A 144179-nucleotide genomic window follows, 5' to 3' on the forward strand; every position below is an offset into this window, starting at 1 on the left:
GAGTAGATGCATATTCCACACATGCATATGAATGCAAATGTTTTCATGCAAGCTAGATTTCACATATTTACTTTAGCAGACATTAGCACAAAGTTTTCAGTTCTCAGCTACAAAACTAGTTAAATGTTCGAAGTGTTCATCTTGCTAACTAAAAAGGTGTTTGCCTAAAATTCTGTGTGCAAAGTGGTGCAGCTGTGTAGTGACTTCAGTCCTTGATGCTCATGTTGACAGACAGTGACCAACAGTGTAAGTCATTCAGCAGATGTGTGTCCTTCACTGTGTGTTTGGATGAAATACATTGTGAAACACAGCTCTGAATTATCTTCTGCTGAAGAGAGAAACACTCAAGTCCTTCAGTATATTCACAGCTGAACATGGCGTGTTAAAAGAGCACAGCTCAGGATGTGAGAGGAACAAAACAAAATTCCACACATTTTTGAGACGGGGCATTTTTAATGAATTCTACAGAGTGGATCGAGTGGAAAAGAGTGAGGCCTTTTTCTGGACTGTCATGCAACTTTCCAATAACGAGTGAAACAGGCACGAACTCAGAGAGGCATCATGGGAGTGTGTAACATGCTGATGACCTTACAATGCATCAAACACACACACACACAGAGAGAGAGAGAGAGAAAGCGTTCAGTCCGGACTCACAGCAGGGGTCTGGGAGTGGAAATGCAATGAATATCTGTGTGAATCTCCTCAGAGCCACTGATAGACACGAGAACAATCACACAAACGTTCACTGGATTTGAAGGAATGAGAAAAGGGTTAAAGGTTTTAGGTTAAAGGACATGGTCATGGTCTTTCTGATGTTATTAAATCTATACTATAACATGCATGCTGTTACTTGCATCATTGAAACGAAATCATTGTGATTCTGTGATTTGTAATTCCTTCTTAGAAACAGGGTGATGTTCACCACAACTAAGCTCGACAATCAGTTACAGGAATGGGCTTAATGTGCCAGTAATTTCCCACCACACCAGCAGATGTCTCTGTCAGCACAGTTATGAGCCGAGGTCTGTCTTTCCTTCAAACTTTAACCTGTCAACTTGCAAGTTTTTTATAAACTATTTGAAAATCTGCAGAGGGTTTCACACATTCATACCTGTTGATTATCAGCTGTCAGTGTGTGATTATTCAGAGATCATCAGCCAACAGAAAGAGACATGAGCCGCGTCCCAAGAGACAGACCCCTCCTGAATCCTGAAATAACTGCTTCCAGCACCCTGCAGATCTCTGACTGAAACAGACTAAAGAGGAACAATCATGTGCTGTTTGTAAGCTTGCATGAAGAAACCTGAATAATGTGTGGCCAAACATACAAATAATACAATGTTCAAATTTGAAAATGTAAAGCTTGGTGAACTTCCATGCTAAAAAAGAAATATTTTCATGTGTTTAAATGCAGTTTTATTTCATTAAGTAATCAGCATCTCAAGGCTCTTAATGTAGCATGCTAACATGAATGTTCTCACAATGTTCACTAACGTTTAAATAAATTGTTTTTAATGTTATGACAAAACAGTCTTAAAGTAAGATGAATGTTCTTATAACTTTATTTGGGCTATTAGAACAACATTTTTGGAACCTCCTCACGATGTGGCTCGTTCTTGATGAACATTCTAAGAATTTTTTTTAATAATCTTTAAACATTCTAATCATGACAAGAAAAGTGAACATCTAAACGCTCTTCAAACATTGAAATAATGTTATATTTTGGGTAAAATTCAAGTCAATAGATTGTTTAAGAAACGTTTTAGTAATCTTTAAACAACATTCTAATCACAACAAGGAAACTGGACATTTCAGTGTTTTAGAAACATTTTATATTTACATTACATTTGCATTTAATCATTTAGCAGACGCTTTTATCCAAACCGACTTAGCCTACAAATAAGAAAAATAGAAGCAATCAAAACTAACAAAAGAGCAACAATATGTAAGTGCAAATTACAAGTCTCAACGCAGTACACTACACGTATTTGTATTGTTATACACACACACACACACACACACACAAAGCAAAGCAAAGCAAAACAAGTAGATAGAATAGAAAAAAATAGAAAGCTAGAGATAGTTTTTTTCATATAAAAAAGAAGATAAACAGATAAAGTAGAATTAAAAATGAATAGAGTGCTTGAGTTAGAGGGTCAAATAAAGATGGAAGAGATGTGTTATTAGCTGATTCTTGAAGATGGCTAAGGACTCAGCTGCTCGAATTGAGTTTGGGAGGTCATTCCACCAGGAGAAAACAGAAGTCTGTGAAAGTGATTTTGTGCTTCTTTGAGATAAACAATAAAGCAAGTTCACCTGCAGAACACAAGCTTCTGAAGTAATGAAATTAGGTAAAAGGGAGCAGAGCCAGTGCTGGTTGTTAATATTATGCGAGCAGTCAGTGCTTTAAGTGGGCAGGTATGCACAGGTAGGCTACTCAGTACCGCCACTTCCAAATATAGCTCTTGAGCATACCACATACCACCACGTGCTTTTAGTTTAGTATGTTCATTTGGATATCTGTTTTAATAGAGATTTGAATTCTTTGCCTTTACTGACGCTTTTCAGAGCCCCGGTCACAAATCACGCTTCCTAATTCTTCCTAGTTGGAAGTATGGAACGTGAATCATTTGAACCAGTTTGGGAGTTCGGAGCGGGTTCGCGAATCATTTGAGTCATTTTAGGCATCGCGAATCATTTGAATCAATTCGAGAGTTTGGAGCGGGTTCGCGAATCATTGAGTCAGTTTGGGGATCGCAAATCATTTGAATAAATTCGGGAGTTCGCAGCGGCTGCGCGGATAATTTGAATCAATTCGAGGGTTTGTATAGGGTTCGCGAATCATTTGAATCAGCTCGGGAGTTCGTAGCGGGTTTGCAAATCATTTGAGTCAGTTCGGGAGTTCAAAGCGGGTTCGAGAATCATTTGAGTCAGTTCGGAAGTTCAAAGCGGGTTCGCGAATCATTTGGGTCAGTTTGTGGATCGCGAATCATTTGAATCAGTTCGGGAGTTCGGAGTGGGATCGCGAATCATTTGAGTCAGTTCGGGAGTTCAAAGCGGATTAGCGAATCATTTGAGTCAGTTTGGGGAACGCGAATCATTTGAATCAGTTTGGGAGTTCGTAGCGGGTTCGCGAATCATTTGAGTCAACCTGATGGTGAAATTGTGATGAAACAATGGGTTTGCTGGAATCACAAGCAGTTCTGTCTTGGCAAGGTTGAGTTGAAGGTGATGGTCCATCATCCAGGAAGAAATGTCTGTTAGACAAGCTGAGATGCGAGTAGCTACAGTCGGATCATCAGGATGGAATGAGAGGTAGAGTTGAGTGTCATCAGCATAGCAGTGGTATGAAAAGCCATGTTTCTGAATGACAGAACCTAATGATGCCATGTAGACAGAGAAGAGAAGTGGTCCAAGAACTGAGCCCTGAGGCACCCCAGTAGTGAGATGTTGTGACTTGGAAACATCACCTCTCTAAAAGGATATTTCTCCAGTGAATGCAGTAAACAATGTTTTGTTCTTCGTTAATACTTCAGATTTCACCTTGACTTTGTTTTGTGCATTTTTGTGTACGCAATCGGAAATTCTGCATGCAAATATTCATCGATGTGCAGTGTTAAAAGCAGCTTGGTGTGTGCTGTGATTTCTGTGTGAGCTGTATTTTGATATAACTCTACATTATTGACAACAGCCAGACCTGTTTTCCTGTTTATTTGGCTAATATGACGGCAGCTTTAGTTTAAAGCATCAGAAGTTCAAGTCTCTCATGCTCTGTTCACCGTTCTGTAACCTCACGTCAAAACAAACTTCACTCAAGTCAAGCAGCGTTTATCTAGCAAGACTCACCTCTGCTTTCCTCTGAAACTCGACGTGACTTACCTCTGTGGTCTGGGTCTGAAATATTAATGCCTCGGAGGGAATCTGTTTAGAGCAGAGAAACACAGAGAGACAGACTCTCCATTAGTGAGTGAAGACCAACATCGCTGACATGCCTTTAATAGCCTAAATTACAGGATTCACATAAAACTCACTGACTATTAAGTCAAACATGTCAGATATGGTCTGTCAGATTTTAAAAAGCCATGTTGTGCATTTTCTTTCATGCAACTGTGAGGAAAAAGTCAGAATCAGGGATACTAAAGTAATAACTAAAACTAAAATCAAAAACACACACATTGTTTGTTACTTGGAATCATACGAACATTAACGAAAATAAAAATGTTGCTTTGGAAAACTACAGCTGAAAAAATAAATAAATAAAGTTATTTTAGTTATGTATTAACTAAAACTTTAATAAAAACTAATAGAAACAATATAGACATATTTAAAATCAAGAAAACATAATCAAATCTATAATAAAATCTACAAAAAACCCTAAAACTTTAACTTAAATTAAAACGAAAGCAGAAAATATACAAATGATATCCAATTCAAAATATTAACAAAATAGTACAGTCTCTCAATAATAACAAAATAAAACTGGTGCAAGCTTTGAAACAAAGAGCACCATTAATCTTTTTTAGTATTATTATTATCTTGGAAACAAGCTTTCATACTCTTCATCTGTGAATTGGCAGTTTTTCCTGCTGAACACAATGAGGTTTTGATCAGCTCATTGTAAAACTGCATCACAGATTCATAAAACAATCTGCACTGCAAACTGCGGCTCAAACTAAGATACGACTGAAATGATCAGGGATTTTGTCCAAATGAGGTCAGACCAGACTGTGTTCACACCAACTGCAAAGTTCTCCAGAACAAACAGACTGGGGTGTGAGAGCCTGAGCAATAAGACTGCAGGAGTTTAGTGGTGTGTTGAAGACACCAGCAGCTTTAAAGATCTATTTGTCATCAGGAGCGCTGTACAGCTCGCTTATCAGTGTGTGTCTCGGTGACGTTGCCATGGTAACACTGTTTACAGCCTGCTGGGGTTCTAAAAATGGCACGGCGATGATGGCAGAGACAGACCTATGTAGGGTAACATGAACGATAAAATGTCACATCCTCCTCATAATCAACACTTTCCTCCGATTACATCGGAATCAGGTTAACAACACAAATACTCAGCAATACTGTCTTATCACTAACAATGTTTTAAAGGTTATGCAAACGTTAGGACAAAACATTCTTTAAAAAACATTCTTTATAAATGCATGTTTTAAATGTTGAGAGGTTGTTCTAATGTAACGCTCTCATAATGGTAAAACAAAAAATTATATAATGGAAAGTTCCACTAATGTTCACATAACTAAGATGAAGCGTTTAAGAAACACTGAAAAAATGACGTTTCATAACAGCTGCACAATAAAAATAACACATTTTATAAATAAATGTGTTTCAAATGTTAAGAGAACATTCTAAAATTATTTTAACATTTTCCCAATTATAAAATGGAATATTCCTCTAACATTCACAAACAGTAAAAAAGAAAAGTTTTTTTTTTTTTTTTATGGATGTTTTGAACATTTAAGAAACATTTAGAAAAAACATTTTCATAATGAACAAATTGAACCACAAAAAAAAGAAAATAAAAAAAATATATATGTATGTATACTTGAATATATAAACATATAGAGAGGCATTCTAATGCAACATTTTCAAAATGTTTTTTTTATGATAAAATGTTATATTTTGGAACATTTGGAACAATGGAACATTTGCAAAACCAAGACAAATGTAAAAAAATAACACAGTGTTCTTAATGCTGAGAGAATATTCCAATATAACTTTATCAGAATACTTTCAAAAAGGTAAAGCAGAATTTTCCTCTAATGGTCCATTCTTTAAATATGATTGTTTTAAATGCTGAGAACATTCAAATGTAACATGTACATAATGTTCTTAAAGTGATCAAATGGAATGTTCCACTAATGTTTGCATTCTAAATATATAAAAAAAGGGTTTTTGTTGAATGTTTAAGAAACATTCAGAAACATGTTCATATTGGTTTCATAATGTCAGATAGAATGTTTGCATATAAAAAAACAACAACCCTTCTTTAAAAAAAAATAGGTTGTTTTAAATGTTGATAGAACACTCTAATGTAACGTTCTCAAAATTATAAATTGGAATGTTCCAAAGAAGGGCAAAGAAGAAATGCTCTTAATGCTTCATAACCTTTTGAATATTTAGAATGCATTCAGAAATAATGTTTTTAGAACTTGAGTTAGCAAAACCTTCTGAAAGCCGGGTTAAATCATTGTGTTCGTGCAACTGTAGTAAAGACAAGAGCTTCAAACGGCCTTGTTTTCTCCTGTTTGTGCTCCACTGAAAGCGCCAGGGCTCAGCTCTCGAACCCGAGTCTTTGTTATTGTAATTGCTGAAGAATTCACCTCAGTGAATATTCAGCTCCCATCTAATGGCTGCTCTCAGAAACAGATGACAGAACGAGGCTGATGCAGGAACAGATACGGCGGGATGTGTGTGCTTCTGCTGCGATGGGAGCCAGCGTATGAGAGATGCACACAGAGCCGCTTGTCTCATGCCATCTCCAATACTTCAAGCTTTCACAAGCTCGCTATGTTGCCAAGGCAACCAGCGGGAGAGGAAATTAAACAAGAACCCGGGATTATGAGGAGCGTCCCACCAGGGGAATACACACATATATATGCACAAGATATAGGACGAGTATAAATCAGGATATTAGACTGATTTCTGAAGATCATGTGACCCTGAAGACTGGAGGAATGATGCAAAAAAATACAGCTGTGCATCACAGAAATACATAAAATATATAGCAATACAGAACAGTTCTTTGAAATTGAAATAATATTTCACAGTATTACTTCTTTACTGTATTTTTTTTTATCAAAGAAATGCAGCTTTGGTGAGCGGAAAACACTCAAAAACATGCACAAATATAAATTATTCCAAACTTTTGACCATTCATATATAGTGCATGAAATGCACTGTAAAATTAAATTCAGTGAATTATTTAACTATAGAGCATGGGTTCACATGCTTTTTGGCAACAAAACCCATAAATTAAAACAGACCTAAATTATTTAATTGAAGGACCTCATATTTTAAGGCAAGGCAAGTTTATTTATATAGCACATTTCATACACAATGGTAATTCAAAGTGCTTTACATAAAATAAAGTAAAATAATCATGAAGAAAAATAATTACAAAAATAAAACAAGCAATTTTAAAAACTCTTAAAATGATTAAAACATTTACTTAATTAAAGTGAATTTTAAAAACAGTTAGAAAATGATTTTACATAAAAAAGGAAACTTGTCTTTCTTTATTCTTTGTTTCGTTCTTTAATAAAGGTCCATTTGGTCAATTTTCTCACATAATTTTGACCTTTTCTTTTTCAAATGGACTACTTCCTGCCCCCAAAAAAGTGTTTAAAAACATAATTGCAAGATATAAACTTCTTAATAATCAATAACCATAGAATTCTAACATTTTAAAGACCATTTGAAGGCACTCATGATGAAAAAAATGCTTTAGTTTTAAAGGGACAGTTCAGCAAAATGTGATGTTTTGTCATTATTTATTCTCTTGTGTCACTCAAAACTTGTGGAAGACAAAAGAGAGTTTGAAAATCTTATTTTTTCCATCAAGAGTTAGCAATTTTTCTAAATGACTTTTATTGTGTTCCACAGAAATGATACAAGTGTCCAAATGATGCCATTTGTGTGGTACAGTGGTAGAGCATTGCATTAGCAGCACAGAAGGTTGTTGGTTCGATTCCCAGGGAACACATGTCAGGTAAAAAATGTTAGACTGAATGCACTGTAAGTAGCTTTGGATAAAAGCGTCTGCTAAATGCAAACATTAACCATCAATGAATATCATGAGAGTATATTTTTAAGTTATGTAGTTCAGCATTTGCTCATTAAATTCTAAAATAAAAGATCAAATAATCAAATGAGTTCAATCACATTTTAAAGTGAAATATTTGATTCAACGGATGTCTAAAGAAACATGTATTACCATACCGTTGTGATGTAAGCTGGAACAGCTTCATGATATAATACTGTAACTACTAGCCGTTATTAGATAAACACACCTGATAAAGTGTCCAATAAATGTGATTTCAGCTCTCAGTGGCTCTGGTGTTCTCCACGAGGACGTCTCACTTACATTTGGGCTTTTTCTGTGTCATTTTTCTCATTACTCTCACTGCAGGGAGTCTTCCAGTCATTACCAACATCTCACTCTCAGCAACGAAGATAATAGATCATTTATCCAGAGCGAAAAATACAACACAGCATGCCCAGATATTACTTTATCATGCTTATAATTACAGGCTTCAATCACCTAATTGCGATATTAATATCATTCTGTATTATTATGACTCGTCACTGCTGTATAAGCAGAAAACTAATTGTTCTTGGTGACAGTAAAAGAACGTGTTTGAGAAGCATTGGATTTGTGACAAAAACTACAAATGCAAATGAACATCATATCATCAATCAATTCATTAAAGCTCGTAAAATCCAGTTCAGCTCTAAAAATTAATTACTAAACCTGCTGTTTATTGTTATTCTGTGCAACACGAGTGCATTCATCAGATTTGGAGTTGTTGCATTGCATCAGTGTCTTATCAATGGATGCACTGCAGTGAATGGGTGCCATCAGAATGAGACTCATATTTAAGTTAAAAATATGCTTAATGCTGGATTTGTTTCATCTTTTGTCTTCTCCAGATGTTCACTGATGGACTGGAGTGCTGTGGATTATTGTGATGTTTTTATCAGACTCTCATTCTGACGGCACCCATTCACTGCAGAGCATCCATTGGTGAGACACTGATGCAATGCTACATTTCTCCAAATCTGATGAAGAAACAAACTCATCCTAATCTTGGATGGACCTAAGAGTTTCACATTTTCAGCGAATATAATTGTTGGGTGAAGCGTTGCTTTAACTCACCGAGCATCAGTGTTTGAGCAGATGAACTCTCTTTGTCGGCTCTGTATTGATCAGAAACGCGTCTGAGCACACGAGGTGATCGTGAGGTCTGTGATCTCACCTGGAAATGGTGTGATTCCCCGAGGGCCGCTGAAGCGTGGCGTGTATCCGTGTCATCGATCTGCCCTCGTAATGACTCTCTGTGAAGCAGACACACAGTCCAGCGCCTGTCCGGCTTCATTACTGCTGCTGGTTAAAGAAAACCGCAGGTGCTTTGAGGATTTCAGGCTCTGAGATGATGCTTTGGAACAACAGCTTTGTCCCCGTTTGAGAAAAACAGAACCTGTTGTTTCATAACTGCACGTAGTTTGATATTAGTTTGATTTGGCTGAAACATTTGAAGGGACTGAAATAGAACAGTGTTTTGTTGTTGTGGAGAAATATGAATGAGATGAGCTCGGCTGCCGAGTTTCTTTGTTCAGTTAATACCATTACAAACTCATGAAATGTATTAAAAACACATTATATTGAATGCATGAAGCCTAAGTGTTAAAGTTTAATATTTTGTAATTAATTTAATCTTTTAACAGCTTTAATTTAATTTAATTTAATTTAATTTAATTTAATTTAATTTAATTTAATTTAATTTAATTTAATTTAATTTATGGGACTAAGCCACAACCCAACAGACTGCACCTAATAGAAAAATATATATTTATTATATTTCTTTACTTATCATACTGTTCTAAACTTACTAAAAAGACACTTAATTTATTAAGCTTTAATTTTTTTTTTATTTAATCTTTTGATAGCCTTAATTATTTTTGTTTTAAAGTTAATTTAATTTAATTTAATTTAATTTTATATGGGTTTGCACCACAACACAACAGCTAATATGCACCTAATAGTGGAAGATTTTATCTTAATTACCCTTTTGTAATGTATAAGTAAAACTAAAATTAATAAAATTATATTTTTAATCTATATTAATTTTATATTTAGTATAAAATTTATGTATAATCAAAAACATATTTTTATAGTATTTGTTTATGGTTCATTCTGTTGTGTTCATAACACAACTTAAAAACTTCCTAAAAAGGCACTGAATTTATTAAGCCTTACATTTTTTTAAATAATTTAAGTTTTTGATAGCCATAATAATTTTATTTTATTTTATTTTAGTTTAGTTTAGTTTACACCACAACACACCAGCTATTTGCACCGAATGGTTCAAGATTTCGTTTGGTTCTACGATCTGATAATTTAGCTGTGATGTGTATTTGAATCAGTGTATAAATCACACAGAAACAGTGTAAATAAAGCGTGCAGAAGTGCGTCTCTAACCCCGAGTGACATGCCGAAGACGTGTGGTGCGCAGCTGCAGTTTCTGTGCTGGTACTTTGTCTGCATGGATTACCTTCACTGATGCTTTATTAAATGTTTTTGTGAGATATTTTGCAGTGGGTTAGTCTTTGGCCAATGGCTGTCTTCCCTGAGCTGTCAGTGGCGTCTCCATCAGTTCGGTTACAGGAGTCGAGTCGCTGTCAGACTGAGAACAGCAGCGTCTTCAGATCGGCCATCAGTCTAATAGCTGCACCGTTTCTATTGCCATGACCCAGTCGAGATGAAGATGTGTCCCCTGAAATAAGAAAACCTGCCACACGCATGACAGTGATTGTTTGGAGTGGGAGGTGAACACACACACCTTCACCAGCACAACAACAGAGCTGCTTCTCGTTCCTGTGACGGATTGAACACAGCTATCTGTCAGATAAACGGAGAAATACTTCACTGTTACAGCACATTTATCTCATCCACTGTCCTGATTCATTCTGACACACACTCCTTCAAATAAGAGCTTTCACAGCCATGCCGTCCAAAGAACTGTTCCAAGAGAAGAACACTTTTCAGAGATAAAGATCTGTTTGAGGAATGGAAAGGTTCTTCATGGAGCCATCAGTGCTCATAAAGAACAGAGATAGTGTGGACTACATCAGTGTTAGCTCAGTCAAATACAGAAGTGTTGTTTCATGTTGACTTTAACTGAACTCGAGCTTTCTAATTCATCAGATTCAGCCTTCAAAAATTAATAAAAAGCTTCACATGAATGTTTTTTTAGCAGATACTTCCATAACCAGAATATTTGTTTTAGCTATATATATATAGAGAGAGAGAGAGAGAAAGAGAGAGAGAGAGAGAGAATTAGTCTAATACTTTAAAATAAACCTAAACATAACATAAAAAAATGCATCTTTGGCAACTAGCTGATAAATTATTATTATAGATTTTAGTCGATTTTTATTTCATGCATTAATCACACACACACACACACGCACACACACACACATGTCTGGTCAGCTATCCTTGTGGGGACTCTCCATAGGTGTAATGGTTTTTATACTGTACAGACCGTATTTTCTATCGCCCTACACCAACCCTACACCTAAACCTAACCCTCACAGGAAACTTTCTGCATTTTTAGATTTTCAAGAAACTTCATTCTGTGTAATTTATTAGCTTGTTTACCCGTGGGGACCTCAATTTAGGTCCCCACCGTGACACGGGTCCCCATGAGTCTGTGTGTATTCAGGTTTAAGTCCCCACCAGAATAGAAAAACAAGTACACAAATACACACACAAACACACACACACACACACACACTCACAAACACACACACACACTCATTATTACTCATGCATTTACTCGGAAATGTCTTGAAAGGGTGATTTAGTTTTGAATCAGAAGAAGCATCATTTCAATCACCGGTCATTATAATCGAGCAGATTCAATGTGTTTAATGTAAGAAGCAAAATATGGTTAAAGTCTAGGTCAAATAATCAAGCTTGCCAAACTGTTTTAGACCAAATGAACACAAAGAATCATATTTAATCATTTTCTTCAGCATATGCACCAGTTGAAAACCTTCCAATGCTCTGAATGAACTGCTGAATCAGACTTTTAAAGGATTTGCAGGAATTAATCAAATGGATCAACTTTATCAAATTTCCCAAAGAGTAACTCCTTTCCCGTTAACTCTGAAGCGAGTGAAACCAGTGACTCTTCAGGAAACTTTAAGGCCAGATATGTGAGTCTGAGCTGAAGGCCGATCTTGAGCCAGTGAAGTCAGTGAAGGGACGGCTGTAAGAGCCCAAACACTGTCATCATGGACACTGGAGTTTAGATGGCACAGAGTGCTGTTTTATCCCTCTATTAATAAAGGATGAGACTTCACTTATAGTGCTTCCTGTAGCAGATGAAGCTTGAAGAAGCATATATTTTTGAACGTGCATCCGCTCGGACTGAAACCGTGCCTTCAATTATTGAGCAAAACACATCACTGCATTACTAAACATTCAATAACACGAACCCTGCACTGAAGCTCTGAGATGATGCTTCACCTTCTGATGTGAGCTGTGAAGATCTGGAGAAACGCAGCACTGCATCAGTGTCTCATCAATGGATGCTCTGCAGTGAATGGGTGCCGTCAGAATGAGAGTCTGATAAAAACATCACAATAATCCACAGCACTCCAGTTCATCAGTGAACATCTGGAGAAGACAAAAGATTAAACAAATCCAGCATTGAGACGATTTTATCAGCTGTTTGGACTCTCATTCTGACGGCACCCATTCACTTCGATGCATCTATTGATGAGACACTGATGCAATGCTACATTTCTACAAACCTAATGAAGAAACACACTCATCCTAATCTCGGATGATCTGAGAGTGAGTTTTTTTCAGTCTTGGGTGAACTGATCCCTTAAGGTCTGATCACACCAGCGACAATAAAGTTAAAAAAAAGTGCTAATTGTAACGATAACAACACAGAGGAACATTTTCTTTCCTGATGAAAAATAACTGGTAAATCTACAAGTGTCAGCTCTGTATATTTACCATGTTTAACATTTTCCACGTGCATCTAGGCGTCTGTCATCTGTGCAGATGCTAAGAGCTTTTCTCTGACACCTATACTGTAAAATAACCGTGCTGTAGCTTCAGGCATGTTTCACACCTTCACGTGTCGAGCTTTCACACGACGCCGGCTCTGCTTGAAGCTCCTGAAAAATCATTTAAAAGGGGAACACCACATTTACAGTTCATCCTAACAGTAAACCATTTACTAAAGACACTGAAGCACAACATTCAGTCAGATTTACTGAACAGAAGAGCCAGTGTTTTCTGAGAAACATTGATGCTTTTCTCTAACGGATAAAAGACTGGTCTGGAGCTTTATTTAAAGCAGGAACGGTTCCTTTCTCTCCGCAGCCGTCTGATTGAAGGATAATGTGTCACATAAGAAGCACGAAGCTGACATATACAGAGACCTTCGTTGATTTTTCATTCATTACAGCTTTAAACTATGATATTATGACAGCATCCAGTTCAGATTTAATGACCGTATTATATAAGAATATATAAAAAGGCCACTCTCTGACCACAGCTTTATTAAACCAGGCGTCTCTTATATAATTAGCCTTCCAACCAGACCAAAGGTCATCGCTCGCAGGATTTAATGACCAGTCTGATGATCGCACCTTTGGCCGGCTCAATCGCACTCGTCTCATAAAGAGAGACCTCGCTTGCATTAGTTTTATATTTCATAAGCTTTTGAGTTTCAGTCAACCACAATGATGTCTAAAAGCACTATAGTTCACCAACAAATGGACCGCTGCCTTGGAGAAAAGACAGCAAATTTTCATTTTTGCATGAATGGATGCTTTGGAACAGAGATCTGCTCGCTGCTTTGACTCTGACAGACACAAATTACGAGGTACGAGATCACAGAAGTAATTCAGTGGGATTTCTTGTCGCTCATTGTCAGTCTGTTTTGTAGGTCAGGCCGTGTTTGATTTGAAGGTGTTGAAGGAAATGAGTTTCGACAGCGTCAGTGACAGTGACCTGTCATATTGTGGATCAAACTGATATTATTCATTGCCTGAAGAGCCACAGAAATCACACAGAACAGGAGGCTATATATACTAAATAAATCTTCAGCCTCTTTATCTTTAGCATTGTGTCATGTTAATGGCTAAAAACGAACCACTAAGAAATCTAGTGTCAGTTTGAGACAGTGTGTGTGTGTGTGTGTGGGTTTGATTACTAGTGTATATATATAGAAATGGAATAAAATGTCATAAATAGCAGTGGTTTAATAATAAATCAGTGTTTGTGCTTCTTCTGTCTGTCATTGCCTTTGCATCTGGCTTTAATCTCCAAAATGGTTTGTGCAACAGTTGCTGTTAATTTTTCATACGCTCAGAGGCAAAATAATTCATATCTAATGTAATTTAATGAAGCAAAAAGCCAATAAGACAGTGCTTTATGGGATTTTAGCATTGGTGAGGGCTGTTGTTCTGCACAACACAAGTAAACAGCCTTGAGTGGCTTATTGCTTTTATAAAACTGTGAAATGATGAAGGATGAGACATAATGAGTTAATCAATTATTTCACCAAGGAATGTAGTTCCTTTTAACAGTAAGACAAGGCAACACAGCTCATCCAGTCACAATTCATTGTCAGAAAAAATAATAATAATGAATTATAAAAGTATAAATAAATAGCAATCTTGTGGCCAATCACACCAGATTGGCAGACTCCGCTTTTTATGCTTTTTTATATTCATATATATTTACTGTATGTTTAATGTAAGAGCAGCAGGGCATTTAAATAATCCAAATATTGGATTTCACCTTAAATTAAGAAATTGTTTTATGATGGTAATAATATGGTTTATTATAAATTTACTCATATGGAAAATTCTTTATACACAACAACTAGAAATGGGCAATGAAAAAAAACTGTAAATTACTGTAAAGCCTACTATCCTTTTAATTATTCATCTACACAGTATGCATCTTAATTGGTTATAGAAATGTGAAAAATATATAAATATTTTTTTCTGTTGAATTATTATTGTAGGCCTATTTGTTTCCTATTTGAATTTATTTTGATACAATTGCTTTTTTAAATGAATTGTTCACTGCTAAATAAATAAAGCATCATGAAAAAAAAAATGCTAATTTAAATAACATTCAAAATAGTCAAAGTTGGATAAGCACATGAAGGCAGAAAACACAATTGCTGGTGCGTGTTGCTAGAAGCTTGAAATCAGCAAGAGTATAAATTGAAATGGTCTTAGTATTAAGCCAGATTTCATATTTTCCCTCATAAACTATCATGGCAGAATCATAGAGAACCAGCAGATGGAATGAATGTCTACACACCTTTGGTCTCAGCTTCTAGAAAAGCATTGAGACAAAACACAAGAAAAGCCTTTGCTAGCGCTGTCTGGGGCTCTAGATAATGTGATTGATGCTGTCAGTCACACAGACACGACCTGTCTGTCACTCTCCTCCTGCACTAAAGCAACAAGCTCAACCTTTTAGCATTTGCAATCATGTGCTAAGTGAATCTGTTTCCAAGGCAACCTGGGTTCCTGATAAATTCCCCAGAGGTGTGAGCTGGTGAGCCTATTGTTTATTTCATTTTCAATTTGATAGATATTTTAGGAAATATAAAACAATTAACAACAGAGGTTGTAGACATATATATATATATATATATATATATATATATATATACATATATATATATATATATATATATATATATATATATAAACAATGGCTAATGACTTAACCTGAAAATGGTTAACCATCAGAAAATCTAAAATTTGTCCAAGCATTCCATTCCAACAGCTTATCCTCTGCATAGGGTGGCAGGAGAATATAGTCAGGGTTATTAACTAAAAATAATATAATTTATGTGTATATATATATATATATATATATATATATATATATATATATATATATATATATATATATATAGTACTATGAATCTACAATTTTCATAGTCATGAAAATAAAGAAAATGACTATTTTGTCGCCTATTTGTAAGTTTGGGGATCGCGAATCATTTGAATCAGTTCGTGAGTTCGGAGTGGATTCGCGAATCATCTGAGTCAGTTCGGGAGTTCGGAGCGGGATGGCGAATCATTTGGACCAGCGGGTTCGCGAATCATTTGAGTCAGTGTGGGGATCGCGAATTGTTTGAATCATTTCGGGAGTTCGTAGCGGGATCGCGAATCATTTGAGTCAGTTTGGGGATCGCAAATGATTTGAATCAGTTCGTGAGTTCGGAGCAGATTCGTGAATCATCTGAGTCAGTTCGGGAGTTCGGAGCGGGATCGCGAATCATTTGAATCAATTCGTGAGTTCGGAGAGGATTCGCTGTATATAGAATATAGAAACTCTGATAAGTATAAAAAAACAATAAAAACATGGAAATGACAAAAACACAACACAATTACTCAAACTTTAACTTGTTTAAAATGCAAAAACTAATTAAAAATACATTAGTATCTCTATACCTAATAACCCTTGAGTATATCATATTTTCTGTTAATTTCATGTGTAGAAGCTTGAGGATGTTTTTGTGGTTCCAATTTTTGTGCAAATGATTCAATAATTTTAAAAGGCATAAACGATTTAAAGAAACTTCATTTTTCATCTGGGCATAATCAGCTGAGATAATCCGAAATTCTCGTATTGCGGGCCGAAAGTCAACCAAGACTTTTACACAAAACAATATGTATATTATGATTTATTTGTGAAGTTTAAATAATATAAACAATTAAATAAAAGATGCGTATGATAATAGAAAAAAATTACAGTACTTTGATTTTACATCAGATCCAAAAAAGAAATCGCTCAGTTGCTATGGATAACCTTTTTGGCAAACCTGAAATATTTTTCGCGAGCGTCTGTTTTGCGCACATTTTGATGTAACATTTTTGGTTGTCAAAATGTTATTGTGATCTATTTGCGATGTTTAAATAATATAAAAACTTAAAGAACATATATGTAAAATAATCAACAAAAATACAATAATGCAATGCTACCTCCGATCCAAAACAGAAATCGCTCGGTTGCTATGGTTACTGCATCTGTTTTGCGCACATTTTGATGTAATGTAACATTTTTGCTTTTGTCGAAACTGTTATTGTGATCTATGTGTGACGTTTAAATAATATAAACAATGAAATAAAATGTGTATGAGAATAAAAAAATTACAGTACTTCGAATTTACTTCGAAAACAGAAATTGTTCGGTTACTATGGTTACCGCATCAGCAAACGTGTAATATTTTTGGATCGTCTGTTTTGCGCACATTTTGATGTAATGTAACATTTTCGGTTATGTCGATTTTTTTTTTTTAAGAATACGTCATTTTCTACAATAATACATGAGAGAATATGAGTAAACTTTTAAAACAAACATATTGTTTTGAGTTAATTTGGGGGCGGAGAGTACAAGCCTTAACTGAACCGAGACTTAAATTCGGTGGTTACTTCTTAAAAAAACTCCCCAATCATCGTTTTAGGTAAGTAAATGTTAGGTTAAGAATCCGTTCTCGATCCGTCGCTTCCGAAGTGTTGCGCATGCGCACAGAGAGGCTTGGAGCTGTCCAAGTGCTGAACCCGGCGCTCCATCAGCGTCAGTCATCAGAAGAGCTTCTCCAGCGCTGAAGAAACATCATTCAGCGGCAGACAGCACTGCATCCCTCATCTCTGATCGCTCGTTCCGTTCCCGCTGCGTCTGGTTCGAGCGCACAATGGTTTTGGACGCTTTGGGGACGCGCACTAGCGGATCCGCGGCGTGTCGGTGTCGTTTCCTTCACACAGATGAACCATGAGATTGTGGGCTGAAGGGACTTCACCTGCGGAATCCTCCGGCTGTGTTTTAGCTCGGAAGAAAACGCGACTGGCGTTCGTTCTGAGCCCATGAGGGAGCGCGAGCGAAGCCAGAGGAATGACTCGCCCTTCTGTAAAACTCCTCACAACTTTACTCGCGTGCTTGATAGAAATGCACAACTTCAGGTACGTGCTTCACTTCTTCAGCTGTTAAGCATCAACTGTTTAGGGCTTCTAAACAGCCCGACATTAGTAACACAAGGACGTTTATAAAGCGCAGAAGCGCGAAGAGCGATCCTAGCGCGCGTTGCCATGACAATAAAAGAATGCTCGGATTAAAAACAGAACGTCAATTCAAATTCGAATTCGTGCGGAACAATGAAGATTCCATTCGATTTGTGTGATTATATGAGTAGAGGAAGCTCAATGTCTCAGTCACTGAGGTTTTTAGTACACAAATAGCATTGCTCTTTTGATTTCAAATATCTACTTCAAAACACATTTTAATTAGAATATTTGTGTGAATTCTGTATCATCTAGAGTCATATTTGCGTAACAGATGAAACCACACTGACTTACATGAAGACAAAAACCACTACAAAGATGGGTGATCGTAAACGTAATGAACTGAAACTGTCACATATTAGATTGATTATGATATGACATTTTTGCTGTTTATTTTATTTGTGTCAATAGTGTGACAACATGCCCCGCTATGAGGGTCAAATAATGTTAAACGATCCGTATCTCATTTTCTGAACAAAGGTAGCGTGTTAAATAACTTGATTGTAGTTTATATTGTGTCTATATATATGTGTGTCTATATTGAAATTGACATTCAAAAATAAAAAAACAAGCTGCACTGTACTGCAGTGGAGTAAAAGTGTGACAACTAGACCCGCTCTATTACCTCAATTCATTCTCTAGGACAAAGAGCCTCAAGTGCATTGATATAAAATAAATAAATTTTATTCTACTTAATTCTATTGATGATGTTAATTTGCTAAGTGGTTTTCTTATATTATAACATTGCCAAAAACAGTTGTGTTAACATTAACATTAACATATAAAAATTATAACCATAAAGAACGTTAATAGTAAGTTTCCAGAATAAGAGAATGGTTTGTGATGTTTCTTTGTGTCTCAGGATAACGGCAGGAAAAGAGTACGAGAGATTAACGGGACGTGAATCTTCATCTGCAATGTCTCCCTCTGATTTCCTGGACAAACTGATGGGCAGAACGTCAGGTTACGACGCACGGATAAGACCCAACTTTAAAGGCATGACACCACTGAAAATAAACTTCACTTCACTGCTGTTCTCATGCATGTGATTACCAGCATTCAAACATTCTGATGCAGCTTTATCATACTGATTCAGATTCAGAGTTATTTTTACAAACAATGCTGCAAGTGTAATAACATATAATAATGATAATAATAACATGATGCACCGATTAATTCGTTGAATCAATTACAAATTAATCACACATCAATTTGTGTGATTACACATAAAACAGTGTATATTACAGTGTATATTTTATTACAGATAAACCAAGGTGGACATGTCTTTGTTTTCAGAAACTGCATCTGAAGTGGCATTTAGGTGCATTTACAGTGCAATTAGAATTGAATAAATAATGCTACGAGGTTAATGGGCTTCAAATGGACATTAATTGGTTAAAAAATGATTACTTAATTATGAAAATATGAAACGGACACTGAATCATTGTCTCACTTGATTCATTAAAACAGCTGATTCATTCAGAAATGAAGTGACTATCCTTATGAAGGAGTCACTGAATCATTGTCGCGCTTGAATCATTCAAACAGCTGATTCATTCAGAAACGACTCAAGCGACTGTCCTTATGAAGGAGACACTGAATCATTGTCGCGCTTGAATCATTCAAACAGCTGATTCATTCAGAAACGACTCAAGCGACTGTCCTTATGAAGGAGACACTGAATCATTGTCGTGCTTGAATCATTCAAACAGTTGATTCATTCAGAAATGAAGTGACTGTCCTTATGAATCAATCACTGAATCACTGACTAACTTGATTCATTAAAAAATGTGGATTCACACTCAACAGTTCTGCTGACAAAAACCCATATAGTGTGATTTTTTTGCACTCACATGTTGAATTTTAGGTTCATATAACTGCATTCTAATATCAGCTGCATCAATGTAGGATGACATAGAGGTCTGGGCTGCGTTTCACTAAAGCATCGGAAGCAGAAGTACATTGTAAACCCACTGAAACCAACTCAGGCTTATGATGCTTTTGGGAAACACAGTCCTGGGTGGTGCATTTAATGCATTTTAACACACAACAGCATGAATCAAAAGCATAATAAGTTAATAACATTAAGATGTTGCTTTCAGACCTGTTGTCCTGTAAGCGTTTGCCCTTGACCTGACTTTGTCTGTCCGGCGAGAGCTGGCCGTTCCTCTGGACGAGCGTCTGTTTAATGACCTGGAACACAAACATATTCAGTCAGTTATCTTCTGGTGCTCTGGGGAACACGGCTCAGTGAAACATGTTCAGCCAACCTTCAGCTTCACACTCACATATCTCACCCCAATATAACAAAACCCAATAGATTATTCATGCAGAAATGATCTAAACATATAAATCCTCTTAAAAAAATAATTCAGTAACTCGTTTGTTTAAATTAGTTAATGCATTAGTTATTATTAGTTAGTTATTAGCTATTATTAATCTTTTTAATAGTTGAATACTATTGTTCATTATTAGTGATATTTCACAGTGAGATAACTAAAGTTAGCTTAGATTAATAAAGGTTGTAGAAGTATTATTGTTCGTTCATGTTAATAATGTAATTTCTTGTCAATCTTTAATGAAACCATCAGAATCTTAATATATTCTACATTTTCTTTTTGCACAATATTGTTTCTCTGTTGTTGTTTTTTCTCAATTACAGCAGTAATAATTTAGAATGTAATGTGCATAATTGATTACATTAATTTTACAATGCGTAAAAAAAGTAAAATATAGTTAATTGTTAGTTTTTGTTTTAATTACAGCAGTAAGTTAATTTAGTAAGAGTAATTGTTGGATATGCATAATTGGTAAAATTAACTGAATAAAAAAAATCTTAACATAGACTTAATTTTCTTTATGCAGAATATTATTCATTACTTCTTTGTTGATTTTGAGGTGAAATATGCCTGAGACAATAATTGACAAAACACAATTTAATCAAAAAAAAAAAAAAAAAATACTCAATAATAACATTTTTTATTTCATTTTGAAGTGCAAGTAAAAAACTAAAAGTTGCATTATATATTACTTTTAAATATCTAAAAGAGTATCTTGATACTAAATAACACAGGTATACTATATACTCACTATATTAGTTCCTCGTGCAGTATTGAGGAGGTTTCTATAAGAGAACTGTAGTGTGTGTTGGAAGTGAAAGGCGGATGGAGTAATGAACAGCGTCCTCGTTCATCTGCTCTATTATTGAACAGTCTCGTTCTTGATTTGTTTCTGAAGGCCGCTCTTAAAGCTGAAAGCGTCTGTCTGTTTCTCCTCGGCTCAGCAGCAGACGAGCGCCAGCTTTGATTCAGCTCGGTTTGGCGTGGATGTGTGTTTGTGCCCAGGAGTGATTAAAACACAATCTTGTTAGAAAACATTCACGAGGTTCAGAATCCCTCCGAGGCGCATCTAATGGATTATTTTTAGAAATCTGCACCTAGAGAACCTTAATAAACTCCTTTCTTGATTCTTAACATGCATGACAGGCTACAATCTGCTCCAAAAACCACGCTGTGGGGCACAGATTCACAATACGTTACAATGCTTTACTTCTCGTGTTAAATGTTTTCAATCTGCATGAAGCATTTCAGAGCAAACACATACATGTTAAAATATTTACACTGATTCATTTAGCTGAAGTGAATTACTAATGAAGGATTAAACAGAAATCAAGAAACTGGAGTGTAGATTATAACTGTTAATATATGCAATCAAATATTGTTAAAAGACAATTAATATACATTGAGTTACAATACTGTATGAGGATGCATTCAATTGATCAAGTGTCAGTAAAGCAGTTTTTAATTGTTAACTAAAATTTTAACCTTTTTTTTTTGGTAATTGAAAAAAAGCTAAAATAAAATGTTAAGTTAAATAATATATAATTCATTCCTATTCATTAATATAAGAAATATAAGTTACTCAAAAGGCAGTTGATGTACATTATTTCAGTTACATGATTATGCAAGGATGCATTAAATTGATCAAAAGTGTCAGTAAAGCAGGGGTTACTATTTTTAAGTAAAAAAATAAATTATTAAAACATTTCTGCTAATTGAAATAATGTAGATAAAAAATATTAAATTAAATGTTACCTAGGCATTTAAATGAAATTAAGGCACTTAAAGGATAAACTGGAAATAAATGAAACTAGATCTAAAACTGAAATATATAAGAAAAAATTAAAAATAAATAAAATGACAAAAGAACATAAATCCTAAAAAGATAATAGCTTATATAAATAAAAACTAATTCAAAATATGATAAAAATATATATATATATATATATATATATATATATATATATATTTTAATCATATTTTGAAATAGTTTTTATTTATATAAGCTATTATCTTTTTGATAATATATATACATATATAGTATATATAAATAATTGTAAAATAGCACCGCAGTAAAGATATTTCTAATATTATAAAATATTTCTATTTTAAATAAATGCTGTTCTTTTAAATTTTCTGTTCATCTGTGAATCCTGAAAAATAAAATGTATCACAGTTTCTACAAAAATATTGTGCAGCATGACTGTGTTCAACATTGATAATAATCAGAAATACTCACTGAGCAGTAAATCATCATATTTTCATGATTTCTGAAGATCATGCGACACTGAAGACTGGAGGAATGATGCTGAAAATACAGTGGAGCATCACAGAAATAAATTACACTTTAACACGGATTCACACAGAAAACAGCTGATTTAGATTATAATAATATTTCAAAATTTTTTACTATATTTTTAAATCAAATGAATGCAGCTTTGCTGAGCAGAAGAGACTAAATCGGATACTGCATGTCATCTGACTCTGAAAGGTGATTTTAACATGATCATGTTGTTGTTGTTCTCTGTTGTCTGCAGGTCCTCCTGTGAACGTCACCTGCAATATCTTCATCAACAGCTTCGGCTCCGTGACAGAAACCACTATGGTCAGTGTTTGTCATCACCTCTTTACTTTACTAAAGGGACACATTGACAGGAATTATTATCCATTTACTATTCTTACTGTGTGTTGCTGTTGCACATAATCTCTAACTGCACATAATCACATAACAGCGCATTGATGTTGCACTGAAACATTCCCTCAGTGTTTCTCAAAGCGCTTCTGTTTTAATAATTCAGATGGAGAGTGTTTGATTGATTCGAGTCATGTTTGGAGATTTCCAGACGCTTCAGGCGTAAACAATTCCCAGATCTAGAGTCAGCTCTCATTCTTCTTTCCCAAGGAATATTCCTGAGATCCGAACTCATCTCCAGCGGATATTAAAGAGCAACACCAGAGCCGCTGCTTTGATCAAACGCTCATGTTGTTTACATGTTTCTGAGCAGCCAGTCACACAAGGACACTAATGAACCGTACAGAGAATACTGAATACGACAAGAGCTTTAATGATTCTGGACAAAATAGCATTAAAATGATGTGAAGGAAAAAAAACACTCATTTATGATTTTATATATTTTATTAGTTTTTAAAATAATGATTTCTAAAATACAAAAATAAATGTTATGCACCTTTAGATTATTTCCTTTTTTTGTGTGTAAACTATCCTAAAAACTAGAATATATTTAGATTTATATAAAGAAAGATGTACAAAATATTAAATAATATATAATATTTAATACTTAGTTTTTATTTTTATTGTATAAATTGCATTATATATATATATATATATATATAAAATATTATATATATATAAAATATTATATATATATATATATAAAATATTATATATATATATATATATATATATATATAAAATATTATATATATATATATATATATATATATATATATATATATATAAAGAGAACCTGCTTTGAACTCCCGAACTGACTCAAATGATTCGCGATCCCCAAATTGACTCAAATGATTCGCGATCCCGCTACGAACTCCTGAACTGATTCAAATGATTCGCGATCCCCAAATTGACTCAAATGATTCGCGATCCCGCTCCGAACTCCCGAACTGCTTCAAATGATTTGTGATCCCCAAACTGATTTAAATGATTCGCGATCCCCAAATTGACTCAAATGATTCGCGATCCCGCTACGAACTCCCGAACTGATTCAAATGATTCGCGATCCCCAAATTGACTCAAATGATTCGCGATCCCGCTACGAACTCCCGAACTGATTCAAATGATTCGCGATCCCCAAATTGACTCAAATGATTCGCAAACCTGCTCCGAACTCCTGAACTGATTCAAATGATTCGCGATCCCCAAATTGACTCAAATGATTCGCGATCCCGCTACGAACTCCCGAACTGATTCAAATGATTCGCGATCCCCAAATTGACTCAAATGATTCGCGATCCCGCTACGAACTCCCGAACTGATTCAAATGATTCGCGATCCCCAAATTGACTCAAATGATTCGCGATCCCGCTACGAACTCCTGAACTGATTCAAATGATTCGCGATCCCCAAATTGACTCAAATGATTCGCGATCCCGCTCCGAACTCCCGAACTGCTTCAAATGATTTGTGATCCCCAAACTGATTTAAATGATTCGCGATCCCCAAATTGACTCAAATGATTCACGATCCCGCTACGAACTCCCGAACTGACTCAAATGATTCGCGATCCTGCTACGAACTCCCGAACTGGCTCAAATGATTTGTGATCCCCAAACTGATTTAAATGATTCGCGATCCCCAAATTGACTCAAATGATTCGCGATCCCGCTACGAACTCCCGAACTGACTCAAATGATTCGCGATCCTGCTACGAACTCCCAAATTGACTCAAATGATTCGCGAACCCGCTACGAACTCCCGAACTGACTCAAATGATTTGCGATCCCAATACACATAATGCTATAAAAGTGTGCACATCGAGAGAAATAAACAGCAGATGTTCATGTTATCAACTTCTTTAACTTGAGCAAACGCTGCTAATACACATACATTTGTTAATAAAGTAAATAAAACGAAAACATGAATGTTTTAATGCTACGGAATAGAAATAAACGATCCACTCCAAAGTCTCTGCTCATCATGACAGGATCTGGATCAGTGAGCTACGTCTTGGGCCGATGACGTCACTTCCATGGAGGCATGTTGTACACGCCCCCGTCCACTGACTCCGCCCCCACGTCAAAACAGTGCCACAAAGAGAGACGTGCGAAAAGTGAAGCGCAAAGGAAAAATGCTATCACAAGCTCAAACTAGACTGACACGCAAAATAAAAGCAGCGCTGCAAATAAATTAATAGATATGATAATAGATATTTCATTTGTTTTGCAATTCTTATTTTTTGTTTGCAAAAAGCAAATGTATTTTCCTCAATACTTTAAATAAAATGTTTTAAATTTGTTTTTGTATATTTTAAACAAGGTAAATCTTTCTGATTTATTAAAATAAAAAGTCACATGGATTTTTCTGGGCTAAGCCCCGGATCTCCACTCACCCTAGAACCACCCCTGTGTATTATGTATGTATAATAAATTGCTAACTGTAACAAAATACTTCTAATACATTTTTTGAAGAAAATGCATGCACAAAATGATGTTTCTTATCTTTGTGCTTCGTCAGTTAATTAGCTTGATTTCTATAGGCTTTTTGTTAATGCTGTTATTTGCTTGTAATGAATGGAACAGAAAGTCTGGCCAATATTTTCCTTCAACAGCATTTTCAAAGCGCTTCCTCTCATGAAAACCTTGCAAGGCGTTGGATTTCTATAGTTGAGCTCAACTCTGAACAAAAGCGCACACAAACGCTTATAAAGTCACTCAGTGGCTTTGCTTTCCATGTTCTGATGAACAGAAATAGTTAGTTCACCCAACTATTACAATTCTGATCTTGATTCAACTCCTTTTGAAGTTTAATAATCAATTAGTTTTTATTAAACACACTGATTAGTCCTAACAAACCAGACATCAATGAAAGCTTATTGATTCAGCTTTCAGATGATGCAAACATCTCCATTATGACTGGTTTTGTGCTTCAGTTCAATGGAGGTTGTGTAAATGTGCTCACTGTGACTGATTCTGGTGTCTCAGGACTACAGGGTGAACATCTTCCTCCGTCAGAAGTGGAACGACCCTCGTCTGGCCTACAGCGAGTATCCCGACTCGTCTCTGGATCTGGACCCGTCCATGCTGGACTCCATCTGGAAACCGGACCTGTTCTTCGCCAACGAGAAGGGAGCCAACTTCCACGACGTCACGACGGAGAACAAGCTCCTGAGGATCTTCAAGGACGGCACGGTTCTGTACAGCATCAGGTAGATGAGGATGAGGATGAGGATGATTAACACACTCCTGCGGTCTCGGATTGAGAGTTTAGTCAGAGCTCTTCTAGAGAGACTGGTGTCAGATCGTGAGAGATTGAGCTAAATAGAAATATAAAAAAATGAATAAAAATGATAAAAGCATAAAATTAAAACGAAACAAAAAGACGTTAAGTACAAAAAAAGATTAAATCTAATTTTAAAAAAAATGTCAAAAGCATTATAAAAAATTACTAAACTAAAATTTAAATGAAAACTGAAATAAAAATAGCTAAATATAAGATTAAAAACCTAAACAAAATGAGAAATGTTGTCTTTTAAACCAACTGACAATAAAACAATTATGAATAGATTTTACAGAGGTTAAAAAAATGACTAAAAAAATTAAAATGAAATCTGAAATAAAATAAGTATTAGATGGAAACCTAAACTTTTTTTTATAAATATTTTAAATATATATTTTTTTTTAAATTTGAAGTACTAAAATTACTTAAAACAAAATAAAAATAAATTAAGGTAACATAAAACACTACTAAAAGTGACAGAAGCTATTAAAATAAAAGCTTAATGGAAATGGAAAAGAAATGATTAAAAACAGATTTGATATTAAAATTAATTATGGAAACTAAAATCGAAATGAAAAGTAAAAAGAAACAAGGAATAAAAAATTACAAAAGCACATGAAATGACAAAGTAAAGCTGAAATAAAATTTATGAAAATTAAATAATGAATGAAAAACTAAAAAATCTAAACAAATGAAAGCTAAATAAATAATAAAAAAATAAAAGGTAATTCAAAATATGAATAAATACTATAACAATATACAAAAACAACACTAACACATTGAAAAATATAGCATTGTTTCATTTATAATCTACCTTAAGTTTTATAATAGTTATGAAAAGTTATAGCACAAAATAAATCACAAATTGTGCTCTGTTCATAGCTTTATTTTCTTAAAGACACTGTCTGCATCATGTTGAAGATCTTCAGGTCTAGATCTCAGAAACACTGAACTAGAACCGAATCCCAAACAGAAATATCTGACTGGTGCTCAAGCAATAGTTCAACTGTATGTTCTCCAGTGATATCTGTCTGGAGCGAGCACGAGATCTCTGAAGCTCTTACTGAAGTGTAACCTCACCTTTATTTTGATATGATGCTGTCCTAGTTTCCATCAGCTCTGAATTCATGCATAAGTCATAGAGAAGTGTGCGGTCACATGACTCGGTGTGATGCACACACACACACACACACACACACACACACACACAGACACAGACACAGACACACACACACACACGTGTAACACAGCGTGTGTTTGTCACATCTGTAGGCTGACGTTGATCCTGTCGTGTCCGATGGATCTGAAGAACTTCCCGATGGATGTTCAGACCTGCACCATGCAGCTGGAGAGCTGTGCGTACTTCATTCACACTGCTTCATCTTCACTTCACTCATCTCATCTTTGTTTTGGTCAGTTTTATTAATGTCTATATTGTTTTTATTACTTCTCATTAAAATTTTTGGTTCATTATTTTATTTCACCATATTTGTACTCCATTTTATAGTCATATTTTATGTTTAAACTTTAATTTTAGATCAAGTTTTTGTTGGTTTTATTTGTGCCTATATTGTTTTCACAGTTTCTTATTTCAGTTTTTAGTAGAAATTCCTATTTTTATGATATTTTTTTATATTTTGTATCAGTTTTACTTTAATTTTTTCCTGTTTTCATTAAATTTTTGGTTAGTTTCAGAAATGTTGTTGTTTTTTAAACATGTCTATTTACTGTAGTTTATTATTTCAGTTTTTGTTATTTTTAATTTTATAAATATTTTGATTTGTTTTCTTTTATTTGCCATTTTTATTTACATTTTATTTGAAATTGTAGTCATAATGTGTATTTAGTCAGTTTTTCTACTGTTTACATTTTTATTTTTTTTTAACTATGATATTTATTAATGTTTTAATTAGTTTTTATTTAAAATTATATTTCTATATTTTATAGTTTTATGATATTTGGTAATATTTTGATTAGTTTTATTTTAATTCTAATTTAGTTATTTAAAAAATTTTTACATTATATTTATTAATATATAGATTTTTTTTATATTCCAACTTTCTTTTTTTATTTCAAAGTTTTAGTCACTTTGTTGTACTTTTTGTCGGTTCTATTTATCTATTTTTATTTTATTTTGATTTTGTTTAGCTATTTTCAGTTATTTTTTAGTTTTATAAAAGGTATTATTATTTTTAATTGGTCTCTATCTTTACATTTATTGTTTTCATTTTCATATTAATTAAAGTTTTAATAATTTTGTTGTGGATTTTTGTTTGTTTTTTAATATGCCTATTTTTTTTTTGTTTTCCAGTTATTTTCAGTGTTAGTAAGCGTAGGTACTTGACCTTAAACTAACAGACTGAAGCTGAGAGTGTGTTGTTATTCTGCAGTCGGCTACACGATGAACGACCTGATCTTCGAGTGGCTTGATAAAGGTCCAGTGCAGGTCTCTGAGGGTCTGACCTTACCTCAGTTCATCATCAGAGACGAGAAGGAGCTGGGATACTGCACCAAACACTACAACACAGGTCTGAACCAATCACTGTTCTGCTCTCACATCACTAACTACGGCTTCTAAGATGATTCCTAGTTTGTCTTAATCAGCAGAAACACACACAGACACATGATTCCTGTCTGAATCTGAGCTGCATTAATAACAATACGATCAGTTATTTTAGGACTAATCCTAAAGAGACAGAATAGAGTGCAAACATGAGTCTGAATCTTTCAGAAACTGATTACAAAGAAACACTGAATTAAACATGACATTTTACTTCTAAAATGGATTTTAATTAGTCGTACTGATTATTTTATTTACATCTTTTTACAATGCATAGTTTAATACTTTTTGTTTCCATTTATTTTTGTTATTTTAGTATTTAGTATTTATTTAAACCAGAGTTATTTTAGTCTCACTGAGATACTATTAGAGATTTAATTAATGTTATGAATTTGATTGTATTTTTATATTGCCATGTTAAAGTTTTAGTATTTTTATTTTTTTATTTGTTGTTTTTAAAATGTCTATATTTTTTTTTTACTAACGTTACATTTTTTTGTAATTTCTTAAGTTAAAATGAATGAAAATGAGAAATTTTGCCTTCAAAACCTGCTGAAATATTAAAAATATTTCAGTTAACATTTATTTCAATCAACACTTTTTATATTTAAATATTCTTTATTTTAGTTCAAGCTTTTTTATTACATGAACTTAAAATAGATGAAAATTAGAAATTTTACCTTAAAAACCTCCTGAAAAAAAAAATGTTTTTGATATTTAATTTCAGATAACATTTTTATTTCAAGTAAAAAAAATTATATTATTTACATTTTTTTTATTTTGATTTGAGTTTTTTATTACATGAACTTAAAATTGATGAAAATGAGAAATTTTGCATAAAAAACATGCTGAAATAATAAAAAAAAAATTTAATTTCAGTAAACATTTTATTTCAAGCAGCAATTTTTTATATTTAAATATTTTTTATTTTAGTTTGAGCTTTTTTATTACATGAAGTTAAACTAATTTAAAATGAGATTTTTTTTCAGTTAACATTTATTTAATTTCAAGAAGGAATTTTGATATTATTGTATTATTTATGTTTTACACATATTTCCTCTCCTGTGCATTTGTAAGTGAAAATGTATTTCTCGTCATCTGGGATGGCACTCAAGAACAAACTCACACGCTCCCTTCAGTGATCTCTCTGTGTGTGTGTGTGTGTGTGTGTGTGTGTGTGTGTGTTCAGGGAAGTTCACGTGCATCGAGGTGAAGTTCCTGCTGGAGAGACAGATGGGTTATTACCTGATCCAGATGTACATCCCCAGCCTCCTGATCGTCATCCTCTCCTGGGTCTCCTTCTGGATCCACATGGACGCAGCTCCAGCGCGGGTCGCTCTGGGCATCACCACCGTCCTCACCATGACCACACAGAGCTCCGGCTCACGGGCCTCGCTGCCCAAGGTCAGAGGTCACCGCTCACACCCCCACATCACCTCAGTATGAGAGCAGAGAACAGGACACCATCAACCAGTCATCAACAAACAACGCATTCAGTCATTTCACTATCACTGAGACATTAATGTAGTTTGGCGATGCGGCATTGTGTGCGAGACTGAAATGAACATATTTATTCATTTGTATTAAAGTTTAGTCATTATTCTGTCATTTTTCATTCAATCGTATAACTGGGTGTAGTTCACAGGTTTCAAACACAGATTTAAATAATAGCCCTGGGGAAAATATTCAGATTTCATACATTTTCTTTTTTTTTTTTATTCACAATTATTTCTGATTTAGTAAATATGTCAAAACAAAATTTCTTCTCTGCAAAAAAAAAAAAAAGAAAGAAAAAGAAAAATGTTCATGTTAATTCAGGTTTTAACTGTGAAAACCATTATATTATGACAGAATCAATGAGTGACTCATAAATCTCTTTATTATGAAAATAAATGTTTTACTCAATTTTTTTATTATTTCTAATTTATTAAATATAGTTCTAATAAATCTACATTTTTATTGCAGTTTGTAATTTTTATTCAAATTTTAACTATTTTGTTTATTTTCCAAAAGAGAGATTAGAAAATCATTAAGTTATTAAAGCATAAATCTGTTTATTTATTATTACAAATGTTTACATTTATACATTTCTAGTAATTTAGCACAAATATTTATTCATTTTACAATTAATTATTTCTAATTAATTTACTTATTTTTTCACAAAAAAAAAAAAAAAAAAACAATAACAAAAATCAGGTAAACACTAATGAAATTGATTTATTTTACATATTTACTAAATTAGAACAAAATAACAGTTAAAGAAAAAAAAATACTGTAAATGATAAAAACATTAATTTCTTGATTGTGTAACCCGTTTCCTTATAATAGCACCACGGTATCAAGAAGTCACTAAAGCATAAATCTGCTTATTTGTAGAGATTTATATTTCATAATGAGTTTCAGACGGATAATTAGTTCATTGTTGTGAATGAGACGCAGATGAAGCGTTACACATGAAAGGGAACATGAATATGAAAACTACAGAAGCGGAGAACACAATTACCAGGGTTTTGTGTTTCATAACCCATAATGCAAATCACCTTCGCCTCTAATCGCTGCTTGTCTCAGGTTTCAGTGCCTTATAACATGACGATATATAGCTTTAGCCTGTTTCACCCTCATACGACGCATGTGTCATTAGGTTCATTAATCATCAGCATTATTTGGAAATCAAAGCGCTCATTACCAGACGGAGAATAATCCCATAATCCTGCAGGAGCTCGTCTCTCTGCGAGATCGACTCATTCAGCTGAAATCACTGCAGAAACATAACCATTATCAGCCGCTAACACACAGGTCACAGTATACATCTCATGTGTGAAGGAAAACTAAACATAACTCACGCTTTTAGGACGTTATTTATTAGCAAATAAAATTCAATCAGTTAAATCAAATAAAATAGATAAATATGCTGCTTTAATATATAAAAATGTTCTAGTTAAATAAAGATAAATAATATATTTTAATATTTTGTTATACATATATATATAATTTTATATTATCATAAAAGCAATTTTACTATGTTAATGTTTTAAACAGTTTTAGTCAAAAATATATAAATAAAAATAAAATGGAAAAACTTGCTATGTTCTATTTATTAAATAAATCATTAATAAATAAATATGAATGAAACAATTAAATTATTTATACATATAATTTCTATTTTACAAATAGTATTAAATGATTTTTACTAAAAATACAATATGATTTAAAAACATGTATTTGGCATGTAATCTTACTAAATAAAAAATGAAATGGAAAACAATTTTTAAATTATTTATACATATAATCTTTATTTTACAAATAGTATTTAATATGATTTTTACTAAAAATTTATAATTTAAAAAATATAATCTTACTAAATAAAAAAGAATAGGTATTTCCTTTATATTTAATATATTAAATAACTAAAAAATATATTTTTATTAAGTTAAAAATTTATTTTATATACCTTTTATTTATTTTATTTTCTAAATAAATATTTACTTGAACATTGTTTATACATATACTTTAACCACCTATTTATTGATATATAGAGAGAGTTGTGGTCTACTGTATTTGAGAGTGAACACAGATGAGTATTTGACAGAGTTACTGACAGTGGCGTGGTCTGTGCAGGTCTCTTATGTGAAGGCGATAGACGTCTGGATGGCGGTGTGTTTGCTGTTCGTCTTCGCCGCTCTGCTGGAGTACGCCGGAGTTAACTTCGTCTCCAGACAGCAGAAGGAGTTTCTGCGGCTCAAACGAAGACAGAGACGAAACCAGAAGGTGACGAAACACTGACAGATGCAGCTATGATCAGGGCTTGACAGGGTTCAGCATCTTTAGTCTGAAGCCCATCAGCTCGAGGAGAAATTAACACCAGAGTCAATTACTGATCACTCAATCAGAGGCTTCATAATCCACTCGCTTTACTTCAGCATCTCAGACGCTTTACTCCGTAATTACTCATAAACATGAAGGAATTGCTCAGATTTAAGGCTTCAGTGGGACAAAAATAACATTAAGGGAGTAAATCATCCAGTAATTAAAAATCTGTCATATTTACTCAGCCACATGTTGAACCAAACTTTATTTCTTCTCTGGGACAAAAACAGATATTTATCAAAATATGTAAAAAAAAATAAAATAAATAAATGTACATATACACATACATATATATATATGTGTGTATATTTAGATTTTAGAAATATATATATATATATATATATATATATATATATATATATATATATATATATATATATATAAATAAATAAATAAATATAATTATTTCTAAATGTATATATTTAAATAACATAAAAAGTGGATTTATATTTAATGTTTTCATAAAATAAAAAATATAAACTTTTGTGTTATTTAAATGTAAAATATATATTTTTTATTCTATAAAAAAACATTTTTTATATCTATATAATAAATTTATAAAAATAAAAAAGTTAATTATAATTAAATTTTTAATTGTGTCTTTTATTTAACATCTTTATTTTTGTTCCAGAGAAGAAAGTTAATAAATAAATCATGACAGATTTTTAATTATTGGATAACATTTTTTCCCCAATAATTATGTTTAATTTTATCAATATATATAATCACCATCTACTTTCATTGTTATTTAAATTATTTATAAAATATATATAAAATAAATATATTTATAAATAAAAATATTTGTAAATAAAATAAAAATATAAAATTTACATATTTTAAAACAAATTCCCAATGAAAGGGAAATATACATAAATATACTTTAAAACGAATAGACATAACTGACAATAAAAGTGGATGGTGATTTTTACAATCAACCTTTAAAAAAAAAAAAGCCATTTAATTACCATTAAAAACATTATAAAAACAATAAAATGAGTGAATGTGATCATCTTCATCAAAACCAGTTTTACAGTATAGTTAGCTCGTGTATGCAAATGCAATATTGTTATTAAATGCAACCATATTGTAAAGCTCTAGAACTTAAATATCAATCTTTTAAACTACGCCACTAAAGAAAGACAATAATAACAGAAAGGTCTAGCAGGGTTATCGCTCCATTAATTTTAGACAAACACATTTGCCCCTGAAGCTTGAGAAGCCTGGACACCTGAGACAGAGAAGAAGAGGAGCTGCAGGCCGATGAAACGCAGCGCTAATCGACTGAAGATCATCTGCCCTGCAGAGAAACTATTAAACATTAAGACATGGTTTCATCACACCTTGAGCTCACTCAGAGCTACATTAGTTGTGTGGGATGTTTAAGTTGCTTAAGTCGCATTAATATTGATGCTAGAAAGCTGTTGTTGGAATTTTGGAAACAAATTGTGATTTAGTTGCAGTCATAGAACTCTGACAAAAAAGCCATTTAGTTTTAGTCATATTTTAGTGAATCTGAATTGTTTTGGTTTTAGTCGACTAAATATAATACAAATTTAGACTGAAACTAGAGTAGCTCTGAATCTAAATGCTTTGGTTAAATTGTAATGCATTATTATTTTTTTTTATATTATTTCTGTTTTGGTTATTTTAGTACATCAGGTTAAACTAAAGCTTAAATTAAGACTGTATGTTGTCCTTTTCTCTCGAAAGGATGATGGCACAGTGTGCATTGTCTTATATGCTAAGCTTAATGGTTTCTCATGCACACATTAAAAAAAAAGTCTGTATTTTGTAATTTATGCAAAGGTCCTTAAGGCTATGCAATAAAGAAAATGAAGCAAAATACACAAATAATATCTAGACTGTGTTTCTGATTAAATAAAGCAGTAATTGAGGCCATAAAATCATGAGTATAAACAAAAAAAAACAAAAAAAAACACAAACATGACACTTAAATTAAATAATTTTATAAATACACTGATTTATTCATTAATGTGTAATATGTAATGTTTTTTAAACAAATTATAAGATCTAAAACATTTTCTGAATTTTTGCAACTATTTTACTTTAGACCATTTACAAATTTTAAATCAAAACAAAATGTAAAAAAAAAAAGAATTCTGAATATTATAGTTTTTTTTAAATGCAGCAATTGCTAAATAGTTTATTTATAGTAATTGTCAAATCTTCAATGTACTGTCATTATAAAATAGCTTTATTACTGGTTTAATTCTTACAAATAAGTTAGAATTTAGAAAACAAACCAAAATTTAAAATATCGGTTATCAGAATATCGGTTATCGGCTGAATTATCGGCAAATCGGATATCGGCAAAAATCCAATATTGTGCGTCCCTGATAAAAACTAAATAGGTGTTTTTAGGTGTTTCCAGACTAAGGGTCTGGAAATGCAAATATTTTTCAATACTCTGCTTTATTTTTTCCGTAATTTTCCTGTTTGTGTTTTTGAATGCACAGGAGGAGGAATTACAGGACGGCCGTCTGCATTTCTCCGGATATAACACCGTGTCCTGTGGGAACGTGAAGGACGGGACCACGGTCAAAAACACGCAGACGAACGCCAATCCGCCGCCGGCCGTCCCGAAGGACACAGACATGAACCGCAAGAAGTTTGTGGACCGAGCGAAGAGGATCGACACGGTGTCACGCGCCGCCTTCCCTCTGGCCTTCCTCATCTTCAACGTCTTCTACTGGATCACCTACAAGATCATCCGACACGAGAGCGCTGGCAAAACCTGACGCAGACACAGCATCTGACCTGCTTTCTACAGACGGTTTCCTACCAGACGCTGTTTTATACCACTGTCTTTGGGATGGTTTTTATGGATGGAGTCGTCACTCTTCTCCTCTTTCTAATCACAGCTGAACATGTTTTACTGCACAAACACAATGTTGTGGATTAATGAGGACGTCCAGGTTATATCTCACCCACAAATCAATGGAAATACTACAAATTATTAAAATGCTATAGTAAAAAGATGGTAAATATAATGTAATAAAATGTTCTATAATTAAATTAAAAATTATATTTGAATAATTCAAATAAAATTCTAATAATAATAAAAAAAAACACATTAGTTATTTATATATATATATATATATATATATATATATATATATATATATATATATATATATATATATATATATATATATTAGGGGTGTAACGGTTCACAAAATTCACGGTTCGGTTCGATACGATACACTGATGCCACGGTTCGGTTCGGTTCGGTTCGATACGTTTTAGATACAGCAAAATGTAAAAACATCTCAACTTTTCAGAATGCCGCAAGCGCACCGCGGGTCATGTGACAAGAACCAACCAATCAGCTTCATCCTTTCCCGTAACAACGTTGAGAGCTCAGCCAAGATGAAGGAACAGCTGATCATAGTTGTATATGGATTGCAATTTTGAAATAAATTCAGTAGCAGAGCTACTGCAAGCGATTTTTAGAGCTGCAAATCCATTTATCCTTCGCTGAAATTTCCGCGTCTCATGGAGAGAGCACGTCATCGTTGCTTAGCAAAGACAGACGCCTCATGAGCGCTTCTGTCCGAGCGCTTTGGAAAGGAGGAGAAAGACGCGCTTAGCGTTTTCCATGCGTTTTTAGGCACGATATGTGAACGGCCCCTAAGGCGCTCGCTCACTCAGCACGCGCTGAAGGCTCGTTGCAAAATGTCTAATGCATTTAACAGACCAGAAATATAAGATCCTAAAATAACCAACAGGTCTGGTGTTTGGGTTGGATTCCCTGTAAGCTATAGTGTCTAAATGCTGCAGGGATAGTTTGCTGCGTGCATGTTTCTCCTTTTTTTCGTCTTTTCCCAGATAGTACTGACGCATATATCCCAGATATTCCCGCTGTTTTTTTTTTTTTTTTTTTTTTTTTTTTTGTAATCCCGCTGGTGTACCCTGTCATGTTGCAGATGCGACATACCGTTGTTTTTTTATCCACCACTCTCTTGCCATCACCATTATAGCTTAAAGGGAATCCAAAGTGCACCCAAACACCAGACCTGTTGGTTATTGGAGGATCTTCTCATTTCTAGTCTGTTAAACGCATTGGCTATTTTGCAACGAGCCTTCAGCGCGTACTGAGTGAGCGAGCGCCTGCTGAGTAGCCTAACATAAACATATAAGATGGTGTTTTTTTCTTCTTCGGGAGTGTCAGGGGCGTTGCCTGTTACGTTGTTTGGGTTATTGGGCTACCTTGTTGAACGCATATCATTATATTTCTTTCTCTCTCTCTCTCTCTTTTTTTTTTTTTTCAAATATAATTAATTACTCCAACGAACCGTTCGGTATACATAATGCGTACCGCGAACCGAACCAAAAGCGTCGTACCGAACGGTTCAATACGAATACGCGTATCGTTACACCCCTAATATATATATATATATATATATATATATATATTAAAAGTGGATTTTTAATCTTAATTAAATTTTATATATATATATATATATATATATATATATATATATATAAAATTTCAAATTTAATATATAAATATAATATAATTATAATTAAATAAAAAATTATATTTGAATAATTAAAATAAGGTTCTAACAACACTTTAAAAAACACACACACACACACACACATATATATAAATAAATAAATAAATAAATATTTACATAAAATGTGTTTATAAATTAAAAAAAATGTTTGTTTGTGTGTGTGTGTGTGTGTGTGTGTGTGTGTGTGTGTATATATATATATATATATATATATATATATATATATATATATATATAAAATTTAATATATAAATATAATATAATTATATATAATTTACAAACATTTTATTTTGAAGTAATTTAAAATGGAATTTTATTATGAATTGATTGCTTTGTTCTACTTTTCTGAGTTGCTTTGGATAAAAGCTGCTGCTAAATGTATGTATTTAAACATAATATAAAATCAAATAGAAATAAAATATGAATCAGTGTAAAAGCATCATATAGTAAACTATGTATATATATTTATATATGAACATTGTAGTATATTATATTTACCGATATGGAGGTTTTCAGCTCTACCCATAATTTATAGGAATTGTTGAACACATTTTTCTTCAGCTGTCGTCTCAATTGGTTTGGATTATTAATAACACATAACACTGAAGATGACCGATGGAAAGGTGTCTTTGGTTTTGTCTCATTACAGTATGATGTAGATGTGTCTGTTTCTCACGGCTGTGACGCATAATCGGTTGTTTGGAGCTGTGTTGAGTATCAAACTATTAAACGCTGCTTATGATGAACATTTTCATATTTCAGGTCCACTGAGCCAATCATTGAGGATCAAACGATCACGAGTAGATAATGAAGAGGTTGCAAAACCAATCCTGTGCTAAAACGGTGATGTCTTGCTGACATCAGTTCCACTGCAGTGAATGGGTGCCGTCAGAATGAGAGTCTGATAAAAACATCACAATAATCCACATCACTCCAGTCCATCAGTTAACATCTAGAGAAGACAAAAGATGAAACACATCCAGCGTTAAGATGTTTTTAACTAAAATACAGTGAAAAAGTGTTCTGGTCTGAATCAGGAGAGAAATCTGCAAAGATCAAGCAGCGTTTTGAATGGGTGCCTCATTCTGACGGCACCCATTCACTGCAGAGCATCCATTGACGAGACACTGATGCAACGCTACATTTCAAGGAAACGGTAATAAAAGCATGTCATCTCACCGTTGCAGCTGATCTCAGACTCAGACGGTGATGAAGCTCCAGACGGATGGTGCTGATGCTGAAGCTGGTCTCCATGGTAACCGTGGCAGCGGCGAGGACACTTGAGCTGGATGATGATCGTCAGAGATGCTTGTTTGCTCAGCTCCGTCTGAAACACACAAGGACTGTTATGAATCATGATTATTTGACAGACACCAACATCAAATACAGAAAATGATGCAGTCAACTCTGAACAAACCGAAATCATTTAAGGCAAAAGTAATGTGTTTTTCTTTTGTTCATCGTTTATTTATATATGTACAAAACTAGAAAACCCAAATACATTTCAATATTTGTAATTCGCTGCCAGTTCCTGCCTCTCCAAGAAAAAATCTGAGGATGAAAACAGCAGTATTTCAGTCAAAGACGCCTCAGCAGTGAGAAGCTGCTGTCGCTCCTCAGGAAAGTGTTCAGACAGTGATCTTCATGTCAAACACTGATAGATCTGCTGACTGAAACACAAGACCATCAGAAACATCATAATACTCACAGATGTGCTGCGGATTTCCCTCCAGAACGATGTCACTTCCTGGAGATGAATGCTTTAACCAAATGGCTTTCATTTAGAATTTCATTTTAGAATAAAGTGATATGAGAACACGGGAAGAAATAATATGTACCTTAATTGAGTAAAAACACAACAAACCAAAAAAATCTGAGAAATGTCATACAGGAAAAAAACTATATACATATAAAAATTATAATTTGGTTGAAAAAAATAAATAAATAAAAAAAAAATAATAATAATAATAATAATAACAACTTGTTGAAAAAATTATTGATGTAAAAAAAAATTGCAGTATGTTTTACACAAACATTTTATATATATATATATATATATATATATATATATATATATATATATATATGTTTGTGTAAAACATACTGCAATTTTTTTTTACATCAATAATTTTTTTATAGCATCTTCAAATACATATACACAAATTCTTTAAAGGTTTAAATAATAATAAAAAATATATATATATTTAGTATTTCTACATGTTTATTTATATACTGTAAACAAAAAACAAAAACAGAAAAACAAAAAAAATACATTTGAGATAAATACATACAGACACACAGTATAGGATTTACATATTAAATTGCTATTAAATTCCACAAGTAACAACAGCAAATAATGTAGCAGAAAGGCTGAAATACAGCATAAAGAACCTCATTTATATTACAAAAGAATAATATTCTTTGATGCGTTTTGCACCGAAGCGTTTATTTTTAACAGTAAATGCAGCAATGATTGCTGAAGTGAGACGCAGGTGGTGATGGAGGATCTGTGTTTCTCTGCTCTGATGGCAGATGAAGTGCTGTTCCTGTGGACATGCCCTGGAGAACCGCAGGAACAAACCAGACACGGTCTACAGCAGAAGCTCACGAGAGTCGAGAGATGAGAGACGTTCATCATTCAGCACAGATTCAGATCGACAGCCAAAGATGATCAGCTGGAAGAGACAGAGCTGTTTATTCAGAGTAACATGTCTTACTTTATTTATTTGATCAGGCTGTGATGCTCCTTGTGCTTCTTCTACCACTTTACCAAACTGTTTTAAAGGAATAATTCAATTCCTCAATCAACTCAAAATGCTAATTCTGATTCTCATATATTCATCTCACGACATCTCAAACCTTTATGCTGTTATTTTTACTTTAAGAGTTCAGTGAAGGCACCATATTTGTCAATAGTGTCATTTTAATATTATTTATATGCATTTCATTTATTAAAAAATAATAATAATTTTAACTTTGTAAAAAAGAAAAAAGAAAAAAAAAGGTTTGTACATTTCTGAAGTAGTGAAATTTTGCCTGATGAACAGAACAAGTGTTAATATTATTACTTAAAACAATATAGAAAAAACATTTATTTTAAACTGCAATAAAATAGATGTTAACTATGATGAAACATGAAAACCTTTCAGTTATGCTTATCAAATATGATTCACTTTTCTAGTTTTCATTTAGTTTAATTCGAAATAGCAATTTGAAAATAATGAAAAACAAAAATAAAACTTCTACAAACATTAAAAAAAGGCTAATAAAGCTGATAAAAATGCAGAATAAAATTACTCAAATAAAATAAAACAAAAAAATAACTAAATACAAACTCAAGTTACAATAAATATTAAAACCAAAAATAAAAAATAAATAAATAAATCTAAAACTGAAAATGAAAAAGTGGACCACAGCTCTGAAAAAAAAAAAAAAAAAAAAAAAATTAAATAAATCCAATTACAAAAATTATGATGTTGCTGGAGACAAACGTCATTGTTCATCACATGACTGACCATAACATGTTTAAAATTAAATTTTAGAGCTGCACATGAAGAAAATATTTTTGGTGTACTTCAACTAGTATTTTTATAAGTTTGCCAGAACAGCCCACGGGTTTGGACCAGCGGAGCGGTGAGTTTGAGGTTTCTTTACCTACAGACGAGGAGCTTCCATCAGAGCGGCTTCATCAGCATCCAGCTGTGCATGAATCATGTGCTCTATTAGTCTGCGGTATCGTGTCTCAGCTACCAGGGGGCGGAGCCTCTCAGTGCACCGCCCCCGCTCTATAAGCCACTCCTCCCTGAGTGTGTGGAGCGTCTGTGACTCCGCCTCTCCTCTCCTCGCTCCCTCATCAGAGCGCAGTGCTGAAGACGCCTCCTGCGTCACGGTCTGGATCTCCATCTGAAGAGTCTGAGCCAGAGATCCAGCGCAGAGCCTCGGCCTCCTCAGCGGCTGCACGTCATGTGACACGGGCAGGAAGTCACACAGAGAGTGCAGGAAGTGCAGCAAACTCAGCTCATCTCTGCAGCAGAACACAACAATTCATGTTCATCGAACAGCAACGTTTCAAAGAGATTTAGGGGTTCTCAAGTTCAAGTCGTTCAATTAAAAATCTTCCCGTGAAACAAACTTTTCGTTGAAATGAATTAAATTTTTGTAATTATTTATTAATCTCATGTCATTTTAAAAGAAATAATGGTTATTTTTTTGCCTTAACAATAGTTCAGTGACCACATGAAAAAAGGCACATCTTATTGTTTATTGTTTATTGTTAATTTGGATCCCCATTAGCTTCCACAAAGTGGTTGCTAATCTTCCTGGGGTCCACAGAGTTGCACAATACAAAAAAATCATTCAAACAAATAAAATAATAACAAAAATACAATTGCTAATCCAGTCACATCACAAAACTATACCCATACATATTAATAGTAGCAGCACAAGCAGAAGTACGTCTATACCTTTAACAACATGTTTACACAATTTCTTTTAAACACATGTGTTGAATTACTTTTACGTATATTTATAGGAACAACATTCCAAGCAGCAGAGCCACGATAAAATACAGTCTTTTTCAGCAAATTTGATTGTGGACATGGTAAAAACAGTTGAGACTTACTCACTTGACGTGTTTTATGATCGTGTCTAAAACCAACATATACAAGCTTTTCAAAGAAAAAACATGGTGTGTGATACTTGATTACCTTATAAAAATATACCAACACTCGTAAATGTAATTTGTCCTTCACTAAAAGCCATGATAATTTTCTATGCATATCAGCAACACTGGCCTGAAATTGATAATGGAGCACCAACCTAGCTGCTCTATTCTGAACAATCTGAAGTTTTTTTAAGTGCTTTTCTGATGCACTTGACCATATTATAGGGCAGTACTCAAGATGCGATAAAACTATTGACTGCACCACATCTTTTAAAACCAAAGACGAAATAAATGCAGAACATTTCCTGGCTACTGCTATACCTTTACCCATGCTGCTTACTATATGATCTATATGTTTGGACCAGGACAATGTATTGTCAAGTATCACGCCCAACAAAGTAACATCTGTTACTTGTTCCACTGGCGTCCCATCAATAAATAAATTCAAATCTGCAGCCCTAGAAATATTGTATTTTTGGCTAAAAATTATGCATTTAGTTTTTTCTATATTTAAAATTAATTTGTTAATTTGAACCCATTTAGAAATTGTTAAAAGCTCATCACTCAAATTTTTCTTTAGTTCAGCTGAAGAATGTGCTGCAGAAAACATTGTAGAGTCATCTGCATACATAACTATATTAGCATTATTAACAACATATGGTAAATCATTTATAAAAATAGAAAACAATAAAGGACCTAAGCAACTTCCTTGTGGAACACCACAATAAGTATTTTTAGCATCTGAAAAAGATCCATTATAAAACACTCTCTGTTTTCTATTAGAAAGATAGCTTCCCATCCAATTAAGGGCTGTCAATGAAAAACCATAACATTTTAGTTTAGCCATAAGAATATCATGGTCAATGACATCAAAGGCTGCTGTAAAATCAATTAAAACAGCACCAACCAGTTTCTTATTATCTAGACATGCTAACCATTCATCTGTCATATGTATAAGAGCAGTACTTGTGGAGTGTCCTGGTCGATAGGCATGTTGAGCATTGGCAAGTAATCCATTTGTACTAAAATATTGTAAAATTTGCTTGAAGGTAATCTTCTCTAAAAGCTTACTCAAAATTGGAAGTATGCTAATTGGTCTGCAATTAGAACCTAAAAAGTCTGTTTTTCCCTTTTTAAGTAATGGAATAATTTTAGATTCTTTCCAAAGATTTGGATATTTGCCACCAATCAAACACCTATTATAAATATGACAGATCGGTTGAGAAAGCTGTCTAGCTACCATTTTTAGCAATTTTCCATCTAACTGATCAGCTCCACAAGGTTTATCATCTGGAATTGAATCTTAAAAGTAACATAATAGTTCATATTTCTTTAAAAAGCAATTGCCTTTGTTTCCATATGTGAATTCCATTTTATTTATTCACAAATTAATACTTTTTTTTCTAGATTGCATTTATAATAGTTACATTAAAATTCAGTATGAATTAAAATCATAAAAATTTCCAGTATGAATTAAAATCATAAAAATTTCCACAGTTATTAAAAGTTTAACAAAAACGTAATTTCTAAATGTCCTTTATTTAATATTTCAATTTTTTTTTAATTGTTTAAATATATTTTTTAACAAAAATAAAACACCTAATTAATAAAAACTTGGAGTTTAATGATTTATTAAACTTTATAAAACAATAAGGCCTATGAAATTTATTTAAAATAGTTTAATAGTTTCTATTATTATTATTATTATTATTACTAATTTAAGAAGTATCGTCTGCTGTACAATAGTAATATATTTCTGTCATAATTTCTTCAAGTTAAACCAAACATTTATTTTGGCATGTTGTAGTGAATATCTCAGAGTTTTTTTGGGTATCAGTGTATCTAAATTTGATAGATGTGCAGAAAGTCACATGACTGAAACAAACTGATTGTCCATGTTTTCACCTGCAGTAGACGCTCAAGACGCCCTGAAACGGTGAGTTCTGTTCCCAGCAAAACAGCCTGAGGCTCGAGGGGTCTACAGTGAAGCGTGGGTCGATCTCAAGTCTCTTGAAGCACAGCGACTCCTGCAACCAGCCCTGCACATCCACCAGAGTGTGACCCTGACACTCCAGCTGGAAAAACCACACGTCCAGCAGCGCCAGCAGGCTGAAGAGATCCTCTCTGGCCTCATCTGAACACATAAACCATTAGAGAACACCTCTGTGAATGGAAACTACAGATGCACCCGTAATAAATGATTCACCTGGAACCGATAACAATACCGATACTGAAACCGATAATTTAGATTCCAGAATTAGATTCAAAAATCTCTTCCATGTAATGCTGAAAACTGTACAGGAACACTCATTTGGTACATTACTATAATATTAGAAGTTAGAATTAACAACAGATCCCAAACTACGATATTTAATCACTATTTATTTTAACATATAATAATCACACTCAGTTGCACATTTTTCATAAAAGCTTGTCTTAATGATTTATTCAAACATACATATATAATTAAGAGAAAATAAGCTCCTAGTGTAAGCTAATGTTTTAATGGCTAACTAACCAAATGTGAACACTAAATAACTTGATGAGAAATGTATTATTTTATTACATTTATAAGAAAATATAATCAGAAAATTAGCAGTATTAATTCCATTGGAATTAATGTAGCATAATTAAATTCCTTTGAATTCATAACTTATGATTGCTCCAAATTTATGAAACCTACATATTTATTTCTATGAATGAAAACTAAATAAATGCATTTAACTTGTATAATCTTCTACTTTCAGATAAAAATCAAATATAAAAATGATACTACTTTCATGCTGCAATAGGTGCATATATTCATGTTTAGCAACATAATCCTCAAAAGCTTGCCAGATATTGGTAAAAGGCTAAATATTTTATAAAAGTTTAATAAAATAAAAGTTTTCTGACAATTATGTGTGACCTCGGAGCACGAAACCAGTCTTAAGTTGCTGGGGAATATCTTTAGCAATAGCCAAAAAAACATTGTATGTGTCAAGATTATCGAAACTACAACAAATATATCAAAACTTAATTTTTGATTAGTAATTTGCATTGCTAAGAATTCGTTTGGGCAACTTAAAAGGTAATTTTCTCAGTATTTAGATATTTTCCACCCTCAGTTTACGAATTTTCAAATAGTTGTATCTCTCCCAAATATTGTCTGTTCCTAATAAACCATATATCAATGGAATGCTTATTTATTCAGCCAATTACAAAAAATTTACAATTAAGACTGGTCTTGTGGTCCAGGGTCACATACAGTATAACTTCATAGATTTTATTTTTACCATCTAATGACAGCCCATCGATACACGGGTCATAAAATGAACACGAAATTGATATAAATGTAAAATAAATAAATAAATAAAGTGTCTTTTGAGTGTTTTAGAGCATTTGCAAAGTTTCATTCACTTACTAAAAAAACTAGAAAAAAAAATTAAGAAACTTATCTCTTGCAGGTCAAAACTAACGTCAATATGTTATAGGAGTTTGCATTATCTTGTTAACTTTGACAGACCTAAATTCCACACAAAAGACATTTACTTCACATGTGAGTTTCAGTCTGATTTGTTATTTCCCCCTTTTTGATTGACAGGGTGTAATCAGCTCTGATCACCGGCTGTTTTTAAGTAATCAGCAATTATCGGCCGATATATCGGTGCATCCGCACTATAAACTATCACTCATAATATAGTTTTCTCACCTGTGTTGAGTCTGTGCTCCTGTAACAGTTGTGGATCCAACTTTCCCATGGAAATATCTTTAAGATCCAGCGAGATCTGCCCGCAGTGTTGAGAAACGCGAGCAGATTCTTCCCCAGCAGATCTGAGTGATTCTTTGGAGCTGTAATGGAGCATGATGGGACATCTGACGCAGCCCGAGGTTAATAAAGGAGCCGCGTCAGTCACAGCGACCAGGGCGAGTCTTGATCCGCCGCTGTCAGCAGAACAATCAGAGCGTCTGATCTTCACCGGCGACGGGCCGTGAGCGACAGGAAAGGGCAGGATCACAGTCTTAGTGTTCAGAGCTGAGCCAATTTGATGAGAATCCAACACAATCGATGCACTAATATCCATTACAGACCTACAAAACATTAAGAAAAGAATTATGATAACTTGATATTAATGCATTTGATCTGAAATGTGACCCTGGACAATATAATGTATTGCTGGCTATTGCTACAAATATACCTGTTCTACTTATGACTGCATTTGTGCTCCAGGGACACATAATACCCTTTTCCCCCAGTCAAAGAAAGCATCATTTGATCCAAAATAAATGCATTTCAAACTACAAACCACAAAAAATGTCATTGTTGCAATAAAATAAAGTTAACTAAAAAGAAAAAAAGAAAAAAACATCTAATTTTCATTGTTTAAATTTAAGCATTGAAATAATAAAATGACAAAGACACAAAATTACTAAAACTTTAAAATAACATTTGTAATATATATATGAAAACTAAACTGAATTCAAATATTAACAAAACTTTAATAAAATATTAATGATAGTAAAATAAGATATAAAAGGAAACCAGAGGAAGCAAAACAAAAATTACACAAAAATATGCAAACTTCACTTTTAAACTTAAAAAAAAAAAAGTTAATCTATTTCGGTAACCAACTAAAAAATGTCCCTACATGGCATTTTAGACGCTTTAAAATGCTTTGCAAAAACAATATTTGTAGGTAAATATGTTGGTTTTATGGTATTGTTATACTGATGCTAAAAACAAAGTAAATTTAGTCAATTTACAAGTAGATTCTAAAAAAAATACAGTAAAAAGATAGTTAAAATATATATTAAAATATATATTTATTTTCACAGTTTTCTCACTAAATAAACACAAGGAAGAATCATATTTTTTCATTTTTTAGAATATGTACCAATATAACAGTACATAGTCATAAAAAGCTAAATTTACCTAGAGATATACAAAAAATGTTTCTGTTTCTTGAACTGAATTTTGAACAACAGTTGATATTAGTAAATCATCTTGTGTCTTGTGAGTATGAAAGCAATCAGACAGAGATGATTTAGTCTAACATAACAGATTTTCGAGCAGTTTTTGAGTTCATGATTAGCTGGTCTCCTTCAGGTCCTGTGAGGAACAAACACAGCAGCATTTCTAAAAACAGACTCATTTTGCATGGCGGTCTGGTTTCTATGGTAACAGTGTCTTATTACCCTGAGCAGCCGGAGTGTGAATATAGCTGATAACTGTATAGTAATGAGATTCAGCTTCAATATTGGCTCCCATTCTCTGTTAGCATGAAGTCTAGGACTCAAACAAACAGAAACCATCTTGTTTTGAGAGCTGCACAGTGTCACACTTTTCATAGAAAAATCAACCTACAAACACTTTACTTAGTCCATTAGATTTCATCGTTAACTTGGCAAGAAAATTAAATTTAGGTTAATCGGATCTTTTCAGAAATCCCCTTTAAATAAATCAGTGACTTTATCTTCCCCCCTCCTTTTAAGGCATTTTATTAGGAAAACGTTAAGACGCTTTAAGAATTTTATAAGGAAAACGTTAAGACGCTTTAAGATATTTTTTTGCATTTTATTAGGAAAACGTTAAGATGCTTTAAAGCATTTTATAAGGAAAACGTTAAGACACAAAGATTTTATAAGGAAAACGTTAAGACGCTTTAAGAAATTTATAAAGGAAAAAGTGAAGACACTTTAAAGCATTTTATAAGGAAAACGTTAAGACACTTTAAGAATTTTATAAGGAAAACGTTAAGACACTTTAAAGCATTTTATAAGGAAAACGTTAAGACGCTTTAAGATTTTTTTTTGCATTTTATTAGGAAAACGTTAAGATGCTTTAAAGCATTTTATAAGGAAAACGTTAAGACACAAAGATTTTAAGGAAAACGTTAAGACGCTTTAAGAATTTTATAAGGAAAACGTTGAGACGCTTTAAGAATTTTATAAGGAAAATGTTAAGACGCTTTAAGAATTTTATAAGGAAAACGTTAAGACACTTTAAGAATTTTATAAGGAAAAAGTTAAGACACTTTAAAGCATTTTATAAGGAAAACGTTAAGACACTAAGAATTTTATAAGGAAAAAGTTAAGACGCTTTAAGAATTTTATAAGGAAAACGTTAAGACACTTTAAGAATTTTATAAGGAAAAAGTTAAGACACTTTAAAGCATTTTATAAGGAAAACGTTAAGACACTAAGAATTTTATAAGGAAAACGTTAAGACACTTTAAAGCATTTTATAAGGAAAACGTTAAGACACTTTAAGAATTTTATAAGGAAAACGTTAAGACGTTTTAAGATTTTTTTTTTTTGTGCATTTTATTAGGAAAACGTTAAGACACATTAAAGAATTTTATAAGGAAAACGTTAAGACACTAAGAATTTTATAAGGAAAACGTTAAGACACTTTAAAGCATTTTATAAGGAAAACGTTAAGACACTAAGAATTTTATAAGGAAAACATTAAGACGCTTTAAGATTTTTTTTTTTTTGCATTTTATTAGGAAAACGTTAAGACGCTTTAAAGCATTTTATTAGGAAAACGTTAAGACACTTTAAAGCATTTTATAAGGAAAACGTTAAGACACTTTAAAGCATTTTATAAGGAAAACGTTAAGACACTTTAAAGCATTTTATAAGGAAAACGTTAAGACACTAAGAATTTTATAAGGAAAACGTTAAGACGCTTTAAGATTTTTTTTTTTGTGCATTTTATTAGGAAAACGTTAAGACACATTAAAGAATTTTATAAGGAAAACGTTAAGACCGTTTAAGTTTTTTTTTTTGCATTTTATTAGGAAAACATTAAGACGCTTTAAAGCATTTTATAAGGAAAACATTTAGATGCTTTAAAGCATTTTATTAGGAAAACGTTAAGACATTTTCAAGCATTTTATAAGGAAAACGTTAAGACGCTTTAAGATTTTAAGGCACTCTATTAGGAAAACTTTAAATTCTAATTTGAATTTAAAGTAAATTAAATTTATGCATTTAGCAGACGCTTTTATCCAAAGTGACTTACACAGTGCATTCAGGCTATCAATTTTTACATCAATTATACATACATTAAGACATTTTAAGACTTTTTAAGACATTTTATTAGGGAAACGTTAAGACTTTTTAAGGCATTTTAGTAGGAAAATTGTAAGACATTTTAAAGAATTTTATAAGGAAAATGTTAAGACATTTTAAGAATTTTTAAGGCATTTTATCAGGAAAATGTTAGGACGTTTTAAGATTTTTTAAGGAATTTTATTGGGAAAATGTTAGGACGTTTTAAGATTTTTAAGGCATTTTATTAATTAAATGTTAAGACATTTTAAGGCATTTTATTAGGAAAATGTTAGAAAGTTTTAAGATTTTTTAAAGGCATTTTATTAGGAAAACGTAGGAAATCACATACGTGTAATTTGTTGATGTCAGAACAACACCAACGATTAAACTCTGTCCGATGACTCTTTGCCAAACTCTGTGCATCTTCAGAGGAGCTTCAGCACAATCAGTCTGCATCCCATCATCATCTTCATCTCCAGCACCATCATCATCGTCATCTTCATCCCACAGAGAAACAAGCCCTTCCTGAACATTCACAGACAGACTGGATCTAAAGAGTGCTAAAATGTTGACTGCTACTTTCATCTCAAGCACTTTTACTCCATTTTTATCATGAAAGTTTGAAGAACCTGCTCTGGGGAGGAGATTGCATGTTCTCTGCCCGACACCAGATCAGTTAAAGCCACTAATGACTGCTGTAGAAGTCGGTCTTTGACCTCCACGTCTCTCTGAAGGTCTTCAAGGACGCTCAGGCCACTCTAAAGACACAGCAAACCAATTACAGACAACCATGCATGTTATATTTGAAAGGAATAATCAAGCTTCGATGCCACACTCTCAGAAAAAAAGGTCACTAGGGCAGTAACATTTCAAAATGTACTATTTTGTCAATAACTACTAACATGCGGTGTTGGAGGTAACTAATTTCAAGGAATGTGAGATACCTAATCAGATTACTTAACGCCAGTTCCTTTTGTTCCTCTCCTGACCCCATGTTGAGGGAAGGAAACTAATTAGGAGTCTGTTAATTACCTGCAGTCTGGACTCTAAGGCTTGAACCATAAGAAGGTGATTCTCCTGCGCTGCGTCTGATGTGTTCAGCTCCTCACCGTCTGATTGGCCACACTACAGAGCATTGATAGTTTTAACACACAGCAAACTCAATCAGACGTATTAGAAACAGAGATCAGTGCTTCTCAACCTGTGTGTATTGCAGACAGCCAGAGGAAACTTTGTTAAATGCAATTAATCATGCATAATTAATAAATCAAAATAGATAGACTTATCTTATATTATTTTTATCCATTCTATGTATTATGTGCATGTAATCAAACTCTAAAGAGTAGATAAAATTGAATGTGCATTATATAATGCTTGGTCCTGAAGCAAAAGCAGTTGAGGAGCACTGATAGTTGAAGCTGTTGACGCACAGAGTAAGTGACGGCACACAGATCAGTGAGTAGAAAGCTGCTAAGCGGTTCTGCTGATGAACTCTCAAACACTAAGAGCATCTGATCCGTCCCGCATCCCATAAAGTCATCGACGAGCAGCAGACGCACTCCTGTCCAACACCCCGCCATCTGAAACACAGAACGCCATTAGTTATAGATGTGCAGGAGCTATATACAGCTGAGGCCAAAAGTTTACACCCCCCCTTTTAGAATCTGCAAAATGTTTATTTTACCAAAATAAGAAGGAATCATACAAAATGCATGTTATTGATTTAGTACTTTCCTTAATAAGATATTTCACATAAAAGAGGTTTACACACAGTATAGTCCACGAGAGGAAAAAATGACCCCGTTCAAAAGTTTTCACTGCCTTGATTCTTAATAATGTGTTGTTGGCTGAATGATCCACAGCTGTTTGTTTTTGTGTTTAGTGATAGTTCGTTGTTCATGAGTCCCTCGTTTGTCCTGAAACTTCCTGTTTTTCTTCAGAAAAATCCTTCATGTCCCACAAATTCTTTGGTTTTCCAGCATTTCTGTGTATTTGAACCCTTTCCAACAATAACTGTATGATTTTAAGATGCATCTTTTCACACTGAAGATAACTGAGGGACTCGTATGCAACTTTTACACAAGGTTCAAACTTTCACTGATGCACCAAAACATAAACCATGCATTAACCGGGGCATGAAAACTTTTGAACAGAATTATGTTGTATACATTTTTCTTATTTTGTCTAAATATCTTTTTTTTGTTTTTCCATTTAGTACTGACCTTCAGAGGCTACAGAAGTTAGTTACATGTTTCCCAAAGACAAAATAAGTTAAATTTACCCTAATCTTCAAATTCAAAAAGTTTTCAACCCCTGGCTCTTAATGCATGGTATATAAAATTAGGCTTTATTTGTAATGTAACTACTTTTCATGCAAAGGTTTAATCGAGGGGAAAAAGTGTAAAAAAACAAAACAAAAAAAACACAATAGTACAAAAGGTTTTTAATGTTTATCTTGGGGAAAAAATGGTCTTCCTGAAAAATATTTTCATACGAGTGAACTGAAGAAAAAAGGTTATAGAAAAGTTTAATGGTCAGAAACCATTAAAATAAATGAGGATCATCACCTGTTATGACAAAAACGTAAATTAGACACAATAAATATCCCAATGACTTTAACAGGCTTCCTGTACACGCTGTCATCTTCTGAGTACAGGATATATAGTAGGTGCAAGTTTATTATTTATGCATTTTCAACAGACTTATTGCATTTTCAACAGAAACTGTATTAGACGTAAAACAGACCCAAAATTTACTCCAGTGAAAACACTCTTACCGGACGTCGCTTCTTCAAGCTCCTGGATAAACACATCATAACAGATAATAAATAATCTGACATTTTCTGCAGCTCTGAAATGTTTCCGATATGAACGATAACCTTTAAATGCAATTCCTGCAAACAGCTTTTAATATCGTCCATCAGTAAGTGTACAGAGAACATCTGTGCTGTGATTGACAGTCTGCTTCCTGTTTTTCACTTATTAAACACGTCAAGCCTCTTAAAGAAGCGTATCAGCAATCTGAAGTTGCTCTTGAGGATGCCAAATACATTTTGGGACGCTTTAGAGAAATACCTTCAAATATGGTCTCAAACAATGAATGGGGAGTCAAAAACGTTGAGAACCACTGCTTAAGACACATCAAATACCGTCCTAGAATTAACCTCTATTAAAAAGACATTTAAAGAAAATTATAATCACTGTTTCAGGATGATAACAGCTTAACCTACAATTAGAGGCTAATGCATGAGCTAATGAAATATGAAATGCAATGAAAGATCATTTGGATAAAAGCATCTGCCAAATGCATAATCTGGCAAAGGCTTTCAAGGAACACATCCAGATCATTATTTGTGTTCAAAAGCAAAAAAAGAAAACAGGCTCATATTTAAGCAAAATAACTTATTTTTAGCACACTGTGACATTATTTGCACCACAATTCTGACTCTGAGGTCATCAAAGACGACGAGGTTTTTTTTCTTCATCAGATTTGTAGAAATGTAGCATTGAATGAGTGTCTCATCAATGGATGCTCTGCAGTGAATGGGTGCCGTCAGAATGAGAGTCTGATAAAACCATCACAATAATCCACAGCACTCCAGTCCATCAGTGAACATCTGGAGAAGACAAAAGCTGAAACAAATCCAGCATTAAGGCATTTTAAACTAAAATACATTGAGTCCATAATCCATAATAACACTTCCTCCAGTGTAAAAGTGCATCTCCTGTTGTCTCTCACATCAAAATCCAGACACATATTTGTTTAGAGCTGATTAAACGCTGCTTGATCTCTGCAGATTTCTCTCCTGATTCAGATCAGAACACTGTTTCACTGGAGGAAGTGTTATTATAGACTCATATATGAGTTAAAACCATCTTAACACTGGATTTGTTTCATCTCTTGTCTTCTCTAGATGTTCACTGATGGACTGGAGTGCTGTGGATTATTGTGATGTTTTTATCAACCTCTCATTCTGACGGCACCCATTCACTGCAGAGCATCCATTGATGAGACACTGATGCTATGCTACATTTCAACACCAGATATAAACACTCACCTGGAATGTGTCTTTCCACACAGCGCAGACGTTTCCCTCGACGAAGGTTACGACGACGAGAGCGTCGTTTCTCAGCGTGTGGATCATCTGAATACTCAGCGGTTGCTTGTAAGGAAGGACACAAACATCCAGAGGAAGTCCGTTCTCAAAACGAACCAGCTGTTTCATGCTTGTGGCCGCCAGAACAGCCGATCTCAATCCGCCGTCGACTTCTTCAGCCGACAGAACCAGCATGCACTGGATTACGCAGCTGTAGGCATCAGGCACAAGGCATGCAGAATCCAAGCTTCGTCCGTCTTCAATGAAATACAGTATGTTTTCCACTTTAGGTTGATCACTCGTCACATGCTGTGCTCCTTGAATCACTAGTTTTCTCTGGCGAAGGGGAAGTTCACCAATAAAATTGACCTTCATTTGGACTGGCACTTCTTTAACTCCGCTGGTTTGCGAGGATGCATAAAAAACTGAGTTTTCATGACTCCAAATCAACGTGGGGCCGAGCAATATTGAAATATTATCTCTCATCTCGTACGGCAACACGAACTCAGCGTGAAGCTTCACATCTGTGGATGTGCATAGAGAGTAAAGCATGTATTTAAAAGCGGACGTCCTCTTCTTGCACACTCTCAGTAAAACACAAGGCACTTTTTGTCTCTGCTGAACATCCAGAGCGGAGCAACAGTAAACGACGTCTGTTTCTGCAGAGCTGTCCTTGTGGATCAGAGACGAGTTACGATCGCTAACAGAGAAGCTGTGCGAGTCTCGAGTGAAGCACAGATTGTAGAATGAAACCTCCGAGCCTTTGCCACGATCTCTGGGTTTTGAGCTGAAACTCTTGCACTGGAAAGCAAGCACTTCTCCTTTAGACGCAAGCATTTTGACACACCGCTCTTCTGCCATCGCCTTTGATCTGAAGTCAACTCAAGTGAAAACCTGGAGAAGTTAAAGAAACCTCAGTCTTTAAGGAAATTCGTCAACATATTTTACATATTCAACATATGTTAATAACATTTACTGATGAACTCACAAAAGCCGAGTCCATTTGGGTTTGGTGTCCAAATCCTAAAGTAAAAAAAAAACAAAAACAACTTGGTTCACTATTAAAAACGATGAAAAGTTGGTGGATTAAGCAAGTAAAGCCTGATATGTGTAATAAGCAATATAAAACCGTTACTGAAACTTTAGACTGAAACATAAAAGAAAGTCTAAAAACATTTATGCATGTGTTTTGTGCATAAGATTCACATTTTATGCATCATTCTTCTATGGCGTCTGATATAGTAAGAATATATAGGGGGGAAAAACAGCTCAGATTTATTTAGACTCAGTGTTTTTTCTTTTCGCAGATCCTGATATCTGGGTCAATATCAGCATAGAGTGTCTTTCAACCCTCACAATAGACCAATTCAGAGTAGACGTCACAGTTACATCACTTGCAGCTGCGCGTGCATTGTGGTGGCAGAAAAACACCAGGAACAAGTGGAAGGAAAAGGGTCTTAAATCTGTAATTTTCTGCCACCAGATAGACCAAAAAAACTTCACCACTGTTTGCAAATACTAAAATAGTTTTTTTCTGATGAAAGGTTTTGATCCAAAACAGCATGCATCCTCTTACACAAAACTAAAGAAAATCTAGAAAAGGTATCTAAAGAACCAAGGAGTGCTTTTGTTATGAATATAAAAACGTAGACTAATATAACCCTTTCATAGTCAATTTCATGTTAAGATATCATTGCAAATGAGTCATGTACAGGACACCAATGACATATACCCATTTATCTAAAGACATCCTCTTGTTTGTTATGTAAATCAATGAGATCTGTATACCATGTTAATAATTTGGAGGCTTTTTAATACAGCTATTAATACAGCTATTAATTAGCAATTTCCTTGTATTAAATCCTAATAAAGGGAATACTAGTTATTTTTTGTTTCATTGTGAATATAACTGCTGTAGAAATTAATTTATAAGTTAAAATGTTTTTAAATATAAAAAAATATTAACATTTCATATAATATACGTATTATTCAGCAACGGTTAAAACGGTTAACATCTTTACCTCAGACACACAAACTTGATACTACAGTAAAGTTCTGCCTTTAATGTTAATACATTATTAACTTGAGTGATAAGGAATTAATATCTTATGGCAAAAAAAACGTTTTATACTTCACCTCGGCCTGAATTAATCTTTGTTGTTTACATTGTTGTCTGTTTCAAACGCTACTTCTCTTCCTCAAAGTGCGCGCGCATTTGACGCACATCCCGTTCGCATTTTTCCGGTTGTTTCTTAAAGGAACAGTCCTGCTGTTCAATCAGTGTTTCACAAATACGCGATCTTGTGAGAAGATATCACTGCTTTTAGACTCTGCACATGATGCAGTTATTTGCTTACAATTGCCAGAGAGCATCAGAGGAACTTTATCTCGCAGTGAGATCGCGTTCAAAGGTTTGTTTGACATGTCAGAGCCAACATGGGCGTCATCATGTGCCCAGTTTCACAGAGTGTGCGGTCGGTTCCATTGTTGATCGCGCCACTGGTGGCTCACAGTGTGCTCTATCATGGCGGAGGCAGGACAGGCGGAATCAGAGCAGGTAATCAGACAGCTGAACAAAAGAAACGTTACATGGTATATTCTCATTTGAAATGGATTCATAATTACTATTTTTCGTTCTCCACAAGGAAATCGAGACCAAGATCGAAGAAACGCGGCAGAGGTTTAAAAGCGAGTATGTTGGAGGTGAGTTAGCAGTAACGTTACGCTAAGTTCACAAATGTTGTGATCTTCACGATAACATTCATTCTCATCTCATAATTGAACGAAAATATTAAATATTAGAGCATCGACAGTGACTTAAGACTTTTATGGATCGTGTGAAGCTACATTACGAGAGCTGATGTTTAATATTTGAGATCACAGCTGTCAGAAAACCTTCACAATTCATCTTTTAATAATCAGGTTGTTTTTTTGCTGTTGTAAAATAAGTAAATAGCAGTAAGTGCATAGTTTAGCCTTTCAGTCTGTGTATAATTTGTTTTATGATATCTTCCTGGACTGAGTTTGAAATCATACTCCCATATACTGCTTTAAATTATTTCCTGATACTTATATGTTAACGCTGTCAAACGATTAATCGCATCCAAAATAAAAGTTTTTGTTTACACAATATATATGTGTGTAATTTTTATATATATAATGTCTTTGTAAATATACACACATACAGTAAATATATTGAAAAAATGTAGATGTATTTACATATATTTATATTCATATATATATATATATATATATATATATATATGTGTGTATATATATATATATATATATATATATATATATATATATATGTGTGTATATGTGTATATATATATATATATATGTGTATATATATATATATATATATATATATGTGTATATATATATATATATATATATATATATATATATATATATATATATAATAAAAAAAATGTATTCTACATCATAAATATACACAGTAACACATGTACACAAAAACGTATTTTGGATGGGATTAATCGATTGACAGCACATACATTTTATATATACACACACACACACACAAATAAAAAATATATACTGATGCATATACTGTATGTTGTGGAAAGATGTTGGAACTGACAGTTATTACGGGAACTATTATTGTTATTCTGTCTCTAATTCAAACCCTGCATTGCGTTAATTAACAATCACGCAGAGTCCCAAGACAAATATGACAGCAGAGACGTGGAGAGACTCTTCAAAGATGACGCTCTGGTTGAAGGCTACCTCACATGGAGACAGTTTGTTGTGGAAGACACCCTGAAGATGATCGACGAGAGCTTACAGTGGAGGAAAGAGTTTACCCTGAACGGTGCGTATGTACAGTGTGTGGCCTCGATGCTTGTGCTTGTTCCCAGCAGAGACTGAAATGAGGAAGTTACTCACATGCATATCAAACTGCTGTACCATAGATCTGGGGAAAACATGACTAGGTCACATGTGCCAAAAAGAAACTGAAACTTGTTTTAGGACTATCATAGGATTGTGTTTTTTTTCACCCAAGAGTTCTCATTCATGTATCTGGATAAATGTTAAAACTTTATATTTGTAATAATATTTTTAATTAACAAAAAAAAAAAATACTAATAATAACTTTTTTAATAATTACATTTTTTTTTTACCATATTACAATAAAATGGTAACATTTACATTTTTTTTAAATAAGAAAAAAAAATCACCATTATTCTCAACTGTCATTTTCATTATCGTAGTCCAATTTTTACCATATTACAGTAAAAATTATTATAGCTTTTAGAAAAAAAAGTAATAATTTGTAAAATGAGCAAAAATCACCATTATTCTCAACTGTCATTTTCATTTCTGTAATACAATTTTTACCATATTACAGTAAAAATGTTTACTTTTTGAAAAAAGTTGTATTTTTTTAAAATAAGCAAAAATCTTCATTATTCTCAAGAGTGATTTTCATTACCGTAATCCAATTTTTACCATATTACAGTAAAAATTATTATAACTTTTTAACCAAAAAATTTAATACTTTTTATCATCATTATTCTCAACTGTGATTATCATTACTATGGCACATTTTTACTGTATTACAGTAAAAAAAAAAAAAAGCCATTTTAATTATTATTTTTTAAATTTAGTACAGTTTTTTTTTACTGCATTGCAGTAAAAATATTGTATGTATTGTATTCAAATCAGAATAAAATGTATTTTTAAATTATGACCTGGGCATGTTCTTGACAAATTCTCCTTTTTAAATGATTAGATGATGCAGTTAATGATCAAAGTTAAGTATTGAAGCTGTAATTATTTGGTCCTGTATTACTGGTTTATATTTATTATTTATTTATTTATTTAATTGAGTAAACAGTGCATAATTTCTATGTTTTCAGTCGGTGTTTTACAGTGCTAAAGATTTAAAGCTTTCATTGACTGATCATAGCTGTTTATAAGAAAGAGGCTTTGTTTTCCAGAGAAATGATTCCTGAGCTTTTCTTTCTAACGAAGAGCTTTATTGCATGCTGTTATAATCCTCCTCTTGTCCGTGCTTCATCCTTACAAGCTTCAGTGTGTTAATTCAATCATTTCAGCTGATGTGTTCAACAGAAGAGCTTTTAAACAAAACAAGAAAGCAAACGGAGTCAGTGCTGAGCTTCTCTTATCAAATGTGTCATCAGGTTCTGAAGGAAAGTGTGACGATCGTTCACAGAGTTGCAAGCTGATACTGTTGTGATGATTCAGGAAGAAAATGTGATGAATGAGTGCTATTTTATTTTTGTTTTCTTCTTCCTGTAGACCTCACCGAGAGCAGTATTCCCAGATGGATGTTTGAGAGCGGAGCAGTTTTCCTTCATGGATACGACAAAGAAGGAAACAAACTCTGTAGGTGGAGTTCAGATGTTAAAACTAGAGTTCAGTGTGTATTTTAATAGCAGTAATATAAGCTTTTAATAGCACTCATTTAGTGAAAGAAGTCTGGAAACATGCCTTTATTTTGTTAAAATATATTTTTACTTATTTTACTCAATTGTTTTGTATACGGTACTTAACTACAGTGACTTTGTTTGAAATAACTGTTCCTCTAATTGAAAAAAACAAAACAAAAACATTTTAAACCAGATCAGAAAACAAATACATCAATAGAAGTACATTTTTAATATAAAAAAAAATTAATAAATATATATTTTACATATATATACATATATACACACCGTGTTATTTTGAATGTATTTTATCAATTACTTTATTAATTAATTAATTTGATCTCAATGCATTTAATAAATAAGACATTAATATTACTATTTTAAAACAAAAGCACTGCAAAATGTAATCTATATAATTTATTTAATACAAATTTATGTAAATTATTTGATATAGTTTATTTATAATTTGGGTAGTAATAGTATATTTATTTAAGTTTTCTTATATTTATTTAGTAATTTTTTAACAGTAATTTTTTTTTTGCTGGAAAACTGCAGTTTCTGTCACAGCAGGATTTCAAACACATGATAAATCCAGTGAAAATCTGTTATTATCTGTCTTCAGAAATGTTGGATATTATGCAAATGTGAAAATAAAGCGTAACTGGCATACCTTGCATTCCCAAATGTATGTTAAACTCTCAGCACAATGTGATTTACTGTAAACAGAGACGCTCAAAACTAATTCTTTAGTTGTATTATCCTCGTATTCTAGTCTAAATGAAGTATAGTACTATGCTATAGTGATTTTCTTGCTTGCACGTAATTTCCCCTGAAGAATCAGTAAATTACATCCATCTGAAACTCTCTCTGTCTGTGTGTTTCAAATGCAGTCTGGTTCAAAGTGAAGCTGCACATTAAAGATGCCAAGATGATATTGGATAAGAAGCGCTACGTTGCTTTTTGGTTGGAGCGCTACGCTAAACGTGAGCCTGGGATGCCGCTGACGGTCGTGTTCGACATGTCTGAGTCTGGACTCAGTAATATAGTAAGCTCTTTGCTTTACTCTGCATGCTTAGAAATGTTGCTCAAGATCGGTCTAAAACATTTCAACTGGTTGACAATGCCATATAATCAACGGCTGATATTGTATGATAATAAAAATGTCAAACTGTGATTCTGCTGTACCAATTATACTGACAATAATTAAACGAAAGGCACTTCATCTCTTTTGGATGCATTTTATTCACTGGCTTGATTATAAATGTTATATAACATTTTATACATATTAATATATTAAACTAACTATTTTATATGTGTAGTGTGTATATATATACACATACATACACCCAGTTGTGCTCATAAGTTTACATACCCCTTGCAGAATCCTGAAAAAGCTATTTCACATAACAGATGTTTACATATACTCCACAACACAAAATAATAACTGAATTTATAAAAATGACCCCATTCAAAAGTTTACATACCCTATTTATTTAGTGATAGTTGTTCATGAGTCCTGCATTGGTCCTGAGCAATTCAACTGCCTGCTGTTCTTCAGAAAAATCCCAAGCTCCTGCACAGTTTTTGGTTAGTTTTCCAGCACCTTATGCATATTTGAACCCTTTCCAAAAATGACTGTATGATTTTGAAATCTGAGGACAACTGAGAGACTCAGTGAAAACTTACTGGTGCTCAAGAAGGCCACACAATGGATTAAGAGACTTGTCATTTTATAAATTCAGTTATTATTTTGTGTTGTGGAGTATATGTACACATCTGTTATGTGAAATAGCTCACTCAGGACAGCACTAAATAAAAAATAACATGCAATTTTCATGATCCCTCTAAATTTGTTTCAATAAGAAACATTTTGCACATTCTGCAAGGGGTATGTAAACTTATGAGCACAACTGTATAAGTATACAGCATATATATATTACTCATTAGTTTTAGTATTTTCCTTTCAAGGTCACCAGAGTGTGTTTGTTCTGATTAGTCTTGGGCCATTATTGTCCCTATGGCAGATATTTTAAGGTCATTAGCTGTATGAGTCGAAGGTGCAGAGGGACAGACGCCGCTCACTGGTTTAACACTTTGCAGATTTACGTGGCCTTTAAATCCCTTCGGTCAATCCAACTCGCTCACTTAATCCGAAAGAATTTCCTCTCAAACTGCAATCTCCTCGTCTCATGTTTCTACAGAAGAAATTCAAGGAGTTTAATGCTGCCGGAAGGCCAAAGCCGCAGCCTAATCAAACCTAATGCCAGTTTTATGTGGAGGAATTAGAGTGTGCTTTAATTTGCTCTCTTTAATGCTTATCTTATATGACTGTAAATTGGTCGTTCGGGTTTATAAAATGAAGGACAGTCATGGGAGGTGTCTTTACTGTGGAGTTGTGCTTTGATTGGATATATTTGAATTTAAATAGAATGATTTCTAAGTTAACATGGGTTCTTTCCACTTGTTTTATAAATATATATATATATTGTATATTGACATTTATGTTGTATCTGTAGCGATTTATTAGAACCCATGTTATGTTGAAATCCCAATAATTATTTGGAGGAACTTTATGAAATTTGGCACATTTATTGCAAAGGGTTTAAACATTAATTGCACCAATTTTAGGATCTCTACCTTAAAACCCTCTAGCGCCACCATCAGCTCAATATACTATGACACTGAAACTTTTAACTCTAGAAACCTTTAGAAAATCTTATCTGGCAACATAAATCTGCTGATTTTATGGGTTAAAGTGCAAATTGTGATTTCACCTCCTGTGTACATTTCACTTTATTAATAAGAAATTCTTCAGATAAAAACAGTAAAATGTTCTCCTCCATTTACAAGGAGACCATGTCAGGATTCTAGGTTTTCAAATAAATATTTTTTTCATATAAAAACTCTCCTATTGTTTTCTTGTAACAAACTTTCGTTGAAAAGTACTGTTGTTGCTCCCAGGAGTCAATGTGGAGAGCAAATGTAAGTGTCAACAGTAAATGAAGCTAAAGGTTACTTGGGCGTTCAGTAAAGAATTGCACAATTGAATGATTAACCAGTTGTAGTACAGTCTAGTCGTGTTCAGGCTGATCAGTATGCGTGTACATGAAGTGCTGGTTCAGCAGTCTTGTCTTGTGTACTGTTAAATTTGACACCCATTGGTGAGCTTTAACAGTAAGTTAACCAATGGATTAACAGCAGCTTTACAGATGAACTTCAGGCAATGGTTTACTCTTGAAGTGGGTCAGTAAAGTAAACACTCTCACTGCCAGATCTTCAAACATTCAACTAAACTAAATCTTTATATATGAAATAATTTGGTTCTAAGGTCTATTTTTGTGCAATCCAAGTGAATAAAATGCTGTACAAATGAAAAGCCTTTAAGTTATTTTATTAAGAACTTAAATGAACCCCAAAAATCCATGTTTTTTGTTACAGTCTCTTTTAATTTCACATGAAAATAACAAAGCAGTCTTGCCAACTTCTAGCCAGGCAAATTTTCTGTGGTATAGCGAAACCTCGTAACAGCTGATGTTTTTACTGTCTCACAGTATATACTTCCTCATATCATCCAGTTTTATGAATTTTGTTTTATTTTTTTAATGAACTTTCCCATGTTTTTCTGTTCTAGGACATGGACTTTGTGAAGTATATTATCAACTGCTTCAAAGTGTACTATCCAAAGTTTCTTTGTGAGTATATTCTGGTTTTTAAACCTCCTATTATAGCAGGAATCTCCAATTTTTTAAAAATCAATTAAAATAAATTCAAATAAATCGACAAAAAAAGGTGAAATTGTATTATTTATGACATGAGAGAACTGTGTACATGCACATGAATTCTATTAATATTAACTTAAAATCTCAGACTAGTATAAGTAAATATTTAAGCTAAGAGGCGTTTGGCTGACGAAACGTTTGGGAACCATTGTATTATAGAAATGTATTTCGCATCTTTGTTGAAACATCTTTGTTTTGTTGTTCAGCCAAAATGATCATGTACGAGATGCCTTGGATCATGAATGGTGAGTTGAGATTGGCTCGCGAGAATCTAAACAGATCTTTGTAATGATGTCTGGTCCAGCAGTTTATTTGTCATCATCTTTTTCTTGTGTGTGGCAGCTGCCTGGAAGATAGTGAAGACGTGGCTGGGCCCCGAAGCTATCAGTAAGCTCAAGTTTGTCAACAAGAGTGAGATCCAGACATACGTCGGCCCCGAGCACCTTCCACCACACATGGGAGGAACGGTACAGACAAATAAGAGTTACTTGATCTTAATTAAATGTGGCTTGAAGTTGAAATAATAGATGTACTTTGATCAAATATATTTAAATGAAAATGGAATGGAAGTTTTTAGCATTTGATTTCTGTACACCAGTTAAGGGAGGCTTCTATTTTAATGCTCGATTTCTTTTGAGCTTTATGTTGCATCATCAGCAATATGTGTTGTGTTGAAACCCTGTTTCGAAGAACTTCATGAAATTTGGCACATTTATTGCAAGGGGTCTGAACATTAGTCTCTGTAATTTTAGGGTCTTTACCTAAAATGCTGTAGCACCACCATCAGTTCAAATTAAGCTTTTTGTATGATTTAGCTACAAAATTTATTGTGAATTTAGCTTTTTCTAATATTGAAACCCCAAGAACCACATGGAGAAATGGTGTGAAATTTGGCACATTTATTGTTAAGAGTCTTAACATAAAAGACACCAAATTTAGAGTATCTGCCTAAAACCCTCTAGCGCCACCATCAGCAAAAATGAGACTTTGTATAATCAAATCTTTTTAATCTAAAAAGATAAATCTTTCCGGGCGACATAAACATGACTTAGTATCTCACAGCATGTGATGTTGATGATGTGGTTTAAAGAGCTTAGTTGTGCTATATGTTTCAATGTAATTCTGATTTTTCAAATAATACATGTAATACATAAATAATAAATAAACAAAAATATAATAAATTGCATGATTGCAAAGATTTGTGAATATTCTTTTTTGTTTTTTCTTGACAGGACCAATTTAAATACAGTTATCCGCCTCTGCCGGATGATGACTTCCAGTCCCCAATCTGTGAAAATGGTCCAATCGTAAGTGAAGATGAGAGTGACATCAAAGATATCGAATCTGAGTCCAAAGAGACTCTCGAATCCAGTTTCAATTCAGAGCTATCAATCAAAACCCCCAAGAAGGTATACCACATTTCTTCTTGTTCTGTCTAATCGGTGTTTCCTTGTTCACAAATACAGGTCACATTTCCCCAAAAATCAAAAGAAGTTATATTTTGCTAAATCTTTTGCAGTGCATTTTTTAAAATCCCAGTTATTAGAATTAGACAAGAAAATGTCTTTAAACCCATAAAGCCTAAAAGTTTCTAAGGCCTCCAAATGATCAACAAGCTCAAACTTTTCTGATAAACCTGTTGCACACAATCTACTCCAAGCCTTCGGTCATCTGATTGATAGTTAGTTTATTTGTTAAACATATATCAAGGAAAAGCTCTTTTAGTGTAATTGTACACTCTAAGTGTGATAAATGTATCTCCCAGTGAGCACTGGATTACATTGCCAATAAAAAAGAAAAAACTATTTTTCTACTGTTATTTCATATGTCAGACCTTAAAGGGGTTAATTTTCATGAAAATAGTGCAAACATATTTATGATCCTGACAATGCAAACATATGAAAGACTCAATGAAATTTCCCAATGCAAAATATAATTGTCCTTCTTTTGATTTTGAAATGTGACCCAGACATGTTCTTGATCGTTGTGGCGAGATTAACTCCTCTACACCTGTTACTCGAGTTACTGCACATTCTTGGTTTCCAACAATGATTCATTTCTTACTTTGGAATCATTTCAGTTTATCATACAACATACATCAATTATCATACTTTTGACTACGCATCTGAGCTTCTGAATCAATGTTCTTTGACCACTGTGATTTGAAATCAAAGCATGCTGATGCTGCACCTCAATGCTTTTGCTGTAGTGACATGACCGAGACTTTTATACTGAAGCTCCTCTTTCCCTGTCATCTCTCTTGCTCTCTTTTGGCTTCTTTATTAGTGAGATGATAATCATTATGTGGTCAGGGTAACATCAGGTGAATAGAGTTCTAGCAAAGACTAGAGCTGGACGATATTTCCAGAAGAATTCTTACATAAAAAACTTTGATGATAAATGTAAACAACAGTATTTAGTATATTTACTAAAACATGAAAAACAAGAGTTCAGTAAACATTTCTGCATGATGATGCAAAGGAATCATTTCATATATTTTACTGATTCACTGAAGCAGACCGTTTGAACTGATTCACAGAAATGAATCAAACTTGCCAACACAACTTTTCTACTGAACTTGAAATGAGAGACGCTATTAAAACTAAATCTGTCTGAACACTTTCACGCACTGAAAAATGTGTATATTCATTTTGTAAATACTTGCCAAAATACTTGTGGCAATTAACACATTTATTTTAAACGTGATTTTTTAGTAGAAAGAATGAAATGATCTTTAGGAAATGTAATGCATAACTCTAAATCACCACAATATTCATAAAACTAAAACCATTTAACAACGTTTTTTAGTACTTAAAATAAACATGAACTGAAATGAAATAAAATACAAAAAACTTAATTTATTTGATTCCAGCTAGTTTACATGGAACTTTTTTGTTTTTGAATTTTTAACAATGTAATAAAATAACTACAACTAAAACTGAAATAAAAAAATATTAATGTCTGTTTGAACACCAAAAATTTGATGCAAGTTTTATTTTATAATTATTTGTTAGACATAGTCCAGTAATCTTTGTTTTATTTATAAAATAATAAAAATATAAAAAATAAAATATAAAAAATATAAAAAATAAATAAATTCAGCTAGTTTACCAAGGCAACATTTCTCGATTTTGTTTAATGTAAAAATGTAATACAATAACTGCAACTAAAACTGAATTATAAAATAATAAACATTTGTTTGAACACTGTCTTTCATTGTAAATTTGATTAAAGATTTATTTTGTAATTATTTAAGAAAATAATGTAAGTAGTATTTTATTTTAGATTATTAGTATCAAATAAAATTTATTTTCTTTGTAAAACATAGTCCAGTAATCTTTGTTTTATTTAAAACTTGTGTACAATGTACTCATAAAACAAGCAACAATCTTTAGGAAATGTAATGCTCAGATTAAAATCACCACAATATTCCCAACAGGATTATTATAGTTAACTAAGATAATATATATGTATATATTTCTATGTTTTATTTCCGCTAGCTTCCAATGCACCATTTCTCCCTGTCATTGATTTTAACCTGCATTGTGCTGTTGAGGGTCATTGTCTCTCTGATCTCATCAACTAATCAGACGTCTCACAGTCTCGTGATTGAGTCTCGTGAGTGTGTGTTGATTGATGTTAGATATGCTAATTCTGTTGATGAACTCACAAGCGTCTCATCGTTCGCTCTGATTCATCACGTGACTCTAGAGCGCTCAGCATGAGCTTCCAGGTTCTAGATTGATTTGGCATGAGATGAAGCGCTTGTAAGCTTTCATGTGGGATCCTGAGATCCTTTTCCAATGTTCGGTCGCCATCGAGTGCGAGTTGAGTAAAAATCCCATTCGTTCTCCACAGAGCAACTGATTCAGTTTAGAGTTTTTCAATGTGATTCATTTGGTTGATTTGATTAATTCTCAAGTCCTGTGGAGAAAATGAACGGGGAGAGAAACTCAAAGTTGCGCTCGGTTTTTCTGGTGCATGTTTTTCTCATGTCCCTCTCTGTCTGTCTTGAAACAAGGACTGGTAAGACATTGTAAGAGGTTTCTACATCCTCAAGTGCCTGCGGTTTCCAGAGCCAAACCAGATCCATCCCATGTGTCCATCCCATTTCAACAGCACCGAACGACACGCTTCATCTAGATTCCCAGTTTCAGTGGCATTTCATATGATTTTAATGCATATTTGATTGATATTTTTAACAAATCACCGTCTGGTTACGGGGTGTAAATGAAGACGTTGTATTAGCAGTTTTATTTGATTATTATCTTTGTGTTGTCATTGTGTCAAACTCCTCTGGACTCTTACACACTAGAGATTACTGTTGTTGGGAATCTAGAACCGGTTCTTGAGCTTCTGCATTCCTCAAGTGTTTCCTGGATCGCTACTGAATCTAAATAAGTGGTTTTATCTGAGATTTGAGTCTGATGTTGGGTCATTTTGACCTGGACGGGATTTTCTTTTATCTAAAAATCAGATGAAACTTTCTGACTTTGCTCAAACAGATTTTACCCTCCTTGTCACACGTTTGGTATTTCCTGGTCAAAAAAGGATTGGCCTACAAATAATGGATTATAAAACTATCATTATGCTAAGTTATCATCAAATAATTGCTTTTCTCCACACTTGATTTCGATTGTCTCCACCTCAACACGTTACCCAAATATTGTATTCAATCTTTTTGTCAACTTTAATTCAATTAGCAGAGGTTGGGCTTTTTTTTCTGGAACTTAGTGATCGTAGCCCTCACTGATCTGAACTCCATTTTTGAGCCAAAAAAATCCACACATAAGGTTTTTTTTACTCTAAAACTAAGGTGCATAGGATCAGATTAATACGATTTATTATCAGCCAGTTCTTGTGCCAATTGAAAAAAAAAACAGTTGAATCCAGTGTTATGTGATAATATCACAAAATATTGGAAAACTAGTTATTTATTGCTCATAAAAAGTGTGTGTAGTTAAAGATACATTAAGCAAAGATCTGATTTCATGAGTTGTACTTCAGTTCAAAAGCACTTAAAGAATAAAGATGTAGATTAGTTTGTTTCTTCTTCAGATTTGGAGAAATGTAGCACTGCATCAGTGTCTCATCAAGGGAATTGCAGTGAATGGGTGCCGTCAGAATGAGAGTCTGATAAAAACATCACAATAATCCACAGCACTTCCATCACTTAACATCTGGAGAAGACAAAGGATGAAACAAATCCAGCATTAAGACGCTTTTAACTAAAGTACATTAAGTCTATAATCCATAATAACACTTCCTCCAGTGAAAAAGTGTTCTGGTCTGAAACAGGAGAGAAATCTGTTATTGTGGATTATAGACTCAATGTATTTAAGTTAAAAACATCTTAATGGTGGATTTGTTTAATCTTTCGTCTTCTCCAGATGCTGGAGAAGTGATGGACTGGAGTGAATTACTTGTGGATTATTGTGATGTTTTTATCAGACTCTCATTCTGACGGCACCCATTCACTGCAGAGCATCCGTTGGTGAGACACTGATGCAATGCTACATTTCTCCAAACCTGATGAAGAAACACACTCATCCTAATCTTTGATGACCTGAGAGTGAGCACGGTTTCAACTAATTAAAATTTTTAGGTGAACTATTTCTTTAAAGAGCCAGAATTGGTCAATTTCCTGAGATTTAAAGATCTCTAGTGAATCCATTGATTCCAAGGCAGTAAAGAAGAAACCCTGGGGTTTGCATGACTTTAACTCTTTCAGAACACGACTGGTTTCAGGCTGATCTAGTTTGGTGTAATGCACAAACTCAGCTGCTTCTTCTTCTCCTTCTTCTTCTAGTGTGTAGTAGTCCCGAGAGCGTATAGAGGAACTAATGTAGACCACTGTCATATGATTGCTTTCAATATCAGCATTACGACCTTTACACCATTTATAACACTCTTATTTAGACCCACTGTTGAATGGTTTCAGATTTACTCTAACACTCCATCAAAATGAAGTTTGATTTTATTATCTAATCGTTTGATTTTGAAAAACAATGTTATTAACAATGTGGACTGTGATTCATTACTGTATGCTTTTTAAGATGGATCTATAATACAATGTAATTTGTTTAATCACAAATGCTCAATTAACTAATGAATAGACACTAATGATTGACTGACGTATTGTTAAATGTAATCGAATGTGAAGGACATTTCATGTAATCTGGTTCAAAACTGTGATTTTTCAGCTGTTTAATTGACATTTCCAGTCAAAACTCTGAATAAAGTCCAGAACATTTCAAACCTGCCTCTTGAATTAATGAGCACATTAATTAACACGCAGCTTCTGTTTGATTGTAACGGCCGATGATGCCGTGACCTTTGACCTTGACCCCTGACCCACATCCTCTCTCTCATATTCAGCACGTGTTCGTTTGCGCCAGACTTTCGCTTCAACTTTGCTTCCACTTCTGCACAAAGCAAGCGTGTGTTCAGCAGTTCTCCAGTGCGTCTGGCGGCCTGCCACTGAATGAAGTGGATAAAAGTTCCTGCTTTGGTTAAAATGGGAAATCCCAACCTGATGATTTCAGTGTTTATTCATGTGTTGAGGGCTCGAGTTCACAGTGACTCTTTGTTCTGCCTTTCTTTCCCATTTCACATGCCATTTTGTCCCATTGGCTGCTGCTAATTTCTATATTGTTGAAGCCTGCTTGACTTTGTTGCATTTCAGTCACCGTAAAATAACCAATTCTCATTGAAAATAAACATAGTCCTGTTGCTTTTTTGGTTTTATCATCTTCAAAAACCATTTTACAGTTCTAATTCTGTTCTTTGTTGCAATGTAATTTATCCTACAGGTTGATAAATCTTTAAATATGTCATTATTATTATTATTTTTCTGCTGCAACGTTCATGCCATGTTCTTTCTATGCTTTGTGGTATCAGCTTGTCTATATTGGAGCATTTTAACTGGTTAATAATCCCAGAATGATGCCTAATGTTGTACTTTCCCATTTTTTTGCAATCATTTGTCATACAGGTTCTTAGAAATCTTAGAAATCTCAGAAATCTCCATTTTTTGTTAAGCAACGTTCATACAACGTTCATGCAACTTTGCTTCTACGCTGCATTTACCAGTTCATTGATTTTGGAGCATTTAAACAAGTTTGTGAGCACAAACTGAGATCTGATTTGTTTGTCATACAGGTTGCCAATCTGAAAATATCTCCTTTTTTGAGCAGCGATGTTAATGCAACATTCACGCGACATTCGTTCTATACTTTATGGTATTTATAACACAAAATCGGACCTGATGCAGTGCTTTCCCATTTATTGCATTTATTAAATTTTTTTTTATCATGTATGTTGTTAATCTTAAAATAAGTAAATTGTTGTGCAGCAACATTCAGTGTACCCTGCATGCATCAGTTTGCTGATATTAGAGCGTTTGAATGGGTTTGTGAGCACACAATCACACCTGATATCATGCTTTTCCATTGTAAAAATCCTAAGAGCATCATCTTGATCTGTAATATGTTTTTCAGGTGAATTTCTCCGAAGACGGTCTGAAGTCTGAAGATCTGGACCGAGGAGAACCTGGACGACTGAGAGGAGCTAGAAAACCTACCACCACATTCAAGGGCACATTACTGGACATCAGGTAAAGCACTGCACTCCTGAAGTACAGTGCAAGATCTAGATAAAAAGACATGCGCTTTTTCACTGAAGGAAGTATCATACTAAATAGTTTTCAATTTTATGCACCAATATACTAATACACAGTCATAAACTGCAATATCTGCCTTCAGATACTTACTAAATATAAAACATTTTTCGGTGAACATTTCTGAGTAATGGTGTATCATTGAATCAGAGTTTTGAATTGACCGTTTGGACTGATTCACAGAAATGAATTGAACTAGTTTACATTAAATAGTGTTTGTTTATGGGTTAAACACATTGGGGGGGGGGGGGGGGGCTGTTGTATGTGAAACTGAACACTTTTATTTCTGAACCGTTCTCATTCTCGAGTATTTTATTTGTTATGTGAAAATATATTAAATATTCGTACGGTTATTGTTGTACGCGTATAATTCAGTTAATGAAATATTTTGCAAATGAACGATGCTTTCTCTCATTTAATTATTTCTCTTTTTTTATTTGGAACTTGATCGTGTATTTGCAAAAACACATTCTACAACTGTGTGGTATAAATACAGTTACTGGTCAGAATGATTAATTGGTATGTTTTTTTTAAAGAAGTCTCTTCTGATCAGCAAAGCTGCATTTATTTGATCAAAAATACAGTTAAAATTGTGAAATATTATTACAGTTTAAAACAGCTGTTTTCTCTGTGAATATCATTTAAAGTGTAATTTATTTCTGTGATGCTCCGCTGTATTTTCAGCATCATTCCTCCAGTCTTCAGTGTCACATGATCTTCAGAAATCATGAAAATATGATGATTTACTGCTCAAGAAACATTTCAGATTATTATCAATGTTGGATACAGTCGTGCCGCACGATATTTTTGAGGAAACTGATGCATTTTATTTTTCAGCATTCAGAAATTGAAATTGAAATCTTTTGTCACATTATACATTTATTTTTTTATTATTTTTTTCACGGTTTTCAAATGAAATGCAAATTCAAGAGCATTAAAAAGTGTCTGGAAATAAACGTAGAGCATGTCTCTTCTAACTGGCTGTCATGAATGAAGGCTGCACAGTTATTTCCCAGCATGCATTAATCATCATTCAGCTGCTGCATCAAACAAATGCATTCATGCAAAGCTCCTTTTGTTCAGTTTTCTTGCCAAATGTTCAAATCCAAGACCTTCATCCTCTTGCACACGACGGTTCAACTCTTCCTAATGGCTGCGTTGTAATTCCTGATGATGATTGTAAGTAATGGTTCAAGGCCTCAGCTTTGATGTTTCTAATGGAGGCTTTTCCCACAATCCACTGGGAGCCATGACTGACATTGTGACAGATGGATGTCATTTGAGGCCGACTGCAGTACATGCAGCACGTGATTTCATGTCAAATAAATATACAATAACAATACATGTGCGTATTAGAGCTGGCTGAGATATTGAGTGTTTACTAATGTGTGATGATTCATTTACACGATTCAGTTCAAACTGTGCAGTTCAGTGAATCGATTCAGAACTCTGAACAATGATTCATTTGCTTCATCTCCCTGTGTTTAGTCTCCATGTGCCAGTTTTCATCTCGCAATGCTTTCAGAATATATATTGCTGTTTATGAGTGTTAAATTGGTGCATATGAATAAAAATTATGTAATTTAACTACATTGGTTAAGAACTAAGGAGCTAACTTCTTAATTTCAACATTACATTTTTAAAATTTGTATTTGTTAACATAATCAATGCACTGTGAACTAAAACGATGAACAAATAAAACATTAATATTGTTAGTATTTAAAACTATTTAATTAATTGAAATAATTAAAGGCTTGAATAAAATAAAATAAATATTAAATGAAAAACTTTAACTGCCTTGGCAACTAACTGAAATAATAAAGTTTAAAAAACTAAAATTACTAACTGGAAATAATAAACTAAAACTTAAATAAAGATTAAATTAGAGTAAATAAAAATAAAAAATCACTTTGCTTTTGTAAGCCTGAAAATAAATAACACTAAAAATTAAATATGAAATACATTTTAATTATTAAAACAAATCTAAATATTACAAAAAACTTTAATTGTATCTAAATAACACAAATAATTCTAGTTCATTGTTAATTCACATTAATTGCTTCATTTGTTAATTTAATTTGCTAACAAATGAGACCTTACTGTAAAGTGTTACAAAAATATAATATAAATAAGGTGAAAACATTCATTGTGAACTTGATTTTACTGTACTTTATTTCTAACGTGAAACACTATGAATGCAATTTATTACGAAGGGTTTTGATTAAAATGATGAATCCTGTATTTCTGAGTCCATGCATAAATATAGAGATGATTATATGTTTTGTTATCTCTATCTCTCATATGCTGTACAGTGCTGGGCTCAGCAGTTCTCTGTGGATGTGTGTGTGTGTGTGTGTGTGTGAGTGTGTGTGTGTGTGTGTGTGTGTGAATCACATGTGTGCTGTGTTGTGTTTCAGTCCATCAGAAGAGCTCAGATTCGGTGCTAAAGAATCAGAGAAGAGGTGTCTGATCGTCCTCAACAACGTCACCAAAAACCAGGTGGCCTTTAAGGTGAGACGTCAGCAGATCACTGGTGATGAATAAAGCTGCGGTCTATGATGGATATTCAGCCTCATCTGCAGGTGTCCCTCTGATTTAATTTAACAGTTTAAGTCTTATTTATTTTTTTGGTGTTTGCCAATACCTAATGCATAAGCCCTATGAAAGGTGTTTGTTTTTTGTCCCAAATTTCGTTGTATTTTTTTCTTTTCTCTTTTATTTATATATTTATATTTATAAAAAAAAATCCTAGGTTCCTTTTTTCCTCTGAATTTTTATTAAATTTTAGTTATCAAATTTTTAATTACTTGAAATCATGCAACTCTATAAAAGTTTAACAAAACATATTTTTAGGACCATATGAAATAGGTTTTATTTTTTCTCCGATTCTTCTCTTCTTTGGTTGTAGTGAAGTCCTTTGAGCTTCTTACAGTCCTACGTTTAAGCGAAAGTGTATTGACCCAAATTCCATGTTATTCTGTGCATGTCTTCGGTCTCGTTCCTCTCTACAGATGGTTGTACTGGCAGGGTCTGGAGTGGTCTGATCATGTGTTGTGTGTTCAGGTGCGGACGACGGCTCCAGAGAAGTACCGTGTGAAGCCCAGTAACAGCAGCTGTGAGCCCGGAGCCAGCGTGGAAATCGTGGTCTCACTTCATGGAGGTAAAGATCTCGCTTACTGCAAATATCAGAAAAGAGAGTGTGTTAACACGTCACGTGACCATACAGTTGCTGCAATGGACTTTGTTTTATTTGACCTCCAGGTGTATGCCGTGTCTCCAAGCTTTCTTATTCATTTTGCTAATAAACATTCAATCTTTCTTATTTGTTTGGTTTCACATGGTTTTGTTTTGTATATCTTTGTGTAGCCCAAGTAATTAGTTATTTTATTAGGCATGTATTCTTATTCGTGTTGTTAATACAGCATCAAATGCACAGGACTTTTATTTTGTTGTTGCTTGAATTGATTTGACGCTGAATTGGTGCTAATTTGAAAGTGAAAGTAAAATGTGCACGGCGCTTTTTCAAGCCATTTAAAAGTGAGAAACGAGGGCAAATGCAAACAACCCTCCCCATGTATATATATTGTACTCACTGTCATTTGATTACAATTCGTCCCCTTGGAATTATAAGGTTCTATCTGACATTTTTGTCAAAATTGAGTTATTCACATATTCTTATTCTGTGACAATTTATTTACATTATGTGATGATTTATTTTAAGTTGTGTACATTTTGGGATTTTTTTATTGAAAAAGCAAAAAGGTTCTATCTACAGAAGTCTATGGAACACAAGAATTTTAAAGATCAATATCTCAAAACTACTCAGAACGCAGATAGAACCTTATAATTCCAAGGGGACGCATTTTTAAATCGAATTAATTACATATGTCGATAAGTTGACTGCAAATTAAATTCTATAAAACATTAGTTTGAATCTATTTTTGTTAAATGAGAGTATCAAGTAGACATGATTTTACAAAAACATTATTTCACAGATGTTTAGGCTACAATGGTCCAACATAAACTATGAAACATAAAAGAAGATATTTAGAAAAACAGATTTTTACTTCGTTCATGCAACGGAAATGAAGTTCTAATTTTAAATCTATAATTGTGCCCCATACAGTGTATTGTTGTCTATTATATATATATATATATATATATATATATATATATATTTTTTTTTTTTTTGCGTTTAAAGGTTTTGGCTGACAGAAAGGTTTGCGAATCCCTGTATTTTGGCATGTGTTATATATATATGTGTGTGTGTGTGTGTGTGTGTGTAGGCTACCAGGCGTCTCCTCAGGACAGGTTTCTGGTGATGGCAGCAGAGATGGAGAGCAGCGCTGGAGCCAGTGTCTCGGAGCTCGCTCAGTTCTGGAAGGAGGTTTCTAAAGCTAAAGTCATGGAGCACAGGTGACGTCTCTCACACACGCACTGCATTCTGGGAACACCGGCTTAAACAAACACATCTGGATTCATCAATGTCTTTCATACAAAACTCTTAATGTGGATTTCCAAAACAAAGTAATAATATATAAATTGCAGTGATGTTTATTTAATGTGGCGCTCATTAGATAATCTTTTAATTAGTTAACATTATAAGGTTAACAAATGCATGTACATGTATACATACAAATAATTAGAGCTGCACAATTTGGGGGGAAATTGAATTACAATTTTTCATATAATGCAGTTAAACATCATTTCCAGGTTTGCTGTGATTGTTTGTGAGGATGCACAATTTGTCCAAAGTTTTGTGATCATATATCAATATGGCTATAAAATATTATCAAAAATAAAATATATTATTAAATCATTAAAAATATAAATCTAAAAAATAAAGAAATAAGGTATGAGAAAATATAATAATGCCATTATTATTATTATTAAATATATAAAAATGACAAAAGTAAATATAAATAAATGTTCTGGTTATAATTTAAGTGTAAAATAAAATGTTTAAAGAAACATTAAAGAACCGCATTATTAGTGAATTATTTATATTTGTTATTATTAAATAAAAATAAAAATTAGAAAAATATTACTGTTACATTTTAACATCAAATAATATTTAGGAAAAATATAATGTAAATAATAACTTTATTAAAAATAATTACAAAACAAAAATAATATTGTTTTCCCTATTATAACTGTAAAGTTACACTACAAATATTTATGTCTTGGATTCCTAATTTTCATGTGAAGCCATTGAATATTATTTGGACAGAAAGCCACATGGAGGATTGTTGATAATCGCTTCATTACAAGTTAAACGTAGATGTAAGTTCCCTGAAGACAAGCCGCTGGTGTGTGAATGAACACAGTGCTGCGCTTCAGTTCTCTCTCAGTAATCAGACGGATGACTCTGAGATGTGAAGAGTGTTTGAGAGGATTGTGTTATCTGACTCTAATCAGCCGTTGTGTCCTCAGGCTTCGCTGTCACCTGCTCGAGAGCCCCAAGCCTATTCTGAGTAACTGGTCTGGGAGTCCATCAGTGACGATGAGCGGCGAGCACCAGGACCTGCAGAGCACGGTGAGACACACACACACACACACACACACACACACGAGATAGAGGTTTAACAGGAGTGTTTGACTGGTGTCTCAGACCAGAGGAAAGATACATTTACATCTATGCATTTAGCAGACGCTTTTATCAGAAGAGACTTACAGAGGCTTCAGGATATACATTCTTTTACCAGAATGTGTGTCCCCTGGGAACTGAACCCTAACTACAAGATAACATCCATCATGCATTTCTAAGTGTTTATTTTATTGCACTTTTTGAATATTAAATTAAAGCAAAAAAAAAAAAATGTAAATTATAAATGCATTTCTGGATTTCTCTTTATCACTTCATTAATCATAGAAGCATATTTCTGACATAACTAAAGATGAAATTAAAAAAAAAAAGTTTTTTTCCTTTTTATTGGAACTCACATTTCTGATTTTTTATATATATATATATATATATATATATATATATATATATATATATATATATATATATATATATATATATATTTTTTTTTTTTTTTTTTTTTAAATTGAGCCTTTTTTCTTCAAAATGTTGTTATACACACAATTAAATTAGAGCAAAATAAATAATAATAAAAAATCAATCGTTGTTTCTGATAAAAAAAAAGTGATTTCAAATGTTAAAAAGTAATAGCATTAATAATGATATAATTATTAAGTAAATAAAAAAAGTAGTGAAATGTATATATATATTTTGTACTTTTTTATTTACATAATGTTTTACGTAAATAAAAACATTTAAAGAAATTTCTAAAATATTTCACTATTAAAATGCAATATTGATTATTATTATTAAATCAAAAAATGTAAATGTAAAAATAAATAAATACTGTTATATTTCATTGGAAAGAAAAGAAAAGAAAAAAAAAGTGAGAATGCTCTTTCTCTTTTTGCATTTGTAGATGTGTTGCAATTCACATCTTAAAGGATATTTTCTCAAAGAGTTTCTTTCTTTACTTCAGCAGCACTTTAAAACAGTTTTATTATTTTATTAGTCTCTATACTGTATTATTCACACTGATTTACAAGAATTGATTCCTAACTTCAATGGTGGAAATGTTATTTATGCCACAGAATATATACATTTAAAAAACACATAACAGACTTTCTTGCAGTTTTAAGAACGGTGAGATATAAACTCATAATAGTGAGGAAAAACAAGTCAGAGTTGAGATTAAAAAAAGAAAGAAAAAAAAACAACTTTCAACATTTCGTGGTTTTATGGAGTGATGAAGAGAGAAAATCTTTAGCATGTCAACAAAATCAAGCAACAATTCTGAACTTCGCTGTATGAAATCTTCTGGAAATGCATGCAAATTAGTGCATACTTAATTAGATGAACCTAATTTGCATATTTAAATAAAATTTCCTTAAATGCAAAATGTTACTGTTTTAACCCCCAGTCTCACCGACAAGACTTAAGTCTAGTCTCAGACTAAAACGCAAGTCTGAGCTGTCTCAGCTTGCACTGAATGCTCTTATATATCATACGAGTGTCTTTGTTTTGTCTCCAGTAATGTGTGTTTCTTTCAAAGCCATGTTTATATAAATGTCCTAACTGCTCTGTGGTGTAACCCCGGCCCAGTCTGAGCTCTGTCAGTGCTGTCCTGAGTTCCTCTGATTGTTAAAGCGTGAGTCTTCTGTCCTCAGCTGATGCGTGTGCTGGCCACAAACTCTCGTCTGGAGCAGAAGCTGGACGCGTGTGTGTGGACACAGAAGGTGCTGGTGCTCATGGTGTCGTTTCTGCTGGCCCTAACGTCCTACTCGCTCTGGACCTCGTGAAGATCCCAATCACCGGCTTTTATCACAATACACCACGCTGTAATTTATCACCACCGTGCAGAGCTCTTATAAGATCATGCACATGTAATTAACTCACTCTGATTTTAATATTATATATATATAGTATTTTATAAAAGTATGAATGTGTGACCAATAAAACAACACTTTTGCTATGCATCGCTGTGTGCTTTAATGACTCAATCTCCGTTTTTATACTAACGATGGGTTATTACAAAAACTACAGTTAACTAGTTTGGAATAAATTGCAGAAGTATGTTGTTTATTGCCTTACTTGAGATCAAAATCACAGTTATTAAACATGAAATATGGCGATTAATCAATTCATCATCATCTAAGATGAGTTTGTTTCTTCATCAGATTTGGAGAAATGTAGCATTGCATCAGTGTCTCATCAGTGGATGCTCTGCAGTGAATGGGTGCCGTCAGAATGAGAGTCCAAACAGCTGATCAAATCATCTTAATACTGGATGTGTTTCATCTTGTGTCTTCTCCAGATGTTCACTGATGGACTGGAGTGCTGTGGATTATTGTGACGTTTTTATCAGACTCTCATTCTGACGGCACCCATTCACTGCAGAGCATCCACTGATGAGACACTGATGCAATTTCTCCAAATCTGATGAACAAACAAACTCATCCTGATCTCTGATGAACTGAGAGTGAGGATGAGGTGAACTTTGCCTTTAATTGTGTTTTTTTTATTTTGTGTTTGATTATGGACGGATGATTCGTGTGGAGCTGATCCTGATATAACGTGTGTGAGATGAAGATGAGAGTGAAGACGGATCACTAATGTTCACATGATCCCACACTGATGAGCACAACAGATAAAACAGGAGAGATCAGAGCAACATTAAGAGCGTCTGAGATGAGTCTGCTCGGAGCTCATCAGAGGATGAACAACAGTCACACACAGGGACTGAATTCAGTGTTTGACTGATTTAATGACTCCGATTCAAACTCTAATCTTTTGTATTAGCGTGACTGGATTCTCATCAGCAACATTGTGTTCAAGTGTGCCTGCCATTTAAGAGGGAACTGGCTCATTATAATAAAAGAGGAATAAATTCAGGTTTGACACTAGATTCAGAAACATGTTTTACTGTTAAGAGTTTAGATAATGTAATTTTTATTTTCATTATTTTGTCCTAAGTTTTTATTCATTTTTTATTTCAGTTTGAGTTTAGTAAAATCAAGTTAAACTAAATGAAAATCAGAAATGTTGCCTTGATAACCAACTTTAAAAAGAAGTTCAGTTAGTTTCCTCTAAAAGTATAAAAATCAAATCAAATTATTTTCATTTATGCAGAATTTAAATATTAAGGTTTTCTTTAACAAGAAAGTGTGCGCGTGCGTGTGTGGTCTCACACTCACACCTGCTGCTGCAGAGGAGCATCACACCAGACTCAGGATCAATCCACTGATATATAACCAGTGTTCGGGAGTTCGGAGCGGGTTCGCGAATCATTTGAGTCAGTTTGGGGTTCGCGAATCATTTGAGTCAGTTTGGGAGTTCGGAGCGTGAATCATTTTAATCAGTTTTGGATTTACACACTTCAAATAGTATAATGGTTTAAATGAAGAATTACCTTTAAATTGTTTTTTGTAAAACCATTTGGGTTGCAATCAATGTGTGTCATTTCTTGTGTGCTTCCATAATGTTTGTAACTTGAAGCACCTGATGATGCTAATGATTTGAGGAATGGGGTTAACCTGTGATGCATTGTTTTAAAATGTTCTTGTTTGTGCTTCTTGGTACACACCGATTAGTTTGAGGATCGCGAATCATTTCGGGAGTCAGTTCGGGAGTTCAGAGCGTGAATAATTTTAATCAGTTCGGCAGCTCGGAGCGGGATCGCGAATCATTTGAGTCACTTTGGCGATCTCGAATCAATTGAGTCAGTTTGGGAGTTCGGAGCGGGATCGCGAATCATTTGAGTCAGTTCAGGATTTCGGAGCGGGTTCGCGAATCATTTGAGTCAGTTTTGGAGTTCGGAGCAGGTTGGCGAATCATTTTAGTCAGTTTGTGGTTCGCGAATCATTTGAGTCAGTTCGGGAGGTCGGAGTGGGTTCGCGAATCATTTGAGTCAGTTTGGATGTTTGGAGCAGGTTCGCGAATCATTTTAGTCAGTTTGGGGATCGCGAATCATTTGAGTCAATTTAGGAGTTCGGAGCTCTTCGCGGATCATTTGAATCAGTTCGAGAGTCCGGACCGGGTTCGCGAATCATTTGAGTCAGTTTGGGGATTGCGAATCGATTGAGTCAGTTCGGGGTTCGGAGCGTGAATCATTTGAATCAGTTCGAGAGTTCGTAGCAGGTTCGCGAATCATTGGAGTCCGTTCGGGAGTTCAGAGCGGGATCGCGAACCTATATAGGTTCTATGGTTCTATGATAGGGAGCGCTTTCTTCTTTAGCCAGAGGCTTTTTGGATTTACCCACTTCAAACAGTATACCCCAATGGTTTAAATGAAGAATTACCTTTACATTATTTTGTAAACCATTTGGGTTGCAATCTGTGTCATTTCTTGTGTGCTTCCATAATGTTTGTAACTTGAAGCACCTGATGATGCTAATGATTTGAGGAATGGGGTTCACCCGTGATGCATTGTTTTAAAATGTTCTTGTTTGTGCTTCGTGGTACACACTGATGATGGCTAGGCCGAAACGCGTCTGTCTAAGACATCGTACAAATACATTTATAAAAGGATTTCTTGAAAGTGCGTTTTTTTTCTTTTATTTCTATATAGAACCCCAATGAACCCTTTATTCTAAGAGTGTTGTAACAGAGATAGAGATGTATAGATCAGTGGATCAAACACACATCACTGTTCTGCAGCTCAAATGGGAGACATTTTAAACAAGTTTAATATTGTCATATGCTAAAACAAACCATTTATACTTAAAAAAAAAATAAATAAATAAAATAACACATTGTAAAACGTGTCCCTGCAGCATAGAAGCAGTCATCATTAGCACATGTATATTTGGAGCAACAGACAACAATACACTGTATGGGTTACAATTATATATTTCGATGTTTTTTTGCTCCCTCAGATTCCAAATTGTATTGTCTTCCTAACAAACCAGACATCAATGGAAAGCCCATTTATTCAGCTTTCAGATGATGTATATATATATATATTTTTTAAAAAAAAATGTATTATCGACCCTTATGACTGGGTTTGTGTTCCAGGGACACATATAGTATAATATGCATAATAAAAAAAGAAAAAATTATAATAAACAACATGGATTTATAAGGATAAGGAATGACACAAAAATATATTTAACTAAAACCAATTAAATGTTACTAGAACATTTTATATATATATAACACACACACACACACAGTGTCTCTGAACAGAGAGAAAGCGCTCACCTGTACACCAGCAGAAGAGGAAGAGCTCAGAGGAACTACTTCCTGTAGCATCGGTATCACAAATGGACAGAACAAGACACATCTGTACAGACAGAAACACTTAACATCTGGAACTAGACACAACACACACACACACACACACTTCTGCTTTTATCTGATCAAAAATACAATAAAACTTGTGAAATATTATAGTTTAAGATAAATTATTTCTGTGATCAAGTCTATTTTCAGCATCATTCCTCCAGTCTTCAGAGTCACATGATCTTCAGAAATCATGAAAATATGATGATTTACTGCTAAATGAGCATTTCTGATTATTATCAATGTTGAACACAGTTGTTCTGCATGATATGTTTGTGTAAACTGTGATGTATTTTATTTTTCAGGATTCACAGATGAACAGGAAGTTCAGGAGACACACTATCTATCTCTCCAGCTCCCTCTGCTGGACTACTCTCTATATTTACTCGACTTCAGTGTGTTTTATTATTTCTGCTGCTGGTTTATTACAGTAATGAGCCACTCAAGACCTCTGCATTTATCAGACGCTTTTATACAATCAGATTTATTGTTTTAGTGTATTTCTATTGGATCTGGACATGATATTTGGTTTTGTAATAAACAGTGCTTTAAGTGGCCCAAAAGAGGTACCGGTACTCTATTATAGCCAAAAAATATATATATTTTCTGTTTTTTTTTTTTTTTTTGATGATTCCCCTCATCCCCTGAGGTAAGAACAACTATATTGAAGGCCTTTTATATACAGCAGTAAACAGGCAACCTTAATAATTAATCCTTTTATTAGTTTGTGGATTTGCTTGAGCTAGAAAGAACAACTGAACATAAACAAAATGTGCAAAAGGATTTTGAAAAAATACCCTTAGAAAGAGCTACTGCATTACTGCATTCAAACTTCCAAACTGACTCAAATGATTCATGCTCCATACTCCGAACTAGGAAGAATTAGGAAGCCTGCATTGTGAAGGGCGCTCTGATAAGCAGCAGCACAGGCAAAGGATTAAAACCTCTATTAAAACAGATGTCCAAATGAATGTACCAGTACGTTCTGGGCGCACTGAGAGGTGTCGGTAGGCTCAAGAGCTATATTTGGAAGTGGTTGTACTGAGTACCTGTGCATACCAGCCTACTTAAAGCACTGGCAATAAAAATGATAAATACCAGATCAGTCCTTTATGATGGTTGTTCTGAATTCACACGAGATGCCTTTTATCTTATTTATATGTGAAAATTAATGAACATCAACTCAAGCCAGTGTAATCAATTTAAAGAAATGACTCATATTTTCAACTTCATCTTGATAAAAGAAACAAACTAATGTGGTCTGCACCAGGGTCATTGTAACAAAAAAAAAAAAAAAAAAAAATTATTGGCATAAAATAATTAAATTGTCACTCACACACACACACATACACACACAAACAAACATTCTTTCACACACACACACACACACACACACACACATTCTTTCACACACGTGCGCGCTCTTCACACACTCTTTCTCTCTCTCTCTCTCCCACACACACACACACACACTCTCTCTCTCTCTTTCTCTCCCCCACACACGCATGCACGCACATTCTTCACACGCACGCGCGCGCGCTCACACACGCACGGATCACAGGAGTTTTCTGGGCTCTGTTTCTTGTTCTCCAGATTAACCCGAAGCACATGATGCTGGAGCTCGTGATTCTCTCTCAGCTCAGAGTCATGAAAGCCTCTCTCTCTTCTCTTCTGTCCTTCTTCTCCTGTTCTCCTGCAGAGCTCCATCATGGCTTCTCCGCGTCTGGAGACCTTCTGCTGTCCGAACCGTGACCCTGCCACGGAGTTCATCACCGGCTTCCAGCCGCAGCTCTTCAGCGGGATCAGCTCGTGCAGCGCCGCTCTGAGCCTCGCCTTCACCGGCCTCCAGCTGCTGCCCAAACACCGGCCCTTCAGACACGGAGCTCCGCACAAACCCGCCTCCTCGCTCCGGATCCTCTTCATCATCAGCCTCTGCGACCTGCTGGCCTGCGCAGGTGAACACACACACACACACACACACACACACACACACAGAGAAGGTGTTTCTCCAGCTCTAAATCATGTCTGTGGTGATCTGTGTGATCTGTGTGTCCAGGGATGGTGGTCCGCTCCGGGGTCTGGCTGGGTTCTCCGGGTCTGATCAGCAGGATCTCGGCTGGGAACAGCTCTGATGTTTGGCCGCAGGTGTTCTGTGTCGGAGGAGCGGTGAGAAACACCATCTCAGCATCTCACACACAACAAACACTCAAGAACACAAACACACACACACACACACACACACACACACACACACACACAGCTGCATGAACCACAGATTACAAACACCTTTTTAAACTAGAACTTCTTTTTTAATATTTAATTTAATTTTGTCTTGTGCTATATTTACCATGCAATACTAAAAAAAACATGTCTAGAGGTATTATATATATATATCCAAAATAACAGTAACTGACCTTTGAACAGCAAATAAAAATACATTAAAAGATTATTTACCATATAATATTCTATTTTTTTTTCTTCCAAAATGAATTGCAAAAATAATATCTAAACAGCTAAATAAAGATAATTTCAAGTTCCATAAATAGAGGCACACAACAATGAAACATTTTGCATTTAGGCTCACAGATAAAAGTTTTATAATTAACAATTATTTTGCATTTTGTTTTTAAAATCATGCATTTTCAAAAAATAAAACTAACACACTTTGCCCATTTACTAAAATCAATCCTCCTCAATAAACCCATTTAAATTCTTAAAGACTTTTTTTTTTCTATCAAATAGTAATATTTGAAATATTCAGGCAAAATCAAATCTTTAAGAGTATCTTTCCAAAATTAAATTTCTTTTTTTTAAATTGAGATTTATACATAATATGATCGGACAATATTTGTTTGAGATACAACAATTAGAAAATCTGGAATCTGAGGATGCAAAAAAAATCTAAATATTGAGAAAATCACCTTTAAAGTTGTTTATATTAAGTTCTTAGCAATGCATATTACTAATAAAAAAATACGTTTTAATAAATTTAATAAATTCTTAAGAATTGTTTTGATTTGTTATTAATTTGTAATCATTTTGAACTCTTTCCCCGCCAACGTTTTTGAAAAAAGTTGCTCTCCACTGCCAGTATTTTAGCTGATTTTCACACAAATGTCATATTTATCTAAATTTGCAACACATCAAAATAAAGATCAGACCCTCTTCCTTCAATCGGTTTTATTCCAGCATCAAGCTTTGTTTTTTATCAACACTTGAATAGAGCATCACTTTGAGCAAATAATGACGGTTTTAGCAAATACTAGACCTGGATCATGTTCAGGACTTTGATGAAAGCAGGTTTGTGGTCTGAATCTGGTGTGTGTCAGCAGATGTGGATCCAGCTGTTCTTCAGCGCCTCGTTCTGGTGGACCTTCTGTTACGCGGTGGACGTATTCCTGGTGGTGAAGCGCTCGGCGGGCATCAGGTGCGTCCCATCATGCACCTGTGTGTGGGAGCGCTGCAGCAGATGCTGATGTGTGTGGTGTGTTTCAGTACGATCGTCCTGTATCACATGATCACGTGGGGTCTGACGCTGCTGCTGTGTGTGGAGGGAGTCGCCATGCTGTACTACCCCTCCATCTCCAGGTACACACCATCAGAACACATCAGGACACAAATACTCTTACAAGTGCGGAGAAAAATAATATGAAATGTGGTATGGATGCAAAAAACTATTGTGGGAGAAAAATAACAATATGGACAATGCTAATTCAATAATAAATGAATAAAAAATGTATGATATGACCCCCTTTAGTACACTGAAAATAAGTTTAAATAAAAATGTATAAAAAATGATTGAATGTAGGATTTTTAGGGTGGATTTGACAGGAAAATACTATTTCAGGCTTTCTACTTCAAAACACTAACTAAAATGTAAATTTTTTTTGCTTAAATAGGTCAATAAAATCTCTTATCAGAGGCACATCTGTTACATAAGCATGCATTTAAGATAATGAATAAAAGTCTTCTAATTAACACATTTTCCAAGTTCTTAAAAGTGAATTTGGTTTTGATGCAAAAAAACTTTACTAAAATCATGTGGACCTCTTTAATTAAATAATAACATAAAAATAACAATAATAAAACTGATATGACCCCTTTAGTACATTGTTATCTTTATATATATATATATATATATATATATATATATATATATATATATATATATATATATATATATGTATATATATATATATATGTAAAGATCAGATGTTCTATAGTAGAAATGTCTTTCTACTTCAAATGTAAAATATTTTTAGAAAAACTAAGAATGTTTAAAAGAATAATATCTAAATTGGTAAACAAAAACAAAATAGGCACATTAGGCTCACAAAAAAGTCTTACAAATAATAAATAATTATTCACAACAGTGGAAAGAAAATCATATCATGTGCTTAAGAAGGTTAAAACAACTTTTTTTAATCTTTTTTTTTTTTTAGAATAAAGCATTTTTTTATTTTTTACAATTTTTTAGCACATTACTGGAATGGATTTTGCAAGAGAATTCTACCTCAAAAAAAAAAAATAAATAAAAAAAAATACTAACCTAAATTAAGAGTGTAATGTCTAAACAGGCAAATAAACTTTAAAACAGAGGCACATTAGTTATGCAAGCATGCATTTAAGCTTACAAATAAAAGTCTTCTAATTAGCATTTTATTATTCATTACAGTAGAAAAGAAAACCTTAAAATGTTATAAATAAAAAAAAAATATGTATTTTTTTAAATCACAAATTCATGTTTAATTCAATGTTCCTATGAAAGTCTTCTGAATAACACATTATTATTAATTAGAGTGAAAAGGACATTTTTATAAATCTTATTTAAAAACAAACACAAAATCATGTAACTTTCTTTCTGATTATTTTTCACATTTACAAGTAATTTCTATGAAAACTGTTTCTAAGCAAATCCTAAACCAGTTGTTTTTCAGTGTGTAGAAACTGATACAGATATAAGTTGCACATTTAATATGCAAATGAGCTGCTCCGAGGTCACAGGTGTGATTCCCAGTGAACGCATGAACTAATAACATGCGATGGAAGTCACTTAGGATTAAAGCAGCTGCTAAACGCATGACTGTGACCGTGATCTGACCTGATTGTGTTTGTCATGTGAGCTGTGAGAACGGCCTCCAGCACGCCATTCCTCACTACGTCACCACATACGCTCCCATGCTGCTGGTGCTCCTCGTCAACCCCCTGCTCTTCACACGCACCGTGTCGGCTGGTGAGTACAACACAGAAGAGCAGTTTATCCTAAAACAATCATTCAGGCTAAAAATGAACACTAGATGAACATGTGCTCACCTTCAGATCATCTGAGATGAGTTTGTTTCTTCATCAGATTTGGAGAAATGTAGCATTGCATCAGTGTCTCATCAGTGGATGCTCTGCAGTGAATGGGTGCCGTCAGAATGAGAGTCTTATAAAAACATCACAATAATCCACAGCACTCCAGTCCATCAGTTAACATCTGGAGAAGACAAAAGATGAAACAAATCCAGCATTAAGATGTTTTTAACTCATATATGAGTCTATAATAACTCTTCCTCCAGTGAAACAGTGTTCTGGTCTGAATCAGGAGAGAAATCTACACAGATCAAGCAGCGTTTAAACAGATCTAAACAAATATGTGTCTGGATTTTGATGTGAGAGACAACAGGAGATGGACTTTTTCACTGGAGGATGTAGTGCTGTGGATTATTGTGATGTTTTTATCAGACTCTCATTCTGACGGCACCCATTCACTGCAGAGCAGCCATTGATGAGACACTGATGCAGTGCTGTGTTTCTCCAAATCTTTCAGCTAATTTTACTAGCGATTTCTAAAAGAAAAGTTTTAAAGTAAATCCTACACTGAGTTTAATGAGGATTATAATCTGACGTCTGTCTGTGTTTTGATGCAGTGACGTCGCTGCTGAAGGGTCAACAGGGAATCTACACCGAGAACGAGAGACGACTCGGATCTGAGATCAAAATACGCTTCTTTAAGATCATGCTGGTCTTCGTGGTTTGGTAAGAAACTCTTCAAGACGAGATTCCTATCCTCCTCTTTAAACAGTCGTGATGGTATCATCACCTTCATTCAATAATGAACACATAACTGTTTCTGTGCTCTTCCTCACGTCAGCTGGCTGCCCAACATCATCAACGAGGGTCTGCTGTTTTATCTGGAGATGCAGGATGATGTTTCAGCCGGCGATCTGAAGAACGTCCGTAACGCCGCGCTCATCACGTGGTTCATAATGGTGAGGATTTCTCTTATGCTCCAAATCACGTGAATCGTATATTTCTGAGCGCCAACAATAAAGATCAAACCATCCGCTCCTGTGAGATTTGAGAAGCATCCCTCTAGTGCTCTAGCCTAATACTAAAACTATTACTTTTGTCTCATCCATTGCTATGGTTGTCGCATGCTATTCGAGAGTGAATCCAGCATAAATATGTAAGTAATTTCTGAAACATGCATGTTTCCCAAAAAACAAGTCTAATGCAAGATTCAAATGGATCAAAATGTTTATAATTTTTGAAGTAAACAAGAAATAACAGGCAAGGCTTAGACTAAGCCAGGATTAGGCCATAGTTCAATTAGGATATTTAAGTCATTTTTATAAACATGCCTTATAAAAAACAACAACAACAACAACAACAAAAACATTACTGGTGTGTATCTGGAAACAAAGACATTGATATATTTTAAGATCAGTCATTGCAAGTTTCTTTCAGTTGAAACAGCTCAGACTTACATTTTAGTCTGAGACTAGACTTAAGTCTTGTCTGTGAGACCGGGAGAATATCTTTAGTCATTTTACTTGTAAAATAAATGCATCTTGATTCAAGAATGTTCCAATATTTTTACTAGAAAACGACATTTAGAAATACAATTTTTTTTTGCATTTAAAACTTAGTAGAGAATCTACAACATGATTCTCTTTCAATATCCAGTGACTACTAAATTTCCGTAGTGATAATTTGGATCAAACATGAAATGTCTATTGTCTGCCTTTATGTCCTCACCAATGCCAAAATCAAACCTACAGCCTTGGAATTGATTGTAAAGCCTTAAGCGTGCTCCTTTAATAATCCCTAAAATCCTTCAGTCACCTTAGTTCATCGCAATCGATCTCACATGGTTCTGTTATAGTCAGCAAATCTTTTATTTACATCGCATCTGCACTTTGTCATTAGATATTCTCAGAACTGCACTGAGGAGAAAACAAACAAACCATGAAAAACTCAGTTTTTGAGCGGTGAGTGAATTCTGTCGAACTTAAGCACCTCTGATTGGCCATCGTGTTCAACCGATATGTCTGTGATTGGCTACACTGCTCAACACTGCAATAACAAGTTGTAAATAGAAACTTTGGAGAAATGTGAGCTGTGTTGGGAAGGTTTCTTTGGAAATGTAATAGGTTACATATTCCGTCATAAATGTAATAAGTAGTGGTACTCAATGTAACTGATTACGTTTGATTACTTATAAAGCATAAATAAAGTTTATACATAAAACTAAATACAAAATAAAACCGTTATTAAACAAGCATGTATCATTTTCTGTGTTCTAAACAAAGAATACTCTTCTTTTGTTACTTTTACTTACTTTTGTTACAAATGTCCACTTAATTTGATTCTTTGAAATTTTTATATATTTGTTGTATCGGTGTACCTTGTAAAGCGTCCTAGAGCTCGGGAAAGGTGCTGTATAAGTTAAACATATATATATATATATATATATATATATATATATATATATATATATATATATATATATATACACTCCTGAAACATTTGGCGTCTCATATTTTAGAGCAGTCAATGCAATTTGGGAAACAACTAAATAAATCTATGTGTGTGTGTGTGTCAGATGTCACCTTTGTAATCATTAGCGTTTTTCACAAGTAACTAATTTAATTACACTTTTGTTATTCTCACTAACTGTAAGAGATTTGCACCAGCCTTTCCTAGTAACTCTCCAATGTGCATTTGAGTTAACTCTCTTGTTAAACATATCTCTGTCCTCAGGGAATCCTGAACCCCATGCAGGGGTTTCTCAACACGCTGGCGTTTCACGGCTGGACGGGGCTGAACGTGGACTTCAGCCGGCAGAGACGGCGCGAGCTGCCCTGGGACTCGGCCTCCACATCGCTGGCGGGTGGATATACACCCGTCGCTGGATCAACACTGCTCTACCAAAGCCACGTGCAGGAGATCAAGAAGAACCTGAGTGCTAACGGACAGCAGCAGCCCTCAGACGCCATCAGTGTCCTGTCTGAAGGTAACGGCCTGCAGCAGGAACACAGACACACACCCGTCTACACAGGCTTCTGAACGCTGCATCTGAAAACTATGAGATTAAATGCATGTTCAAATGGGACCTGAGCTGTATTGTAAGAAATAAACAGACTATAAACAACCAACGTTTTTGAAAATCTCTTCTGATCCCCAAGGCTACATTTATTTGGTGTGAAATATTATTGCAATTTAATTATTTTAGTATATTTATTGCATCCATTAGTTTTCATCTTCTTCCTCTATTGAGTCATACTATAGAACCATATGGTGAAATGTTATGATATTTGGCACACTGATTGAAGACAGCATTAACATTAAACACACCAAATTTGGAGCCTCTAACTCAAACTCTCTAGCACCACCAACAGTTTAGAATTGCGCTCATGTTTATGCGAATACCTTTTGAACCATAAGGTCTAGAAATCATTTCCCCCCTTATTCCTTGGCTTATGCCATGACATTTTAATTTGCATAATTAAAAGTAACTTTCTTTGGGTCAAGATGTTTTGCAATTCTCAATTATGTGAAAAAATATTTTTTTCAAACTCATCCTAGACCGTTTGTCTGATTTTAACCATAATTGGCTCAGAGCATCTTCAGAACATGCTGGCCAAACGTTACGGAATTCAAGTAGATTAGTCAAACCATTTTCGGATAACACGCAAATGAATTCTGTGAAGAGCATGCCATAATAGACGTGAGGCTATATCTACACATCCCTTTAGCATGTTCAAACCAAACTGGGTGTGTGTTATAACAACAATGACCTGAGGGCACGTGCACAGTTTCGGCACAGCACCCCCTAGCTGTCAGGAGATATGAAAATGGCCAATATTGCTTACAACTTCTAAATGGTTTGGCTAAATCGAATGGTATCCCATCTTCTCATGTCAGCAATTTTTAATTTTGTTGAAAAATACCATATTTATAAACACGAACGAAACAAGGATATCAATACCAATTATGCCATAACTGACTGAACTTCCTATCTGCCCGTTTTTTTTTTTTTTTTTAACCCTTATTTCATATTACTAGTGATTGTGGTCATGATTTTTTAATTTGGACAAAAATCATCTTCAGAATTGAATGTCTTTGATTACTTACTGTTGCACTTTATCCATTGCTTACTGCCTTGCTTGCTTCTGTAGTGTTTGGCCCCTAAATTTCCCTAAATGAAACCTTGGTGAACAAAAGGGACATCTTTCAATTGCACTAAAAAATATACATTACATATTGATCTTGAAAATATTCCAGACTTCGACAACTAGTGTAAATACTAAATAATAAATATGCATATTATGTGTAATATATGCTGCTCGGATAATCTATATTTCATATGTCAGTGGTTCTCAGCCACTGAATCTTGGATCGGTTCTGTTTGGGTTTCAATCTAGAGGAAGAAACAACGTTAAATACAAATAATAAACACTACTAACCATACACACATGCACAGTTATCAACTTACCACAGGAGGAGAAATACATTAACTATTGTTCTTATTATTAATTTCCAATTTAAAACAACTAAATTTATTCAAAGGTAACACTTTATAAGATATTATGGATCGTATCTTATATACAAGTGTATTTATAAATGTTTATACTTACAACATGTAAAATGATACACTCAATAAAATACACTCAATATTCAAGAGAGAATTATGAAAAGTCTTGATATCTAATAGATTGATGCTGGGTCAAAATTATATATATAAAAAAAATTTTAAAAAAAATTATGCCAAAACTCATTAGGATATTAAGTAAAGATCATGTTCAGTGAAGATATTCTGTAAATTTCCTACTGTAAATATATAAAAACTTTATTTTGGATTATTAATATGCATTGCTAAGAATTCATCTGAACAACTTTAAAGATGATTTTTTGCACCCTTAGATTCCAGAAATTTAAATAGTGGATCTCAGCAAAATATTGTCCAATACATAAATAAGCTTATTTATTCTGCATTTAGGTGGTGTATAAATCTCAATTTCTAAACACACACAAGACAATATAAACAGCATTAAAAATACCACTTCAGGGATGAAATTAACTAGTCTTCTCTGTCTCATCTCATAGATTCAGAGTCTAGTACAGTAGAAATCCACATATCCAGTGAGCAGCGAGAGTTTGAGGATGTAAAGCCAAACGGAGCATCACTGGGGGTTTCTACGGGATGAACGTCCCGCCGGCCTCAAACACGCTCTCTTCTGATTCACAAAGACAAAACCAGTCTTCATGCTTTTGTACAATCAATCAATCAATCCTGTCTCCTGCCCTGTTTGTGCTGTTGAAGGTTTCTCTGAAACAACACATAATTCAGTACGAAACTATGATTTGAATCAAATATAATATAATTTGTCATTCACCAAAGGATCACACTGTAAAAATGCACGATTATAGAGCACATAGAGATTGTGTAGACATAGCTGTTGCTGCTTGCTTTACTCATTTTATACTTCATTAAATTATACTTATTAAACATACTTCATTTTACGCTCTCATTGACGTTGAAGTGTCTTTTTTTGGTTTAATTTTGGTGTGTTTTTAAATCAAGTATTTACTGCTTACAAAGACTGCAGTTATTTGATCAAAAACAGTAACAATTTTGAAATATTATTAGAATTTGAAACCATTTTACATGTAATTTATTTGCGTGATGCAAAGCTGAATATTCAGCATCTTTGGAAACTCATACAAAAATGAAAGTAATAAAAAATACCTTTATTAACTAAAAGTAACATTAAATGCATGTATAATGCAACAAAATATTTCTATAGATTTCAAATTAATGCCGTTTTAACATTCTCATAAAAATATTCTTACAATCTTAATATTTTACAATTTTTGCTGTATTTTCTATAAAAATGCAGTCTTGGTGAACATAAGTGACTCTTTCAAAGATAGTAAAACATCTTAATTATTCCAACCAATCTGTCATGGAGATTCACATGCACAATGAATGAATTAAACACGACTGATTATAATAATCAAAATATAGAGTGATTTTTATGAGTCTCTGAATACGAGACCATCGAGTGATGGTGGGGTACGTTCTGTACGAAATTAACATTGCACCAGTCGTGGTTTAATAGTGATGGCATCGAGATGATTAAAAGAGCTTAAAGTTAACAGCAGGACTAACCAATCAGTTCCTGATCAAACCAGGTTATCTAACACAAAGCTCAGTAGACGGATATAGGATAAACATGTTGCATTCACTACATGTGCACTGAAATTGATACTAATTCAGACAAAATGTGATAAAGTGTTGAACTAGGGTTCATCCGTTAACAAAGTGTCTCCGATTAATGACATTTCACCATCTTATCAATTTAAATCTGCCGAGAGATTTTGATGGTTGCTTGGTTTCTATGTTCTATGCAGTGTTGTGTTGAGAAGCTCCGCCCATGCTGAAACCTCTTTGGTCCAAATATTTGATTGGCAGGTTTCACATTCAATGTGAAAGGACAAAATAAAAATAAAAAAACTTCGTAAAGATGTTGACCCATAGCTTCTCACGATAAATCATGCTCTCATTTAAATGAATCTGTGGCCATGTAAATGTCCAATTTCCTTCTCAAGTTTCAATTCAGCCATGAATTTAGAATCCCTTACACCATTTTAATAAATCATGGCAACATACTAATTTGTTCCATCGTTTTAAATAAAGACTTTTAAGACTTAATTACCTTGTTTTAGTTAATCGTTGCAATGAAAGTCTAAATTGTTTCTTTATTTTATTAAATTTGTGGCCACGAATTTAGAATTTGTTTCCTCGTTTTAGTAAATTGTGGCCATGAAATGTTGTACAAATTCCTTGATGTCATTTTAATTAAATCGTGGCCATGAATTTAGAATCCGTTCCATCGTTCTATTAAATCGTAGCCACATCACACTAATCGTTCCATCATTTTAACAAATTTGTGGCAACGATTTACTAAAGCGAGGAAACCAATTCTTAATTCGCACAAATTATTTCACTCGTTTGAAGTAAATCATGGATTTATAATTCTAATGTAGTTTTAGTTAACTGTGGCCATGTTGTACAAATGAGTTTTCTCGTTTTAATTCAAATCGCAGCCACAAATGTAGAATTCGTCCATTCTTTTAAATAAACTGTGGCCAGTAAGAAATCCTTTTGTCATTTATGTAAATCATGGCCACATCGTTACAATTTGTTCCCTCATTTTAATAAATCGCATCCACGAAACATACTTATTCGTTCCCTCTATTTAATTAAATTGCTGCTATAAATTAAGAATTCCTTCCCTCATTTTAATAGTAAACTCTGGCTACGGCGTAGTACTTGGTTCACTCGTTTACTATAACGAGGGAACGAAATCTTCATTCGTACAAATTCCTTTCCTTGTTTAATTAAATTAAAGCCTTGCATTTAGAGTATGTTCTCTTGTTTTAAGAAATCGTGGCCAAGAATTGTCGTAATAATTTCATTTCTCGTTTTCTAATTTATTTTCTCGTAACTATGACCGGGGCACAAATTAAGACATTTTCCCCCAATTTTAGTAAATCGTGACCGAAAATACAAAAAAATGGTTTTCATTTTAATAAATTTGAGTCCACAACTCAAAAATTTGTTGCATCTTTTAGTAAATTATGGCGATGATATACAAATTTGTTTCCTCGTCGTAAAGCGCAGCTACGAATTAAGAATTTGTTCCCCTTTTAGTAAATCATGTCTAAGTCATACTACTTTTTTCCCTCAAAATAATAAAATCTAAATTAAGGAACGCATTCGTACAACATGACCAGGATTTATTAAAACAAGGGAACAAACGACTTATTCGTGTAAACGATTTTACTTAAATTCAGTAAAAATGAGGGAATGTACAATAAATCATGGAAACGATGAGTGAAAACTAAAATGAGGAAACAAATCTGGCCACGATAAGTATATTTTTTTGTCCGCAATGAACATATGTTTTCAGTAATTTGCGTGATGTGCACAAAATCAGAAAAAACAACAACACAAGAGGTATGAAAGACTTTGGGAAAAAGATTAGTTTATAAACATATAAACAGTTTATAAAATCTGCGTGTTACGATCTCAATTACATCTTTACATTCATTAAATGTACATCCAGTGGGGAGGTTTTACACCTGTATATTTAACATCTGAGAATCATACGATATTTCCCAAGTACTCGGCAGCGGACGTCTTCATTCCTCTTTAAAGAAACAATCAGAACTATTTATGGTTCTCCTACAAGGAAAAACTCGTCTTGATTTAAAGTTTGTTCTCTATTAAAAATGTTTTCTTATGGTCAGACTTCACTTATGAAGGGTCACATGGCCCAATCAATGTCAGTGGTGTCCAAAACACCCAATAAAACTTTTCAAATGAAGCGTCTCTAGCTCTTTGGCGTCCACTTCATCGGCCGAGTCGCTGCGCTGCTCATCACCATCTAGTGGACACTTCCTCTAATTTGGTTTTCAACATTTGGATCTGTTCCCGGTGAAGCTGCGGGTCCAGAAGAAACAGAAGAAAGGCGTTCAGTCACCACCAGCAGCCGCTGAGACGCGCTGAAGGCTTTAGCTGCACGATCCTGCATCCGGTTCACCGAGAGCTACTTCCGTAAATCAAGAACACAGACCTGGAGAAACAAGACGATGTTCAAACAGAGCTGTTATCACCAACTAAACCCGTTTAAGAGACTGTGCATTGAAATAAAGCTGGAAATTAACAGTTGGAAGTTATATTAGATGCAATATTAGATTAAAAGATGTAAACTAAAAAAATGCAACTGAATTTGTTTTTTTACTAACAGAAAAATAAATTCGATTAGATTCAACTTTGTTGATGTTGTGCAGAGTACAAGTACAGAGCTAATGAAATTCAGTTAGCATATAACCAGAAGTGCAACTAACAAAGTATTTAAATAAAAAAATATATGTATATACATTAAGGTTCATGACATATAGTGCAAGTTATGAAGCAGAAAGCCACAGAGACCAGCTAAATGTAAAATGACTGTAAATATAATATAAGTTGCAAAGGAAGTATAAACTGAAGTTGCATTATACAGTGAGATATGTAAACAAACTTGTTTATTTATGACTATAATATTTATATATGCAAAATTTGCAAATAAATAAATTAAAATAAAACTGAGTTTAAAAACAAAAATGAAACTAAATAACCTTAAATAAACTCTAATATTAGATGAAAAATTTAACATTATTATTTCAGTTAGTTAGCCAAGGCAACATTTTACATATTTTATTTAGTTCAAGTTAAAGCTCTAAAATTACTTAATGGAAATAAATAAAAACTAAAACCGAATTCAAAATAAACGTGAAACAAAAATAAATTACATCTATATATATATATATATATATATATATATATATATATATATATAACCTAAAATATTTTAAGTATTAGATGAAAAATTGTAATTAAATGAAAATTCAAATTGAAAACTAAAAATAAGTTGAAGCATTAGTTGAAATTACTGAATGTAAATAAATAAAAACTAAAACAAAGTAAAATTAAAAAATATATATATTAAACCTAAATATTAAGCACTAAAATTATGAATCGACAATAAAGCTGAATGAACAAAATGTGAAATTATAAATTAAACAACGCAACCTAATACTAATATTACAATAGCACATAATTATTAAAAATGTAGCTTAAATTAAAACACTGAAAAATAAAACTTATGAAATAATAATAATAATAATAATAATAATAAATAACAACTGTGTGTATAAAAAAATACTAAACTACTAAATAATAATAGATTTTAGGCAAAACAAGAAAGCTAATTTAATTACACATGATACGATCTTAATTTAAATTTATTGAACCTTTTATAACCTTTTATAACTAGAGACCAAAGTTTAGACAGAATCACACTCCTAAAAACCTTGAATCTGGTTTCAGACAAATATAACTTGAGCTTCCTCTGATCTATTAATGAGATGGACGTTTGGGTCAAAGTGTTGAGACAGGAAGATGAACGCACCGATCCGTCAGACGCACTCGCTCCCACTTTATCTCCCACACTGTTCCAGCAGACCTCGAAGATCCCTCCTGTTCCTCTGTAGCTGTTCACCAGCGCGCCGCTCTGAACACACACACACACACACACACATCGTCATCATGATCTTCATCATCATCATCATCATCTTCATCACTGCTGCTGCTGCACTGACCAGCGTGTCCCAGATGTGAACACATTTGTCGAAGGAGCCGCTGGCCAGGAACTTCCCGTCCGGACTGAAGGCCACGCTGTAGACGGGCTCCTGGTGTTTGGTGAGTGTGTGGATACAAACACCTCGATCCACATCCCATAATCTCACCGTCGAGTCGAAGGACGCACTGAGGAACACAAAGCAGCGGTGCATCGTTAGTTAACGAGCATGTGACGAGATCACACGGATGCTTTAAAACTATCAAACACTCCGGACTTTTATCCATTTTGTTTGTTTTCTGGCACGGAGCTTTGTAAAGACGGTTTACCGTATTTTTCGGACTATAAATCGCACCTGACTATAAGTTGCAGGACCAGCCAAACTATGAAAAAAAGTGTGACTTATAGTCCGGAAAATACAGTAGATCTGGGTTTTCTTAATATTTCAGATCCAACAGACCCCCAAATATGATCACATTCTCATGCCATCCTAAAATATAAAAAGGCATCAATTATTATAAATATACCTAGGTTATTATTTGGAAAATACTAATTAAATTATTTTTTTTTCTACTCACTACCGTGCAGTATAGTCAATGTATTTATTTATTTTTAAATTAAATATTTATATATTATATTTTTATTTATTTAAAGTTTATATAATCTCATTGCATTATACGTTACATATTTAAGTTAATTAAAATGTATTTGAACCCTTTTTAATCTATCTTAATATATTTAATCTAATTTAGATTTTTACTTATTTTAATCCAATTGTTATTTATTAATTTATTTGAATCTAATTTATTTTAGTCTAATCTCTTAATTTATTTTAACCTAAAATGTATACATTTTTTATTAATTGATGTAATAATTTTATTTTAATCTAATTATAATACAATCAAATATATTGAGTGTTTTAAATATTTTTCAATTTGAATAATGTATTTACTTTTATTTCAATATTGGTTTAAATTTATTTTAAATCTAAATCTAATTTCTATTTGTATTGATTTATTTTAATGTAATTAATTGTAATCATTTTTAAATGTATATCTAAGTTAGTCATTTATTTATTTTATCAATTTACAATTTTCTAATTTATTTTGATCAAATTTATTAGCAGTCTTCGGGATGTTACCTGGCTAGCAGCATGTTAGCGTTGGGATTGCTGCTCCCGGTGCCGGTTGGGCTCCACTTGATGGTGTAGATCTCTTTATTGTGCGCTTCAAGATTGTGAACGCATGAATCCTGCTTCATACTCCAGATCTGCCGTGAGAGAAACACAAACTGATCATATTTACATGTACACGTCATCATGCATTTGCTATGAAACCATTTAACCCATCAGAGGAACCATTACAACTGAAAATAAGTCTTTAAAGAGCACTGGGACGTGATTCCCACCTTCAGCGTCATGTCGTCCGAGCAGGAGGCCAGCAGCATCCCAGAAGGATCCCATTTAATGGCGTTGACTTCATTCTGCAGGCAAACAAACATGTTTATCTGCTGCTGGAGAACAGAAAACCCTGAAAGCCGTGAGGTAGTGTGCGCTGCTCACCGTGTGCCCTTGAAAGGTCTTGAGTGGACGCTCACTTCCCAGGCGGCACACATGGATGCACATGTCAGTGCTGCAGGAGGCGAAGGTGCTGTTGTTCTGCCAGTCCACGTCCAGCGCCGGAGCTGCGAGGGTTAATCATCAATCACACATCAATCAGATTCAACTAGAATCACATTCTCTTCAGTGTTTGATCTTTGTGAGTTAAAGGAAGTGTTAAAGAGTAATTACATTGTTATTGTTGCATGCCTTCATTTAATCACCAAGGTTTATTTTGTATTAAATCATAAATCCCAGAAAAATTAAAACAGACAATATAGAAGTTTCCGTTATTGTAAAAATGTTAATACATGTTTAAAAATGTGATACAGCTATATAAATTCAATTGATTAGACGTTGTTTTTGTAATATTGTTTTTTATCAATTGTAATAAAATAACTAATATATTAATATGCCTATATTATTTGGAAAATATTTCCAATAATTACATTTCTTTCTACTTTGTACTGTACAATTAGATGTATTTATTTAATTACATGCATTCAAGTAATTTTTACATCTTAGTCTAATTTATTATATTTAAATTAAAATTAACAATAAATAAATTATTAATTTTGATCTACAATAAATAAATTAATAAAATTATTAGATTATTTAATATAAATACATAAAAACAGAAACACAAAATTTGGAAATAAAACAAAACTGATTTCCTAGAGCATTCAAATCAGCATTTTTGTTAAGCTTATAATCACTTATTGATATACTGCATAAGTTTCACCATTTCAATTAATTAAGCATGCTTTTAATTATTAAAATTAAATGTAACCATTAAATCATAATAAATATAAAAATTACAAATGGAAAAAAAACTGAATTTGGAGGGAAAATATTTATCTGGGAAAAAATGAAAAGTAAATTTCAAAGTGATTTCATATGCACGACACATGGCTTTATAAATCTGAAAACAAATATCAGATCTGACATTGGTGTATTTTCACGAATCCTTTCTTTTTTGAACTGCTGTAGGTTGTAAACTCACCTGAATGAAATGGAAACTGCTGCTTGGCTTCACCTGTCTGAGCGTCCCAAATGATTGTCGTCTGAAGCAGGATGAGAAACCAAAGAAATAAATGAACGATTACAGAAAAAAAAAAAGTCAAGTAATAATTCTCTCCCTCTGAATGCATTGCACAGCTCAAATCATTAAAACATGGATCTTGTAATGCACAGATCACGGGTTCCATTCCCTGCGACTGCATGAACTGATCAAATGTACAACATGAATGCAATGCAAGTTTTTATTGATTTCAAAACTGATGCTCCAGAAGAAAATACCATGCATTAAGAGCCAGGGGGTGAAAACTTTTGAAATTTGAAGATCAGGGCAAATTTAACTTATTTAGTCTTCTTGGAAACATGTAACTAATTTTTGTAGCCTCTGAAGGGCAGTACTAAATTAAAAAAATATGATATTTAGGCAAAATATGAAAAAAGCATAGACCATAATTGGTTCAAAAGTTTTCACGCCCCGGCTCTTAATGCATGGTTTGTCTTCTGGAGCATCAGTGAAAGTTTGAACCTTCTGTAATAATTGTGTTTGAGTCCCTCAGTTGTCTTCAGTGTGAAAATAAGCCTCTCAAAATCATACAGTTATTGTTGGAAAGGGTTCAAATCACAGAAATGCTGGAAAACCAAAGAATTTGTGGGAGCTGAAGGATTTTTCTGAAGAACAACAGACAGTTTAACGGTTCAGAAAATACTCATGAACAACTATCACTAAACAAAAACATTCAGCTAACACAGTATTAAGAATCAAGGGGATGAAAACTTTTGAACGGGTCTTTTTTTCCTTTAGTGGGCTGTCTGTAAACATCTTTTATTTGACATATCTTACTCAGATCAGTACTAAATAAACAATAACATGCATTTTGTATGAACCCTTTTTAATTTTGGTAAAATAATAAAGATTTAGCAGGGTGAGTAAACTTCTGACCTCAGCTGTAGATACTGACCTTATCGACTCCAGCACTCAGGATGCTGTTGCCTTTCTTGTTCCACTTGAGTGCAAATATGGGTCCTTTGTGCTGTCCGAGTGTGCTGCTGAGATTACCTGGTTAACAGGTTAGAACAAGCTGGTTTAAATAAGACACGTACTCACAGAGTTTGATTAGCGCTCAGGGTTAAGAAATCACTCGACTTACCATCTTTCGTCCAAATTCTAGCAAATCCATCATAAGATCCGGTTGCTAATAGAGTGCCGTCACTCTGAAAACAAAAAACATTTGGAGGAACATTATGAACTGTGATGTGAAAGCATGCGTTTCATTATAATTAGATCCAGAGGAGAGGATTTTAATTTTAAATTTGACGAATATTCGAAATTGGATTTTCTTTTGAAAGCCCTCCTGGTTTTAAATCAGGTTTAGCGTCTTGCGGCTGAATGATTAGCGGCGACTCACGTTCCAGTCGAGCGAGGTCACGTCCTTGTTGCTGGGCACGTCCTGACCTCCCTCTCGGATGCAGTGTCGCAGGACCAGCTGAGTCGAGCCGCCGCTGCTGTTCTCAATCAGGTTCCATATGCGTGCCGTCGAGTCTCCAGAGCTGCCACAGGAGCAACACAAACAATACAATACTCTTTCTCAGGCAAGACACACGAGGATGTGTACATATAACTACCAGACTTCACAATACTTCCCCAGCTGATTGATTACTTTTCTGTATCACAAGTTATTTTCGTTTAACGTTCATTTTCAGATCTAATTAAATATGCATTCATTTTTGCATAAACACACACAAATATACAGTACAATAAAAACACTTAAACTTGTATATTTGCCGACGAATACATATGTATTGATACTTTTTTATTATGAATTAAAAAAATTATTAGGATATTAAGTAAATATCATGTTCCATTAAGATATATCAACCGTAAATATGATGTAAATATATAAAAACGTAATTTTTGATTAGTAATATGCATTGCTAAGAACTTCATTTGAACAACGTTAAAGATGATTTTCTCAATATTTCCATTTTTTTTGCTCCCTCAGATTCCTGATCTTCAAAATATTGTCTGATCATAACAAACCTTACATCAACGGAAATATTATTTATTCAGCTTTTAGATGATGCATTCATTTCAATTGAAAAAATAAACGATCCTAATCTATGGTTTTGTGGTCACAAATCGAAGTAAATAAAATGTAATTAACAAAAAATAAATACATATTTTAAAATTAAATATAAAACCTTAATAAAACAATATAGTTAATAAAAATAAAATATAATAATTAATAAATATTTGAGCTTAATATTTTTTAAAAGCATTTAAAGCAATGCTCCAGTTGAGAGCATTCCGAACTCATCCCAGCGTCAGAAACCCTTCAGCTCCGCCCCTTGAGGTCAGAGGTCAGAGGCACTCACCCCGAGGCTAAGAGGTCAGTGACGGGGTTCCAGGCGCAGATGAAGACCTCAGACTCGTGACCCCTCAACACTGTGGCGGGAATCTGCACCTCGCCGTCCACCTCCATCACCTCCACATGATTATCTGAGAGAGAAGCAGCTCAATATCACTGACAGCACTGTTACAGATCCTGCTGTTCACTTCAACACATTCAATGCCTTTATTAAGAGAGACGCATCTGAGTCAGATAATGGCTTACGGAGCGCATGTGTGCCGTTCTCCTCTCCGTTGAGCGCCGTTTCTCCGTTGTTGTTGTTGTTGGTGTGGGACTGAGCGGCGCTGGAGCTGATGGCTTTCTGCTGCTCGGCCAGTTTGTCTCTGAACGCCTGCTGTCTGGTGTGAACCACGTCTGGCATCACGGCGTCGACGAGAGACAGAGACTCTATCGGCCGGCCGTCAAACACTGTGCCATCCTGAAACATCACAGACAACACCATCATCGGACACACGCCACACTGACACAAGACCAACATATCAACCAGACCATGGATCTACCACATTTACATTCCTTTCTGGTCATTTCAAGATCAAATAAAACATACAAATGCCAATTTCTCAGCATTTATACTTTAAATATTTGAGTGAAAATGCTCTATTTTACTCAAAATATAGAGTTCGGCATAACTAGAAAAATATATTTTCATAATAAATATTTCCATGACTTACTATAAAAATGTATTTTCATTATAAAAATTTCCACGACTTTAAAGTGTTATTAATTTATCACCATTTTATTAACCGTTTTAAATAATTTTATTAATTATAGTTTATTAAAAGTTTGTTTTGACATGTTTTAAAAATTAATTGATTGCTTCAATGCATTTAAGCCTTTTGATCAAACGTTTATTTTAAAAAATTTTATATCAATGTATATCAGAAGTTCAGACCAGGATTACTATATTAAACAAACCATAAAAAAGTTACTTAAAATAAAAGGTTCATTAAACTAAACTAAAATATAAATAAAACAATAAATGTTTAATAACTTGAATTATTTCAGCTATTTCAACTATTTTTACATTAGAAAATAACAGAATTAATAATAATAATAATAATAATAAAATTCATTTTAATCTAATAACTTTTTAAATAATACATAAGTATTTAAATAATTAACAAATTATTTAATTAACAATTAACAAAATCTAAAATGAACAGATTTTGTTTTATATTAATACAACTATTATAGCATCGCAATGATACTATTAAAAACAACAAACAAACAAACAAACGGTTGTTTATACACGCTTCATAATATTGCCATAATAGCAAAATGGTTAATTTTTCTTCATGAACAGAGAAAATATTGTTTGAGAAAGTAAATATCTGAAGTGTCTTGACCGAGCCAGCAATAAAATCCTTATTGTTTATTAGTGAATATATTTAATTTAGTCCTGTCAAATGATTAATCGCTTCCAAGATAAAATATTTTGTTTACATAATAAACGCATGTGTACAAGTGTATATTTATTATGTATATATAAATACACACACATACAGTGTCATATATTTTAAAAACCTACATAAATGTGTGTGTGTGTATTTATATACGTAATAAATATACACAGCGCACACACATAATGTAAACAGAAACTTATATTTACGATGCGATTTATCATTTGCGCTTAAATATTACTGTTCAAAAACTACTGTTTTAAATGGTTTGAAAGCACTAATTTATTATTTACAGCAAGGTTAAGTTATTTGTGCACAGATGGAGAAGGACTTGACTGTTGACCTCGTTGATGCTGATCTCGGCCTCCACGTACTGAAGGCCCTTCTGCAGGATGGAGATGAGGGCAGCAGGAGGCACCAGAGCCCCGTTGATGTTCGACTGACTGATGTGGCTCTCCATGCCGAACGTGAACGCAGAGTGAGAGAAACCTGCAGAGCAGAGGCTTTCATCAACACACACTCATCTCAGAGCTCATCTCAGAGCCGGTTTACATCAGCTCCTGGCTTACCTGACTCCTGCAGGTATCTGTAGACCAGAAAGTTGACTTCATCGCTGGTAATGCTCATCTTCTCTCGCCCTCTGAGGATGAGCGACGCTGGAGCTCACGATCGGCCCTTGAGGGACACACGACACTCATTTAATATCTGACTTCTGGAGATCACATGCTGATCTGATTAGGAGACTGTAGAGGTCTGCCACCACGGCATTAAAGGAGAGAATGACAACAGCATTAATATTAACATGTTCGTTACTTGGGAAAAAATATATGTTAACAGAATAATAATAAAAAAAAAAAGAAGAATTTGACATATTATATATATATATATATATATATATATATATATATATATATATATATATAGTAAATTTGTTATAAAAATATTTGTATAAAAATGTAAATAACTAAGTGATAAATATAATTTTTTTATCAAACTAATACAATTTACAAACAATAAATAAAATAAAACCTTAACTAAAAGAAAAATTTTACTGAAAAAAAAAAACAGCCTAGTTTAACTTTAAGGCCATTTAAACTAGGCTATATTATAAAAACTATACTATATATAACTTTATTAAATTATTTTAAGCGATTTAGATTTATGCTTTATAATACGTTTATGAAGTACATAGTTCATTTCATGAATTTGACGTATAACTTGGACTAAAATAACTAGAAATAAAACTATTAAACTACAAAAACTAATAAAATTGAAAAAAAAAAATTAAACCCTATTTAATAAAATTTAAAACTAAATGTAAAAAAAAAAAAAAAACTAATGCAAAATATGAATACGTAATAATGCGTGCTCCTAAAATATCACTGTGTGACACGCATCATTAAACAAACAGGAAGACGGTCACGTGTGTGATCTATGAAGTCTAGCAAATCAGATTCTAATTTCTATTTCTAGTGTCAGCCCTGGTATAAAATAATAAATAATATCCTGTATTCTTCAGCTGGACTCTTCAGGAGAGACGGAGTTCATTAACTGACAGGAATCAGCAGGTAAGACATGAGTGTTAGCGCTCATACAGTCTCTGTATATAACACAAGAGCACACTTCTCAGGGCCCTGCTGAACTACAGCTAAAGCACTCATCAGATATCCCTCTCACAATCACACAGAGACCTGCTAATAAACCACAGGATCTGGGGAACTTACAGCACACTATCAGACACCCCATCATGGGAAACCATCAACAATAACATACAATAAAAAATATCCATATTTTATGGAAGATAAATCAAAATTGTGACCAGCAGATTCAGATTACAGGGAAATAACCCACAGCTCCAGGAAACACTACAGTAAATAAACATATGGACTAGACATGTTTTCGGTAATGCCATATATCACAGTAATTAATATGCACGATATTGTAATCCTGGGCACTTCTAAATACCATGAATAATTATATATTACAAATTATTCAGAATTTGGAATGAATTATAAGAATACTAATCCCATCAACTTGTCACAACATCGCTGTATGCTGTGAAACACGCGTGTGCGCTCTGATGTAAACAATCACGCATGAGAAGCACATGAGGAACATGAGATTCACTCTCTGACAGCAGATGGTGCTAAACTGCAGACAATGCAGCCTTTGCTTTGGAAACCCCATAAATACAGCAGCCGCACTACTTTATAAAACATATTTAAATAGATTTAAACAGCCATTCATATTTGTGGACTACAACATGCGCTAGATTTAGTTTGAAAGTGTTTTGATTCTTTATTGTTCATTCACATTAGTGAATTCATTAATTAAACTACTAATGAAACATTCTTCTGAACATTCGTTGATCTTAGGCATTACATTTAATAACACATTGTTAAAATCAAATGTAATATTTAATGAGCTTGACATGAACTAAGACTTGTATTTTTTAACAAAGATTAATAACGTCTGTAGCAAATGTAGCTATTGCCCATTTAATGGTTATCTAATGAGATCTTATTGTAAAGTGATAGCGATGGGTCTTTATAGTTCTTTTGCACTTTAATCCGTAAAAATTTTAACATTTGCCATTAATCTAAGTGACATTGAAAATTTCTTTGGTTCCACAGTTATTGTTGATTTTAATTTTATTTAAACTTTTTTCTTCTTTATTATTTTACATGATTGTTTATGCCGTGCGATATCGGTATTATCGGTGTTGTCACACGTCGATTAACCGGTGGAAAAATGTCCTCACCATCACAACCCTAATCCACACACCGGCAGAACAAACATCAATCGCTGTCTTCACATGACAATATTCAAAGCATAACTTAATATTCAATGCATTTGTTGCGAAACCAGTGACTTTCAAAATGTTTAATGTAAGAGGTAAAATACAATGAAAATCAAGTTAAAATAAATGATCACAAGGATGCGGAACAAGCCTTTTATCTTAAATAATAATACATTTTAATTAGCATGTGAATGCTAATTAAAATGTTGTTTTTTTTTTTTACCTGGGGCCACAATATTATTATAGCTTTTACTAATATATTTAATTAATTTCTATTTTTAGATTTTAATTTCAATTTAATTTCATGAATGTAATTTCATTCAGTGTTTGTCATTTTTCTTTTCCATTTTTATTTATTTATTTGCCTATACAGTTTTTAGATTTTTTTTTCAGTTCAAGTTATTTTATTACATCAAGTTAAACAAAAAAAAAAGAGAAATGTTGCCTCAACAGCTACCTGAAATTAAATCAGTTTTAAATGTTTTTTTTTATATTTAATATTTTAGTTAACATTTATTTTATTTCAAGTAAAAAAAAATATATTTTTTATGGTTTTATTTTCAGTTAACTATAATAACCCTGCTACCAATCCAAGAGATTAAATAATAATTGATGTAGACCACAGAAGTAGTGAAACTGTTAACGTCAGCCGGTCTTAAAAAGGATATTAACAACAATCCTGTTGAATGAACACAAACTGGGTTAATATGTAAAGGAAGGATTGAATTGTCACAAGTGTGTAGCCAGAAGTAACCGCAGGAGTGATTAATGTGTGAAGCAGGAAGAGTGAGACGAGAGATGCACGCCAGGCTGCACAGCCTCATTTTCTCCTGGCTGGTCTCCTCAGGATCTGCACACAGCAGCCATTTTCTCCTGCGCGGCGTAAAAACACGCGGGTCGCAGTCATTTCCTGCGGTCGCATGAGACTAATGAACACGCAAAACTGAGACGATGCCATCTATGTGTGATGATTCACTTCTGCTGATGGTTCACCGGATTACTGCTTTTAAAACTGGACGAACCAAAGTCTAATAAAGCAGAACTATTGCATTCAATAAAATAACGACTGTTTGTTATTGTCCTTCCAGAGCTGCTTTACAGCAGAACTGAATTGGTTTGCATCACTGAATCACTGTTTTCTTGTTTAAAGCTGCTCTGAATCAAATTTGGATTGAATAAAGCACTAAATAAATCAATGTGACTTGAATTAAAACCCTTTTAACTGCAGGAAACCATTGCAGGAGCCTCTCAAAATGTTTTGCTTTAATAAAATGTTGGCCAAAAAAAAATATGATGATGCATCAATGCATATTAACAATTCTTTAGTTCATAAGAGTAATATACAACTAATATAGCTCATAAATGTCATGTATGGTTGTCAAGCAAAATAAATAAAATAAAAATAAAATACAATGTTGAAGTAAAATGATCATTTTCTTTGAAAGATAAGCATGCAATCTATTTTTGTTAGCGCAGTCACAATCATGAACTTTAAGTTCATGATTGAATGCCATACAAATAATTGCAATTAATTAATTTTAAACTTGGAATAGCATATTATTTAAAAAAAAAACATGACTTACTGTTATACCCTAAAAATATTTATAAATATTTATAATAAATAATTTACCTATTAAATAAAAAATTACTCTTTTGAACATAATAATAAATAGTGATTCTTGTTTTTTTATGCATACTTTACAAGTGCAAATTTAGGTGCTTAAATTTCCCTTATTTTGGGTATTACAGTACAAGCAAAAATAAGTCTCTTCTGCTCACAGGGGCTGCATTTATAAAAAAATATATATATATTTTATCATTTAAATCAGCTGTTTTCTGTGTGAATCTGTGTTGAAAGTGTAATTTATTTGTGATGCACAGCTGTATTTTCAGCATCATTCCTCCAGTCTTCAGTGTCACATGATCTTCAAAAAATCATAATATGATGATTTACTGCTCAACAAACATTATCAATGTTGAAAACAGTTGTGCTGCACAATATTTTTTGTGGAAAACGTGATCCATTTTATTTTTCAGGATTCACAGATGCATAGAAAGATCAAAATAACAGCATTTATTTAAATATAGATATTTTTTGTAACATTATAAAATGTCTTCACTGCAACTTATGAGCAATTTAAGGCGTTATTGCTGAATTAAAGTTTATTTATATTAAAAAGCAGTCAACATTTGAAGTGGATCAAAAAAAAGTAAAAGTGAAGAATGCATTTAGGTTTTGACTGTATATCACCAGCACAGCGATCACATCAATAGATCACACAGACACAGGACAGCACAATCATTGCATCTTCATGAGTTTGATCAGAAATGAGGCAAGTCTCCATCTCAGAAGTAGGTCATCTCTCTCTTTCAGACAGATCTGGATTAGCAGTGAACAGCGAAGGCTTTGCTCAAATCCTGGAGAAAACTCTCTCTCTTCAATCCTATTACCCATTAACTCAGTTGACTCGTAATGATTTACAACTCTGCAGATCTGAAGCTATTTATAAGAGTGAGAGAAGCTGTAGCGTGGGAGTGGATGTGCTCTCTGTATGAGGATGAATGGAGATCAGACATTAGGATCAGAACGATTCCTTTATTAATGATTCCTGAGGTGGACACTATTAGCTTAGCTATTTACTTGTAACAATATTTGAATATTACTCTCTCAGCACATTTTGTGTTTATATTTTTATTTTCTCCAATTCTTTTTTTTTTTGCCACAAATTCTGCTTTTCTGCTATGATTTTTCCAGTTTTCGTTTTTTATTTATTTACCATTTTTAAAGGGTTTAATTAAATTATAGTAATAAAAAAAGCATGTCTAATTAATTTTAAATCATACAATTTAGAAACTATTTAATACAATTTTAAAAATTTACATGTTTAGGTTCATAAAATTTCATAAAATAATATAATAAATATTTAATAATAATAATAATAATTCTTCTAAATTCGGTTTCATTTTTTTCCAAAACTATTAATTTTCTGCTATGATTTTTCCAGTTTTGTTTTTTTTTAATTTTCATTTTTTTATTATTATTTACCATTTTCTAAAGGGTTTAATTAAATTATAGTAAAAAAAGCATGTGTAATTAATTGAAATCATACAATTTAGAAACTATTTAATACAATTTTAACAAACTAAATGTTTAGGGTCATACAATTTCATAAAATCAAAATTATGTTTCATTTTTTCCAAAAAAAATTTAGTTTTAATGATTTAGCTTAAAATGAATAATCAAAAAGCATGTCTAATCAATTCAATTCATGAAACTTGTACAATTTAAACACCTTTGTAACAATTTACAATAAACGGCCCTATGAAATGTTTTATTTTTTAAAGAAATTCTATCCATTATCCGTTTAAATTTTTCTAGATTTATGGATTTAAAAAAATACTAATTCTAATTATAACTAATTACATCTAATTTTAAAAACGGAGTTAATTAAATGATGGCATAACTCATTAACAATTCATTTAATATTTAATATATAATTATTTTAAAAAAAGTTACAATTCCTTTTTTTTTTTGGGAAACAAAATGTTGCGTTATTCTAAAAACTCTTTTTTATTTCCAGATTCCACGATTGCGTCCACGTTTTGTGCACTGCAGAAATCATACGGCTCTAGATAGGGCAGAACTGCATGTGTCTTTTGCAGACAATGCAATCCCATAATGCACTGCGATGAGCTCAGTCGAATAAAATGATGGATGAATACGGAGAAGTATTTTATCAGCCACTCAACTATCCAGATATTAGCATTAGTCAAAACTAGTCAAGACGAAAGAAGAATTATTATAAGAAAGAAGAATTATTATAATACATTTCTATTGTAATTCATCGTCTGGAAAACAGAAGTAGGTGCGGAATCAAATAAAATGAGTAAATGATAAAAAATAAAAAAAAATCTATATTTTGAGTAAACTAACACTCTAAGTTCAGAGCAATTCAAGAACATATTTCACCCTGTAAAAAAAAATAAAATAAAAAAATAAAAATTACGAGGCAAAAAGAGAAACAATAATTTGCTTTAAAATACAAACTAAGCCATTTTTACAGAAAAAAAGACTAAAATTGTCAGGTAAATATTTCCAGGGTTTCCGTTTTCAATTTCATTTTGTCATTAGTTTCATGACAAATTCTGAGCACAATTTCCCCCCACTAAAAAACATTTTAATTTCCTGATAGTAGACTATTAGTTGTTTAGAGTTAGTTTGTCTACAGTAGTCAACATTTGAAGTGGATCAGAAGTTCATCAAAGTTGTCATTAGAAAAGAACAGGGTTTTGGTTTGGTTTTAAGCAGAGGTGTAAAAAGGACTCAAAAATTATAGTCAAGTAAAAGTACAGATACTCAGCGAAAATTATCAATTAGAAATCAAAGTATCCCGCCAAAAAATACATAAGTGAAAAAGTACTTTAAACTTTAAACTGTACTCAAGTAGAAAAAATGTATGTATGTATGTATGTATGTATATGTGTGTGTTATTTATAAGTGTGCATTAATATTATTCAGTTCATCAAATTTGGAAAAGTATGTTAGTATGCAAAACAAACTAACCATGTTAAATCAATATACAGTATAGTGTGTGTGTTATTTATAAGTGTGCATGAATATTATTCAGTTCATCAAATTTGGAAATGTTAGCATGCAAAACAAACTAACCCTGTTAAATCAGTATACAGTATAGAGATTATGACTATACTACAGTTAATCAACTTTTAACATTTTTTGTGTACTTTCTTTATTTGAGAACACGACTCAAAAGACGACTAAGCGTCTGTTTTAGTGAATGTGTATTTCTTAGTAAAGTGACAGAAGTTGTGTGAGAAGTGAACTATCTAGTGTACACTAGTGAGGGCGGGTCGCCCCTCCCCCACCTAAGCACGCGCCGCTCGAGCTAACGGCTTCTTTAAACGTGTTTTATAACTAAAACAAGCAGAAACGAGCACTATCGAGGGTAGATCAGTGAATAACACTCTCTGATGGGCTTAACTAACACAAAACACCGCGGAAATAAGACTTTAGCGGCGTTAAAAAGTTCATTCAAACACGAGTTTCTCCACACAAAGATTTCCAAACACTTCAGGAGAATAATCCACACGGGAAAAGTTTACAAGAGCGAGATATCGCTTCTTCTTACCGTCAAGAATCAAACGGCCGCTTCTCTTTCACTTGCACCGGGAAAATATCCTCCAACTTCAGTGTGCGAACCGCGACTCTGCGCCCATCCTCGGTCGGATTTCCCCTCAGCGCTCGGCTCTTTATCGGCGGTAGTCCGGCAAAAGATCGACGAGAAACAACAAGCGAGGTTTCATCTGCCACAGTTAACGTTTAAGTGTGAGACCTGTGTGTTTTTAGTCAAGTTTCCTGTGTTTCTCACAGAAATGGAGCGTCGGAAGACAGCAGCAGCGCGCACGCACTTACTATAGCAGAGAGACGGGCGTGTTCTCAAAACTAGTGCGCGCCCTAACTAGGCTACTAGCATACTACTCTTACTACTCCTGGAGTATGTTATACTAGTACACACATTAAATAGCAAAACATTTTAGTGAAAATTATATTATATGAAAATGTATACATTTTAATCTTAGACGAGAGCATTTTAAACACAATTATGTTTATATATATTTATTTTAAATGTGAAAATAGTAAGATTTTTCAAAAATTGTATAAAAAATGTAATTATTACTTTTTTATATTGCATATTTAAAAATTAGATATTTTTATTTTATACGAATAATTATTTTTAAGCACTATTAAATGAAAATTGAAAAGCATACTGTACATTTTAAATAGTATGGCTTTTTGTAAAAAAAAAAGTAAATTAAAATTATTAATAATATCTTAAATATTTTATATATATATATATATATATATATATATATATATATATATATATATATATATATATATATATATATATATATATATATATATATATATATATATATATTACTCCACAAAGTAAATAATTTTTTTTTCACCTGTTTTATTCCACAGCTGGGGAAAATAATGCATCTGACAATTTTGTAAACTACCATCCCACTAGTTTATACATGTATAATCCAAATTGAAAAATAATTAAAAGAAGTCATAAAATATACAGTTTTATGACTATAAAGTGATTTAGCAATTTTGAACCAAATCAAAATGGAGTTTTTCCTCACTGTTTTGTCTTTTGAATAAAGACTACTCCATGCTGTCTATGAAGGGTGTTCTCTTGGTATTGGAACACTACCGTAGAGAATGGGGGGAGGGGAGAGTTTTGCACTTTGTGACCCACAATGGAAAAATGAGCAGCTGACCTTAAACCTGCTTATTCAATAGCACGAAATCGGAACACGTCCACTGTGAAATAACACAGTCATCGCCATTTTGTGCCACTGGCTTATTAATACCTTCTAGCAGATATGTGTACAGTAACAGAAGCATGCTCAGGTTTTTGGAAAGCAATTTATAGTAGGTTCTTTTCATGTTTGGTTATTGCTAGCAACCTTAAACTAACCTTCTCATGCCATTTGAGGGAGGTTTTTTTGCACTGTTAGTTAATGATTCGCTTGCTTGTTTAGGAGTCAGTTACTGTTATTCCAAGAGTATCCTTTTTGCATTAAATATTTTGTAACAGGAACATTGCCAAGTTTTTTTTGCGTGACAGCCAACTGCAAAGCATGCACACCGTTACGCAACATTATATTCTTTTCAGTGACACATGCACAACCAATCAGATCACATTTGATATTTAATACACGGTTATAAAATTTAGCTACATTTTTGAGTCACCAGATTTCATGGTGGGCGGAGCTTATAAGTGCAACATCTTAGACATCGAAACCATGTGACCAATAAATGCAGTCATAAAGCCCCGATATATACGTGATTTATCGCTTGTTGCTTTATCTTGTTGGGACATGGTGTAATGATTTCTTTTTAGGGTTTATGATTTTATAATACAATACCTTCATAAACTACTGTTCCTAGAACATTCCAGGAGCAAACTAATGTGACCTCTTCAAACAACACAAAGAAAATGTCATTTTCGAACCGAATCAATCCTAAATGATTATTCATATAATAATGTGTTTTTATAATGTTTTCAAAATTAATTTTCTAATGCTGAATATGGTTATCTTCAGTAGAAAACACTTGTCTGGTGGTTATGACGCAATGTTACCGCAGACTGGTCTCCCTCCCCCACTGCTGTTTTTTGTGCATGGAAGGTCACACAGAGTCTGATTAATTCTCCTTTGGCTCTGCACAGTCATTCACATTTGGAAAGTAAATAAGGAGTTAACATCATTACAGGCCTATATTAGTGTGACACATTCCTCTGAGAGCCGTAAAGACTGACGTGTCCACGCAACCACTTACAGTAACCTTAAAGTTAATAAATAAATAGATTAAAATGTGCATAATACATAAATTGAAATGGGAAGACTGGAGTAATGATGCTGAAAATTCAGCTTTGATCACAGAAATAAATTACAGTTGAACAGATATTCACATAGGAAACTGCCTGTTTTCGATTATAATAATATTTCAGAATTATTACAGTATTTTTAATCAAATAAATGCATCCTTGCTGAGCGGAAGAGACATTCTTTTTTAAACAACATTGAAAAATCTGTGCAAAAAATAATGTGTTGCTGTTTAACGTACAAAAGCAAAGCCAGTTGTGCTGGATTGACCTGTATTTAGTATTCGTGTCAGTTCTCATGCACTGTTAAATATGTATTTCATAGTTGTTTGTGCTGTTGTTTTCTATCTAGTGTACAAAGATTGCAATATCTTGCATCACGGAGCACAAACCGGTGTACTATGATCTCTGCTTCTGAGTTTAAGTTTGGCTTTCTGTCTCAGATTCAGTGCGCAGACAAACACTAATCATTGTTAAAAGGACCGTTAACTCAGAAATACATCTAGAAAGCTGTTGTTCCAGATTCATATGTGGTTGTTCGTTTTATATGTCTGCAAAAATACCATACGAGAAAAAATTGCACACATGCTCTGCTTGTATCCTGACGTCCTATGATCCTTTATGTGAAATTTACATCATTACTCACTAATAATCTTCATTCTGCATGTTCAAACTTGCATCATTGTGTTACAGAAAACCAGTCAACATAGTATCTCTCATTTTATGATACACTCTCAGTATGATACATTTTTCTATATGTCATAACTTTGGAATTCAGAGTTTGCATCTCGCAATTCAGATTTTTTTTTTCAGAATTTTTGAGTGAGTATACATCTCTATAAACTCAGAGTTTTCGAATAAAAAGTCACAGTAACTTTTTTATGGTTTTATTCCATGCAGGAAGAAGTAAGCTTCCATCTGATAATGATGTAAACGCTAGGCTGAACTGTTGATTGTTTAGCGTGTGCGTGTCCTTTAGCAGGCGTACGGCAGGAGTGCACTGACCTCCTAACAAAGAACAGGTTCAGTCTGCCTCCCCACAGGGTCATGTGACCCCCGGCGAGGAGGGAAGGGCGTCTGCAGTCAGTCAGACACATCTGTCTCTCTGTCTGGTGTGTGTGTTCATCTGCGAGAGCTGGACGAGAAAAGTGTCCTATAGACACAGAATCTGACAGACTTGTGTTTGTGTTGTCTGTGATACTGTGACACTTCCCCTCCCCCACTACAGTGCGCGCGCACACACACACACACACACACACTGTATGATCATCTTACATCAGTACAGCAAGGGTTTCCAGTGAGGGCTGGAGGGGTCTGTGGAAATGCATAAAGAAAAATGTAAAAAAGAAAAAAAAAAAAAGATTTAAATTAAAAAAATTGATTAAAATAAATATAGATTAAATAATGAAATCAATAAGTAAATAAACAAATAAATAGCTTAATATAAATAAAAATAGATTAAATAAATAAACACATGCATTTATTAGAATAAGTAAATTATTGAGTGCATATGTAAAAATTGTTTAAAATAGGTAAGTAAATAAAAAAGTGGATAAATAAATAAATATAGGTTGACCGATATTGTATTTTATCGATACCGATAACTGGCAGATATAGATTAATCAACCAATAGTGTTTAAATTGGATATTGAAAACTAAAATGCTGGAGGGGTCTGTGGAAATGTTTGGAGAAAAAAAAAAAAAAAAAAAAAAGATTCTTAAAATAAATATAGATTAAATAAGTAAATCAATAATAAATAGATTAATATTATTGAGAAAAATTTAAATAAATAAACATAGGACTATATTAGAATACTTGAGTGAATAAATTAGTAAAAAATACTACATAAATAAACAAGTGAATAAATAAATAAATGTAGGCCAACCAATATTGGATTGGATAAGTTGGACCACACTGGCCGATACAATTAATCAACCGATAGTTTTATTTTTAATGTATGCTTGTGGGGATATGGACAGAACAAAGACGGAGAGACACTAGAAGTCAAAAAGAGAGTTTATTAGCTCACAAATAACATTGAAGACATTAAATTGAACCCTCCTTAAGGAGGCCCCAACCAGAACTAAACCCTGAGAGGCCAAGTACATCCCTTTTACACTCAAGGGTCAAACCATCCCAAATACACACATAAGCATCTACATAAACTCAATAGAAGATGAAGTTCAAAATAACATTCAACATTACAAAAATACATTCAAAAAGTGAACATGTTTACATATATACACAAAATAAAATAAACAATAGACAATGACCCTCTGCTCTGACGAGCCAGTAGACTACACTACCCAGAATTCCATATGATGGTATAAAACAGGAAACAGGAAGGCCACACTTCCTCTTAGAACCATGCTGCTGTCATGAGCCCAAGGAAAATATATAAGGAAATAAAACTGATAGACTTTGAATAAATAAATACAAAATGAACCTTTTCGGTGTCTCTTTTCCTTGACCCAGAAAAATAAACCCCAAGTTGTATATAAACAAACAATAGAAAACAGTCATATTAGTAATGTAAACCAAACTATTATGAACCAAAAAGAAAAAAAACCACAGGGCATAGCCCAAAGATTAAAGATAATTTATGACATCATCACAATACTGAACAATAATAATAATAAAAGCAAATAATAGCAAATAATAAAAAAAACATAGCTATGTTTGTCTGTAAACTTTCGGACTCCAAAGTACTCTCATACACATAAAGTACATTTTGTTTATCACTTGTAATGGTCTTTTTCCCCTTTGTTACTTTATATTTGCTTGTATTTCTTGAAGCTATATTTATTTGGTTAAATTCTCATCAATTGTTTTGATTTATTACAGTGAATTTATAACAACTAATGGATGTTATTAGGCATGACACAGAGCGGTTATTCCATATCTGAGCAAAATTGCACAAAATTAAACAAATGCTATTAATAATATATTGTTGCCGAGCAACACACAGAAGTAAACAAAGAGGGGCATGTCAATCAGAATCAATGGAACTATCTAATGAACTATCTGCTTTATAAAAGCACTTATACACCTCTACTCTGAAGTCCTGATGTGAATCAAATGATTCAAACATGAATGGCTCTTTTGAGACCTTTAAAATCCTTAACTCTACTATTGATGAATCACAATCAGGTTTTATGGAGAAACATCATATACATAAGATGCATCTTAGATCTTCTAGACTACGAGAATCTCATTCCTAATAACAGTCTCATGCTTTTCTTAGACTTCTACAAATTCGCTTGAGCACAAGTTCATATTTCAAGCTCTTGACAAATCTAGGTTTGGAGATCATGTCTGTAATTATTATTAGCCAGCTGGCTGATGACACTACTATTTCTGAATGATGATCCCTTTAGCTTTAAGAATGATCGAGTCCTTTTCCAGAGCTTCAGGTCTCTGCTTAAATATCAACAAGTGTGAGTTAATGTCAATCAAACACTGTGATCTTCCTTTATTTGTAACATTCCTGTGAAAAATCAAGTTACATACTTAGGTATTTTAATTAATAAAGAACAAAAAACAAGATGTAAAATACATTTTGACTATTTAATACCCAAAGAAAACTCATGGCTGCAGAGAGATTTATCAATAAGAGGATTTTGTCGATTTTACTACCTTAAATAATACTTTTAAAATTAATTGGCTGAAGGAATTATCCTCACTTTGGAATATTATCTCTTATTATATTTTCTCTAAAGTTGCTGGCCTAAATTTCCTTTTACTTTGTAATTATAATGTTTTAAAAATCCCTATCAAACTTTCTTATTTCCATAAGCAGATGCTCTTGGCCTGATCTTTAATATACAAACACAACTTTTCTCCACACGGATATTATTTATGGACTAAAAAGGATATTCTTTACAAGAATAAATCCCTTGTAATTACACTCTGAATCTAACTGACACAATGATTGTAAATGTTTGAATCATTGAAGTGATGTTCAGTTTAAATTAATTCTTATTACGTTTTAACTTATATTGCCGTTTATATAATAAACTAAATGGTGTTATGAGCACAATATACAGAGTGAGCACTTTGACTGTCTAGATTAACGAACATGAACAAACAATGAACAATACATTTATTACTGTGTTTATTCATCTTTGTTCATGTTAGTTAATGAAAATACAGTTTTTCATTGTTAGTTCATGCTAATTCAGAGTGCATTAACTAATGTTAACAAGAACAACTTTTGATTTAAATAATGCATTAGTAAATGTTGAAATGAACATCAACTAATATTAATAAATGCTGTAGAAGGATTGTTCTTGGTTAGATCATGTTAACTAAAGTAGTTAACTAATATTAACTAATGGACCGTTATTCAAAAGTGTTACCGATTAAGTTTATCATCACTTGTTTATGAGGATTTTCATAAAACTGTGAATTGATTCTATTTATTTTGTTTTCTTCCCTTTGAGCCATTTGCAAACAGGACAAGGACAGCCTTAAGGGAAGCTGAGGAAAGCTGTTCTCTGCATTTCCAAGAGACAAGACTAGACTAATGTTGTGTTTGTACTAAACCAGAATGACCCAGCTCATATTCTAATACTATAGACTGCATTGCACAGGCTGTTTAAGGCTGATAATGTACTGCGTGTGTCTTTACACAAAAACTACATGATGTAAATAATAAATAATGAAAAACACAGGAACAATATCAGTGCAATAACAATGTCCAGCTGCAATATCATGATAAACTCATTGTGATGTTGTTATAATGATTATTCATTTTTATTAATATAAAGATTTTTGAGGGGACCATCTCATATTCTGGTCTGTGATAAACATAACTATACTTTGAGATTTTGTTGTGCAAGGTAAACCTCACATACTCACTACGAACTCCCGAACTGACTCAAATGATTCAGGCTCCGATCCCAAACTGATTCAAATTCAGGATTGGCAAACCTGCTTTAAACTCCCTAATTATTCAAATGATTCGCGATCCCCAAACTGACTCAAATGATTCGCGAACCTGCTCCGAGCAACCGAACTGATTAAAATGATTCACCCTCCGAACTCCCAAACTGACTCAAATGATTCGCGATCCCCAAACTGACTCAAATGATTCGCGAACCTGCTCCGAGCAACCGAACTGATTAAAATGATTCACCCTCCGAACTCCCAAACTGACTCAAATGATTCGCGATCCCCAAACTGACTCAAATGATTCGCGAACACGCTCCAAACTCCCGAACAGACTCAAATTATTCGCGCTCCGAAACTCCCGAACTGACTGAAATCCCAGCCGGCACATGACTGACCTTCAAATATGAAATATGGTTGAAATGAGGTCAAATGATTCGCGAACCCCCTCCGAACTCCCGAACTGATTCAAATGATTGGCTATCCCCAAACTGACTCAAATGATTCGCGAACCCGCTCCGAAATCCCGAACTGAGTCAAATGATTGGCGATCCCCAAACTGACTCAAATGATTCGCGAACCCGCTCCGAACTCCCGAACTAATTCAAATTATTCGCGATCCCCAAACTGACTCAAATGATTCGCTAATCCGCTCAGAACTCCCGAACTGATTCAAATGATTCGCGATCCCCAAACTGACTCAAATGATTTGCAAACCCGCTCTGAAATCCGGAACTGACTAAAATGATTCTTGATCCCCAAACTGACTCAAATGATTCGCGATCCCGCTCTGAGCTCCCGAACTGATTCAAATGATTCACGCTACGAACTCCCGAAATGACTTTAATAAAAACTTTTAACTTTAGAGTCTAAAGTAATAAAAAAAAAAATCTGTAGGCCTATCGCTAATAAATAAATAAATTATTTATTTATTTATTTATTTTTTTTTTGGTCTTTTTATTTAAACTATATTGTTTCTTAATGTGAAAATGTGTTACAGTTATGTGTCAAGGACTTGATATTGAATTCTGTAATTAAAAAAAATCTAGGCCTATGAAAAACATAAAAGTCAATAAAAAAGTAAAAAAAAGAACCATTCCGCATTTTACAGCTAAAAAAGTTTTAATATGTGTTTTTGTCACCAGCAATACAGTATGTTGCTCAGTTTTGTTACTGCTCCGATTTTTTTGTTTCTTCTGTTGTCCTGTGAAAAAAAAAAAAAAAAAAAAAAAATTTATCAGAAAATATCTTGCTGATGCACGAAAGATGCCTCCAATTGAAATGCATAAGTTTAAAAAACCTGCTGCAATCACGAAAATAACGAAATAAACGTGTGCCTGCCACGGAAAAATAGATAAAATTACGTTACCAAATCACGAACTGCCGTGAGACTGGGTTTCCGTGTGTGGACCACGGAAGATGAGTGCCATTGACTTGCATTAGAGTTATCCGTGATCTCAGCACAGACTCACTCCGTGCTCTTATCACAGATTTTAGTTCTTCTGACTATAGCCAAAATGTGTGTAAAACGCCATCAAACTGAATTTTTATGATGACAGGACAATGCAATAACTACAATAACTGTCTGGTTAACGTCATTATGGCATTGATGTTGGAAAAAAAACAAATACTTCAAATGTTGCGTTTTCCAAATGAGAAAGCACGTCCGTTGAGCGAGTTCTGTCCTCCGTTATTGAAACGGGTATCCGTGTGTGGACTACAGAAGGTCAGTGTCATTGACTTGCGTTGGAGAAATATCCGTGGCCGCATCATGGAATTTGGGGCAATTCCGTGATGGCTTCACGGATTTTGAGTTAAGGGCCGATGGACATTTCACGGAATTCTGTGAGACCAGGTTGATGAGGCTGAAATCACATAAATAAATTTTAACATATATTCACATATAAATCATCTATTTTAAATTCTAATAACCTATACTATTTCACAATATTGCTGATTTCACTGTATTTTTGATTAAATAAATGCAGCCTTGGTAAACAGTTTCTGACTTTATCTAATGATCTTATCGACCCAAATTTTAGTGTATGAATTAAGCTTGTTTATTAAATTAATATTTAGTTGTAAATTTCAATCACGTTGTATTTTAACTCAAAGCATAATGTTTCAAATATTTTACAAATTTTTCTTTACATCCTAAAAGAGTTGTATATTTTTAGAAAAAAGAATACATATTACTGACCACAAACTTTTGAACTCTAGTGTTTATTGTTAGAAACGTCTTCTATTTTAAATAAATGCTCTTCTTTTTAACTTTTCATTCATCAAAGAATCCTGAAAGAAGTATTTGTTTCAGCAGCACAACTCTGATAATAAATCATCATATTAGAATGATTTCTGAAGATCATGTGATTCAAGATTCAAGATTTTTATTCGTCACTTACAAAATTATATATAGCATGTATAACCAGCAGTGAAATGTGAGTCAGGTCCACTCCATGGACAGTGCAATTATTAAAGAAAACAACACAGATGAAAATATACATAAATATGTAAAAATGAAATAAAAATAAACAATAAAAATTTAGGAATAAAATATAAAAAGATGTATATTGTAGAATTAAATATAGAACGCAAAATAATGTGCATGAATGTAAATTGTAGTCTTGAATATTAAGATGTACAAGGATGTACAATGTGCATATATGCATTTGATCTGAATCAACCGAGTAGCGAACATGCTCCAAAGTGCCGATCTGAATCAACCGAGTCGCGAACAGGCTCCGAAGTGCCGATCTGAATCAACGGAGTCGCTGAATCAACCGAGTCTCGAACAGGCTCCGAAGTGCCGATCTGAATCAACGGAGTCTCGAACAGGCTCCGAAGTGCCGATCTGAATCAACCGAGTCGCGAACAGGCTCCGAAATGCCGATCTGAATCAACGGTGTCGGGAACAGGCTCCGAAGTGCCGATCTGAATCAACGGAGTCGCGAACAGGCTCCGAAGTGCCGATCTGAATCAACCGAGTCTCGAACAGGCTCCGAAGTGCAGATCTGAATCAACCGAGTCTCGAACAGGCTCCGAAGTGCCGATCTGAATCAACCGAGTCGCGAACAGGCTCCGAAGTGCCGATCTGAAAACTTCGACCAAAGAATGTAAAAAATAAATGCATTTTAATATAGTAAAAATAATTAAGAATGGTCTTTCTCTATATTATACTAACAGCCTAACTTTTAATGAGAAATGCACCATAAGATCATCTTTAAACTATAAAAAAAAACACTATATTTCAGCTTATATTAATAACCTCTATGTAAGGAAACATTGAATAGGCTACAGTACTTACCAAATTCATTAAACACATTATTAAATCATAATTAGTTTTTAAACACTGACAGGAACTTTCTGGTTATGAAAGACTCAGATCAAGTATCTAAAAATAAATCGCTATAGTAAAAGAGAAATAATAAGAGGAGTGAAGTTTCCTACCGTTCTGCTGTGCTCCGCCCCTCACACGCGCATTTACAGCACTAAATTAATCATCTGTGCTAATTATTATACATTTACTTCATTGTCAGCTTCAGGTACTTCATTTATTATTGTTCAAAATAATCAAAGGAGAGCTGCGGTCCTCGGTTGGGCAGGTAAAGGCTAAATGCTGGCGCTTGAGTGTAGAGACCTGCGCGGGATTTTTCTGTCCCGCTCCCGCAAAAATATATGTTATTTTCTCCAGCTCCCGCCTGCAAACGATCAAGTTTCGTCCCGCTACCGCCTGCAAAATCCCACGGGTAAAGTAGCCTATACAGTTTTTTGTTTTTTAAATGCATTGCATATTCTGCCTGCTACTCTGTTAATTTTTCAATTGCTCCCCTGTTGAATATAAATTTTAAAAAGAAACAAATGTTTCGTTTTATTTGTTTAATTAAATGGATGAAAGGAACGAACAAGGAACTTATAGAACATAGAAATAAAGTAAAAATGTAAATAAAAAATATAGCCTACCTATTAGGTTATAGTATAGGCTATAGTATAGCCTAATGAATTATATAGGCCTAATAATAATAAACCTGGATTTATTTCATGTTCAAAGGAAATAGTCTATTCTTTTCTTCAAACATTAAACAACAACAACAACAACAACAAAAATTTCCTCAATAACAAAATAGACCAATTTTAAATATTTAGCAAAATAAATAATTAATGTAGTCCGTGCAGGAATAGCATGTCGTTCATTGATGAGTGCTTCAGATTAATCCGTCTCTGCCTACTTATGCGCCCTCTCCAATGGTGATTACTTTTAGGCTAATTTTATTTTGCTAGATATTTCCACTTTGCGGGAGTCCCGCAAATAACTTCATTTTCCCGCAACCCGCATACAATAATATCTTGCCGCCTGAGTCTGCATTCACCAATCAAATATTGTGCCGCGACGCACTCAGTTGCGCTGGGTCCCGCGGTACTCCCGCACGAATGCTGGTCTCTACTTGAGTGTCGAATGCACATCCACCAACGGCTAGAAAGAATAGGCCCTTTTTGCGCTGCGTCATCCGGCCCTGAAGGCGGTGCATTGTCATTGAGACTTGACTGAGTTCACAGCTGAGCGGACATTTCACTTAAGCGGCTGGCTTCAGAGTCACACTTGCGTATGATGTACTGCTGGAATTCGTGATTGATTGACAGCAAATTTCAAATATTAAACGGAATCATAAAATAACGTTATTACCCGGTTAAAGTCCATTTCAAATGTTCGATTCTGCTCGGAACTTAAAAAATCTTCAACGCTATGAGGAGACCTTTGACGTTAACGTTCTTCCATCTGGTCACATCATCCACCCTGATGCTCCACACCTTGGTGCAGATGGCAAAGTGGTGGACCCAAATGATGAACCTATATATATATATATATATATATATAGGCTATATATTAACCATGCAGGAAAACCTTTTTAAATATTTTGATAATTTACTGAAAATAAATAAATTACTTTTTAAACCGTTTAACTGATTATTAATCGGTCAAAATCAGCTGATCTGAGTTTGCTGCACTCAGAAACCGGTGACTGTGAACAAATCAGCTGAGCGTGTACGAGCTTTTGTCATCGTTAAATCTTTCTCAAACGTTTCCATATGTCGAAATTGGTTAGCGCACCTATCTGTGCATGATGATGTCCAATGACTCTGGCGAGCTGAGCTTCTCAAAGCTGGGAATAATCAGGGCCGTGCACAGACCTTTTGAGGGGCATGTGCTGAAACTGAAAAAGGGCAATTCCATACTGACTTTCTTCTCTTGTTTCGTCTGGAGGTAATTCCCCTGCACCGGTCTCCATCACATTGCCTTGATCTTCACTAGCAGTTCCATACTGGCTTTCTTCTCTTGCATCTCCTTCTGGTAACTCTCCTGCAGAGGCTCCTGTATCTTGTTCAACAGCAAATTCTTGTACATCATCTATCGCTTCTCTCTCTACAACTGAATCCGCCCCTCACACGTGCGTATACAGCACTAAATCAATAATCTGTGCTAATTATTATGCATTTAATTCATTGTCAGCTTCGGGTACTTCATTTATTATTGTTCAATGAACTGTTTGAAGTCCCGATCTGAATCAACGGAGTCGCGGACAGGATCTGAAGTGCCGATCTGAATCAACCGAGTCGCGGACAGGCTCCGAAGTGCCGAGCTGAATCAACCGAGTCGCGGACAGGCTCCGAAGAGCCGATCTGAATCAACCGAGTCGCGGACAGGATCCGAAGTGCCGATCTGAATCAACCGAGTCGCGAACAGGCTCCGAAGTGCCGATCTGAATCAACCGAGTCGCGAACAGGCTACGAAGTGCCGATCTGAATCAACCGAGTCGCGAACAGGCTCCGAAGTGCTGATCTGAATCAACCGAGTCGCGAACAGGCTACGAAGTGCCGATCTGAATCAACCGAGTCGCGAACAGGCTCCGAAGTGCCGATCTGAATCAACCGAGTCGCGAACAGGCTCCGAAGTGCCGATCTGAATCAACGGAGTCGCGAACAGGCTCCGAAGTGCCGATCTGAATCAACGGAGTCGCGAACAGGCTCCGAAGTGCCGATCGGCGCCGATACAGGATGGCTGCCTCCGTGACATGCTCTGCAGTTGTTTTTGTTAGTTTGTCCTGTCTTTTAGTTATATTCACCAGGGACGAATTGCTGGCCATTCGGCAACACACATCTCCCGATATATCACCGGTTTTCGACTATTTTGATGTTTTTCTGGACATTCTTGTCGGCGGAGCAGCTGCGTTGATCACACGCTTCAAGAGGACGCATAGAAGGGGAAAAAGAGCTGGATTTTGAACGCCGTTGCCTAGCATCCATCTGGCAAATCTCTGCTCTCTACCCAACAAAATGGACGAACTGCTTCTGCTCTCTCAGACAAATAAGGATTTCTCACACTCTGCTGCTCTGTGTTTCACGGAAACCAGGCAGCGCGCTCCATCTGCCTGGCTTTTCAGCTGTTCAGAGCGGACCATGAAGCAGAATCAAAGGGGAAATCGCGTGGAGGCGGGACATGCTTTTACATCAATGAACGGTGGTGTACAGACGTAACTGTGTTAAAGAAGATGTGCTGTCCTGATCTAGAAATGCAGTTTGTCAACTGCAAGCCGTTCTATTCGCCGCTGGAGTTTCACTCTTTCTTTCTGGTGAGTGTTTACATTCCTCCGCAAATGCACGTGAGCTCAGCTTTACAGAAACTCACTGAGCTTCTTTTGCCGTCTGAAGTTTCTGTTTATCTGTGAATCCTGAAAAAAATGTAATGTAACCGTTTCCACAAAAATATTGTTCAGCTGTTTTCAATATTGATAATAATCAGAAATGTTTCTTGAGCAGCAAATCATAAAATTATACTGATTTCTGAAGATCATGTGACACTGAAGATTGGAGGAATGAGGCTGAAATCACAGAAATAAATCAGATTTTAACATATATTCACATAGAAATCATTTATTTTAATTTCTAATATACTATTTCACAATATTGCTGATTTCACTGTATTTTTGATTAAATAAAGGCAGCCTTGGTGAACAGTTTCTGACTTTATCTAATGATCTTATCGACCCCACATTTTTGAGCAGTAGTGTATGAATTAAGCTTGTTTAATTAGTAAATTATTATTTAGTTGTTAAATTTCAATCATATTGTATTTTAACTCAAAGCATAACGTTTCAAATATTTTACAAATTTTTCTTTACATCCTAAAAGAGTTCTGTATTTTTTAGAAAAAAAGAATACATTTTACTGACCACAAACTTTTGAACTCTAGTTTTTATTGTTAGAAACATCTTCTACTTTAAATAAATGCTCTTCTTTTTAACTTTTCATTCATCAAAGAATCCCAAAAGAAGTATCACTGTTTCAGCAGCACAACTCTGATAATAAATCATCATATTAGAATGATTTCTGAAGATCATGTGATTCAAGAGCATGTATAACCAGGAGTGAAATGTGAGTCAGGTCCACTCCATGGACAGTGCAATTATTAAAGAAAACAACACAGATGAAAATATACATAAATATGTAAGAATGAAATAAAAATCAACAATAAAAATATAAGACTAAAATATAAAAAGATGTATATTGTAGAATTAAATATAGAACGCAAAATAATGTGCATGAATGTAAATTGTAATCTTAAATATTAAGATGTACAAGAATGTACAATGTGCATATATGCATTTGATCTGAATCAACCGAGTTGCGAACAGGCTCCGAAGTGCCGATCTGAATCAACCGAGTCGCGACCAGGCTCCGAAGTGCCGATCTGAATCAACGGAGTTGCGAACAGGCTCCGAAGTGCCGATCTGAATCAACCGAGTCGCGAACAGGCTCCGAAGTGCCGATCTGAATCAACCGAGTCGCGAACAGGCTACGAAGTGCCGATCTGAATCAACGGAGTCGCGAATAGGCTCCGAAGTGCCGATCTGAAAACTTCGACCAAAGAATGTAAAAAATAAATGCACTTTAATATAGTAAAAATAATTAAGAACACTCTTAGAAATGAAGCATGGGTGTAGTGATATTTAAATACTAGTTTTATGGTAAAATTACTAAAAGTATTATGTTTATATAGTAAAAATAAGCAAGTTTCATTGCATTAAATTAATAGTATAATATTTCAAGTCTACAAAATGTCACAGATTTAAACCAACTTAACCAGATCATTTTAAACCTACTAGCAGTTGAAGATTGTCCCAAAGCGCTTTCCGTACTTGCAGTTTCGCACATGCACGGGAGGAAGCAAGGAGCATCCATTTTCCATCTGCCCTTGGCCAACTTTTTTAAATCCGTTATCATCCATAAATTATTTGGTAAGTAGAATGTTTTTTTAGTAATATATTTTACAATTGCACATTTGTGAAATGTTTTTGTGTGCCTAGACGTATACTTTGTTGATAGTTTAAAACGATTTCTTGCTAGCTTAATTAACACAGAATTAGCCTGTATCCTTGTCATAGTTAAGTGTTTGAAGTGGTCATTAAATTACCGAAATATTAGAATTATGTGTAGTTATTTTAGTTTAGTTTAGTTGTGTTGTAATTTAGCTTTAAACAATGCGCTTTATCTTTTTATTGATAATTAACATTAGCCTAATATAGCACATGGCATAGCAATGTTCTTTTTTTAATGTTTTTTTTTTATTTTTTTAGCTACAGTTTTAAACTAGTATTGTTCTTGTTTTGTTTTTAAACTCCATTATATTATTAAATTAGTACTGCTGTCTGTTAGGGCTGCTCCGATCACGATTGGCCGATCGTTAATGCGCATCTCATCAGTAAAGCCAGTAAAGGTTCTCTAATCAGTGTTTAATTCCATCAAGTGCTTGATTTCACATAGATCAGCTGTTACTAAACAGAGTCGTTGTTAACTGAGAAGATGCACAAATCCACGTTCATTTTCAGCGTTTATTGGCGCATCTTCTCAGTTAACAACGGCTCTGTGTAGTAACAGCTGCTCTATGTGAAATCACGCACCTGATGGAATTAACCGCTGATTAGAGAACCGGCTTTACTGACGAGATGCGCATAACGATCGGCTGATCGTGATCTGAGCAGCCTTACTGTCTGTTAAGGCGGGCATACACTGTACCCATCATGAAATGAGCCAGTCAGTGGCTCAAATATAATTGCTATAGATTTGGAAGGGATTCTATATCATTAACACTTTCATGTCTTTTTTTTTTAGGCTCTGAATGTGGAGGTGCAAACAGTGTCCTGAAAGTGAATCTACAAGGTACCAATTACTAAAACACTATAAATTAATCCATGGCCATTAGGGTCAGGGACACTCCAGATATCCATGCACATATTATGAATGCCCATGGTCATTCAAAACATGGAATGCACTTAAAACTTATTTGAGTTGATGTCATGTTGATGTTTTACATTTAAGGACTACAGAACAAGTAATATTGAAAAAGAAGAAAAACCAACAGGTAATCAAAAGTAAAATGGAAGGAACCTTTGCCTATAGAAGACAGGAAGTTGTTGGAAGATATGCCCTTCATTGCAGAGTTCAAAAACAGATGGCCAGGCCTGTTTTCTGAGAGCCAGGTAAAGTATTATTCATCATCTGTATTTAATTTAAATACGTGGAATTAATGTCTAAATACTGTATTTGGGTATAAAACAAATGAGCACATATTCAATTGACAAAGGTTTGGAGGCAATGTGGTAAGAATCCATGCATGTGGTTGTTCTACTCTATATTACAATGCACATTACACATACATCCATATAAATTGGTTACAGATACATTGAACCACCAACTAAAAACATTTAGCCAAAAGCAAACTCATGTTCCCTCTACACCAGGGGTGTCACACTCAAGTTTCAGAGAGGGCAAAAATTAAGAAATGGTACTGAGTGCCAAACAGTCTCATAGTGCTGTCTTAATATTATTATTATGAACACGCCAGCTCCACTTTTAAGGCAAACTGGATATAATTGTACCACGGCCAGATGTAGCCCACAGAGTTTGAGTTTGACATGCCTTATCTACACCATATGTGATCGTTTTAAATATATTTGTTTTAACTTAAGAGACTCATAGTGAATTTGTGTTTTAATACAGGTAAATGCAGAATTCACCCTCATCACCACTAAACCCTTATGTCCCGACTGGATCATTACTATAGCCAGCTATTGAGGGTATTCAAAAAGAAGTGGGGAACAGCAAGACGTGATATCGACGTAATCCTAGCAGAAATGGACATGGTATGTGTTTTGGGTGTATTGGGCTCCGACCCCTGGGGGTTTAAAATTTACTCTAAACATAATTATGCCTTTTTTTTTATATATATATATTATGGTCTTTAACCTTTCTATGGAAAGATAAATTATTTGCGAATACAAATACTACACTATTTACAAATATGATTTGCTATCCACGAATACAAAATTCTATGATTTGTACAAACAGATGTAGTTCTGTAAATTTTTTAAATTTGTAAAAAGGATACTTTATATTTTGTGCACATTTATCATGAAATGTCAGTTGAACATCTGCAACTCTGCTTGTGAATTGTTGAATCTGCTTTTCTGAATTGCCTGATGCAATTTCTCATTCGTCCATTCAATTACGTTTATTTTAGTTCAAACTGAACAGTATATCCTCCTTCAAGGTGTCAATGGTATAAGCTTGAGAAACACTTGAGCTATTTATGTAAAATGTGGCTCGCTAAATGTGTCAGGCAATTGACAAATGCAGATTAAACACCACAAACTGAACTGCAGATTTACAACTGACAGTTCATGAAAATTGCACAAATCAATTAATTAAAAGCATGGTAGAATAAGGTCGTAATAGATTTGTCAAGGTGATAATGGCAGTTTCCTCAACTAAAATGTTCAAAATCAGTTGTTGGTTTTCCACAGAATCCCAGTGTTGAAGTACGACGGACATGCATCCTAAAGGCGTTGTGCGTCTACTTAAATGGAAAGTCTGACAGCCTTATTAAGGACTACTGGGTAAGTCGCATTCTTTGTCAATCATAAACAAATTGATACAGAAAAATATGTATTTTTATATTTTCATTTCACAAACCTGTGAACTGAAATGTGTTGTAGGCTCAGAACATGCATGTTATGCTATATTGATTTTTGCCAATGTTGGCAATATCAAATTTTCAAAAACAAATATGATGATTGATCAACGAAAAACATAATGGACAACAATTTCTACATTAATGTATAACATTTTGTAAAGTTAAGCCAAAGAAAAAAAAAATCTGTCTTATTTAAACACAGGCAAAATAATAAGCAAATATACTTCTTGGGAATGTGTTCTCTAATTGTAAACTTAACATCTTTTGGGTTTGTTTCTAGTGTCATAGATGCATAATTAATAATGGGTCTCTTTCTTTGTCATAGGCTACTGAAGATATTGGTATTGATGCAATGATGGAAATGGAGAGACTGGCTTTGGGTGTCTACATTGTTCGACATGATGGAGCAGATGCTTCAGATCCACCTGAGGATGTTGGCGTCGTCATTGAAGGCTGTACAGTGCTGCGAGATCTGAGAGAGGTTGCAAATGGATGTGCAGTCCTGTTTGGCTTGATACTGTTTAAACTGAGCTATCCCAAGGAGCTCCGATACACATTCGAATTTCTTCAGAAAGTGTTCATGGAATTGGATGGGAAAAAGCTCTCCACTAAAGTGCAAGGTCCTCAAAAACAAACTGCATGAGTAAAATCACCTGCACCAGACAAGACTGGACCCGGCTTTGGACACTTTAGTTGTGTGGACTGTTACTTTGTTTTTGGACTGCTGCTTGACAAAATAAAGCTATAATCAATGATGGTTTGTAATAAGCAGACAGGACTGCAGTTGGTCAGTTGCAATTTAACCTCCCTCCATATAGAAAACAAGGATTTGCCTCTTTAGTTTTAATTTCAGTAGGCAACACCTGTTAGACATTGTTGACGTCAAAGTTCCAATTTACTATAAAGCTATATTGGGATTGAACATTATCAGATGGTGAAGATTCACAAACAAGTTTTATATTTTTGAATTATTATTTATATTGGTCTATTTGCATTTTATACGTGTATTTATGTTGGTGTCTTCAATTGTATTTTTACACTTTGTATTTGTATGTAAGTTTTGCTTACGTATTTGTAATAATTTTATCAGTCATGATAATCCCAGATATATTAATGTACCTTGAAGGTCAACATTACTTTTTGACTTAATTATATTTCAAAACCAAAGGTGAATAAAGTTAATTAAAGTGACTTGAGTAGATTTCTTTTTAAACCGTGCAAGTATAATCAACACAAATGGATAACATTAGCTTATTTCTGTTTAATAGATATAACTTAATCAGGTAATGTTAGTTCAAGCTATAGTCATTAAATTCAAGACAATAATTTACATTTATTCAAAATAATTGTGTAATGCACCATTTAATTAACACCGTTATGAACGATTTAGTTAAAACATTATGTTACAATTAATTGTATATTACCTTTTCCATTTAAGCAACTAAGTTTTGTGGGACCGGTTGACATAACTTTATTAATTAAATACAACATTTCATTTCTTAGAGTGAATGGTCTTTCTCTATATTATATTAACAGCCTAACTTTTAATGAGAAATGCACCATAAGATCATCTTTAAACTATAAAAAAACCCTATATTTCAGCCTATATTAATAACCTCTATGTAAGGAAACATTGAACAGCCTACCATACTTACCAAATTCATAAAACACGTTATTAAATCATAATTAGTTTTTTAACACTGACAGGAACTTTCAGGTTGCGTTTATAAAAATATTCTATGAAAGACTCAGATCAAGTATCTAAAAATAAATCGCTATAGGAAAAGAGAAATAATAAGAGGAGTGAAGTTTCCTACCGTTCTGCTGTGCTTGGTCCTCACGCGCGTCTGACACTCCGCGGCGCGTCTCCGCCCCTCACACGCGCATTTACATCGCTAAATTAATCATCTGTGCTAATTATTATACATTTACTTCATTGTCAGCTTCAGGTAGCCTACTTCATTTATTATTGTTCAAAATAATCAAAGGAGAGCTGCGGTCCTCGGTTGGGCAGGTAAAGTCTAAGCATGCTGGCGCTTGACCTGCGCAGGATGGATTTTCCCGTCCCGCTCCCGCAAAAATATCTGTTATTTTCTCCAGCTCCTGCCCGCAAACGATCAAGTTTCGTCCCGCTACCGCCTGCAAAATCCCGCGGGTAAAGTAGCCTATACGGTTTTTAGTTTTTTAAATGCATTGCATATTCTGCCTGCTACTCTGTTAATTTTTCAATTGCTCCCCTGTTGAATATAAATTTAAAAAAGAAAATGTTTCGTTTTATTTGTTTAATTAAATGGATGAAAGGAACGAACAAGGAACTCGTAGAACATAGAAATAAAGTAAAAATGAAAATAAAAAAAATATATCTAATGATAGGCCTAATAATAATAAACCTGGATTTATTTCATGTTCAAAGGAAAATTAGTCTATACTGCTTGTATGCCTTCTTTTCTTTAAACATTAAACAACAACAACAACAAAATAATTTTCCTCAATAACAAAATATACCAATTTTAAATATTTAGCTAAATAAATAATTAAAAATAAACGGAATTTAAAAAAAAATTGAATGTAGTCCGTGCAGGAGTAGCATGTCGTTCATTGATGAGGGCTTCAGATTAATCCGTCTCTGCCTACTTATGCGCCCTCTCCAATGGTGATACTTTTAGTAGGCTAATTTTATTTTGCTAGATATTTCCACTTAGCGGGAGTCCCGCAAATAACTTCATTTTCCCGCAACCCGCATACAATAATATCTTGCCGCCTGAGTCTGCATTCACCAATCAAATATTGTGCCGCGACGCACTCAGTTGCGCTGGGTCCCGCGGTACTCCCGCACGAATGCTGGTCTCTACTTGAGTGTCGAATGCACATCCACCAACGGCTAGAAAGAATAGGCCCTTTTTGCGCTGCGTCATCCGGCCCTGAAGGCGGTGCATTGTCATTGAGACTTGACTGAGTTCACAGCTGAGCGGACATTTCACTTAAGCGGCTGGCTTCAGAGTCACACTTGCGTATGATGTACTGCTGGAATTCGTGATTGGTTGACAGCAAATTTCACATATTAAACGGAACGATAAAATAAAGTTATTAACCGGTTAATGTCCATTTCAAATTTTCGATTCTTGCTCGGAACTTAAAAATTCTTCAACGCTATGAGGAGACCTTTGACGTTAACGTTCTTCCATCTGGTCTCATCATCCACCCTGATGCTCCACACCTTGGTGCAGATGGCAAAGTGGTGGACCCAAATGAAGAACCTCTCTGTGGCCTGGTAGAGGTTAAGTGCCCTGATGTGAAAGAAATCGGAGAGGCATCCCACATTGAGTTTATTGGGGATAATGCAAAACTGAGAAAGAAACACACAATTGGCATTCCACGGTCAGCTGATGGTTACTGGCTTAGTTAACCTGGTGTGATCTTGTGACAAGTACAAGAGGTGACTTCCATGTGGAGAGGGTATGGAGAGATGATGAGCTGATCACAGAGATCACAGCTAAAGTTGTTGAATTCTACTTTGGCATGTACATAATTTTTTTGCTAGGAAGAAAATAGGCATGAAAAATTTACCAACAAATGATGTTCCTGTTCTATAGTGAATGTAGTTCTATAGTGTTCTATTACAAGAAAAAACAGCTACCCCAATAAGTCATGCTTCAATTAATTATATTTTATTGTTATTTATGATATATTGTTGCAACATACCTACCCCAAACTGGAAAGATATGTCAGGAGGGGTTGGTGATTTCTGATGTGTTCAGAATCTGAAACGATCTTGCAGATCATAAGTAAAAGTAAAGAGTTAGATTTTTATAAAAACAATTCCTGACTTAAATGTTCCCCATAAAATCTAAGCATTAAATTCAGCAAAAATGCTGATGTCACTAGCATGTGTGTAGATGTTGCTGATGCCACTAGAAGGTGAGGAGGAGCATGATGTCACTAGCAGGTGTGTGGAAGATGCTGATGCCACTAGCAGGTGTGTAGATGATGCTGATGTCACTAGCATGTGTGTAGATGATGCTGATGTCACTAGCAGGTGTGTAGATGATGCTGATGTCACTAGCATGTGTGTAGATGATGCTGATGTCACTAGCATGTGTGTAGATGATGCTGATGTCACTAGCAGGTGTGTAGATGATGCTGATGCCACTAGCATGTGTGTAGATGATGCTGATGCCACTAGCATGTGTGTAGATGATGCTGATGTCACTAGCAGGTGTGTAGATGATGCTGATGTCACTAGCAGGTGTGTAGATGATGCTGATGTCACTAGCAGGTGTGTAGATGATGCTGATGTCACTAGCAGGTGTGTAGATGTTCCTGATGTCACTAGCAGGTGTGTAGGTGTTCCTGATGTCACTAGCATGTGTGTAGATGATGCTGATGTCACTAGCATGTGTGTAGATGATGCTGATGTCACTAGCAGGTGTGTAGATGATGCTGATGTCACTAGCAGGTGTGTAGATGATGCTGATGTCACTAGCAGGTGTGTAGATGATGCTGATGTCACTAGCATGTGTGTAGATGATGCTGATGTCACTAGCAGGTGTGTAGATGATGCTGATGTCACTAGCAGGTGTGTAGATGTTCCTGATGTCACTAGCAGGTGTGTAGATGATGCTGATGTCACTAGCAGGTGTGTAGATGATGCTGATGTCACTAGAAGGTGAGTAGATGATGCAGATGTCACTAGAAGGTGAGGAGGAGCATGATGTCACTAGCAGGTGTGTAGATGATGCCGATGTCACCAGCAGGTGTGTAGATGATGCTGATGTCACTAGGTGTCTTTTCCAGCTCCTTTATTTTTCCCATGCCTCAGCAAGAGCACTTAATTAACATAAAGCAAACAACAATGCAACACATGCATTATTTGGTGTTAAACATAACACTTTAATAAAAACAACTCATTAATTTGGAAAGTTACTATCACATTTATGCAATAATATACCAGTTACAATCAAATTATCAATTACAATCAAGTCATCAATTCAAAGTTAAATAACCTACAAACCATTATAAAATAATTTATATTCTGCTTGTACAACAGATGTTTGTTCAACTGCTCGTATTTCCTACATTGTTGTGGATTTTATTGATAACTTTAAATGTCTTTTTAAATTCTGTGTGACTTAAGCCAGAAAGAGAGCAGTATAAAAGGGTGATGGCAAAAGAATAAAAACACCGCTTCACTAACCTGCTCGACTGTTAGCATAACTGCTACCATGTGCTACATTAAATGTTTAACGTTACATCTAACAATACAAATAAAACATATATTATATATATTAAACTATATTTGATTAATGTCTATAGTTGCCGATAAGCTTTTAATATAAGCTATTGTTTTAGTTAACACATTGCACTCACCTGGGACTGGACGGCTGTTGTAATCGTGCTCCTGCACCATCTCCACATTTACTGCTCTGCACCACAAACATCCCGTTTTGACGCGTGATTTAACGTCTCCGCAACTTTTCCACGCAAACCTGGAAGGCACAGCCCACGGTGCGAGATCGACCGTACTCCGGTTGGACACGGACCTCATCCTCCGTGAAGTGCTTAGCACACACTAAAGTACCTTTCCTCACAGTAATTGTCGCCTCCTCCTCTTGCCGTATAGTCAAAATTCAACGTTTTTTTTTTCGTCTGTGGGAAAACTGTATGAAATGATAAATAGTTTTTTTTTTTTATTATTAGAACACAAAGGCATACTATACACATCTGAATACTTTTGGTCTCCCCATTTTTCGGCAAGCGAATGAACGTTATAGAGCTTTCACTGGAAAATAACTTGAGATCTGGATTCAGAGCGAGTTCGCTAAACATTTGATTCAGCTCTGGACTCCGGAGTGCGTTTCACGAATCATTTGATCGGGGTTTCAGAGTTCGCAAAACGAAAATTGTTTCTATCATACTAGATCAAGTTTTATTAAAGAGAAAAGAGGTTTAGAGACAAATTTTTGAAACAGAATAGGATGAGTTTAAATGCCTTTGTTAATTTTGTGTGACTAAGCCAGAAAGAGAGCAGTATAAAAGCGAGATGGCAAAAATTGTTAAAACACTGCTTCACTAACCTGCTCCACTGTTAGCATAACTGCTACCATGTGCTACATTAAATGTATAATGTATAATATTTGATACATCTAACAATACAAATAAAACATACTTTATTTGATTAATGTCTATAGTTGCCGAAGCTTTTAATATAAGTTAGGGGAGAGCAGGGGCGAAAGTACCATTTTTTCAGAAAAACTCTTTGTAAGAGATGATGCAAGACGTTCAACACGGAAACCGTAGCAAAACGTTGCGCACCGTTTTGAACTTGAACATGCCCAGGCCTTTCGAGCGGCCTTTTGATTTTTCATGTACTTGTCTAGATCAACTTTTAATAAAGAGAAAAGAGGTTTAGAGACAGATTTTTGTTAATAGCCTGTTAGTAATCCCACAGTCCATAGCATCGGTAACTGAATAATTTAGTGAGGGAAAATTAAAACAAAATAGGATGAGTTTCTATTTTGTTTTCTTCTTTTTTTTTTTTTTGTAGCAATGGTCATCTTAACCGCTGTGCAGTGTTCATGGTATTTCAGGACCCCAAATTAAATTCTAATTCTAATACTGCATCATACAAGTGTTTGAGTTGAATATTTCGATATTCATGTAAGGAAACGAAGCTATAATTTGATAAGTTTACATTTACATTTATTCATTTAGCAGACGCTTTTATCCAAAGCGATTTACAAATGAGGATAAAAAACAACACAACAAAAAGAGCAACAAAAAGTTTATAAGCGAGAATAAACAAGATGCATGAAAAATGAAGGCAGATATTGTCTGATATGTTAAGAAATAATATAAAATAAAAATGCTAAATAATTTTGCCAAAATATTTGACTCAAAAAGTCCAGATGATTCAAGCTGTTCGTGACTGTGCGTGTAACAGCAGCAGCAGAGATTATTAAGCGTAAATTAAAGCATTTAAAACTCTGATTCATCGATTTTAAAAAACAAATAGAAATGTAGAAAAACGTTACATTCAGATGATCTGTCGAACTCTCTGTGATTATCAGTGTCAGACTGTGTGTGTTGTTTTGTCCGGGGCTCGTGGGACAGGCGTACTCTGGCTGTGACATCATCATCCTGGGGAGGGACTTTGAGAGGATTCAGATCATCCCCGGAGCCAAACACGGGAACATCCAGGTGGACACACACACACGGTTCTGGCAACATCAATTGATCTTTATAAACTGTTACAGCACTTACTCAGAGTGACACATAGCATAGCTTTTAGCCTCATCGTTGCAGTTTGAGGTTTAGGAATTAGTTCTTTTTTCCTTTCTTTTTTTTATCCTTTAGGTTTATGTCAGTTTTAATAATTTTAGCATTTCAACTTTTTTTGTAAAAAGTTACTACTTTACTGTTTTCATTTAATTTATAGTGCTTTTTACTTTACAAATCATTGCAAAACAACTTTACAGGAAATTAAGTTTCTACAATATTTAGCAGCTTACACAATTAATCTCATTTTACTTTAGCTTTATTTCAATTACAGAAAACTGTTTTTAGTAGTTTCAGTCTTAGTTAACAACAATGACACATAGTTGGTTGCTTTGGGAATTACTAGTTAGGAATAAAAGTTCAACTGTGTGCAGGTCTTGAAAACGAAAAAAAAAAAAATCTATCGGTTCACCTCGAGCAGAATCGATATTTTAACGTTTTTGTTCTGCGTTCCTCTGATATTATTACCGTTCCGAAACCGGTTCGGGAGGAAGAACGTTATTTTTAAAAAACAATATTATTTGCCTATAATTTGCCTAATAATAATAATTTAATAATAATAATAAAGTATAGCATTTTGCTTATTCAAAAAAGGAAAAAAATACAGATCTTTTTTTTAAATCTATCAACACTTTAAAAGTATTTAAGATATTTAAAAAATGTTTGCTGCATTGTTAAAAAAACACTTGTATAAGATTGCGTTTTGAGAGTACAGTAAAAAAAAAATAATAATAAAAAACGTAAGTTGCGGCTCACATTGCATTTTATTAGCCCTATTACTTACCGAAATAATGAAGGCTAAAATGCCTGTAGTGTAAAGAAAAATGTTATTAGTTATTAGTTTCTCTTCAAATCAAAACCTCTAAAGTTTAGGCTATAAAAACCACAATCCAAAAACAAATTAATGTAAGCAGAAGCTGACGCCTACCTCTCTCATTCGGCACGAATCCAAATGTTTCCATGTTCCCGAAGTATCTGGATGCTAAAATTTTATTTAATATAAAGAATATAGAATAATAGTAAATCTATAATAAGTAACGCTGTATATGCGTCCAACAGTGCCGATCTGAATCAACCTAGTCATGAACAGGCTCCGAAGTGCCGATCTGAATCAACCGAGTCGCGAACAGGCTCCGAAGTGCCGATCTGAATCAACCGAGTCGCGAACAGGCTCCGAAGTGCCGATATGAATCAACGGAGTCGCGAACAGGCTCCGAAGTGCCGATCTGAATCAACCAAGTCATGAACAGGCTCCGAAGTGCCGATCTGAATCAACGGAGTCGCGAACAGGCTCCGAAGTGCCGATCTGAATCAACGAGTCGCGAACAGGCTCCGAAGTGCCGATATGAATCAACGGAGTCGCGAACAGGCTCCGAAGTGCCGATCCGAAGTGCCGATCTGAATCAACAGTGTCGCGAACAGGCTCCGAAGTGCCGATCTGAATCAACGGAGTCGCCTCCGAAGTGCCGATCTGAATCAACCGAGTCGCGAACAGGCTCCGAAGTGCCGATCTGAATCAACCGAGTCTCGAACAGGCTCCGAAGTGCTGATCTGAATCAACGGAGTCGCGAACAGGCTCCGAAGTGCCGATCTGAAAACTTCGACCAAAGAATGTAAAAAATAAATGCATTTTAGTAAAAATAATTAAGAATGGTCTTTCTCTATATTATATTAACAGCCTAACTTTTAACGAGCAATGCACCATAAGATCACCTTCAAACTATAAAAAAACCCACTATATTTCAGCCTATATTAATGACCTCTATGTAAGGAAACATTGAATACCATACTACTTACCAAATTTATTAAACACGTTATTAAATCATAATTAGTTTTTAAACACTGACAGGAACTTTCAGGTTGCGTTTATAAAACAATTCTATGAAAGACTCAGATCACGTATCTAAAAATAAATCGCTATAGTAAAAGAGAAATAATAAGAGGAGTGAAGTTTCCTACCGTTCTGCTGTGCTTGGTCCTCACGCGCGTCTGACACTCCGCGGCGCGTCTCCGCCCCTCACACGCGCGTTTACATCGCTAAATTAATCATCTGTGCTAATTATTATACATTTACTTCATTGTCAGCTTCAGGTACTTCATTTATTATTGTTCAAAATAATCAAAGGAGAGCTGCGGTCCTCGGTTGGGCAGGTAAAGGCTAAGAATGCTGGTGCTTGAGTGTAGAGACCTGCGCGGGATTTTTCCGTCCCGCTACCGCAAGATTTTATCCCGCTCCCGCAAAAACATATGTTATTTTCTCCAGCTCCTGCCCGCAAACGATCAAGTTTCGTCCCGCTATACCGCCTGCAAAATCCCACGGGTAAAGTAGCCTATACTGTTTTTTGTTTTTGAAATGCATTGCATATTCTGCCTGCTACTCTGTTATTTTTTCAATTGCTCCCCTGTTGAATATACATTTTAAAAAGAAACAAATGTTTCGTTTTATTTGTTTAATTAAATGGATGAAAGGAACGAACAAGGAACTCATAGAACATAGAAATAAAGTAAAAATGTAAATAAAAAAAATATACCTATTAGGCTATAGTACTATAGCCTAATTAATTATATAGGCCTAATAATAATAAACCTGGATTTATTTCATGTTAAAAGGAAAATTAGTCTATATATGTCTTCTGAAGGCGGGGAATTGTCATTGAGACTTGACTGAGTTCACAGCTGTGTGTGCTTATTGTACATATTTTTTTTTTTAATAAAATGTAAAAATTATATATATTTTTTGTACGAGTTTCTGTCTTCTGCTGAATGCTAAAAAAAATGATGCTTTTAACACCAAACGGTTGATGGTACCCATTCACTTCCATAGTATTTCTTCCTGTAGCATAGAAGTCAATGGGTGCCGTCAACTGTTTGCTCTCAAAAAAACATCTTCTTTAGTGCTCAGCAGGCAAAAAAATAAATAAATAAATAAAAACCTTTTTCAGGCTGAGGAAGAGTAAACGATCGCAGGATTTGATTGTTTGATTCCTCTCACACAGACAATACAGTTATATGAGTGTTAATCTAAACTGTGTTTGAATATGAAGCACTTTGTGTGTGAAGACATTTGTGAATCAACCAATCAGCTGTCACTCGATTTCAGAGCCGCTAACTAGAATAAGATCACAGCTACTTTTATTTTCAGTATAAATATGGAGTTGAAAACACAAGGCTTGATGAAATTATACTGTGATAAATATAAAACATATTTATAATCATCGAGGCTCCTGCAGACGTATGTTTTAGGAAGATTGTCCAGGGTTTATTTTTTACTCTTTTCTTTTACCTGCCACCATTCGACTCGGACACAAACACGAGAGATTTTAATTTGATGAAGGTCATGGTGTTCTTCTTCACCACAGAGAATGATGCTCTTCCTCTTGTTTTCACAGAAATTCACAATATAGCTTGCACTGGAACAAAATAAATACTTTTTGTGACTGTAGCGGGACAAAAGTAACAACTGTTACTTTCGTCCTGACAGGAACTCCTGACATTTAAACTCGATTTAATTTTATAATTTTTTTCAAATCAAATCAAAACCTCTAAAGTTTAGGCTATAAAAACCACAATCCAAAAACAAATTAATGTAAGCAGAAGCTGACGCCTACCTCTCTCATTCGGCACGAATCCAAATGTTTCCATGTTCCCGAAGTATCTGGATGCTAAAATTTTATTTAATATAAAGAATATAGAATAATAGTAAATCTATAATAAGTAACGCTGTATATGCGTCCAACAGTGCCGATCTGAATCAACCGAGTCATGAACAGGCTCCGAAGTGCCGATCTGAATCAACCGAGTCGCGAACAAGCTCCGAAGTGCCGATCTGAATCAACCGAGTCGCGAACAGGCTCCGAAGTGCCGATATGAATCAACGGAGTCGCGAACAGGCTCCGAAGTGCCGATCTGAATCAACCGAGTCATGAACAGGCTCCGAAGTGCCGATCTGAATCAACGGAGTCGCGAACAGGCTCCGAAGTGCCGATCTGAATCAACGAGTCGCGAACAGGCTCCGAAGTGCCGATATGAATCAACGGAGTCGCGAACAGGCTCCGAAGTGCCGATCCGAAGTGCCGATCTGAATCAACAGTGTCGCGAACAGGCTCCGAAGTGCCGATCTGAATCAACGGAGTCGCGAACAGGCTCCGAAGTGCCGATCTGAATCAACCCAGTCGCAAACAGGCTCCGAAGTGCCGATCTGAATCAACCGAGTCTCGAACAGGCTCCGAAGTGCTGATCTGAATCAACGGAGTCGCGAACAGGCTCCGAAGTGCCGATCTGAATCAACGGAGTCGCGAACAGGCTCCGAAGTGCCGATCTGAATCAACCCAGTCGCAAACAGGCTCCGAAGTGCCGATCTGAATCAACCGAGTCTCGAACAGGCTCCGAAGTGCCGATCTGAATCAACCGAGTCTCGAACAGGCTCCGAAGTGCTGATCTGAATCAACGGAGTCGCGAACAGGCTCCGAAGTGCCGATCTGAAAACTTCGACCAAAGAATGTAAAAAATAAATGCATTTTAGTAAAAATAATTAAGAATGGTCTTTCTCTATATTATATTAACAGCCTAACTTTTAACGAGCAATGCACCATAAGATCACCTTTAAACTATAAAAAAAACCCACTATATTTCAGCCTATATTAATGACCTCTATGTAAGGAAACATTGAATACCATACTACTTACCAAATTTATTAAACACGTTATTAAATCATAATTAGTTTTTAAACACTGACAGGAACTTTCAGGTTGCGTTTATAAAACAATTCTATGAAAGACTCAGATCACGTATCTAAAAATAAATCGCTATAGTAAAAGAGAAATAATAAGAGGAGTGAAGTTTCCTACCGTTCTGCTGTGCTTGGTCCTCACGCGCGTCTGACACTCCGCGGCGCGTCTCCGCCCCTCACACGCGCGTTTACATCGCTAAATTAATCATCTGTGCTAATTATTATACATTTACTTCATTGTCAGCTTCAGGTACTTCATTTATTATTGTTCAAAATAATCAAAGGAGAGCTGCGGTCCTCGGTTGGGCAGGTAAAGGCTAAGAATGCTGGTGCTTGAGTGTAGAGACCTGCGCGGGATTTTTCCGTCCCGCTACCGCAAGATTTTATCCCGCTCCCGCAAAAACATATGTTATTTTCTCCAGCTCCTGCCCGCAAACGATCAAGTTTCGTCCCGCTATACCGCCTGCAAAATCCCACGGGTAAAGTAGCCTATACTGTTTTTTGTTTTTGAAATGCATTGCATATTCTGCCTGCTACTCTGTTATTTTTTCAATTGCACCCCTGTTGAATATAAATTTTAAAAAGAAACAAATGTTTCGTTTTATTTGTTTAATTAAATGGATGAAAGGAACGAACAAGGAAGACTCAAAAAGTCCAGATGATTCAAGGTGTTCGTGACTGTGAGTGTAACAGCAGCAGCAGAGATTATTAAGCGTAAATTAAAACATTCAAAACTCTGATTCATCGATTTTAAAAAACAAATAGAAATGTAGAAAAACGTTACATTCAGATGATCTGTCGAACTCTCTGTGATTATCAGTGTCAGACTGTGTGTGTTGTTTTGTCCGGGGCTCGTGGGACAGGCGTACTCTGGCTGTGACATCATCATCCTGGGGAGGGACTTTGAGAGGATTCAGATCATCCCCGGAGCCAAACACGGGAACATCCAGGTGGACACACACACACGGTTCTGGCAACATCAATTGATCTTTATAAACTGTTACAGCACTTACTCAGAGTGACACATAGCATAGCTTTTAGCCTCATCGTTGCAGTTTGAGGTTTAGGAATTAGTTCTTTTTTCCTTTCTTTTTTTTATCCTTTAGGTTTATGTCAGTTTTAATAATTTTAGCATTTCAACTTTTTTGTAAAGGTTACTACTTTACTGTTTTCATTTAATTTATAGTGCTTTTTACTTTACAAATCATTGCAAAACAACTTTACAGGAAATTAAGTTTCTACAATATTTATTAGTAGCTTACACAATTTATCTCATTTTACTTTAGCTTTATTTCAATTACAGAAAACTGTTTTTAGTAGTTTCAGTCTTAGTTAACAACAATGACACATAGTTGGTTGCTTTGGGAACTATAGTTAGGAATAAAAGTTCAACTGTGTGCAGGGCTTGAAAACGAAAAAAAAAATCTATCGGTTCACTCCGAGCAGAATCGATATTTTAACGTTTCTGTTCTGCGTTCCTCTGATATTATTACCGTTCCGAAACCGGTTCGGGAGGAAGAAATAACGTTATTTTTAAAAAACAATATTATTTGCCTATAATTTGCCTAATAAATAATATAATAATAATAATAATAAAGTATAGCATCTTCCTTATTCAAAAAAGGAAAAAAATACAGATCTTCTTCTTTTTTTTAAATCTATCAACACTTTAAAAGTATTTTTAAGATATTAAAAAAATGTTTGCTGCATTGTTAAAAAAAAAACACTTGCATAAGATTGCCTTTTGAGAGTAAAAAAAAAAAAAAAAAAAAAAAAAAAACGTAAGTTGCGGCTCACATTGCATTTTATTAGCCCTATTACTTTCCGAAATAATGAAGGCTAAAATGCCTGTAGTGTAAAGAAAAATGTTATTAGTTATTAGTTTCTCTTCAAATCAAAACCTCTAAAGTTTAGGCTATAAAAACCACAATCCAAAAACAAATTAATGTAAACAGAAGCTGCCGCCTACCTCTCTCATTCCGCACGAATCCAAATGTTTCCATGTTCCCGAAGTATCTGGATGCTAAAATTTTATTTAATATAAAGAATATAGAATAATAGTAAATGTATAATAAGTAACGCTGTATATGCGTCCGACAGTGCCGATCTGAATCAACCGAGTCATGAACAGGCTCCGAAGTGCCGATCTGAATCAACAGAGTCTCGAACAGGCTCCGAAGTGCCGATCTGAATCAACCGAGTTGCGAACAGGCTCCGAAGTGCCGATCTGAATCAACCGAGTCGCGAACAGGCTCCGAAGTGCCGATCTGAATCAACGGAGTCGCGAACAGGCTCCGAAGTGCCGATCTGAATCAACGGAGTCGCGAACAGGCTCCGAAGTGCCGATCTGAATCAACCGAGTCGCGAACATGCTCCTAAGTGCCGATCTGAATCAACCGAGTCGCGAACAGGCTCCGAAGTGCCGATCTGAATCAACGGAGTCGGGAACAGGCTCCGAAGTGCCGATCTGAATCAACGGAGTCGCGAACAGGCTCCGAAGTGCCGATCTGAATCAACGAGTCGCGAACAGGCTCCGAAGTGCCGATATGAATCAACGGAGTCGCGAACAGGCTCCGAAGTGCCAATCCGAAGTGCCGATCTGAATCAACAGTGTCGCGAACAGGCTCCGAAGTGCCGATCTGAATCAACGGAGTCGCGAACAGGCTCCGAAGTGCCGATCTGAATCAACCCAGTCGCAAACAGGCTCCGAAGTGCCGATCTGAATCAACCGAGTCTCGAACAGGCTCCGAAGTGCTGATCTGAATCAACGGAGTCGCGAACAGGCTCCGAAGTGCCGATCTGAAAACTTCGACCAAAGAATGTAAAAAATAAATGCATTTTAGTAAAAATAATTAAGAATGGTCTTTCTCTATATTATATTAACAGCCTAACTTTTAACGAGCAATGCACCATAAGATCACCTTTAAACTATAAAAAAAACCACTATATTTCAGCCTATATTAATGACCTCTATGTAAGGAAACATTGAATACCATACTACTTACCAAATTTATTAAACACGTTATTAAATCATAATTAGTTTTTAAACACTGACAGGAACTTTCAGGTTGCGTTTATAAAACAATTCTATGAAAGACTCAGATCACGTATCTAAAAATAAATCGCTATAGTAAAAGAGAAATAATAAGAGGAGTGAAGTTTCCTACCGTTCTGCTGTGCTTGGTCCTCACGCGCGTCTGACACTCCGCGGCGCGTCTCCGCCCCTCACACGCGCGTTTACATCGCTAAATTAATCATCTGTGCTAATTATTATACATTTACTTCATTGTCAGCTTCAGGTACTTCATTTATTATTGTTCAAAATAATCAAAGGAGAGCTGCGGTCCTCGGTTGGGCAGGTAAAGGCTAAGAATGCTGGCGCTTGAGTGTAGAGACCTGCGCGGGATTTTTCCGTCCCGCTATCGCAAGATTTTATCCCGCTCCCGCAAAAACATATGTTATTTTCTCCAGCTCCTGCCCGCAAACGATCAAGTTTCGTCCCGCTATACCGCCTGCAAAATCCCACGGGTAAAGTAGCCTATACTGTTTTTTGT

At 34.3% G+C, this 144179-nt stretch overlaps 6 protein-coding genes across 18 annotated transcripts; 4 read left to right on the forward strand and 2 right to left on the reverse strand.

Moving 5' to 3' along the window:
- The first annotated feature begins 17319 nt into the window (after positions 1-17319).
- On the forward strand, positions 17320-35684 carry glra2 (glycine receptor, alpha 2). Its single transcript, XM_052565113.1, has 9 exons — positions 17320-17751; positions 18713-18846; positions 22727-22794; positions 25869-26092; positions 27436-27518; positions 28554-28691; positions 29913-30127; positions 32342-32491; positions 35068-35684. Exons 1-9 carry the CDS (start codon positions 17684-17686, stop codon positions 35347-35349), a joined length of 1362 nt encoding a protein of 453 aa, XP_052421073.1. The 5' UTR covers positions 17320-17683; the 3' UTR covers positions 35350-35684.
- A 3646-nt stretch (positions 35685-39330) lies between these two features.
- Positions 39331-55306, reverse strand: fancb (FA complementation group B). Of its 2 annotated transcripts, none has more exons than XM_052565106.1 (11): positions 55286-55306; positions 53917-53951; positions 52890-53822; positions 50263-50412; positions 49865-49957; positions 49462-49590; positions 49182-49357; positions 45486-45865; positions 43700-43928; positions 40786-41155; positions 39331-39806 (listed from the first exon to the last, which is right to left on the reverse strand). In XM_052565106.1, exons 3-10 carry the CDS (start codon positions 53787-53789, stop codon positions 40786-40788), a joined length of 2427 nt encoding a protein of 808 aa, XP_052421066.1. In that variant the 5' UTR covers positions 53790-53822; positions 53917-53951; positions 55286-55306; the 3' UTR covers positions 39331-39806. The 2 variants fall into 2 exon arrangements, with proteins under 2 accessions (XP_052421066.1, XP_052421065.1); XM_052565105.1 differs by lacking the exon at positions 55286-55306 and adding an exon at positions 55065-55192.
- mospd2 (motile sperm domain containing 2) lies at positions 55175-77299 on the forward strand. 2 transcript variants are annotated; one of them, XM_052565110.1, is made up of 15 exons: positions 55175-55485; positions 55574-55631; positions 56608-56763; positions 58215-58301; positions 59233-59387; positions 61974-62034; positions 62328-62366; positions 62464-62588; positions 63354-63530; positions 69621-69736; positions 72217-72310; positions 72863-72959; positions 74086-74215; positions 75233-75335; positions 76991-77299. In XM_052565110.1, the coding sequence occupies exons 1-15, from the start codon at positions 55453-55455 to the stop codon at positions 77120-77122; spliced, it is 1563 nt and encodes a 520-aa protein (XP_052421070.1). In that variant the 5' UTR covers positions 55175-55452; the 3' UTR covers positions 77123-77299. The 2 variants fall into 2 exon arrangements, with proteins under 2 accessions (XP_052421070.1, XP_052421071.1); XM_052565111.1 differs by having other exon boundaries at positions 55320-55485; positions 63354-63428.
- Positions 77300-82073: 4774 nt separating this feature from the next.
- gpr143 (G protein-coupled receptor 143) lies at positions 82074-91402 on the forward strand. Its single transcript, XM_052566035.1, has 9 exons — positions 82074-82558; positions 82660-82769; positions 83936-84030; positions 84099-84191; positions 85727-85836; positions 86516-86624; positions 86740-86857; positions 88632-88884; positions 90978-91402. Exons 1-9 carry the CDS (start codon positions 82312-82314, stop codon positions 91076-91078), a joined length of 1236 nt encoding a protein of 411 aa, XP_052421995.1. The 5' UTR covers positions 82074-82311; the 3' UTR covers positions 91079-91402.
- Positions 91403-93905: 2503 nt separating this feature from the next.
- tbl1x (transducin beta like 1 X-linked) lies at positions 93906-110743 on the reverse strand. 3 transcript variants are annotated; one of them, XM_052566032.1, is made up of 15 exons: positions 110431-110742; positions 103053-103158; positions 102827-102972; positions 101288-101501; positions 101049-101172; positions 100082-100223; positions 99824-99887; positions 99635-99732; positions 98662-98722; positions 97623-97744; positions 97469-97543; positions 97203-97330; positions 96084-96249; positions 95894-95995; positions 93906-94513 (listed from the first exon to the last, which is right to left on the reverse strand). In XM_052566032.1, the coding sequence occupies exons 2-15, from the start codon at positions 103108-103110 to the stop codon at positions 94487-94489; spliced, it is 1527 nt and encodes a 508-aa protein (XP_052421992.1). In that variant the 5' UTR covers positions 103111-103158; positions 110431-110742; the 3' UTR covers positions 93906-94486. The 3 variants fall into 3 exon arrangements, with proteins under 3 accessions (XP_052421992.1, XP_052421993.1, XP_052421994.1); XM_052566033.1 differs by lacking the exon at positions 110431-110742 and having other exon boundaries at positions 103053-103178; XM_052566034.1 differs by lacking the exons at positions 93906-94513; positions 95894-95995; positions 96084-96249 and having other exon boundaries at positions 97199-97330; positions 110430-110743.
- A 21779-nt stretch (positions 110744-132522) lies between these two features.
- Positions 132523-133549, forward strand: LOC127965493 (germ cell nuclear acidic protein-like). 9 transcript variants are annotated; one of them, XM_052566307.1, is made up of 4 exons: positions 132523-132747; positions 132838-132927; positions 133048-133167; positions 133403-133549. In XM_052566307.1, the coding sequence occupies exons 1-4, from the start codon at positions 132527-132529 to the stop codon at positions 133455-133457; spliced, it is 486 nt and encodes a 161-aa protein (XP_052422267.1). In that variant the 5' UTR covers positions 132523-132526; the 3' UTR covers positions 133458-133549. The 9 variants fall into 9 exon arrangements, with proteins under 9 accessions (XP_052422267.1, XP_052422269.1, XP_052422268.1 ...); XM_052566309.1 differs by having other exon boundaries at positions 132838-132897; XM_052566308.1 differs by having other exon boundaries at positions 132523-132717.
- Positions 133550-144179: the final 10630 nt, after the last annotated feature.

Source organism: Carassius gibelio, chromosome B9 (assembly GCF_023724105.1).
Source record: "Carassius gibelio isolate Cgi1373 ecotype wild population from Czech Republic chromosome B9, carGib1.2-hapl.c, whole genome shotgun sequence".
Classification (NCBI taxonomy): domain Eukaryota; kingdom Metazoa; phylum Chordata; class Actinopteri; order Cypriniformes; family Cyprinidae; genus Carassius; species Carassius gibelio.

What these genes read in the sequence shown, in the direction of transcription:
- mospd2 (XM_052565110.1), top strand. Translation starts at nt 55,453, where the DNA reads ATGGCGGAGGCAGGACAGGCGGAATCAGAGCAG. An exon ending in TAAAAGCGAGTATGTTGGAG is followed by an intron (nt 55,632 to 56,607) that starts GTGAGTTAGCAG and finishes ACAATCACGCAG; the next exon opens with AGTCCCAAGACAAATATGAC. An exon ending in AGTCTGGACTCAGTAATATA is followed by an intron (nt 59,388 to 61,973) that starts GTAAGCTCTTTG and finishes TTTCTGTTCTAG; the next exon opens with GACATGGACTTTGTGAAGTA.
- glra2 (XM_052565113.1), top strand. Translation starts at nt 17,684, where the DNA reads ATGACTCGCCCTTCTGTAAAACTCCTCACAACTTTACTCGCGTGCTTG. An exon ending in ATAGAAATGCACAACTTCAG is followed by an intron (nt 17,752 to 18,712) that starts GTACGTGCTTCA and finishes TTTGTGTCTCAG; the next exon opens with GATAACGGCAGGAAAAGAGT. An exon ending in GATAAGACCCAACTTTAAAG is followed by an intron (nt 18,847 to 22,726) that starts GCATGACACCAC and finishes TGTTGTCTGCAG; the next exon opens with GTCCTCCTGTGAACGTCACC.
- tbl1x (XM_052566032.1), bottom strand. Translation starts at nt 103,110, where the DNA reads ATGAGCATTACCAGCGATGAAGTCAACTTTCTGGTCTACAGATACCTG. An exon ending in CGGACGACATGACGCTGAAG is followed by an intron (nt 97,331 to 97,468) that starts GTGGGAATCACG and finishes CTCTCACGGCAG; the next exon opens with ATCTGGAGTATGAAGCAGGA. An exon ending in TTCACATCTGGGACACGCTG is followed by an intron (nt 95,996 to 96,083) that starts GTCAGTGCAGCA and finishes GTGTGTGTTCAG; the next exon opens with AGCGGCGCGCTGGTGAACAG.
- LOC127965493 (XM_052566307.1), top strand. Translation starts at nt 132,527, where the DNA reads ATGCCACTAGAAGGTGAGGAGGAGCATGATGTCACTAGCAGGTGTGTG. An exon ending in GATGCTGATGTCACTAGCAG is followed by an intron (nt 132,928 to 133,047) that starts GTGTGTAGATGT and finishes TGTCACTAGCAG; the next exon opens with GTGTGTAGATGATGCTGATG. An exon ending in GATGCTGATGTCACTAGCAG is followed by an intron (nt 133,168 to 133,402) that starts GTGTGTAGATGA and finishes TGATGTCACTAG; the next exon opens with GTGTCTTTTCCAGCTCCTTT.
- fancb (XM_052565106.1), bottom strand. Translation starts at nt 53,789, where the DNA reads ATGGCAGAAGAGCGGTGTGTCAAAATGCTTGCGTCTAAAGGAGAAGTG. An exon ending in TGTGTGCCGTCACTTACTCT is followed by an intron (nt 49,958 to 50,262) that starts GTGCGTCAACAG and finishes AATGCTCTGTAG; the next exon opens with TGTGGCCAATCAGACGGTGA. An exon ending in CCTTAGAGTCCAGACTGCAG is followed by an intron (nt 49,591 to 49,864) that starts GTAATTAACAGA and finishes CTGTGTCTTTAG; the next exon opens with AGTGGCCTGAGCGTCCTTGA.
- gpr143 (XM_052566035.1), top strand. Translation starts at nt 82,312, where the DNA reads ATGGCTTCTCCGCGTCTGGAGACCTTCTGCTGTCCGAACCGTGACCCT. An exon ending in ATGCTGGTCTTCGTGGTTTG is followed by an intron (nt 86,625 to 86,739) that starts GTAAGAAACTCT and finishes TCCTCACGTCAG; the next exon opens with CTGGCTGCCCAACATCATCA. An exon ending in TCATCACGTGGTTCATAATG is followed by an intron (nt 86,858 to 88,631) that starts GTGAGGATTTCT and finishes CTCTGTCCTCAG; the next exon opens with GGAATCCTGAACCCCATGCA.